Here is a 143,796-nt window from a genome sequence, read left to right on the forward strand (position 1 = left end):
AAGAGATCAGGACAATAATCTTGGTTGTGCCTACACTTTGGCCTGTCTAGTCAGTAAATGAATACAAACATGATCAAGAAAATGCAAATTGTTCTTCAACACACAATGCTTCTGTTCTGTCCAACAGATAAAGCAGCTTTTGTTCTCTTGTCTTTCAGGTACTTTTTTCAAATATGAAGTTGCATGCACCAATTCCCATTAAGTTGCTGGAAACAGTCACCCAGAAAAGCTTGCCCCAAATCCCCCTGAGCTGTGCCAGTTCTATTGTGAAACAGCACAGCAGCAGCTCCAGGCTCAGGAGCAGACACTCACTGCTTTGGCGGTTGCACTTCACTGCAAAGGGAATCACTCTTTTAGCACTCAGTCAAGGGTCAAAATGGACAGTCAAATTCTTTCATTACAAAATTTGGAATAAAAGAAGCTTTCCCTGAGTTCTGGGGAGAACTACAAAGTCTTTAGAAGGCCTTCTGAGAAGGCTCCCAGTCTGCATTTTGGAAGTTGTCCTGCTTGTCCCAGCAACCTGAGGAAATGACAGACTCCGCTTCCACAGACTCTCCCGTGGAGGGAACGGAAGCCCTGCAGGTTCCCCTGCAAATGCTGCCCCTGTGGCTACAGACACCCCCTTTTAGCTGAACCTCTTGACAGGAGCTTTACCAAACCAGAGGCATCCTAATGCTCTTTCTCTTTCAAAATCAACTCAGCCACTAAGAAAGAGCAAGAAGACATGCAAAAGCATGTCAGGTTAGGTTATACCCTAGCCTCAATAGAGTTGAAACCTCTACTTACTTGCCAGGTTGGTAATGAAACAGGCGGAATAAACAGCGCCATACATGGTGCAAACTGCAGCAGCAAGTTGCTCAATCATTGTAGCACTGTGCTTCAAGTTTACTCCAACCAAGACTCCTGTCAGTGTGCAGCTACACACGGACAAATGCCGCAATCAGGAGGATGCTCCTGATCTGAGCAACCCCTAGGACTGTTCTGGCACTGAGGCCTTCCGTGCACCAAGGCAACCTTCTGATGTCACCACGATGATGTGGCAACCATGCCCTGATATCACAAAGCAAAGTATGACAAAGCAAAGCATCACAAAGCATATTAGTCTGTGAATTTATGCAAAGCAATAACCAGCCTTTCCTACAGCAAACACAAAATGGCCTTGGAAGTTCTCCTCTGACACAAAGCAGCACAAACTCCCTCCATGGGCCAAACCCTGTTGTTCAGGGATCCAAGAGGAACTCCAAGAGTGCCCCAAGCACCTACAGCCTGTACCCCAACTGAGCCCTCAGATGGGACAGAAGCAAAGGAAACCAGACCAAGAAAATGGCCCAAAGCATTGTACAGAACCAGGAGAGAAAGCACTCTTCGCATAGCAGCTGAAGTAATTCCTCACAAATCACCCCATATATCTGCATGTTTATAGGATGTTTCCACGGCTGTGGTGTATGTACATCTCTTCCTCTGCTCTTTCTTCCCCTTTGGTAGCAGTCGAACTGGCAGCATCTGCCCGCCAGCAGCAGCTGCTCCAAGCTGGGAACGCCACTGGCGCTGCTGATTTCCAGAGGCTTCTGTGTGCCAAGGGAAGCCAAGGCAGGAGCGGGTTGAACGGCGCTGGCGCTGCTGCTGCTCTGTGCCAGAGAGCCCCGGCTGGGCAGGGCACGGTGCCCACTGCGCTGCGGGCCCCTTCTCCTGCCACAGCTGGGCACACCTGGCAACAAGGCATGACAACTTGTGGGCAAGCCAAGGGGTTTCTGGGGCTGCACTGCTCTGCACACACCCAGCACACCTGCAGCACAGAATTTTAACCCTCAAACTAGTAAACCAAAGGGAAACAGCTTGAAAAGATTTCATTTCAACCATTCTTTATGCTTCAATAGAAATGACCAAAATGAAAGTTACCGAGCAGGGCCGATCCACACTGCCAGCTCAGTGTGAGAAAAGAGGCATTACTTTATTTCCGTGCTGGGTGTGTGGGAATCCCTGCCCTGAAACATGCACACCCACGTGTTAGTGTCCATAGAACTAAGACATTACTTTCATTACTTTTATTCATTACTTTGCTCAAACTCACTGGCTAAACATTCTCACAAAGTATTTGACATGTTTAAATCACTTCCCCAAAATTACTGACATTTAGAGTAGGGGTCTCTTGAGGGTCTCTGTTGGTCATGTGGTGAACATCCCATTCCTCAAATTCTCCTCCCACGGTTAGGAGCCTTCTTCTCCTTGAATGCATTGCAGCTACCTCCTCAGTAGGCCCACTGTCTTTATTCTCAAGGCTAAGACATCCACTTGCACACATTACCCACTGCTGTGAGGGAAGGTACGACTAAGCACTGCCTGGTAAAGCTTAACAAATTCACCATTTGTTGCAGGTCAACTCTTCCCCAACGTCTCTCATTCCTTCTCTGGGAACCAAACACGAGCATTTTGTGATCACTGAGCCCAGGGCCGCCTCCAACCCTGCTGTCACCCAGCAGCCCTTCTCTCCTCACAATCAGCAGGCCCAGCAGTGCCTTCCCTCACTGGCTCAGTCACCAGCTGTGTCAGGAGTTCTCTGTCACACACTCCAGGACCATCCTGGACTGTTTGCTCTCCGCTGCACTCTGTTGCCAACAGACATCCCGGCCCTGTTCCATGCCCCTTGCAGAACCCTGCACCTGCTGTCCATGGGCACCTGGAAGGGGAGGCACTCACGGCAGAGATGCACCAGCTGCCCTGGGCAGGAACCAAAACCCTCTGGTGGCACAGCTGCTGGCCTGGGTCTGGCACAGCTCTGCACGCCCCACTCCTCACGGGCTCTGGGCTGCAAATGCAATTGCACTTTCTGCCTCATGGAGAAACACCAGGGCTGCACAAACAACGGCCAGCAGGCCACATCCCAAAGGCACTGCAGCATGGAGTTGAGATGGAAGAAGACCCTTCCCCAATTCCTAACCTACCAAAACCAACATAATGGGGACTTTTAATCTTCTGAATGTAGAGTTGATTCACAGGGTGACAAGGGAATCTTCCAAAGGACTTGAAGTTTGGTAGAGTTTTTATTCTGAGTCCTACTCAGACTCTTGATTTGAAAATTGATTTTAAAATATATTTTAAAAGGCTGTGCAGTCATATGGTTTTGTTCTAATACCAAAATGGCTAGATGAAATGTACTGGCATTTTAATTGCATCCAAACTGATTCGTCTGTAAAATCTTTCCTGCAGAATAGCCACTAAACAAGAAATTCAAATCTGTGGACTGTTGACTTTGCAAATTTCTGCTAAACTTATCACACAATGAAGCATTTTTAGTTAGATCATAGAGCAAATTAATTCCTATGGATGCCTTGATTTGGATAAACCTGTTGATTTCAAATTAAAACTACCAGCATGTACTAAGTGGAAATCTGAATACTCACTTCTATGAGCTCTGAATTATTAGATAGTCATTGTTTGCCATATTACAAAAAATTAACATTCTGGCTATTTTTTTTTACTTACAGTCAGCTCTTCAACACTCTTTGTAACATCAGAAAGAGAGTTTGTAGCAATGTGAACCATGGGTTGGTTGAGCATTGCAGAAGGCTCCTATGCCAGCACTAAATGTTCACATTTACCATGGCATCACTTCTTGTCTTTAATTCCAAGCTACAGCTCAGTTCCTGCAGTACAGATTGACACTTGTAGTCTGTATTTGCAGCTGGTTCTTACTTCCCTGTCCAGACAAAAATCATGCTGAGATCTCAAATCAAAATAAAACGAGGAGAGAGTCAGTTTCTGGATAGGTATAGCAAGAACTAAGAGATGTTTTTGCAAATATGTTGAAATGCAGTTTATAAATGCTGCAAAAACGGCAGATTAAAGACTTGCACTCTAACTTGCAAGCTGAGGTTTGCCTGTTCTTTCTGGACTGATTTCTTGGGGCCAGACACTCAACCTAATCAGTAAGAAAATCAAAACCACAGGAGTAGTTTGGAGAATATTGTAAATTATTCTGTCATGATGCTTTTTGCCTAAAAGTTCTGGCCATCATCCGATTGGAGTAATTAGAGGAGATCGAAGCCATCATACTGTGCCTGTGCACACAATTCCTTCCCAGGAGTAATCCACAAAGCAACGCTGACAAACCCACACCAGCAGCTGCTGCCACACAGCCATGAAGCAGAGAATATGTATTTCTGCTACACTAGGACCGGTGAAGATGCCTCTGCTGAGCTAATTTTAGTGACTGCTCACCACAGATGAGACCTTGTAGTCAGTCTCCAGCAAGTCAGGGCAGGTAATATTCTGCTTAAATGAAGTAAGTCTAGCAATACATAGACCATGGAGCCTGAGGAAAGCCAGCAGCTGTGGGCGATTTGATTTGTTTCCATATATTTCTTTTTACTAATTTATTGCAGTCTGTTATTTAAAGAATGGAAACTTTTGGCACACCATTGGCTGGAAGGTTTGTCAGTCTTCCATTCATGACTCCTCTGAAAGCATCCCCCCAGTGTTTTTATCAGTAGCTCTTCCATCATCATGGCTCACACAGCATTTCCTGCAGCTCTTCCTGGAGTCAGGGAAAGGCACCAGGAGAAGGGGGAGGAAGCTGTGTGCAGAGACTGTGTCAGCTGAAGAGACATTTGTTTCCTCTGATTTGGCTGAATGGCTGCAGGAACCTTGCTGGCACTGCTGGCGGGGTGGCCTTTTGCAGGGCTGGCAGAGTTTGGGGCCCAGGATCCCTCCTCTCGGTGGGACACCAGGGTGAGCAGCCCCTGTCCCAGGCAGGAGCAGAGGTTCTGTGGCTCTGCCCTGGGCACAGGGACCTGCCACTGCCATGAGCTCCTGCCGCGGCTCCTCTGGGGCAGCTCCTGCTCTGCAGTGATGATGGGCGCAGCTGGGGGTGGCTGCAATGGAGGGTGGCTTCCAGTGGGCTCTGCTGGTCTGCCACACTGGAGCCAGCAGAGCTTCTGGAAGGAGTCTCCTCTTGTGAGCTGCTGGAGCTGGAGCTGGCACTGGCCACAGAGCCGCTGTGTTCATCCCTGACAGGACCAGAGCACAGCAGCCTCTGGGCCTCCTTGCTGCACGATAGCAGTGAGGAGGCCATGGACCACAGGTTCAGAATGTGTGACTCCGTTTCCTCATAAACTGTGCTAAGAAAACCCTGCATCCCTCCTGCCAGATCTAAGACACTCCAAGTAATCTGTTGGCACATTGGGAACTCAGAATTGTTTGCATTTTGAACAATTGTCTTATGAGTGATTTTGATTGTTTTTTTCATTTTGTGTTGATTCAGCTGATCCTACAGGGAAGCTTTCCTAATAATATAATACATGGGGAATTTTGGAGACCCGGGGGGGGGGGGGGCACATTCCCTGGTCTAGGGAGACACAAGAAGCTTCCCTCAAAAAGCTGTTAGACCCCATTGGCTCCTTCCCCTGTTCCTGTGTCGGTTCCTGTGCTCCTGAGCCACACCTTCCCTATTCCCTGATTGCCTCCCTTATCTTTGTACTGCCCCGAGATCAGGGTCAGCCCCCAGGCCCCTGTGGAGACAAAGTGAGACCCTCTGTGTGTGGCTGCTGGGACCTGAACATCTCCCTGCACAGCTGAATAAAACATCTGGGGAGATTATGCAAAGGTCCTTTTTGCTTCTTTACCCTGGGCTATGCTAGCAGCAATTCAGACTGCTCCAGAGGAGAAGCTGCAGTACTGGCACCAAGATTTGGGCAACTTGACCATAGGCACAGAGGGCGTGCAGGATGCTGCTCTATGAATTCCTTAACCAGCCATCTCTGGTGCGGGCATATTCCCTCCAGCTCCTGCTGCAGCCAGGGCCACCTTTGGTCCAATAGATGACATTGTTATTTGAAAAATTCGGCCCACTCCCTGGGCAGGAGGCCATGCACAGGCTCTGGTCCTGCAGCCCCCTGCTCAGCTGGGGACAGTGTTCCCTGTGGGGAAGATAGAGCAGCCATCACAGGGTCTGGGGGGCTGCTTTCAGCAAGGGGGCCAGGCTCTCTCCCTGCTGGACTCTGGCAATTGTTTGGGGGAGCTGATGGCACATTGTATGTAGTCCTGTTCATCCTACTCAGAAAACCTGACAGCTTCTATCATTCTTCTGCAGAGTGGGCATGATGGATTTCTCTTTGCCCACTGCAGGATGCAACCCAGGCAGAACTGGTGGTGACAGGGCAGAGAAAAATTCACATCGTTCTTAGTGACCTGGCAGATGGGGCAGCTCCATTCTGTCCCCATGGCCCTGTCTGTCTGTCCCAGCAGCAGGGAAGAGCTGAGGACCATGAGCTGCTCTCATTTGCAATCTTGCTTGGCCAGAGCCCAAGCTCCAGCCAGAGTGCTCCAGGTCCAGGCTCTGTCAGTGCCCAAATAGAAGCAGGAAGGGATATTGTATCATAATCCATTCCTTGGTGAAGGAGGTCCACAGCAGCCTCAAGAGGCACCTCAGACACTCAACAGTCAAGGCAGTAACATATGGACAGGACACAGATGGCAGCTCATGGCTGGGAGAGCATTCGTAGACATATCCAAGGACAAATTTCCCAGGAACTCTCCACAGCTCTGGCATCTGCCCATCAGCTCTGTCAGAAGCTTCAGCAGAACAAACAAAGTCCTAAAAAGCAGCTTCCAGACACTTTTCCTACCATCCTGCCTGAGCAGCTGGGTTGCTTGCTGCAAAACACTCTTTTTCTCCTCTTCCCCAGTGCCCTGTGGACACTTGCAGCCAAAATAAAAAGCTCCTGGCCCTCTGTGTGATGTGATAATGCAGTTTTTATATTTCCATAGTGGGATGAAAGAAAGCTGTGCTGTGGGTCAGGAGAGGCCAGGACCCACTTGGCCTTCCTGCAGGCTGAGGTGGTGCCAGCAGACATCCTGCTGCTTTTTTGGGGAATGTGTGAGGGGGAGTGGAGGGGGTGACAGAGAGGCCGAGATCATAGAGTGGAAACTCAGCTCCAGAGAGCCAGTGCAGGCTCTCCCTGCTGAATGCCTGCTGGGGCTGGCAAAGAAGGAAAATGCCCCAATAACAGCCCGGTGGCACTGTGTCTCAGGGACAGGTACAGGGAGGTGACAACAAACAGCAGCATGGCCCGGTCTCACAGCTTCTAGGAAGCAGTGACAGAGGGGCCTCATGTGCCAGAGGTTTCAGAAAGGCTGTCTTCTCAAATGGCCACTCTGAAACCCCTCTCTTTGCCTCTTGGGTTAGTGAATGCTTTTGACAGCCACAGAATCCTGGGGCAACACGTTCCACGATTTCATTAAGCGCTCCTTGAAAAGCACCTCCCATTGTTCAGCTGAGCTGCCAGCCTGGTCATTTCAGAGGGTATTGCCTTGGTGGAGAGAAAAATCCATCTTCTGCCTTCCAGGGAGCTGAAGGAGAAGGGACTCTTCACCATCAAACACCTGGCTGGGTCCCATTCAGAGGTCCTGCTTTGTAGACTTGGTGAGGTTTGCTTGGCAGTTACCAGTGTGGTAAATAGGTATGATTCGTGCTGATAAAAATTGAAACAGCAATCAATATTGATACAGTAATTAATATCTGGAAATAATAAAATAAGTTAAAAATAGTAATGCCAAAGAAGAGAGGGAAAGGAGGGGCTCCACCCCCCTTTTCCCAGCAGATGTTCTCAAGGACCACAGGAAAGAAGCTGAAGATACAGTTGCTAAAAATGACCAAGAACCTGGTTGGGTCCAAGAAAATATTAATTATAAGGGACTTATTGCTTTGATATGTAGATGTAGTGATACGTTAGTCATGGCTTACATTGTATTGGCTTGGTGCGCATGTGTAACCCAAAGGTGAATTAAAAGACTAAAGGGCCTTCATTGGTGACGACCCCCAAAGAGTTGTGCGACCACCAAACCAAGTGGTGGCGCATGCGTGGTAAAGGTGGTAATGAAGGCGGAGACAGAAAAGTGACGAACCGAAAATAGAAGGAGATGTCATTGACACATGGCATATAAGGGGTGATCTTCACTTGGCAAGCTTGTACGTGAGGTGGCAAGGGTCATTGAACCCTGCACTTGGTACCCCGCGGTATCTCTTGCTTAGCTCTGTTATTGGAACCAAATTATCCCTTCTTTTAATCAAATTATATTGTATCCAATTTTATATATTTCATCTTAATTATTTCATTAAAATTGTTACTACTTTTAATATTGTTTAGTTCTTTTTAATGATGGGATAATTGGGCAACCATAACACCAGCGAGGTGAGAACATTGTTCTGAATTGTCCCCCATACTTCATACACAGTGTGTAGAGTAGGTATGTGCTTGTTCATCTCCATGTGTGCTCAGGGTCTGCCTTCATTTCTGGTTTTAGACCTGATATTTCTAGTGTCTGTCAGCTATCTGTAGGATCTGTGGGTACATGCAGCTGTATTTACTGGCAGGTCGGGTATCTGACACTCATCTTTGAGTGTAGTGCCTTTATAATGCAATGTGCAAATGCAGAAACTGAGACACTAATGATGTTATCTGCCAGAGTCCCAGTCTCTGCCCAAGTTGTAATTCAACACTGCAAATTATTCTGTAGACCTGAACCTGTGTTTTCTGTTTCCTGGCTGAGTGCTTCAGCTGCTGGTGTTGGTTTTTTGAACAGGAGCGCCTGACTCTTTTATCTTTATCACTTGTGCCTTTATGATTTGAAAGCAGCCCTTGCTTTAACTTTTTAGTAAAAGGGCCTAAAATCAAAGCTGTGGAAATTTTAGAAGGGTTAAGTAGAACACTGAATGAAATTTTTATTTTAGGCCTGCAGTGAGAAGGTCTCAGGCCAGAAATTGGTGCCAGAGTAAGTGCCTTTCTGTGCTTGTGCTCTCCTCTTCTTGTACTTATATGTCCCTCTGGAGACAGTGGGATGAGTTGTCATTTCCTGGGACTTCTGTTGAAGGCAACTGGTTTTCTTTTCAAGGTGATTGTTATGTTTCCCCTCTTGACTTACCCAGGTGACCAACCTCCGTTCCGAGGTGTCCTGCTCTGCCATTGTCACTCTGGGAGAGCTCTCTGTGACCTTGAAGAAGGACATGGACTCTGAGGTGGATGAGGTTGCTTGGGTCCTTCTCCAGATGGTGTCCAACTCCCCAGCATTTGTTCAGAAAGCAGCCAGTCAGACCCTGGGGATCATGGTGGAGAATGCGACTCCTGCACGAGCAGCGACTGCTCTCATGGACATGGGAGTCAAGTAGGTTCTTTTTCTTTTAGTGATATTCTTCACCTTCATGTGTGTGGGAGGGAGAAGGGATGAGACAGAGAATGGGAATGCTGGGAGGGAAGGGTCCTGTATCCTGCATCTTCTGTGAACTCAGTGACTTGATTCTCCAACCAACCTCACTTCTTTCCTCTTGTCACCTATTTCTGCCTTCCTGCAGCCTATTGGTTCTCAGAATCACAGAACTGGAGAATATGGGGAGATGGAAGGGCCCATCAGGACCATCGAGTCCCACTCCTGGCCTTGCCCAGAACAGCCCAAGGGTCACACCAAGTGCCTGAGATTATTGTCCAAATGCTCCTTCAACCCTGTCAGGCTTGGTGCTGTGACCACTGCCCTGGGGAGCCTGTTCCAGTGCCCAGCCACCCTCTGGGTGAAAAACCCTTTTTCCTGATGTCCAAACTAAAGCTCCTCTGACTCAGCTTCCTGCTGCTTCCTGGAGTTCTCCCAGTCTGTCAGATTTTCCTAGATGTGGAGATCAGTGGGGAAGGGAAAGTGCCTGCAAAGGCCAAGGATAGAGCCTTGTGCTTTTGTGGGCAGAGGGACAATTGCAATTGCAGCTGTGAGCAGTGTTTGGTATTTCACAGCTCTAACCACAGAGGCCCTGGGAAAACCATGTCTCCTCATGATGCCATTAACTTGAGAAATGAAGAGGGTCCTTGCGTGGAGCACATGGGGGACAATCTGCTGGGTGTGGCACAGCCTGCACAGCAGGTGCAGCTCCTGCCAAAGGACTCTTGTATGACTGTCCTGGCCTTAGAGCTCTACTTTCTATTCCAACTGATGTTTCATGTTAGCCTTGAGATGATGAATCACTTTACAGGCACCTTCACAGACTGACTGCCATGGGACAGTTGAAGCAAATGCTGCCTTAAATGTTGGTGCTGGGCCTGCTAGTTCCCAAGAGACACTCTCTAGAGCAGGACAGCCCGGCTAAACTGCCTGCCACCCTTTCCTCAGCTTTGCAATAGGGTAAAACATTCAATGGATCCGTTGCCAAGCCTGACAGAAGAAACAGGCTGCATTGCTGGATATTCTGCAACTTCACGGCCCACAACGTGTTTTCCCTGCATTTGTTGTTTTCCAAAGTTCTGCAGATTTGGGGATAAATGGCTGGAAAGACCCTCAGTCCTGCTGCAGCTCTGTAAAGTGAGTGCCCTCTGATGGGTCAGCATCAATTGTTCTTAATTTCTAAATTATTCATATGTCATCTATTTCCTTAATCTTTCTCAGAGTAAATACTGTGAAAGAAATTGAGTATCAGACAGTGCAGGGAGACTGAATTCTCCCTCTTCCGTGCAGGCAGGCCTTGTGTACAATGCTACCTTTGTGTTTCCCTGAGGACAGAACCTTGTGCAGGTGCCTGAAGGTGCAGGGAGAGCCCAGGCTCCTTCCCCCAGCAAGGGCAGGGAGCAGCTCTGGCCAAGGCTGGCGCTGCTGCTGCTCCTTGTCCCTGTGCCCAGGGTTTGCTCTCTCCTCCCCAGCAGCCGCCCCGCCCCGGTGCGCGAGTGTGCGGCCCAACTGCTCCTGTCCCTGATGGAGAGAATTGGAGTCACCCAGCTCGCAGGCACCCCCAGGGCTGAGAGGCTGCCACACGTGGCAGGGAAGCTTGCTCAGGACTGTCACAAGGACACAAGGTAATGATCTTCATTTCACCTCCCAAAACAGGAAAACCGCTTTGTGTCTGGCTATAAAGGTGAAACCACACAAGAGTGGAAACTAAAGGGAATATGAAGTTACCTCATCGTGTGAATAAAGGTCACAGAACCATGGAATATGCTGAGTTTGAAGGGACCCATCAGAGTCATCGAGTCCATCTCCTGGCCATGTGCAGTGACCCCAAGAGTCACTCCATGTGCTTGAGAGCATTGTCCAAACTCTTCTTGAGCTCTGTCAGCCTTGGCACTGTGACCACTGCTCTGGGCTGCCTGGGCAAATGGCTGTACTGGGAAACCTGAGGTTGGCCAGCAAAAAGGAGCATTGCCACCTTTTTCCTGTGGCTTGAAGGATTCTTTACTGAGATCAAAAGATCTCAGATCAGCCAGTCCAACAGTTTTCTTTAGCCTCAAGTGCACAACACAAAGCCAAAGTGTTGGCTAATGTTCATCACTGAAGAATCCCAAACATCCATTTCTCATTAGCTTCAGACTATCCTAGAAATATTTCAGGAGTCTTTAGCCAATATATTCAGTCTTTCTAAACCTGTTCTGCAGATCTTTACAATGCTGTTATCTTTGGCTCAGTGAGCTCCACATTTCTTCTTGAAGAAAACAGAGGTTTCCTAGTGGCAAAATCAACCCAAACCACCAAAATCCCCTTCCTTTGGTGATTCAATTCCCGTGAATAGCTGCCAAGAACACCAGAACAACTAGCTGTCCCTGTGCATACCCATAGTATAGAATAATCAACAGGATGCATGAGGTGTTTTGTCCTGGCTTCCCTGCCAGTTAAAGAAAGGCAAATGATTGTGCAATGGCAGCAAGACACTGCTAATAGGCTCTGACAACAAAGCAGATGTGTTTTGCTTGCTCCCTGGGATCCTTTGATGCCACAGAAGCACACCCACAGTTTCAGAGTGAAATGGTATTTTTCTGTTGCCCCATATTCTCCTTTTGCCTCTTGTGTTCAGCTGACAGCACTGTGCAGTGTTAAGTGAGGTAAATCTCCCTCTTTGCTGAGTAGGTAATGCCTTCTCGTGCAAGGCTTGCACCTGATGAGTTTAAGGCATCAGCCTCTTCCGTTAACACTCTTCCTGTGTTTGTTCACTTTTCTTTTGTTTCCTTCCTTCCTGCCTTAGGCATTATGGTCAGGAAATGGTGAAGATGTTGCTCAATCATCAACAATTTAAAAGGCTTTTGGAACAATCTCTTACTCCCTGTGACCTGGAAGATATTCTGACAAGAATTAAGAAGAAAGTAAGTGCTTGGCAGGAGAAATGTCTCCTTTGCGCAAGTATTGCCTCTGCTAATATGAAATCAAAGATACTCAATTTGTCTTTAGCTCGTTCCTCTTCTGCTGAGTCATTTTGCTGCTGGGAATGAGCTGTTAATCCTCAGCCTGTTCATCTGCAGACCACAAAGGAACTGATGTTATTAGGGAAAAGTGGGGTTTTGAATATTTTCAATATCGGTCACAAAGAGGAAAGGGAAAGAGGAGAAAATGGGTTTACATTTAAGTGTAAGCCCCCACCATGCTCTCCCTACTCTGCCCCCTGTAAAGCAATTAAGTGAGAATTGGGCTTCTGAAGGTAAAAGAGTCTTTGCAAAGGACACTGGAAGTAGTAGTACCAAGAAAATTCCCAAATTTACAAAGATGTCCAAGTCAATCCTAGTTACTACAATGACTGTCTGTCTTTTGGGAATACTGCCCTGCTGTCCAGCCCTGTGGAGCTGGAAGAACCTTGGTGAATTCAGCAGCATCGAGTGAAAAATCCTTTGTTTGTTTGGGGCAGGATTTTATATTTTGTTATCGACATTACAGAAGGGAGCCTGCCTTTGTGCAGGCACAGGGAGAGTGAGTGTTGAACCAAATCGACTTCCAACACAATGGGCCAACCCCCAAAAGAGTCCAATTTTTTCTGTTGATTCCTTTACAAACACTTGTTGCCTACCAGTTTGCATTATTCCCATTTATGCTCAAGACTAAGGAATTTGGGATTTTAGACTGCTGCTCAGTCTGGCAGCACCCATAACCTGCCTTGGGCTATTGAAAAGAAAGAGTTGGCATCACTGAATCTCTGGTCTGTTGCCATCTGTAAGTTAGGAAATGTTTCCCTAAGCCTTGGTAGCAGTGATCCTGGTTCTAACTTGTGTTTTCAACAGGGAATTTCCTGTCTTATATTCTAAAGATTGATGTGGTTTCTCTGTGTCTTTGTAGGGGATAGAAAATCAGAAGGCTGAAGGCCCATCTGTCAAGGAGCCGGTGAAGGAGAGGAACGACGGCTCAAAGGAGCCCCAGGCCACATTCTCTGCTAGCAAATGGTACTGAGCACTTTTGTCAGATGTGACAAAGCACGTGACAAGCTTTACATGTCTCTTCCTCAGGAAAAACTTCCTGGAAGAGGTGACCAGTGCCACAGATTGTTCCCTTTCCCTACTCTAGGATATGCTCTAGGATAACAAATGTCTCCTTCTGCATTGTGCTGAACACAACTACTCTGGAGGGGTTTCCACAAAAATGGAGAGACAAAAAGACACCCATTGGCTGCAGCTCAGACGATCCAGTGCAATGGCAAGGGCAGTGTTGTGGAGGCTGGGAGAGGGCCAAGTTTCTGCTGCCTGACTTGGCACAAGTAAATTCAAACAGTGTTGTAATCATATTGCTGTATATCATATTTCCAGAGTCTCATACCTTCTGGGTGGTTTTCTCACAGCAGTGTTGTTGTTGCTCCTCAGCCAGGGCTCCTCTGCAGCCCTCCCTGAATGCCTCACCCCCTTTTATCCCAGCTACCTCCACAGGCTACAGCTGCTGCCCAATTAAGGGCATCACAGCTGCAGCCCATTTACAATAACTAGAATCAGGGCAGGGTCACTTATACAATACAGAGATCTTTTACTGCCATACATATATTTACTCAGGCCCCTATAAAACAGGGCTTTTTTTTCATCTGAGTGGAGTAATTTTCAGATAGGTGTTTTGATGAGAAATCTCAGTCTGGAAGCAAGATGCCATTCCACAAAGATGCAGTTCTCATCCGTGTGCTTTGGCCTGGCTGAATCATGGTTTTCTTTCCCTCAAACTGTACCAAGTTTGAATAGTAAGTAGCAAGGCAATTCCTGAACAACTTCAGTCAACAGGTGTCTGAATGTGGACTTTTTGCCTTGATATTCCTGTCCTTCATGTAATTTGTTTGACGGACAGCATGTTTGGTTTATTTCCCCCTGTGCTGCAATCAGCATTTAAGACAGGAATTGCTCCTTGCTGTCTCTTCATGGATGTTGCAGAGCTACTTGTACCTGTTCTCCTCTGATAGCAGAGGGGATTTATTTAGCTCTGTCCTGCTCAGCAGTGGCAGGAAAGTGACCACATGCCTCAGTAGCGTAGCTACCATCTTCCTGTGCTCATGGAAGAGGCAGGTTGATCAGGAGAATTGTTCCCAGTGGGGTTGTGAAGCTGTGCATCTGGTCTCCAGGGAAGCAAATGAAATGTGAGCGTAGTTCTGGGATGTCTGGCTTTTGTTTTTATCTCTGTTACTGATTTTCTGATTCCTTCAAATATGGCCCTGTTTATCTGTTCAGATGTATCTGAGCTACTTTTCCAGATTGTCATGCCTGGTTGTAGAGACACTTCTCCAGAGTGATGAGTTCCCTTATTCTAAGAAACACACATCCCATATGAGGAGGCATTTAAACTTGGCAGTAGTGTCTCTCTTTGTCCACAAAGCAATGTGACCTGTGTGCCCTGGCAGCCATCTGAAGATAGATCAGATGCATCACATCCTTGGTTTTCCTGAGTGAGCAGTGGTGAGAATGTCACTTGCAGATTGTCTGCCATAACGATTATCATGAAGTCCACGTTGTTCTTCAGACCCTCATGACTTTCCAGCTTGAAATCACATGATTAGGAAAGCTGCTCAAGATGTTTTGCTCACAATTATTTGAAGGTATTGTCCTTGGCTGCAGCTCTCTCCATAGAGAGCAGCAGGCACAACTTTGCCAGGCATTGTCCTGGGGAAGGATATTAGAAGATCAGAGATAAGAGTGAGAAACAATTCTTATCTTCACTTGCTGCATCCGTTGTTGTGAACATGTGGAATGTGATACGGAGATTTGTTTACCAAAGGGTAATTTCTTAATTGGCAACTGGTGATGGTGTTTTGGATTCAATTGACCAATCTGGTCTGTCTCTATCAGACTGTCTCTAAGGGCAATGAGTTTCAGTATAGCATAGTATAATAAAGTGATTGATCAGCCTTCTGGAATCATGGAGTCAATGCTAATTATTTCCTCGACAGGGATGCCATGCTACGATAATTAACACCACCAGGTCCTCATTTGTTTTTATTTTCCAGGGTGAAATCTCCCTCTGATGGACACCTCCTACACTGTGCAAAAGCCCAGGTCACGTCACCTCCAGCTGTGGAAGAAACGGAGCTGCTCCAGAAGCTTTACCATCTCCTGGAAGCCAAGGGGTTTCAGACAAGGATGGAAGGAGTGGAACTCCTCCTAGACCTGTGCAAAACCAGCCCCCAGCTCATCTCCACTAACATTGCCCAAGTATGTAGGGTATCTTCACTGCTCCTTTCCGTTAGCTCCTTTCCTAAGCCTGTAGCAGCAAAGTTAATTCAGTGTGTCTTGGCACTCCGTCCTGGCTGTTTGGGACGCTCTTACCCAGAAAAAATTTAATTCAGGTCCAGGCTCCAGGACAAGTTGTTTCAGTCCAGCTGTATTTGTCTGGCGGGTGCCTATTGATGCTGTTCATCAGATGATGGCAGAATTTTCTGCTGGCGTAACTGCTGCTCTCTCCTACTCCCAGCTGGGTGAAGTGAAGGGAATCCAGCCCCTGAAAGCATGGCAATTGTTCTCTAGTCCAAAAATGGGTTTGCACAGGGAAGAGAAGTATCAAGCTGGGTTGGTTTAAACCCAGTTGCTTTTTTTAAGAACACTTCTATATACTCCATCTTGTCTTACACAGGCACAGCTCTGGCAACTCATTTCCCTCCTTGTTCCTATTCCTCTTGGTAAAGACAGTGCTCTCCCTTCTTGGGGGGTCTGTTTTTCTCTTTGGAAAAGGAGGAAAACAGCTAAGGACTCATCTCTGCCTTCTCCTCCCAGTAGCTGCTTTTTCCCTTTTTCCGGAAAAGGTGCATGATAATGAGGCTGCCAAGGGACTGAACCTGCTCTAATGAGAGCTGTACAGCACATTACATTTCAGAAGTCTATTTGTTACTTAGAGAAATGGTCCGGATCCTGGAAGAGTTGATCATAGCCCTGCACTTCTCCAGACACTGGCTCTGAGACAAACAAAAGAAAACTTAGATCTCCTCCAGCCGTAGTTTTGGCAAAATCATAATTGCCCTCAATACTTGAGGCAACTGTATAGAAAACCAGGCATTGTAAACATCTGCTTCCATTCAAAGCAAATGTACTCTTTAACATTAATAAATGGAATTAATTTAATGGTTATAGATGGAGAGAAATACCATAGGAACTCATCTGTCCCCAGCCAAACCTCTTCAAAACAGAAGAAAATCTTTCAACCAGCATGAGGTTGTGCCACCATTCCAGTGAGTGGCCCACAGGAAAACAGTGAAATTGTGCAAGCGAGTGCTGACTGGACAGAAAGAGTCATTTTCATCTTTGACATTGCTGACTGCTACAGCCACTCTTCAAACAAGGACATTTGAATCCAGCTTTCACGTTGCTTTCTCTCGTCACAGATTTTTGAATATTTTGTCCTGAGAATATCTGACAGCCACAAGAAAGTGAAGCAGAGGGCGCTGGATGTGCTGGCTGAAATCACAGGAGCCCTGAAAGATGCCTTGAACCTGGTGATCATTGGTTTGGTGGAAGGAATAACAAAGAACCTGAACTCAAAGGATGCCAGTGTTCGTGGGGCAGCTGTGAAAGCACTGGAAGAATCCATTGCTCATTTGGGTAAGGCTGAGCCCTGGCAGGGACTCTCCTCAACTTGGTCTCTGTCTCTCCTGCACAAGAGAGCGCTGAGTGCCTTGACAGCTGCTCTTGTCTGTGGAACACTCCAGCTGACCCCCACCAGAGGCTGTGCAGGTGCAGTCCTCATGCACCATCCCCAACAGGCTGGAATGGGATCAGCATTTCCCAACAGTCCCAGGAGCCCTTGGCTCTGTGCTGCTTGTCTGAAGGGCAAGTCCTGGACTGCAGCTCTGCTACAGTTCAGAGGCAAAGAGGGTTTGGAGTTTGCTTGGGCCCCATCTGACTTCCCAAATGAACAGCTTTGCTGTTGGCATGAAGGGACACTGACCCATCAGAGCTTCTGCAGAGCAGCCACCTGGGAGGCTCTACATTAGAGGCATTAGCTGCCTATTTTCCACTTTTCTTCTTTGTCTTCTATTTTCAAAGGGGAACTTGTGATTCACCAAGTTCATTTCTTTAGAACAAAGAGGTATAAACCCAGCTGTCAATGATGCCTTGTTCCACTTGTTGTTTTGCATGGGGCAAGATGGCCACAGCAATTAACTACATAGGCAAGGGCTGGTCCAAATTCCTTTGCCACACACATTTATATCAGCTCTGAAAATTCCGTACTGGTGGAATATGCCTGAACAAAGGAGTGTTGAAGAGGCAGGTCTTCAAGAGGAGTTTCCACTTTCTCCTCCCCAGCTGCTTTGTGATCTCAGGAACTGCCTGACTCAGTGCCTTTCTGTGACCCAAGTATGGGGCTCTTCCTTTTTGCTCTGGGATGCAAAACCTTTCACTGCTTCCATGTGACTGAACTCTTGAGGTCCCTGATGTGAAATGTTTTAACACAGCTCCTGCTACAGCAGACAAGTTTGGATTTACAAATGTGAAAGGAGAGCTTTTCTTTTGGAATTTAAAACCCTGCCAAGTATGCTGAAAGGAAAGAAGAATAGGATTCAAACATCTGCAGAAATGTTCTTGATTTTATAAAATGGGGTTGGCCCTGCCCTTTCTTCTAAGACCTGAGAAAAGTGAACAGAAACATGTGTTTCCCTTGTAGATAAAGTCTCACTGCTGAAAGAGTTCAGCCACCAATGGAATCAGCTGAGTGGCCAAGCCCTGCTGGATGTCACCGAGCGTATCACAGCTATGGCCTCCCCTTCTGAGCCAAGAGCTCTTCCCAGGGAGCATTTACAGGGAATGCCTGTGAGCAGACAGCAGAGCAGCTCCTCCAAACCAGGAGGTGCTGAGCATGTCCCTGCTGCCCCATAGCCAAGGCAGGTGGGTTGGGCAGGTTTTCCCTGGCTGCTGCAGGGCTGGGCAGCACCTGAGATGGGGGCAGCGCTCGGCCTGGGGCTGGGCTCTCACTGGGGCATCTCAGAACCACCTCCAGCAAAGGGAGGGCTAAAAATGCCCCAGCTGGCTCCTCTCTGGGGAGCTCAGGGACATCTGTGATCTTTGAGGGGAAATGGTGGCCAATGCTGTTTCAGGGCATCAGTTTGTTTTGTCCTCACAGAATTCTTGTTTTTCTCTTGGAAAGTTTTGAGGCTGCACCGTGCAGAGCCTGGGGGTCTGTCATGGGATGACCGCTTTTATCCCAATATCGTGTATTATGTCTGGCAGCTGTGCTTTTTCTGTCTCTCTCTCTCTCTTCACCCCCCCCCCCCCCCCGGCCATCTTGCCGCGGCGGGGCGGGGAGGGAGGAGGGAGGGGGACTGGGTGTACTTTGGCTTTTGGCTTTCGGCTGCTTGGCTGGCTGGCCTGCTTGCTTCTGCTTGCTACTTCGCTTGCTTGTTACTGCCTTAGCCCTAGCTGATAGCTGCCTTTTTCCCTTTGCTGCTTTCTGCGCTGGTTTTTTTTCCCTTTTCTTTTGTCCTCTCTTTCTTACCCTCCCCTGAAGATACTGGACCGGCTCTGGACCTGATCTGGGACGTCCGATGTCCGGCGGGATCTCTGGAGCCTGCGAGAGAAGCTTGGCACCCTCCACAACACTGAACTGGTTTTCTTTTCTTTTCTTGTGTTGGGGAGTGTTCTTTTGTTATTTGCCAATAAATAGGTTTTGTTTTCCACTTTGCTTCTCCAAGGAATTCCTTCCCAAACCCGATGTTTGGGGGGAGGGGTGGTCGGAGGTTTGTTTTTTTGGGGGGGGGGACTCCCTTTTGGAGATTTCCTCTAATTTTGTCCTGAACCAGGACAGGGTCACAGCTTAGGCCAGAACTCAACAGAGGTATCAGAGGCACGGGTTTAGTGCAAGGCAGCCTCTGGGGCACAGGGACAGAAGCAGAGTGCTGAGGCTCCCTGCCTGTGCTGTCACAGTGGCCTTGGACTGAGCCTTTTAGGGTGTGCAAACAGTGTCTGCCCGTGTCAGCGCTGTCCAAAATGCTACAAATGCAGCTGATAATTGATTCCTCAGAGGAGCTTGCTGTGTCAGCAAGAGCCAAGGAATGGAAAAATGATAATCTCAATATATAGTAGAGAAGATGATTGATAGCCTTGCTTTAACTGGGGCTAAATCCACTGCTAATTATGCCAACATCTTTAAATGCAAGGTTTAATACACTTTGTGTCTTCATTAGGAATCTCAAAAGGGCATGTTCAGTGATTGGGAATGTCAAAGGCCCTTTAAAGAGCATTTGAATAAAGTAGATCTCCAGCAATAGGGCATTTAGTTTAGCACTTCTTTTGATCTCTTTTTCAAATAAAGGAATTAACCATAAATTAGGACTACTTTAGAAAAAGCAATGTTCTCTCTGAGATTTAGCAGGACCGGACAGCTGTTCCTCACATTCAGTAGTCACTGATGTCTTTAATTGCATTTAAATTCAAATGAATTCCCATTTTAAAATGGGTACCATAACCCTTTCCTGCTTAGCAGAATTGGTTTTGGGTACTTGCAGGAGCTCTTTCAATGTTGATGTCTGCTGGTGGATTAACAGCATAGAGAAAATGAAGTCTCTTCCGCCACAGAATATTAAATTGCTGCTAAATAACATTTTGTCCAATCAGAAAAGAAGAATGGTCTCCAGAGCATTTCAAGTTTTCATCTCTTAGCCAAATCTGACTGTTGCAAGGAGCCTGTTGGTAGTAAACATTTGTCCGTGTTTGATACAGTTCAGTTCAGAAAATGGGCAGAGAGATTTCAGAGACAATATGAGAAAACACTCGTGTTTTGGTTACATTTCAGTCCCATGTGTAGCATTTTTCTTTCTCTATGCCCCTATTTGAGTGGACATTAAAGGAAAAAGTGCCATTAACATTGGGAGGGGAAGTGGCATTAAAATGTGGAGATGCCCAAATGCCAAGGCAATGGGGTCTGGGTAATTCTCTAGAGATGCCCTGAGGTTTGAAACAGCTCTTTGTTGGAAGCCCCAAAAGCATTCTGCCAAAGACACCAGCTGGCCACTGATGTTTCTCATCCAGCTGTCAGGCAGCAGCCATCTCTGGTGGGCTGGAGTTTTGAGGTGTGTTCTAATCCTGCCCTTCGCTGTGTGCCACTGAGCACAGGGAAGAGCCAGATTAGGCATCTGGCACTTGACATCAAAGTTACAAAAATGGAATCATCCCTTTTATTAGAAATCTCTCCATTTCCTCTCTATGGTACATTTCCAAATCTTCAGTGTGGGTTTAGACAACTTCTTAATGGAAATCAAAGGCAATTGGACATTTCATTCATTGTTCATGCAGAGATTGTGAAATAATTTAGGAAAGGTAGGAAGTCTGCCACAGGGACAAGGGCTCGGTTTGGAGCAATTAGTGTTGAGAGGTGGGTGGTTCTGTTTCCAGGATGCTCAGCTGCTTTGCCCGTTTCTGGGCCAAGGGGCTGTGGGTGCTATTTTGCTGCTCTTGGCCAGAGAGGCTGGCAAGAAGCAGAAGCAGAGGCAGATCCTTGTTTGCAGTGAGGCTGGTGGGTAAGGAGCTGTGTCTCTGTCCCGGCAGCGCTTGTGCAGGGGGTTCATGCCAGGAGCCCTGAAGTCGTCCAGCGCGACGCCCTGCCCGTGCTCTGGTCCTGCCTGGGGAACAAGGCGCTGCCTGTGCGGAGCGCCAATGTCCGCACTGTGGCCACCAAGCTCGCCTCTGCCCTCTGCAAGGTGATGGGCACCCAGCTGAAGAAATGTGCTGCCAGCAAGCCTCCACATGTGCGGGAAAACCTCTCCAAAATGCTGGGCTGGTGAAGGCGAGATGTTCTCCAGAAGGCCGAGGAAGCGCTGAGTGGGACACCTCTGGATTTGCCTTTTGTGCTGTGCCAAAAATGACAAAATCATAAGTAAGGGTGTGCACCTGCCCCCTCTCTCTCCATCACATTTCCTAGTCATGGCATGGGGGGCCTGAAGCAACTCCAGATGGAGGACAAGATGAAGGGCAGTCATGGCTCAGCCTCACACAGAGGTGAGGGGGGAGCTGGGCCAATCTCTGCTGGGAGGAAGGGTCTTGTGGCAGCCCAGAGAGGCTGTGCACATTGCCAGGAACAGCTGTGCCCTGCACGTGCCCCTGCAATGAGCTGTGCTGCTGCCAGTGCCCCTGGAGCTGTAGGGCTGCTGAGCTGTGGGGCAGGCAGAGGAGCAGGAGGGTGCATGTGCAGCTGAGCCATTCCTGGAGAGCACAGGGCTCTGGGCTCCCTGCTGTCCCAGGGCAGCCCAGAGGCCACGCTGTGCCTGTGCCAGCTCTGGGCAAGTGGCTCAGGGTTGTGCCCCGGCCTGCCTCAGTGTCTGCCAGCAGGAGCATGTTTCCCTGTGCAGCTGTTTGGACATTTCCAGGAAATGTGTCCCAGGAAATATGGAGCTTCAGCTGCTTTAGGTTTACATGGTGGCCTCTGTTAAACTTTGCCTCTCTGTTAAACTTTGTGTCTCCATTTTGCAGATCTGGCTAGTTACAGTCCTACCGAGAAGTTTTCTCCGGACACTTCCCATGTTCCCTCACCCACAAAGTCCTCGCCTCCCGTCCAGAAGAGCTCTCTTTCCTCCAAGCTCAGGAAGAAGCTGCCGCCTGTGTGAAGAGTGTTTGAAAAATAGGATTGATGTGTTATGCTTCAGAGTTACAGATGTACATATGTTCTGATCTTTAGATGTAGTTTTGAATTATTGTGTTTTGATTGTATCTTTAAAATTTGGTGACATTTTTAATTGTATGTATTTTTTTGATAATGAAAAGAAAATAAATAGATAAATAAATAAAATATTTATAAACCAAGAGAAGAATGTGAGACCAGGACCTGCTAGCCTAGAAATTATGGGAGTGCAGCTCACTCAATGTGCCAGTGTCTCACCACATCCTTTCCTCATTGGGCCTCTCCTCTTCCTCTTTGGCCATGGTTTCTTTGTGTCATTTGTGCTGCTCTTTTTTACTTGGCATTACAACAGGGTCACCTGCTGACCTGTTTGAGGGACAGTGGATCCAAAAGATCCTGTCTAGTCAAAGGTGTTTGTCTTAGTTTTGAAAGACAGGAGTCTGCTAAGGAAGGCAGGAGCCTCCCCTGAAAGGGAGAATGTAAACCCTCCCCACCTCCCTGAATCGCTATAAATTTTAAATAAAGGGGCTCTCAGGAAAACAATATGGGAGCAGGAAATAACAGTTCTTTAATAGGGAAGGAAAAAAAATAAAGGATAAAATAAACAATGCAGTACACTAGAACAACACTGACAGAGTCAGAACCCAACCTGACACCCTGCGGGTCAGGATGTTGGTGGCAGTCCAATTGGAAATGTGGCTCAGCCGTCCTAAAGTGTCAGGGGTGGTTCTGTTGGAGCACAGATCCTGTACAGAAGGATGTATTCTTCCGCTGAAGATCCAGTAAATGAGGAGAGAGCTGCTTTTCTTCTGGGGAATCCCGTGGAGAAAGCCGTGCTGGTGTCTCAAAAACTTCTGAAATATATCTGGGTAGCAATGCTTGGCTCCTCCCTCTGGGCGGAGCATCTCACAATGGGATGTTATAGTTCTTATCAGTCATGTAGTGACATTCAGTAGTCTGTTATCAGCAGATGTCCCCTCCCAAGGGATGTGTGAATGTGGTTACTCAAAGAGAGAGATAAGGCAAACTGCCCACTTGACAAAAGACAAACTGCCATACAGATGGTAACAGAAAACATCTTACATTGCAATCTTCAACATTATCCACTCCTTTTTCTATTTCTATCTGCATCACAAAGAAATCTTACACACAGTTCTCACTTAAGACTAAGTTTCCCTGTGGTACACAATGGCTTTCTCCATTTTTCTGCATTACCCACGAAGTGTAACCAGATCCTTAAGCAAAAACAACTCCACGGATGGGTTTGTCTTTGCCTGAGGTGGGATTAACCCAAACAGTCTTTCTTTAGATACGTTTCATGTGTACAACAGGGACTTCATCTCCATCCACTGTGTGCAGGAGTTCAGACTGGGCAGGACCAGCTTGATTTATGGATTCTCTGGTGTTGACCATCCAGGTGGCTTTTGCTAGGTTTATTTTTCAATTTTTAAAAGTTCTTCCTTTGAGTGCTTTAAGGGTAGTTTTAAGTAGTCCATTGCACCGTTCAGCTTTCCCAGCAGCAGGTGCATGGTAGGGGATATGATATATCCATTCAATACTATGTTCTGTGGCTCAGGTGTTGATAAGGCCATTCTTAAAATGGGTCCCGTTGTCTGACTCAGTTCTCTCAGGGGTTCCATGTCTGCACAGGATTTGCATTTCCAGGCCCAGGATGGTGTTCTGGGCAGTGGCATGAGACACAGGGTGGGTCTCCAACCATCCAGTGGTGGCTTCCACCATGCTCAGCACGTAGCGTTTGCCCTGGCGTGTCTGGGGCAGTGTGATGGAGTCAATCTGCCATGCTTGTACTTGGACCACTGCCCACCATACCACAGGGGCTTCACTCGCTTGCCCTGCTTGATGGCAGCACACGTCTCACAGTCATGGATGACCTGAGAAATACTGTCCATGGTTAAATCCACCCCTCGGTCTCGTGCCCACTTACAGGTGGCATCTCCACCCTGATGGCCTGAGGCATCATGGGCCCATTGAGCTAGAACAGCTCCTTCTTATGTTGCCAACGTAAGTCTATCTTTGACACCTCTATTTTTGCTGCCTCATCTACCTGCTCGTTGTTTTGGTGTTCCTCACTATCGCGACTCTTGGAGTCATGGCCATCTACTTAACAGACTTTCACAGGCACCTTCTCTAACTTAGCAGCAATGTCTTTCCATTCATCAGCAGCCCAGATCGGTTTTCCCCTACGGTGCCAGTTGGCCTTTTTCCACCTTTCCAGCCAGCCCTAAAGAGCATTGGCTGCTATCTATGAATCAGTATGAAGGTAGAGCTTTGGCCATTTCTCTCTCTTAGCAATGTCCAAGGCCAGTTGAACAGCTTTGAGTTCTGCAAGTTGACTTGATCCACCTTCTCCTTCGGTAGCTTGTGCAACCTGTCTTGTGGGGCTCCACACGGCTGCTTTCCACTTCCGGTTCATCCCTATGATGCGACAGGAACCGTCAGTGAAAAGAGCGTATCATGTTTTCTCTGGTGGCAGTTGGTTATAGGGAGGAGCCTCTTCCGCACGTGTCACTGGTTCTTGTTCCTCTTCATCACTGAGACCAAATGTGGAGAGCCATGAAGGTATACAGCTGAGGGAAAAGTAAAAAAAAAGTAGTTGCAAAGCATTTCCCAGACTTGATTCTATAAATAATTAGGCTCTCTCAATTGCACCACTTTATAAACAATAAGATTCTCAGACAGTCTTCCCATAACAAGCAAAACCTCTGTCCCTGAGCTCTTTGGGAAAAGATAGCTCGCTGGGAACAGATATGGAAGTTTTGGGAACTTTTCATATCACAGTGGGAACGTTGGTTCTGTTTTTAATAAACAATCATAGGTATTGTAAAACAAAAGGAGTGGTTAGAGCTTTCTCTGTTAACCTATCGTGAGCTTGGATTTTGCAATATGCATTAAGTTAATTAACACTGTTATATAAAGTGGCTGATTGATCAATAAATTGGAGTTCGATGCATCATCGGATGGTCACTTCTCCCTTCACTTCAATAACCAAAGTTCTCACTTTCTGGCCAGTTTGTAATTATCTCTAGAATCTCAAGGTGATTCAAGTTTCCAATACGGGTGCAGTGTGTGAGAGGAGCAATCTATTTACTCCATGTAGCGTCAGTGGTGTGGTGGGTGGTGGGAACTTTTCCTTTTAACATCCACCCCAGCACTGGTAGTCAGGGTGCCAGGAGGAGTTGTGCTTCCATGCCAATCACCTCTGAGGCAGTCTGGACTCCTTCATAGGCAGCCAAGATTTCCTTCTCTGTGGGAGTGTAGTTGCTTCAGACCCTCTGTAACTTCGGCTCCAGAATCCCAGTGGTCGGCTTTGAGTTTTCCCCAGGAACCTTCTGCCAAAGGCTCCAGGACAAGCCATGGTTCCCAGCTGCAGAGTAGAGCACGTTCTTCACATCTGGTCCCATCCTGACCAAGCCAAGGGCAACTGCATGAGCGATCTCCTGCTTGATCTGGGCAAAGGCTTGTTGCCTCTCTGGACCTCAGTGGAACTCATTCTTCTTGCAGGTGACCAGGTAAAGAGGGCTCACAATCTGACTGTATTCGGGAATGTGCATCTTCTAAAAACCTATGGCATCCAGAAAAGCTTGCATTTCCTTCTTGCTAGTTGGTGGAGACATCCCGGTGATTTTGTTGATGACCTCAGTGGGAATCTGACACCATCCATCTTGCCACTTCACTTCGAGGAACTGGATGTCTCGGGCAGGTCTCTTGACTTTACTCTTCTTTATAGTGAAGCTGGCTTCTAGCAGAATCCTGATGATCCTCTCTCCTTTCTCAAATACTTCCATTGCTGTGTTCCCCACATAATGATGTCATCAATATACTGCAGATGTTCTGGAGCCTCACCCTTTTCCAGTGCAGCCTGGATCAGTCCATGGCAGATGGTGGGGCTGTGCTTCCACCCCTGGGGCAGTCAGTTCCAGGTGTACTGCACGCCCCTCCAGGTGAAAGCAAACTGAGGCCTGCATTCTGCTGCCAGAGGAATGGAGAAAAATGCATTGGCAATGTCTACAGTGGTATACTACTTCACTGCCTGGGATTCCAGCTCGTACTGGAGTTCCAGCATGTCTGGCACAGCAGCGCTCAGTGGTGGAGTCACTTCATTCAAGCCAGGATAGTCCACAGTCAATCTCCATTCTTTGTCAGACTTGTGCACAGGCTAGGAGGGACTGTTGAAGGGTGAGTGGGTCTTGCTGACCACCCCTTGGCTCTCCAGCTCACGGATCATTCTGTGGATAGGGCTCACGGCATCTCAATTCGTCCGATACTGCCAGCTGTGCACTGTTGAGGTGGCAATTGGCACTCGTTGCTCTGCCACCTTCAGGAGTCCTACTGCAGATGGGCTTTTTGATAGTCCAGGCAAAGTGTTCAACTGCTTGATGTTTTCTGCCTCCACAGCAGCTATGCCAAAAGCCCATCTGAGTCTCTTTGGGTATTTGTAAAGCCCTTCTGGAGGAAATCTATGCCCAGAATACAGGGGGCCTCTGGGCCAGTCACAATAGGATGTTTTTTCCACTCTTTCTCAGTCAGGCTCACCTCAGCTTCCAACAGGGTCAATTGCTGTGATCCCCCTGTCACCCCAGCAATGGAAACAGGTTCTGCCCCCACATGTCCCAATGGTATCAGGGTACACTGTACACCAGTATCAACTAAGGCATCGTGTGGTTCTGATGTGCTAGGCCATTGGATCCACACCGTCCAGAAAATCTGGTTTTCCCGTGTCTCTCACTGGCTAGAGGCAGGGCTCTTCTAACTCTGGGTATACATTATAGAGGTACCTTCCAAGGGATCTGACAGATCATACTCAGCAGCTCGGTCATGGGAGGCTGAGGCTACCTTCACTTTACTGGAGTTCTCTCGATTAGTGTTTCCCTCCTTGAGTTGACACACCCATGCTGCCAGGACAGAAGTGGGTTTCCCATTCCACCTTCTCATGTCTACCCCATGGTCACACAGAAAAAAACACAGGTCAGCCCGTGGGGTGTGCCCTCTCTCTCTAGCTGGGGGATGTTGGGCTCTGACTCTGGGGCCTGTGACTCGCACTGATGCAGTGTGGGAACTGTTCTTCTTTACCTCCTCCTTCAACTCCCTCATTTCTTCTCTGAGTTCTTGAACTACGGCAGAGACATGAGCCTGCATCGCACCACTGATCATACTTTCATAATTCCTAAGCTTGTTGGCCACAGAACCGACTGTCTCTTGGTTGGTGTTGGCATTAATTGTTGCAATAAAGGTGGTGTATTGGGATGGCCCCAGATTTGCCAGGCTCCACAGCATTTGCCCTGTGTACCTGACTTTGTCAGGGTCATTATCATGCTGTCCATCCCTCCCAAAGAGCACCTCCAATACTGCCACTTCTCTCAGCTGTTGGATCCCTTCCTCAAGGGTCTTCCAGCACATTCTATGGTGCTGGCCCTGCATTCTTTCTTTGTGAACAAACCTCTCTCTGACCCTTATTAAAAGCTGCTCCCAGAGGGAAAGAGACCATGGCTCCTTTACAACAATCTGATTGATACCTGAGTCGTGAGTCAAGGGCCCCAAATTCCTTGCCTCCCCACCATCCAGCTGGACTCTTGTACCCATAAGATCTCAGACCTGAAGTAGTCAGGTTGTATAAGCCTCACGTCCCCTCGTACAATGTCTTTGTGCAGATTACAGAGACTTTCGTACGTCAGGGACTCAGTGATGATCGCAACCTCTGGCTCCCCTGTAGGTTGTGAGGGCCCTCCCCTATCTGGGTGCTCTGCTTTTGTCTTAGATCTCCTTGTTTCCACAGGGGCAACTGCTGCTGGCTGTGTCTGCCTTTGCAATTCAGCTGGAACCTGGAGAGTTTTAACATCTGTGGGTTCTGCTGCTGCACTATTAGACTCTCCCTCTTACAGGCAGGGGGAGGGCTTCTCACCACCTGGGGAAGTGTATTCCTTCAGCACCTGGCCCATCTCACATATCTCCTTCACCAGACCCCCCACCAAATTTGGGTAGTTCACATCTGGGGTGAGCTGTGGGGCAGGGTCAGGCTCTGGGGCAGCAGCATCCCTAGACTCTGGTGGCGTATTAGATTCTGGGGTAGGTGTCAGGGTGGTTATCCAGGTTAGTCTCCCCTTCTCTCTAAATGCTAAATAGAACAGGCCTATCAGCAACACCAGCCACTGTATGATATCATTAAAATTTAGAGTTGATCTGAACCCTTCAAAAACTGGTGGGGCGGACCCAAAGAAATGGCTAAAGGGTTGGGAGAAGATTTCACCTGGTGTCATTTCCTTACAGCAGGTGCCATTATTAAAGTAACCTCAAAAACATACTGTTAGTGTGTGATAGCTGTGAATCTGTGTGCCTGCTTTCCAGAGGAAGTGAAAAATCCATGAATTCTTCACCTTATTCACCCATAAAACAAACTGGATAACAGACACAGTAGCCTAGGTTATAGGACCCATGTTTAGATAAGGGCCTATAAATGGGAGAAATACAGCCATGATCACATGCCACCCAAACCAGGGCAAGCTGGACCACATGGGGTCGCTTAATGAGGTTTCTATAGCTACACACAAAAATTAGGTTACTCAAGAACTGTTACTCTCTTTTTGTTTCTGTGCCCTCGAGCCTCACATTGAGCACCAAAATCGTTCTTGGTTTGGAAAGACAGGAGTCTGCTAAGGAAGGCAGGAGCCTCCCCTGAGATGGAGAATGTAAACCCTCCCCACCCCTCTGAATTACTATAAATTTTAAATTAAGGGGCTCTCAGGAAAACAATATGGGAGCAGGAAATAACAGTTCTTTAATAGGGAAAAGAAAAAAAAATAAAGGATAAAATAAACAATGCAGTACACTAGAACAACACTGACAGAGTCAGACACCCAACCCGACACCCTGTGTGTCAGGGTGTTGGCAGCAGTCCCATTGGAAATGTGGCTGCAGCCCTCCTGAAGTGTCAGGTGTGGTTCTGCTGGAGCGGGGGGGCATCTGTAGAGAAGGATGTATTCTTCTTCTAAGATCCCGTGGAGGAAGAGGCAGCAGCTGTTCCTCTAGGGAATCCCTTGGAGAAAGCTGTGCTGGTGTCTCAAAAATCTCTGGATTATATCTGGGTAGCAATGCTTGGCTCCTCCCTCTGGGCGGAGCATCTCCCAATGGGATGCTGTAGTTCTTATCAGTCATGCAGTGACATTCAATAGTCTGTTATCAGCAGATGTCCTCTCTCGAGGGAGGTATGAATGTGGTTACTCAAAGAGAGAGATAAGGCAAACTGCCCCCTTGACAAAGGTAATCTGCCATGCAGATGGTAATAGAAAACAACTTGCATTGCAATCTTCAACACCAGCGCACACCAGATCTTGGCAGGGAATGTGCTGACACTGAGAAATTGCCAAATGTTAACTTCCTGTGCCAGCAAACTGCTGGAATTGTGCTGTGCAGGCATCTGAAAAATTCCAGATCTGGACACTGGCAGTGTCAGCACGAGATTGGGTTGGTGTAGATACCAGGTATTTGCCTGGTTTTGCTTTCTTTGCCAGCAAATTGTGGCACTTGGGCTGTGGCGGCACAGGGAAATGTCCAGATCTGGGCATGGGCGGTGCCATCAAACACCAGGTCTGGGTGGTGACAGTCTTGGCACCAAGAAATTGCTGTGTTTTGTCTTCTTTTTCCAAAAAATTGCTGCTCCCCCACTGGTGCATCCCGTGTCACCCCACCTTAACTCCAGCCCTGACTCCCTTCCCCATTGGATAATTTGTACCCTGACCCCTCCTGCCTTCCTTCAGTTATATACCCTGGCCCCAGCCCTGCTCCTGGCTCTTCGCCTCTGGTTCCCTTCAGCAGAGCTTGTGTTCCTGCTGCCTCCTGTTTCCCTCTTCATCCTCACTTCACCTGGACCCTTGGATTTTCCCTTAATAAACACAGCTGGATCTACTGTGTGAGGAGTCCTCTCATCCCTCTGCTGAGGCTTTGATTGCACCATCCGGGCTCAGGGTCTGCTGGGCTGGGGGAGTTGTCAAGGCAGCCCCAAGTGGAGATGCTTTTGGTGCTGCAGGCACCTGACAGCACCTGCCTGGGGAAGCTGCTCTGGCCAACCGCAGCAACCAATTCCTTTTCCCAAGCAGCAGCTCCCAGCGTCCTCCTCCGAAGCCCAGAGACAGAGGGAGCAGCTGCCCTCAGCCCTGTCCTTTACCGCATCCCAGTTCTCATGGAATGTCCCCCCTCGGAGAGAAACTCCCAGAGAAGAGAAGTGCGAGCAGATCCCCTCCTCCCCTGAGCTTGATCACTTCTTTTGTTTCTTAAGGATCCAGTCCATCAGAGCAGTGGTATTGCACTGAGAGCTGGGACACCAGCAGGGGATCACCCCACACTGCCCAGTGTGCGCCAGGCTCAACAAGATCTGCTTCCCCCTGATTCCACCAGGCCTCTTCCCTGGGCTGTGGTTTTGCTGGATACTGGGTCAGGACAGTGAGGATCTCCTTCATCCATTCATTCACTATTTAGGGCCCTGCAGACACTTCCTCAATTTTTCTCCAAGGTGACCTCAGCCCATCAATGATGTCACAGCTCTTGTCCATCTGGTCAAGAATCCCCCAGGAGGACACTCTGATGTCTCCTCCAAGGGCCCAAAGCAGCAAAACCCCCCAGCAAAATCTTCCTCCTTGGGTGAGTTCCAGAGCAAACAGTCAAGGCAGTGGCCTGAAATGTTTTCCCAGCTGGGCCATAACACTTCACTGATGGATCCACTTTGTGCCCGGGGAAAGGGATGTGCAGAACCCTTCACTAATGCCCTGGAATGTCAAACAGGAATCACAGCACTGGACAGCTCTTGGGAACCACTTCACTGTGGATTTTCCTTCCTGGAAAGTCCAAGATGTCTGAATGTCCTCCTGGTGCCTCAGGGCCTGGGTAAACAGGGCTTGTCAGAGATGCTGGCAGGGCATCAACACCCCTCCTCCTCACAGGGCACCTCTGTTACCCCAGTTAGCTCTGAGTGGCTGCCTAGGGACAGGTGCCCACTGTGGAGAGCTTTGTGGACAGTTGGTTAGCTGAGAAAGGACACGTCGACATAATGCCGCTGGTTAAGCTTGAAGGGGACAAGTATAGGAGTCAGTAGTCAGTGTCAAATGACAGGCAAGGACATTGTGCCCTTGGTGCAACAGTAGGATAGGGGAGAGCATCTTTGGCAGGAATACGAAGAAAAGTTTCAATAAAATACCCACAAGAATGCAGAAGTAGGTGTAGTTGCCTGATAAGTAACTAACCAATAGTGAGCTCGCCTTTGCAATATGTATGAGATTCATTAACACCGATATAAAGATGCGTGCCTATCAATAAAGTTTGAGATTTGCTGATCACTCATATTGCGTGCCGCATTTCTCCAACCGATCCCAACAGCCCACTTCCCCACGTCCCTGGGATGGGCACATCCTGCTCAGGGCCAGTGCTGGCCTGGGCCCAGAGCCAGGGCCATGACCCAGGTGCTCTGGGAGGGCTCCGTGGCTGCAGGTGTGACAGGATGAGGGGCAGGGCAGGGCATATTCCCCTCTGGACAGTGCTCTGGGCATGGAGCTTGGTCAGGTTTGGCATCTTCACGGAAAGGGATATCGGGTTGTGTGGATGTGGGAGTTGTCACTGCTGAGCCATTCCCCAGCCCTCAGCCTTGTCTGCAGGTGATCAGCATTGCCCAGTGCTCCCCAGTGTCTGCAGTGGCTCTGATGCCAATCAGCCACCTGATCACATGTCCCTTGTTCCCCTTGTTCTCCCAAATGTTGGGTTTGGGGCCGGGCTCCGCTCTGGGGTGTCCCTCAGGGAAAGCTCTGGGAGGGGAGGGGCAGCAGGAGATGGGGGATCTGGCACTGGGGCTGTTGGAGGATGGATTGTGTTGGAGTGGGGGTTGTCCCCAGAGGGTCCCCAGGTGCCTTTGGCTCCCTGCCTGCCCCCCTTGGCCCCCCAGGTGCCTGGGCCCTTCCAGGGGCAGCTGCCCCGTGCAGGAAGCTGGAGGGATGCCGGGCAAGGGGGCTGGATCCGTGCCACCGGTGGGGTGGGAGGGACTCTGTGCCAGGGCTGGGCTTGTGGCCAGGGCTGGGGGCTGTGCCAAGCCGGGCTTTGGCCTGGGGGCTGGCAGGGAGAGTGCAGGGAGGAGTCCCGGCAGGGATAAAGGTGCTCCTCACCTGCTGCAGCCTCAGGCAGCGCTGCCCAGAGCCAGAGGAAGATGAAGGTGGCTGTGCTCAGCGTGGCCCTGCTCTTCTCCATCCTGCTGTGCCCCCCGGCACAGGCCAAGGTGAGGCACCAGCCAAACGCTGTCCCCACATCCTGCCCTTTCTGGCCTCCCATCCCACACTTTTGGTCCCTCCTCTGTGTCCCATTCAGGGTCCCCAGGTGCCCTCCCACTGACCATTCCTGAGGCCTTTCCTTCCATGTCCCCCCTCAATCCTTTGCCTTTCTTCCTGGCCACTGCAGAGGGGTCCCCCTGTACAATTCCCTGACTCACCCCCACTCCCACACCATCTCCCAGTCCTGTTGCTTTTGTCCCCACCTGTCCTTGTTCTTCTGTCCCCACCAAGCCCCTCCCCTTGCCTCCCCATGTCCCTACACCTCAATTCCTTTCTCCTCCCCTGTACCTCACACCCTGCTCCTTCCAATCCCCCAGCCCTGTCCCCTGGGCCCTCAATTGACTCCAGATCAGTGTCTTTGGGTCTCCCCCCACCTCAAAGAGATCTCCTTGGAGGCCCTGAATTCCCATCCCTCTGCCTGCACCCTCCTCCCTGCACCCATTTCCCCCCTCAGCCCCACAAGGTCCAGTCCAGACCCAGTCTTTGTTCTCCTTTCCAGGCACTCCTGGCAGGAACCCAAAATGATCTCCAGGAGGTGAGTGGGCTGCTGGCATTGGAGGGCATCTCCTCAGGGAACTGGGGGGCAATTGTGTCCCCCCATCCCTTGCTGGCACCGGGGACATCCCAGTGACCAGCGAGGTCTCCTGGTCTCTCTGCAGTTGGATTTAGACAATGTTGCGATCCTGGAGACGCCTCTGGTGGGTATCACGAGTTCTGCCCATGTCAGACCCTCCCCTTGCATGGCCACCACAGCCCAGGCCATCCCAATCTGTCCCAGCACAGCCCAGTGCACCCCTCCTGACAGCCCAGACAATGCCCTGCCCCAGGGCTCCTCCCCAGGGAAGCCTTTGCCCAGGGCCCTGCTGCATTCCATCCCTGTCACCCCAGGACCCCCTGGATGAGCCAGGACGCAGCCCCTGCCCCAGCTGTGCCTCTTGGCCAGGAGCCCAGTGCTTCTGGGCAGCAGCACAGCAGCTCCTGCACCCCATTGCTGCCACAGCCCCTTCCCCAAGGCCCCCCTGGTCTCCCCTGCCTCCCAGTGCAGCCCGGTGTCCCCAGTGTGTCTCTAACTCTGCCTTTGTCCACAGCCCCCTGTGGCTGAAAAGCTGCGGGCTCTCCTGCGGCAGAAGCGCCTGGCTGCCTCTCTGGATGCCTAGGTGAGCCGTGCCTGCAAGGACAGGGCTGGGGACAAAGCCCATCCATGGCCAAGTTGCTCCAGAGGTCACGTTCTGGGCTTTGTCTTTTAGGGTGTGAAGGACCAGTGTCCTTTTTCCTCTCCAGTGGCATGAGGAGATGATCGTCCATGGAGGAACCCCCTGAACCCTTTGAGCCCTGGGCTGTTTTCCCTGAATAATTAATCATCAAAATCAATAAACCCTTTCAGCAAAGCTTTGATCTTTGTCTGTCTGTGTGTCCATGGGTCTGGATTTCCTCCTTTCCAGTGGTCCAAGTCAGGCAAGGTCTGGGCTCTGCTGCCTTGACACAATCTGTGCCTTCACCCAGACAAATGGTGTATTGTGAGTTATGCAGAGTCCAGGGGATGTGGGTTGACCAGGGGAATGGTTGTCCAGGTGGTGAGAAAGGCTTTGGTTCACTGTGAGTGTGGTAGGAATGATCTGGGTTTAAAAGAAAAAAAAAAATTTAAAAAAGCTTTCTTTTAAAACTTTTTCTCTCTGTGAGACATGACCGTTCACTTCTCAAAATTTTGAAAGGTTTATTGAAACCTTAACAAAAATTACAACAAAAGGACTAAATAAGGAAAAAGTTACAGTGCTGGGAGCCTCCCCCACTTGGTGGCTGGTAACCACATGGCTGGCTCATCCACACAATGGCTGCTCTCCCTTTTATATCCTTGCTGTTGCAACAGGCAGCCCTAGCTCCTCTCAAAGGCTGTCTGTTGACTCTTCCTCACTGTCCATTGGTGTAGACTGCTTTCTTGGAACTGCATTGGAGGGCAGGTGTTGCCAAACTGTGCCTCTTAGGAACAATCTGCCCCCTCCCCAAATGCCCGGACTACCAAGATCATCCCGGGATAACAATGCTGGGCAGGGGGGACACATTGCAGTAACATAACTATACATCTGTGCAACTTCTCTTAACATACTTATCATGTTCACCCTTTAATTGGGAGAGCCAACCATCTCATTACTCATCTCTAACACTGTGGCATTCACATTCTCTGAAAAAATCCCTCCGCCTAGGATTTTTCTCCTGGGAAGCTGAGAACCCTCAGAGAAAAAGGAAAACAATTCTTATCTCATTTGCTTCTCCTGTGTTGTGCTCATGTGTGTATTGACACTTGGCATATAAGGGGTGATCTTCACTTGGTAAGCTTGTACGTGAAGTGGCAAGGGTCATTGAACCCTGCCCTCCGTATCCCGCGTTATCTCTTGCTTATGCACTATTATTTGAACCAAATTATCCCTTATTTATATATTTTCTAAACTATTTAATTAAAATTGCTGCTACCTTAAAAATTGTTTGATTTTATTTGATGGGATAATTGGGCAAACATAACATATGTAAACAAACCCATAGCTGTACACAAGGACATAAGCAGATTTCTTCTTCACCAGGCTGAAGAGAGTGGTTTTATTATTCGAAAAACAAAAGCCAAACTACCCCAAGTCAAATATACATTCTCCCACTACATTTAGACATTACAACAATAAAAATGCACTGTAAAACTACTGCAGTAAATTAGTCAGTTAGGAACAATAAACAGGGCACATGTTAATAGTATCCATATCTATCTTTGGAAAGATGAGCAATTACAATCTGCATCCCAGCTCATGCTCAGCATTTACTGCAATCTCAAATAACAATAAAGTCAAACACAACAGATGACTGATGTTCCTACCTTCTGCTTTCCAAACAGAGTTTTAAAAGATAGTTTATTGTAAAATCACTCTCAAGTATGTTCAAGGCCTTGGGAGCTCTCTAAGCCTTATTAACAACAGAAATAAAAACTATATCTTCATTACAAAGTTATAAAGATCACAACTTTAACATCACACATATAGAATCCATTTTAATATTTGTGTAAAGCCAGTATTATAATATTATAATTTGCATATAGCAACCTATTTGTAATATTGCTGAAAGAAGGCACACTTTTATAAATGCCTACTGGCTGTGGTAACTGCTAAAGGTAATGTAGATTGGGCTCTACTACTGTTTACTCATCTTTCTGTTGCACAGAAATCTTGGATACCTTAGTGCATACATCTGTAATTCTGACATTTTCTGAAATTAAAGCGAGAGGAGAAATGGGCTAAATTCAGGTACCTAAAGTTACGTATCAAGATTTGCAGACGTAAATCAAATACACAAGGAAAGCTTTTCATCTGCCCTTTTCAATTATCCTAATTACATTTTCAGCTAACCCCTTGGCTCACTTCAGGCACATCCCTGGCTGCCTCTCTCCCAGCAGCTCAGAGCTGCATTGCACAGCGCTTCCTGTGCGCCACAGAGCACAAAGCAGGCTGGCCTGGTGGGCCTGAATATTTCTGCCAAACACTCTGCATCTCACACCTTTGCTCTGGCTCAGTGCAGAACTGCAGGATTGCAGGCGCTTCCTCCCAGAGCTGCGTGAGGCGCTGGCTGCTGCAGATGTGCCCTGGCCAAGCTGTCCCTGCCTCACGCTGGCAGCTCCTTCAGGCCACAAGTGCCAGGCCTGAAGGAGCTGCCCTCTGTTCCAGCCTGCCGAGCAGCGCGGCTCCCTGCCCTGGTGCCCAGAGTGCTGCACACACTGCTGGCCTTTGCCAGGAGTTGCAGGGCAGCCAGCAGAAGAAGAGGAATCCTCAGCCAGCCCAGCGGCCCGCGGCTGCCCTTGGCCTTTCTCTGCTCCTGGGCACACTCCAGACAGCCAATGCCTCCAGGCTGGGCTGTGCCCAGCAGGGCTGCGCTTCCCCTCAGCAGCAGCCAGCTGCCACCTGGGCTCTGAGAGCTGAGGATTCGCCCGCTCCCAGGCAGAGGCACCCAGGGCCTGGCTGCTGCCTCTTGCAGCTCCAAGGGCCTCCTTCCAGCCTGCCTCTGCCGGGGCTCAGGCTGCTCCGGCCTCTGCTGGGGCTCCACTGGGGCTCCAGCCCGGGCAAGGCCGGGCCCGCTCTCACCTCACAGGCGCTGACAGCTCTGCACCACAGGAGACCTTCCCGAGCACCCTCTCTGATCTTTCTGCTTTCCCACTTGAGCAAGGCTCTCCTCCAGCCAAAGACATTGCACCTAGGGATACAAATCCAAGTGGCAGCAACCCCAATGCTCTCCAGTCACAGCTGAAGGCCTGCATCTGCACAAGATGTTTGGGTTGCTCCGTTCTTCCTTTGGTTTTGCCTTCAAATGCCATTGCCCTTTCTTCCTCAACTAGAAGTGTCACAGATGTACCAAAACGGGCCAGTGTGCTGGGCAAAGGCAGTGTGCTCTGGAGATGATGAATGAAGAGTCTTCCCAACTTTCAAAGCACACTGCAAAAAACACCAATCACTTATTTTAAATTTCAACAGTTTAATAGCAATGAAATGGTTATTAAGATAGTAATAAAAGTTAGAGTAATAAGAATTTGGACAATCAGAGTTAGAACAGGACAATGAAAACAAAGACATACGGAGAGTCCTGGTGCCTCCTGGGCAATTATGCCCCAAAAGAACACAGGCTAGCAAAGGATTAGCCCTTAAAAGCAGTAGCCTGTTTAATATTCATATATCTTATACATGGTGCATAAATTCTTTTCAAACAAAGGGTGTTCTCTGCTTATTGTCAAGTTCTCCCCCTTAATCCTATTGGCTCCTCAAAGTCGGGAAGGAGGTGGAAGAAAGTTGGTCTTTTCCAATAAGGATGCAAGAACTCTGCTTTTGGGGATTTAGGTGCCCTGTTGCTGTTATCTCTGGGCAAAGAATTTCTTGATTACCCCATCCCTTTCTTGAGCTAGTTGAAAAAGTATCTTACATTGCATAGTTTCATTTTACATAATGTTATAACCTAAAACTATATTTACCACTGAAATAATCACCAATATAGCTGGACGGGACGTACATGAGCTTGTCTGGCCTTTGCTGCCTGACCAAATAGCGGCAACTGTGGAATTTTACCCCAGAGACACTTTTGGCTAGCTGGGTGCTGCAGCTGGGCGCTTGGAGGCAAGTCCAGGCATGCAGGAGCTCAGGTTTACCTCTGGTGGAGAAGCTTTAAGGCGAGGTGAAGGAAAGGAGTCGGTTCTGATGGAGGGTTTCTATGGGGAGCTTTATTCCTGGCCCACAGGCCTCTGAATCCAGCAATGCCTCCAGGAGAACTCCCAACCGCATGGTTTGCTCGCCCTTTTACCCGGGGCAGAGGGGCAGGGAAGGAACATGGGGACCACCAACCAGGTACGGGCGGGGAAGTGTCAAGGGACAGAGGACGCCTGGATGGCCCAATGTCCTTCCAGGAGGGGAGGGCATCTTTTGAATTCTGCCAATCACTGGACGCCCTTCTGGAATGCCTGGATTGACAGACAGCGCTCAGCAGGGAGCAGGGTGTGGAAAGGAGGGATTGTTATGAACAAAAATTCGGGTAATATTTTTTTTGTGAGAAAAAGTTACAAAAAGGCAGCCAGACCACGGGTAGCTGCTGAAGTTCTTCGTGTTTTGTTATTGTAATCACGAGTCGTTGTGGCTAATCGCTCCTTTTGTATCAGCAGAGCCTCGCCCGAGGCTAAGTTGTACCTTTCCCAGAAGGGTGGGAACCTTCCCGAACAGTAGAAGAGACCTGAGAAGGTCAGGGGGGCTATGCAAAGTGACTCCAAGACCACAATGCAGCATGGGTCCCCCGGTGTACGGAGAAAACCCCAAAAGAACGAGCCACCTAAGAATTGAGAGACTGGAGTGATGTCTGGACGTGAGGAGCCGAATGCTGAGCCTGCAGAGACGCGGAACACCTTCGGACCCTCTCGCCCTGACCATGAGAGACGACCCCGGCGGTGAGACCAGGCCGACTGAGCCGGCAAAAGTACCATCTGACGGGGAATCACGCCCTAAAGGCTCCCACGAGGACTGGATTCCCCCAGCTCTGCCCCTTGTGGACAGAGCTGTGCATTTCCTCCTCCTCTGAGTCGCTTTGGGAGAGACGACGGATGCTGCAGACCCGTCGAGCTGCCCAACCCTGAGCTGATCACTTTTAATAAAGGCATTAAAAAGGAGAAGAAGTCTCCTGGCCCTTTGTTTATTTCAGCTGGGGGTGCTCGTCCGGAATAGCCACGCCGCAAGAAGACTCAGGACTGGCCATCTTGGGGACAGCTGGCTACCAGGACCAGAGAGATCGGCTCAGGACAGCGACGCAGAGGAGCACCGGAGCACCGGACTGGTGAGAAACTCGGTGGCGGGAGTGGGAGACGTGTGCATGTGTGTGAGTGAGACGAGGGCCAGCAGCCGGACCTTCGAAGCGAGTGGGACCCCTCAGTACCACGTTTCCTGACTCCTGCGAAGGGGCAGGCCGGAAACAGGGGAAAGCGAGTGGAATTAGCGTGAATGAAGTTGTCTCCCAAGGGGGAATAAAGGGCCCCCCCTACTCCGGGCGTGCGGAGTGAATTACTGTGTATGAGTGGCACGCACCCAAAGTAAGTCCTGACAGAGGAAGGTCAGGCACTTTTGTAAGTCTCGAGAAGGATTCGCGTAAGATTTGTCAGTCCCGAGAAGGATTCGGGTGTTTTCGCAAGCCCTGCAGGCAAAGTAAGTCCTGACAAAGGGAGTCAGGCACAAACCCCAGCGAAGGAGGCTGTGGTTTGCTTTTAAGTCCTGATACGGTGGAGCCTAAAAATTGGCGAGTTAGGCAAACTAAAAATCAGGCAGTTGTTTTTCCTGACTGAGGGAGTCAGGCACGACCCGGATTCTTGGCCGAGGCATCGTGTGTTCAAGTCCCGATAGATATAAGACCTGACGAAAGTTGGGCAATCAAGAGATTGGGCAGTTGTTTCAGTATAAAGTCCTGAGCATCAGGCAGAAATTTGAAGTTCAGTGGAGGAGGCTGAAGCTCCTCAAACAAGGTTTTTTTAAACTACCGGTCAGTTGAGGCACCTTTGAGACTTTGTTATTGAGACCTGAAAAATGGGATGTTGTAATAGTAAAAAGACCGGCAAGAGACTGAGGTATGTACATCCCAATAGTCCCTTAGGAGAACTGTTAGAAAAATGCGATTCTATAGAGGCCACGGAGGGATTAGATAAAGTGAAAATGATCCATTATTGTATGGAAGTCTGGCCAGAATTAGAGGTGCAAGGAGGATGGCCTTGGTGTGGGACAAAGGATAAGTGGATGTGCCAACAATTAAATAATTATCTGACAGCTCGAGGAGATACTGATCCTGAGCAATTACTGTATATATCTTGCTGGGTAAAGAGCGCTATTGGGGATGAAGGGGTGCGGATTTGTAAGGTACAGAGGAAGAAAGAAGGGAATGAAGGAGGGGATGATAGAACTAGTAAAAGATGGGACCCCCTGGATTATTTGCCTCCTTCTGCCCCTCCACTTTATAATCCTCTTCTTCAAGCATCTCAAATGGCAGGTCCGGTTCCTCCCCCGGCTGCCATCTCACTACCACCTGCTCAAACTCCTCCTTCTACCTCTTCAGCTTCTGCTATGATAAACCCAGTATCTCCTCCAGTTCCTTCTGCATCACCACAAGCGCCTATTCCACCTGCTGCATTCTCCACCCCTTCTCCAGCTCCACTTAATATCCACTCAGGCTCTTCTCCCCCTCCTATTGCTGTCCCTTTACCTCCTCCTAGTTGGGACACGAATGCCTCCTCGCCTGATAAACAGCTATCAGCAAATACACCTGCTGATGGGCAGAAAGTTCAAGGTAACCCAGATATTCCTCAAAGTAGTTTGGCATCTGAAGATGGGCCATACTGTAGCACCAGATTCAAGACCTCCAAGGCGGAGAGACTCTTTCCCCTCAGAGAGGTTCCTATGGGAGGAATAGCGGGAGGTGTTGGCTTTGTGAATGCTCCCCTAACTGCTTCTGAGGTGAGAGGATTCAAGAAAGAGTTGGGGCATTTAGTGGAGGACCCAGTGGGCATAGCCAACCAAGTGGAACAATTTCTAGGTCCAAATATCTACACTTGGGGGGAGATGAATTCCATCCTGAGTATATTATTTTCCCCAGAAGAGGTCCAGATGATAAGGGCGGCTGGCATAAGAATATGGGAGAAAGATAACAGTCCAGGACCCCAGGTGCCAACAGGTGAACAGAAATTGCCACTAACGGATCCCAGCTGGAACCCTAATCAGGAGGAGGGGAGGAAGGCCATGAGGGAATATAGGTCTTTGATGATACGGGGGATCAAAGAGTCAGTTCCCAAAGGAACTAATACCCAATTGGCATTTGAGGGTGCACAAGAGAAGGATGAAGCTCCTGCTGCCTGGCTTAATCGCCTAAGGCGGAACTTCCAGTTGTACTCTAGAATAGACCCCGGAAGGTCAAATGCTGTTAAAAGTCCAATTTGTTACCAAATCTTGGCCTGATATAAGGAGAAAACTGGAAAAGATGGAAGATTGGCAAGAGAAGGACATTAATGAGTTATTAAGAGAAGCATTGAAGGTGTATTTAAGGAGGGAGGAAGAAAAAGCAAAGGCCAAGGCTAAGATCATGGTTGCTGTAGCTAGAGGAAGTGCAGGGTGGGCGGGTCCACCACCAGGAGGAGGCAAGGATAGGTCAGTACTGTCAGGTGCAAGAGGGATGGAGACACCTCAAGGCCCTTTGAGAGAGCGACATTGCTATTACTGTGGAGAGCCAGGACATGTCAGGAGGTTTTGTAGAAAGCTTAGTCTCGATGTGGCAATAGCCAGGGAACAAGATAATTTAGGGAAGATCCTTAGAGGTGACGATTAGAAGGTCAGGGGCTTTACACTATAGGGGACCCAATGCAACATCTAGAAGAGCCCCTGGTAAACTTTGAGGTGGGCCCCCTAAATGAAGAATTTGAATTTTTGAGTAGATACAGGAGCAGGTAAGTCCTGTCTCAACAAAGTAACATCTGAAGTTAGACAAAAAAAACCAGCTAAGTAGAAAGGATATCCAATAGCACCAAAACTGGCCAGTAATACTTAACGTGTAATAAATTATGTGAAAGTAAAAGGTACCTTATTGTTGTCTTGTGTGTGTGAGAGTGAGTCACGAAGTCAGCCTCAACTTCCCGGGCAGGTGGGAAGGGGGCAGTGCAAGCGTGTGTATGTGTGACCTGCAAACCAGGCTTGTGTCCCCCGGGCGGGTGGGGGCTGTGGCCAAAGAGTGTGTGTGACCTGCGAACCAGACTAGTGTTCCCCAGGTGTGTGAGGGAGCCATAGCTGTAAGAGCGTGAGTGACACACAGACAGCCTCACAGGTGACTGTGCACCAGAGGCAACCAGAGTCAGGGCCCTTCCAAGAGGCCCAGGGATACTGAGACCTGTGGGCCAACCCCAGGGTGAGGGGGGGCTGCAGGGACCCGTGATTTTCTAGCAATAATGATCCAGTTTGTGTCTTGAAGGTGTGAAGGAATGTGTGGGAGTGAATATAGACAAATTAGAATAGAGGTAATGTAGATTGTGCATTATAAGTTTTACCACATTTCCTTAGAGAGAAGTGTATTGTGTAGAAGAATAGTGTGAGAAAAAAACCCCAAAAATTTAAGTGTAAGGGGTTGAAAGAAATATTTAAGCTTTAAGTGAAAGTAAGAAACAGAAGCAAGAGGTAAATAAGATCTTGAAAATAGAACAGAAAACCAGTGAATTAAATACACAGAGATATAAGAGAATAAAAATACTTTGGGAGTTAAGTTAGCTGAGAAATACAACTCCTTGCAAAATACAGAGTATGCAGAAGTTGATGAGAGAAACATGCAAGCTATGGAAAAAGAGAAGTTAAGCAATAACATTAAACAGAGAAACTGAGTTTTGATAGAATCATAACATTGCAGACAATTAATGCCTGTGTTTGAAAGCCCGTTTCAGGTACTCTTCATTACTAATTCGACTGTGCAGACCAAAGGAAAAAGGTTGGACTCACATCACTCTCACCCCCTGGCATTGGACCAGGATTCAACATCAGTTTTTTTCTCCCTCTGGCATTCTGGCATTGGACCGGACTGCACCCCATTCTCCCTCTGGCATTGGACCGGAATCCACCCCTTTCTCCTTCTGGCATTGGGCCAGACTCCCAGTTTTTCCCTCTGGCATTGGGCCAGAGTCCACACCACTCTCACCTCCGGGCCCTGGACAAGGATTCATCTGCTTCACAAGCTAAATCACCTGAGTATACTGTGGTAAAAGGACCAAAAGATTTAAAGTTGACTCTCAGAAAGAAGAGTCAAATAGACTGAACTGTGTGGGAAAAAATTGGTATCAAGAGTTCTAATATTGCTTAAAATGTTTCAGAACTGTTCTGTGTAAACTATGTTGGTAAAAAGTTTAAGACTGTAAATAAGAATATCTGATTAAGTTCCTTAATTTAGTTCTAAAGACTCCAGGTTAATCCTCTACAGAACACTCCCCTGGGGGGGGAAACCAAAATTGGTAGGGAACAGACCAAGAGAGGTTTAACCAGAGAAGCGGGTAGAAGGGACTCTAAAGAGCTTGGGAGCTTTCCTCAGTAAAATTCCCCAAGAGGCAAGGCCGGGTGGGCAGACTGTGCAAGATGACCCATACCGGACTCTTGGGAAGGGTAGTACTGATGGCTCTGATTGCTGGTGGTGCTCAGGGGAGCCCAGCCGAGCGGTGCAGAGAATGCTACCAATCCCTCTATGAGGAGGAAGTGAGCTCCTTGTCAAGAGTCCACATCAGTTCTAACCCTGATTGTGTTAACCTCTCCCAATTGGTCCTTTATCAGAAAAATAAGAGAGTGTATTGGAGAGCATACAATACTGCCACTTTTAGGCAGCCACTCCTAGGAGAGTGCCCTATAGGGGAAGCCTGGTTTTGCTTTGAATGTGATGCTGCTGAAACAAGCTCAGCAGATCTAGTAAAAAGCAAAGAAATGGTGAAAATGGTAAGAAAAATTGTTTGTTACAAGTATTTATATGAGTGTACTGGAAAGGAGATAAACCCCTTTTGGAACACATTTCAGGGGAGCCCTAAACCCCTAGGTTTGATCTTGTCTGGCAACTGCATTGCTAGAGTGATAAAACCAATTTTCTTATTACCCAAAGAAACTGGATCAAGTTTGGGAGTTCCTATATATAATGATTTGGGAGAAAATAAACAGAACCGAGAAAGTGAAAAAGAAATTGAGAAAATCCAAAATTGGAAAAGCCATATTCGGACCCCAATACCTATGTTAAACAAAGTCATCAGGCTCCAGGCAGTATTAAAAATAAAGAATTCAATTATTAGGAACATTTCAAACGAGATAAAAAGATTAGCATGTGTAAATAATGAAGAAAAAACTCCTACACTTGATTCCAGTGGGTGGGAGAACCTGGAGATTTTCAAAAAGGATGTATGGGAAAAGGTAGTTTTTCTCACTGTGTGTGTACTTGGAGGATTGCTTTTTTTACTATGCTTATTTATCTGTTTTATTAGAATAGTACTTGCCGTGCAGACCAACCTGAAGAAACCAAGGAAAGTAACAAAGTTAAGTAACCATGAGTACCAAAGTGCACAAGAGATTTATAGTAGATTAAAAAAAAAAAATTGTGAGTTGATGCGAGCTTAGAATTTAAGCTTGATCAAAGAAAAAGAGGGGGGACTATTTTGAACAAAAATTCGGGTAATATTTTTTTTGTGAGAAAAAGTTACAAAAAGGCAGCCAGACCACGGGTAGCTGCTGAAGTTCTTCGTGTTTTGTTATTGTAATCACGAGTCGTTGTGGCTAATCGCTCCTTTTGTATCAGCAGAGCTTCGCCCGAGGCTAAGTTGTACCTTTCCCAGAAGGGTGGGAACCTTCCCGAACAGTAGAAGAGACCTGAGAAGGTCAGGGGGGCTATGCAAAGTGACTCCAAGACCACAATGCAGCATGGGTCCCCCGGTGTACGGAGAAAACCCCAAAAGAACGAGCCACCTAAGAATTGAGAGACTGGAGTGATGTCTGGACGTGAGGAGCCGAATGCTGAGCCTGCAGAGACGCGGAACACCTTCGGACCCTCTCGCCCTGACCATGAGAGACGACCCCGGCGGTGAGACCAGGCCGACTGAGCCGGCAAAAGTACCATCTGACGGGGAATCACGCCCTAAAGGCTCCCACGAGGACTGGATTCCCCCAGCTCTGCCCCTTGTGGACAGAGCTGTGCATTTCCTCCTCCTCTGAGTCGCTTTGGGAGAGACGACGGATGCTGCAGACCCGTCGAGCTGCCCAACCCTGAGCTGATCACTTTTAATAAAGGCATTAAAAAGGAGAAGAAGTCTCCTGGCCCTGTTTATTTCAGGATGATTGACATACCTGGCAGGGAATTATCAGGGAGGAACCTGGGGTATCTGAGGCAAACCATGACATCACACTGCAACATACCACACTACCTAAAATATATAGTACTACTAACTAACACAACATAACACATACATTTTGTTAATTCATATATATATATATATATATATATATATAAATTTTCATATCTCTGAAGAGCCTGTCCTGAAATATGTGCTTTTCACAACACCAAAGAAGCCATTGCACCTTTAAGAGACAGCTGACAACTCAGAAGGAAATGCTCAGCTTGTTCACAGGGTGAGAAAGAAAAGATTCTTCCAGATGAGTTAAAGTTTCAGAAACTTTATTTATTTACAATCCTACTCTATAATCCTGTAGGGTGGTATTTACAGAACAATGGACAGGCACTAAATGAACCAGCCTAACTTTCTGGAGTTAACTAAACTAACTAACCTTCTTGGACTAGGTCAGGGTTTTAATAAAGCTGCATTCAACTTTGTGGATAAAAAGTTGATGTTGCGAGCAGAAAGAAGAAGCAGAAGAGTTGCTGACAGACAAAGGGGTAGCAACCCAAATAAAATGACCCTTACAGCATCTACCAATCAGATTAAGAAAAAGATGCAACCAAACAATGCATGACTACAGAAACCTATAGGATAGGAACTAATTATAAACAATGTTTAGAAGCAAAATAAATGGCTTCTCCTTGATTCACACTAAATTGTGGAAAGTCTTTTTTCTTTTCTCCACATAGTCCTACTGTAAATCCTACTCTAAATCCTACTCTACAGTCCTACTCTACAATCCTACTCTAAGATGGCTATGGAGAAAATGGTCCTATACGATTATAGCGCTTTTTGCTTCTCCATCCTCCTCTTCACTGAGATGATGAGTGGTGCCAGGGTGGATGCAGCCTCGGCTGATGTTACAAATGGATGCTGTTCACAAAAAAAACCCACAAAAAACCAAAAAACGAATACAAAAACAAAAACAAAAAAGAAAACAAAACACAAACAAAAACCCAAAACAAAACAAATAAACCAAAAACAAGCAACAAACCAAACAACAAAAAGACAAAGAACAGTGAAAAGTGAACAATTACTTTCCAAGCTCAGTGCTTCACAGGCTCAGTAGGGATTGCTCTGGGTCCTAAAAAGACCCAGAAAGAGGAGCAGTGGGACCATCTGCTACCCAGCAGTCATGTGCAGGACCCTGCCATCACAGGCAAACCTGGTCAAGAATCCCACTCATCCATTTATTCAGGTTTCTTTATCTTGTTGGGATTTTTGCCCTGCCAGTGCTCTAGAAATGGTGCTTTCTGTCCCCAGGTTTTCTTCCTTTCAGGAAACTCCAAGGGCTCACATGGGTCCCTGCCTTTGAAAGACAGGTACTGTGCTGATTCCCCCAGGGACAGAAAGCAGTGTCTACCTTTCCATGCCCTGGCCCTCGTGTGCTGGATGGCTCCTTCCTTCCCAGCAGGGCCAGCCCAGTGGCACTGGGCCCTGCAGTTCCCTCTCTGCCACACAGCCTGGCAGTAACCCTGGCACAGTTCCCGTCTGCTTGAGCGTGCCAGGCAGCAGATGGGGCTGGGACAAGTCCCTCCCAGCTGCCCCTGTTTGTGTGGCAGAAACCTCTAAGGGTGGGCTGGGGGGCACAAACCAGGGCCCCTCAGAGTGAGCCCCCCACAGCCCCTCCTGCCCACAGCCAAATCTCTGACTGCTCAGTTGGGACTGGCTTCCTTGGGCTCCTCCACCACCATTTCATGTCTCTGTACCCTGCATTGCTCTGCTTCAATTCTTTTGCCATGAAAGAAAACTCAACACTCCACCAAATTACAAAAGAGGGTGACAGAAACAGTCAGAGGACAGAGCACCTCTACTCTCAGGAAATGCAGAGGGAGCTGGAGTTATTCAGTTTTGTGAAGAACAGGCCCCAGGGAGACTTTATTGCCACTTTCCAAGATTTCAGAGTGGCTTTGAAGAAAGTGGGGGACATCTTTTTTACAGGGTCAGTTACAATAGGATATGGACTAATATTTTTAAACACAAAGGGCATCTAATCAGAGTAGGTCTAAGGAAGAACTTGTTTTCTTGGAGCATGGTGCAACCTTGGCACAGCTTTCCCCAAGAGCTTGTAGGTGCCCCATTCCTGCAACCATTCTGGCTCCAGTGGCAAAGGGCTCTGAGCAACCTGATCTCTTTGAGGATGTCCCTGCTCATTGCAGGACACTTGCACCACAGGACCTTTACAGGGCCCTGCCACCCAGCCCAGTCTAGGATTCCTCACTGTTTTCATTTGAAGAGCATCAAGAATGGAGGTGAGGAGGAAGGGAGCTCATCTGCTGCCTTGGGCTTGAGTGGAGGAGGAGCCCATCCCTCAGAGCCTGTTTCACCTGCAGCCCCTTCACATTTTACCTGCAGAAGCTCCTTGGCAGACCAGCGCCGCGCCTCGTCTCTCTGCAGGCAGCAGCTCAGGAAGTCACGCAGGCAAGATGAAAATAGGTTGGGCTGCTGCAGCTTTTGTCTTCCTCCTGTGGCTATCAGGAGTTGAGGCTGGGGAAAAAAAAGAGACACCAGGCTCCACCTGCTTCTTTCCCATCTGTCCCTGCTCTCCCAGATCCCATTGATTCAGCTCCACTCTGCAGTGGCAGTTTCTGCCCTGGCAGAGACCCAGAGATGACTTTCCTTTGCCAACCAAAAACCCAAACTCCGATGCAGCCACAGCTTTCCCACTGTGCTGCAGATCTTGCCTTGGCAGCTGATTTCATTGCCTGACCTAGTTAGTGGGAACTACATCAGCACAAGCACATTTCCTTCCCTGAGGATTCATATCAGCTTGAGAGGCGTTTTGGAAGAAGGACTTTGCTATACTAACTCTACTGTTTCCAAGGGTCAGGATATGAAAAGTATCTCTGCAGTGCTTCTTGTCTCTTAAGCACAGCTGCCATAAATCAAAACCAATCAAGCTTTTTGCTTTGTTCTTGAAAACACTGGGAATTGGAAGGAAAGAAAGGAAATCCACCAGGTATTCCTCAGGTAAGGAAACAAACATTTGGAATCTCATCTTCAACACAGACACAATAAGATGCATGCACAAATGTACTGCAATGAAAACGGCTGCTGGTGCACACAGGAGCCACCTGCAGCTCTGTCTCTCAGCAGTCTGAAAAATTCTGCTTTCCTTACATGGAAAAGAAAAACTTTTCATGGTCAAATCAGAAGGAGAGCTTCCATCCCTACGGTCACCCTCTACTCATTTGGCTACACAAGTCAATGCATGAATGGTAGGCCCATCCCAGAAAGTGCCAGGAAACAAATGCGAGGTTTTGGCAGGCTCTCCACATCACCAGGCTCTGGCTTGGTGATGTGCAGAATGTGGCTTGGTCTGGGAGAGAAACACGGTCACTGAGTGTTTCAGCAGCACTGCACAAGAAGCAGAAGAGACTCTGTGGCCTTTAGACCCTCCTGCCCAGGTTTCAGGCATGTTTCCCAGTGAGAAGAAACTGCACAGGGGGTTAAGTTCCTCTCTAAAAATCAGTGCCTTAGCAACTTTCTTGTGTTTGGGCTTCCTTTCTTCATTTCTGGAAATGTAACACCAGTTCTGAGAGGCTTGCCTTGTGGTTTTAGGCACATCTTCACAGACAGACAAGTGGGAACAACTTGAAAGCCAAAGCAAATGTTGCCTGAGAAGAGCTGGGGAGTGTTTGCCTGTGGTGAGGCCTGAGCTGTCTGGCAATCCCTTTCCATGATGTGCAGAAACATCCAGCTGCTCCCCAGAACTCAGTCCCTCTGGGCACGCAGGCCTCTGGAAACCCCTGAGGATTCCAGCCTTTCTCCTGCTCAAGAGCATCTAACCTAAGCTGAGCTCCAGTTTCTTCAGCAAGGCCAAGGATGCTCACTTCCATGCAGCTGACAGTGTCCATGGAGCTCAGCAGGTCTTTCTGATACTCCTCAGGCCAAGCAATTACAGTGTAGATTGGCAAGACATCGGCTGATCATTATCCAGTGTGGTTCATGTGGAACCAAGCTCTAACACGCTGACAAGTCAGAGGGAGAGAGCTCATTCTGCTTTTGCAAGATGGTATTTAGAAACATAAGCGACCAACTGGGAACTATTCAAACTTGCAGAATCCATCTCAAATAGACAAAAAGAGCAATGGCAAGAGGCCTTGGAGTCTCCATAAAAATGCCCACCACTGTCATGATAACTCTGTGCTCATGGCACTGAAGTAGATGGTGACCAAAGAGACTTTGCTATTATCCTCTTTAAGCCAAAGGAGAATTTCAAAGCCGGAAATGGCAATGCACTCCCCTTGTGTACAAATAATTGATGCGGCTTTCTGTCCTTTTCCCACATCACCAGAGGTGACAAAGAGGGTTTTATCCTGACTCTCAGCTGAGCTCAGCCACTGGCCATGGTGGGGAGCTGGAGTCCTCCCTGTCATTAGAACTGTGCAGGCCAGGGATGGCCCTGCTCCTGTGGTAAAGAAACACAGCACTGGTATCAACTGCCCACGCTGGATCCCAGCCCAGGCACCTGCCTGCAAGCTCATCAACTTGTTAAAGTAGCAAGAAACAGCCAAGGGTTTGGCAAACCTAACTGCAGTCGGAGAAAAACACATCCTAAACTTATCCAGGCCACCCACATACGTGACTGAACAATGTACAGATGACTTGAAAGCCTGAAATTTTCGAAAAGGACTTGGAAAAGATGCTACAGAATGGAAGAGAAGAGCTGTGTTTAAAAAATGAAAAAGCAAGCAGAAATGCTTGGATATTGGTTTCATAGTAGGTTTTTTTCTCTTTTTCTTTTTTGTTTACTTTTTTTTTCCTTTTTTTCTTATGTTTTCTAGAAAATTGAAACTGGGAAGGTCTAACCTCCATTGCTGAGGATGTTTATCACATGTCTACCCTCTCCACTGAAAAATTCTTGTCCTTCAGAAATAGAGTTCCAACATTGTTCAAAAAACAAGTGAGAAATGTCAGGCATGGTTGGAGGCCAAAATGGCAGGTTTCTGAACTGGTTAGGTTTCTGAACTGCCACTTCCCTTTCTGATACAACCAAAGCTACAGCAGATGCTGATGTGTTGCAGGGGCATTTTTAGAAGGGGACCTTGGTGGAAGTGGTGCCAGCAGATGGCAATGGGATTTTGTCCAATGGCACACAGAGCATGGGACAGGTGAGAAAGACAGTGGGATCAGTGAGTATTTGCACCTTACCAAGACAGGAGTTGCATTCCAGGAAGGAACTTCTCGTTCCACCATTTCAATGCCCACGATTCCCAGAGACCATATATCCACTTTGGGGCCACATGGTTGACCTGTCAGCACTTCAGGCGCCAGCCACCCAGCAGCGCCGGCCACGGAGCTCCGTCTGCCCTGCTCAGGGCTGAGCTGAGCAAAGAGGCCAAGGTCAGCTGTGGAGAAAACAACAAACCATGAAAGGCAGCTCCAATTAGGAAACCAAGCAAAAGAATTCCCCACTCTCGGGCTAAGAATGTGCTGTTGAATCTCCTGGAGAACTGTCCATGCATGATATCCTTGGAGCTTTAGCTAAGGGAGTATGGAATGTGCCACTTCCAAAAAAACCCAGGTTTCTTAACACTGCTCACAGCAGTGGACTTTATTCCCCTGAAGCTTTAGATTGTAGCTCCCTGTGTCTGGAAGGGACACACACAGAGCAAGGCCACTCTTGACTGCTTGTGGTTCCTTATACGTCTGTGCACGTTGCAACTGTGCCCTCAGCTCGCAGCAGGGGTCCCTGCACTGCCACCAGCACCATTTTTGGGGAGCTGGCAGTCACTCCAAGCAGCCCCACACCCACATGCCTGGAACGCTGCACCTGACCAAGAATATACTGACCCAGCTTGACAGAACCGTCAGTCCTGAGAAGGATGTTTCTGCTCTTCAAATCTTGGTGGATGATGTGGTTTGAATGAAGAAATTGCAGTCCTTGCAGGCACTGAGAGAGAAAACAGAAAGGGAGGTCAAAAATGAGTGATGTGATTTCATCCCACAAGAAAGGAAAGAAAGAACCTAAAAGATTCCCTCTCCAGGGGAATGGGGAGTAATGGCAGAACAGTAATGGCCACTGAGAGGAAGAGCTTGCTGCTCCAAAACCTGCAGAGCAGGACCTTTCTGAGGAAAGGCACGTCACCTTTTGAAAGAGCAACAGCACCTGCTGTTGTAGGCTGTCCCCTGCCAACCAGCCAGGATGACTGCTGCTGCAGTGGACGTGGTTTTCCATGCAGAGGAAAAAGGAGGGGTTTGGAAAGGAAACGTCCCTCCCTTTGGTGTGAAGCGGATCACTTTTGGGTGGGAGGCTGCATGACAAAGATTTTCTTGCTGGCCTCAGCACAGGCTTGGATGTATCACACCAGTCACCTTCCGGAAGCAAAGAGCATTTTGGCTGCACTACTATCCTTTTCAGCTAAGGACTGTGGGAAATGAGTCTTTTTTCTTTGCTGATCATTTAAAATCCTGCCACCAGCACCTTTGCTTTCACAGGCAAAAATGCAGTGAAGACAGACTCCAGGCAAACATTTAGAGAGGCAAGGAGGAGAACAGGAAATACAAATACAAGAGACAGAGTGAGAATACTATAGCAGGAGATAAGAGTACTGGCACTGAGTACAGGGAGTGCAGGGGCACTGGCAGGCCTTTCACTTGAGATGCTTTTACTTGCCCATAGAATAGCAGCAACACAGAAACAAAGCTTGGCACAGGAAATCACTCCAGCTCTGAGGCCCTGTTTCCCAGACAATGCTGCCCAAGCCCTTGGAAACACAGATGGGATTGCTGACCTCCCGACTGATGGCTGCCATCTCATCTTCAGACAGGTAGGTCTGGCTGATGACATTGCTCAGAGTGCCTCCATCCATGTACTCCATAACCAGGGAGAGTTCCTCACCCACAAGGTAGCTGAAAGAAGGAAAACAAGGGCGTGGAGATGAATGTACATGGCTAGGTTGCTGTTTGGAAAAAATGGGTTGACTCTTCTTTTCAGATCCCTTTGAGACAAAGACAAAATAAAGGAATAGACATTCCCTCCTGGCTGTGCATTTTTTGCCATCTGTCCAGTCTCAAGGAGAAAGGCACAGCTGCAAAAAAGGAGAGGTCTTAGATGGGCAGCAAGCAAAATGTGCAGTTTAGTAACAGCCCAGATAAAAAGCCTGTCATGCATGGTGTTTCTGGAAAAAGCACCTAGTCTTCCTGGCATGCATAGCAGTGGAAAACAGTGGCAACAATCCAAGGGAAATCCTTGTTAGTTTACCTGGACGTAAGAAGACACTTGAAAAAAATCAAGCTCCAAACCAAAGTGGTGGCTGTGAATATAGACATCATTGATTTAGTAAGACACGACTCATCCGGGTTCTTGAACAATTTTCAAATACCATGTGCCAGCAAAGACTCATGCAGACAAAATGCAATCTCTTCCCATCCACTGGAGATGAAAAGAGCAATAATAATTAGCCAATAATTACAGCTCTATTTTCTGCCAGTGACCAAAGTGGGATTTTACCTTGCATGTTTGCAATATGTGAACAAACATTCATAGGACAAAAGCACAACTCACCTGTCTAAACAGTTGACCAGGTTGGGATTCCTGTTCACCTTCATGACCATGAGTTCATTGACTTTTACTTCCTTCTTCCTCAGTCCTTGAAGACGTATTTTCTTGATGGCCACCTAAAATGACATTGAAAATGAGTAACTTGAGAGGTTGGTGGCACGAAACCACAAGGCATGTGGAGTCAGTGATTTTGCAATGACACAGCTGAGCTGTGCCAAACTGCCTTGTGATTAGGCACTGCAGTAATTAGGAACTGACATTCCAACAGCCCATTTCTCTGCTCCCTTGGGAGCCAGTTACAGGACACGTGGGGCCACTGACATTTTGCCTTGACCACTTGGTAACAGCGATGTCTCAGTTATCACCCCACAAACCTCTGACCACACTCTCTGCTGCGTCATTTGGGATTCAGAAGAAGTAATCCTTGCCTTAATACTCTGTGGATACGTCCTGGGCTATGGGCAGGGCGTAGGGCTTTCAGGGATTCTTTGCTGATCTCTCCCTATGTGCAGTTCCCAAGTGCAGAACTACAGGTGGCTAAGGAACTACCAGTAACTTTGAGATGGATTTGCTGGCAGCGAGAAATGAGAATTCAGGACTCTGAAGCTGTAGCCTCAAAGAGCAGTGATGTGCTCTAAGGGACCACCTTTGTTTTAGCAATGGAGAGCGAGTGAGCGCGTCCTTCTCTGAAAGGAACCGCTGCCCTCCGTGCCTTCCTTCCGGCAGCTGAGGAGGACAAAGTCCCAAATGTGTTTTGTGGGCTGGCACCAGTCTGTGCTTTTTGTGCCTTTTCAGCACAGCTCTGCCCAAAGCTCCAGCCACAGCTCACACCAGAGGGGAAAGCCCTCGAGTGCAGCAGAGTCTGCAGGGGCTGTTCACATTTACCTCTCCTCCTGTGGCAGTGTCGAGTGCTTTAAAAACATCTCCAAAAATCCTAGAAACAAAACAGAAGCAGAGAAAGGAGAAGCCATTTAGATCTTGCAGTGAAAGCCAGCCCACACAGGAGATCTGTGCTGTCAATGCCTAAGACCTGCAGGACACTGGAAGCATGGAGGTGTCTTTGACAATGCCTTCTGAGCACACTTAGAAATTCTGATCAGCACTGACAATCTAAGCCCAGTGCCTGAACACATTTGCAGCTTGTCTGACTTCACACTTGATATCTATTCCACCAGCAAAACACCTGATGCATAGTTTTGTACAATTAACATTGCTTGGACTCACCCACTGCCAATATTTTCCAGTTTAATGTATTTTAGAATAGGATTTTCCATCTTCACCATTGTCCCTGAGGGAAACAAAATGCAAGATGTTCACTTTAACGCAGAGATCCCACCTTCTCGGAGATACAAAAGGCAGCCCCACTGTCTGGGGCTCTGAGCCCTCCCTTGGTGGACAGCTGGCTAACAACAACAGGAACAGCAACTGGAACAACAAGAAAAGAACAGCATGCCCACAGCACAAGTGGCTGGCACAGAGACTGATTTCTAGCGTCCTTTGAAGTGAGAGACCACTTGACAGCAGACACACAGGGAAGCACCGGGAGATACATTCAGAGGAGACTGAGAGCAGAAGAGAATACCTACCAAGGCAAGTAAGTTTGTCATCTAGAAACATTAAGGAGAGCTGGAACTAACAGTGCCTTTGTTTTCTTGGGAATGAACACTGAGATTTAGAAAAGGTTTCCTACTTGCTAAGATTAAATGCACATGGACATCTAGAATCAATTCCTCTGAACACATGCCAAGTTCAGAACAGGAGGAATATTGCCAAGTGTTCCCATCTTTTCCACCTTCCAGCAGTTTGCCAGAAGAACGCCTCTGCATTTGTAAACCAGAGCAGCTCATGCTAGAACCAATCCCCACGGGGCTTTCAGCATCAGGACCCTCACCCTTTATGAGCAGGCTGAGACCAAAGACGCCCTTGCCCATGCCCCGCGTGAAGAACCGCGCCACTTCTCTTCACCCTGTTGCCCTCATTCAGGACACAACAGGATGGGCTTTGAGATCAGCCACACCAAGGCGAAGATCAGTGCCCTTTTTGTTCCAACTGGTGATGGTAGACACAGAATCCACTGGACTCTCCTCTCAACCCTACCAGATCTTATCTGAGAGCACAGCACTGGCAGCTGTTATGGGCAAGAAGCAGATTTGTTGGGTTGTGCTGCAGAATCACAAAGGGCTTGATTAGTTCTCCTAGAGACTGATCTCAGCAGGGCTTCTGCCAGTGGCTAGGACTCAAGCAGTCACAGCCTTCTGCTGATCCAGGAACAATCCCTGCTTCTGCCTTTGGCAGAGAGGGAAGCCCAGGCAAACTCCAGCCAGTCTAAGCTGCCCTCAGAGGCAGCAGGAACACCCAGAGCTCTCTCTTGCTGCCTCGGAGCACTGCCAGCACTTCTGTGACACTAAACTGAGCAGAACCCTTTGGTAGAGCTATGCTGACACGTGCACACAACACACTGTCCCTCAGATAAGAAAGATACCAGACGTACTCTGCTGCTCCAGGGAGTCACCCGCCATCTCCTGTTGCTGAGCAGCAGCTGGGTCAGCACGGGAGGTGAACCAAGGGCTCAGGCTCCACTTCTTCAGCTGGAGAGCAAAGGCTCCTTGGAACGGCACTGCTGCTTCTGGAGCAGCTTCACTGTCAGAGTTGGTGTAGATCTGAGACAAGAAATGAGTTGATGTCAGGAAGGTGTGGCAGAGATTGCCCTGAAATGCCAGAGAGATTGTCATTTGAAATGCAAGCCCTTAGGAAGCTGCTGTCAGCCACATGCAGCGCTCCTCAACTGGATTGCTTTGGATGTCCACTTGTGAAACCAAATGGTCAAAACCAAAGGCTGCTTTTACTCGAGTTCATAGCCAGTTTCTTGTTCGAAAGGGTGACTGCAGCAATGACCACTCCACTTCCTCCCAAAGACTCCTTTCCCCCTCCTAGGTCTGCAGATACATTTGCAGCTCCTCATTCTAATGTTCTACCTCCTGACATGAAATTCTCTTTTTCTGCACCTTCCTCGTGACGAGCTTATCCTGCAGAATCTCTGGATGGTTCAGTGCCTGGGCCTCATGCCAGCCTCGGGGCTCTTGGTTGCCCATCATTTGCTGGAACTCTCTGCAGGCTGCCAGGTAGGATGGCGACACTTCCACCTCAAGTCAAACAGAACAAAGCAGTCAGAGACTACAGCTTGTCCCCGTCAGCCAGGAGTCATGGACTGGGAAGAAAGTAAAGACAGGAGCATTCACAAGGGATACAGACAGCTTGTAGCTCGTATTCCAAATCTATGTGAGTGACCATGTTCACCTGCAAAAACACCTCAAGAAACAAGGCCACCTGGAAAAAGCCAGCAGGAGTTCATTCAGATGACTGCTGGCTAAATGGCCAGAGGAGTAATGCCACTGTCTAGAGCATCAGCTGAGATCCAGCAGAGCAGGCAGTGTCCTTGAGAGCAGCTCTGACAGAGGCCTCATCAGGATGGCACTCAGAGGCATCACGCACCCCCTGCTGCTCTGCACTGGAAAGGCAAGGAGGGCAGAAACCACCCCTTGGGTGACTGCAGTGCCTATTGCTATTTCACTCGCTTGCTTTTCTAGAGCCTTTTGCTCCTGAAGGAGGCAATTCATTTTCTCTTTGATGATTTTAATCTTTTCGTCTAGCCTCTTCTTCCTTACCTTGATCCTAGCCTCAGTTTCCTGCAGCTGTGCCTCCAGCTGTTCATCAATTTTCTGTAAACAACAATGGAAAGGACTCTCTTTCATGAGTGGAGTGGCTGCCATTCCTTCATTCACCTGTTTTTGTTGATTGCCCCTCTGCAAAGGGAGATTCTTCTCTTGGATGTCTTCATTCCTCCTCTTCGCTGCCATGATGGCACTCTGAGCTTCAGGCAGCTCTGCTTGTGGCTCTGCCTTGATGTTCTGTACACACAAAAGCAGAGCAAGTGACTGAGAGCTGCCATCAGGCTCAGCTTTTCCCTCTTTTAGCCTCAAAATCACATTTATTCAGCCCCTTCTTTCTGCTTCCCTACCCAGCTCTGCTTCCACTGTAACCATCCTGTCCCAGGGCTGATCTCTGCAGATTCCAAGGCTCTGTGCTTCCATTGCCTGTGGGACTCCTGGCCTCCTCAGTCCCAGGATCTCTGGTTTATGCCCTTCTTCCTGCCCTTCCCTCTGTCCGCTGGCCAGTCAGGCTCACCTGGCCATTCTCCTGTGGCTCTTCCACCTGCTGCCTGAGCTGCTCTTCCTGCTCTCGGGCAGGGAACAGCTCTCCCTGAATCTGGCATGGCATCTCAGATAAGGCAGTGTGCTCCTGCTCTTTCTCTAGAGGCACCTGCACAGAAAGCAAGAGAAGATGGGTTTCAACTTCCCATACGCCCTTTGTGGGCCAAGACTCACAGACTGCTGGGCTCACATGTTCCCAAAGCACTGTGCTGCTGCTCTCCTGGGTCATTCTCTGCCCGAGGGGAGGCACAGATTCCAAAGTGACCCTGGCCCTACAATCAGGGGCCACTGGGACTGAAGCTCCAACAGCCTCTCAGGCAGCTGACAGGGAAGGGGTGGCATTTCTCAAGGGTCTGGTGAGGGCCTCCCTCTGCTTCTGCCATGGCCTGTTTGTCTTTCAGCAGTGACTGACACCCCGCCCTGTCCCACAGCTCCATCCTGGCTCTGCAGGGGCTTCCTGGGTGAGCTCACTCCTTGTCAGAGACACTTCTGGAGTTCACCTTCTCTTCAGGCCTGCACCAGCATTCCTCCTTCCTGACATCCACACTCTTGTTAGAAAACCGGGTCATTCAGGAGATGAGGATGCATGCAAAGATCTCTGATGGAAGTCAGAGAACCTCTATGGCCATCTCAGTATATGGAGGAGGACCAAGGTGTTTCTTCTGCCTCTTTTGTCAACTGAGAATTCTGACCAGCAGTAACAGAGTTTCTCATAAGGCCCCATTAACAAATGCACTTACACAGCCCTGGGGATGCCAGTGAAGGAAACCATGTGTCAAGTAATTCGTGTATGAGCAAAGTCACCAGACCCCAGCTACAGCATGGGATAGTTCCACTCCCTTAGGACATGCAAAAATTTAAAGGACAAATGAAGGCTTCAGGTCAGAAAAGGCTGGAGCAGGAAAACATGAGGGGCAAAAACAACCATCTCTGGAGGGGGAAACATCTCTGCCTGCTCACGATCAGTCAGTGGAACTTGTCTCTACTGCTCTCCTGAAGGGATGCCTTTAGGTGAGCTTTGCATCTTCCACTGCTTTGGAGCAGAGCCAGGAAGATTCAAATAGACAGATAGACAGATCTCACTTTTATAATCTCTCTTTACTGTGCTGTGGTATTTACATTCTTTGAACAGAGAGAGATATAATTCTCTCTCCTAGGTTTTTTTAAGGGAAGGTAATGAGAAACTTAGAGAAGAAGAGAAAACAATTATTATCCATACTTGCTGTTCTTGTTGTTTAGTACATGTAGAATGTGTTCTAGTGATTGTTTACTGAAAGTGATTTGTTAATTGGATTTTAGTGATAGTTGTTTAGCTTGATTAGCTAATTAGATAAAAGCTGTGTTCTGACTGTCTGGAGACAGTCACCAGTTTTTCTTTAGTAGCTTTTTAGTATAGTATCTCTATAGTAGAGTTTTAATATAGTACTAGTGTAATAGAACATAGCTTAAGAAAGCATTTGTTTAACCTTCTAAATCATAGAGCCAAAGCACATTATTCCCCACATGGGGGTCACCCTGAATCAAATCTGTCCTTTCTGTCGCTACACACATCAGCACTCGGTAGCAGTGCCCCGATCAGCAGCCGTCCTGAACTTGCTCTCCTGTTGCTTCAGTAACCCACTCTCTTGGGGAATCTGGAGCGTGTGGGTCCCTATGGAATGCAGTCAGACCCAGAGCATTTCACTGGGAGCTGCTCTCTTTGTGCATCTGTGCTCGGGCAAGTTCTTGTCTTGGACTCGACCACACTGATGGGGCTAAAGTGGCTGGAGTCAGAAATGCAGCCCAGCCCCTCCAGCTCCTCTAATCTCTGAGCACCAGCTGGAATGCAAGGGCATTGATTTCCTGCTCAATTCCCAAACACAACACACACTGATTCCCTGGGCTGCCAAAAGACACAGGACCCATTAACCTGAAAGCGATGTGTTTCTGCCAGTGCTGGAAAAGGGCAGGAAAGATTGAGAAAAAGCTCCCTTGCTCCCTGGAGAAGGAGAAATTACACAAGGCTTCTCCTTCTAGCAAACAAACAAACAAATAAACAAACAAAATATGAAAGTGTTACCCACTCCAGTGTCTAAAGCACTTGGATGCAGTGAAGGGATGTTTGGCAGGGAAACAGCCTTTGTGCTGAGCATTGGCTCTATGGGTCTAAGGCAGGGATCTATGGAAGTCTGCCTGAAGGTCCCTCATGAGCCCCCATTGTCCAGGCTAAAGCTCCCTCAGCCCCTCCTCCCTGGCCTTGTGCTGCACCCCCTTACCCAGCTCCCCTGTCCTTCTGTGCACACGCTGCAGCCCCTCCATGACTTTCTGCTTCCCACGGCCCACAAGCGCACACAGCACTCCAGCTGTGGCCGCAGCGCTGCCCAGCACAGGGCCACGCTCAATGCCCTGCTCCTGCTGCCCCACTGCTGCTGGCACAGCCACCATGCCCTTGGCCTTCTTGGCCCCCTGGCCCCACGCTGCCTCATCTTCAGCTGCTCACGGCCGCCAGCCCTGCGTCCTTTTGGCCCACCCAGCTCCCCAGCCACAAAGGTGCCCATTGCACTTCAGATACAGCAGGCACCATTGCAAGGTGTACACCCTGGTTTTAGCATTACAGGACAGCAGTCAAGGACTTGCAGCTTTGTTCCCATTCTAGGCTCCAATGCAGTTTTCAAAGCAAACTACACAATAGAAGGTATCAACAGACACATGCAGTGTCTGGTTTTTGCCTCAGAAGAAAGTTTCAGAACTACTCCCTTTATTTTTTTTCCCACGCTAGACAAGAATGGTCCCACACAGCTTTATGGACAACACAGTCATCTCCTTGCAGCTTATCAAAGACCAAGAAACAGACTCAGAGCACCTATCTGCTCTGCTACCGGCTGCTCTGCCTGAAGGGGCAAAAGAGCAACCTGGCAACAAAGGCACCAAAATCCCTGACTTCAAGCAGCAACTCTACATCCCCAGTGTGTCTCTGAAATACTCCCAAGTAAGCACACCCAAGAAGTTTGTGGGGACAAAGCACCACCAAGAGCTTTTGTGGTCAGATCAACATTTTTTAGTGCCTGCAGCAACTTGGCCAGTCTGTGCAGGGGGACAGGTCTCTCCACGCCACAGTGTCCCCTGTGTATCCAACAAGGCTGAGCACAGTGTCTTTGACATGCTCCCTGCTCTGGGAACAGGGAGCCTTCGTGCTTCAGGCTGGCCCCTATCAAAATGCCAGGATGCTGGTGCCTAAACGTGACAGACCAAAGCCCATTGTCCAGCTGTCACAGGCTGGGGGCAATCACCAGGCCCTGGCAGGACTCTAGCACTCAGCATCCTCAGCCAGCAGCAGCAAGTGCTGGCTGGTCAGAAACTTGCAGCTCTGCCCTGCACTAAAGGCAGCAGCACACACAGCTGGCACTTACTGGCTCAGAATGTTCAGGCTGTGGTGTGAGCACAGCTGGAGGCTGGCGCTCATCCACCTCATTTGCCTCCTCTTCGGCCTCCTCTCCATGAGCAGAGGGAGCCAGAGGAGAGACTGCTGTTGGTTCTGGGATCTGTGGACAGACAGCAGTGTGAGGGACACAAAGTTACCTATCATTGATAACCTTATTTCTATTCAGCACTTTATTCCTTTCAACTCTACTTCTACAACCAGCTCTGCTAAGGACAAATCAGAAACTTTGGTAACAATGGGATTCTAAGTCACTGCAACTAAATTTAAATGGGCTAATTCAACAGAATTGCTAATAGTTCTGAATTAGACATTACGCCCCGGCTACTATCAAGAAGCAACATTCTCCCTGCAAAATGAGCTTTTCATTCCTTGAAAGTTCTGAAATGGAAAATGAGGAAATAGCCAGCGATGCCTTTGTTATTGCTGCTGCAGACATGGAAATGGATTTTCTTTCAGCCTACCCTGCTGGCCCTCTACACTCCAGTGCCACAGGCCAAGCTCACAGCTTGCTCTACAATTCCTAAGCACCAGGAACATGAAATGTTCCTTTCTCACTCACCTCAGGATCAGCACCTCTGAATACACGCTTCAGGTGACCTGGAGTGGGCAAGGGAAAATGGACAAGTGCTGTGAGAAAACTGCCTGGGCTGTGAATCCAACAGAAGAGGTCAACCCAAACAGAGAGTATTTTTCTTTATCAACATCCCTCCACATGACATAGTTCTTTCACACAGCCAGCAAGAGATCAGGACAATAATCTTGGTTGTGCCTACACTTTGGCCTGTCTAGTCAGTAAATGAATACAAACATGATCAAGAAAATGCAAATTGTTCTTTAACACACAATGCTTCTGTTCTGTCCAACAGATAAAGCAGCTTTTGTTCTCTTGTCTTTCAGGTACTTTTTTCAAAAAAGAAGTTGCATGCACTAATTCCTATTAAGTTTCTGAAAACAGTCACCCAGAAAAGCTTGCCCCAAATCCCCCTGAGCTGTGGCAGTTCTATTGTGAAACAGCACAGCAGCAGCTCCAGGCTCAGGAGCAGACACTCACTGCTTTGGCGGTTGCACTTCACTGCAAAGGGAATCTCTCTTTCAGCACTCAGTCAAGGGTCAAAACGGACAGTCAAATCCTTTCATTACAAAATTTGGAATAAAAGAAGCTTTCCCTGAGTTCTGGGGAGAGCTACAAAGTCCTTAGAAGGCCTTCTGAGAAGGCTCCCAGTCTGCATTTTGGAAGTTGTCCTGCTTGTCCCAGCAACCTGAGGAAATGACAGACTCTGCTGCCACAGACTCTCCCGTGGAGGGAACGGAAGCCCTGCAGGTTCCCCTGCAAATGCTGCCCCTGTGGCTACAGACACCCCCTTTTAGCTGAACCTCTTGACAGGAGCTTTACCAAACCAGAGGCATCCTAATGCTCTTTCTCTTTCAAAATCAGAAACTCAGCCACCAAGAAAGAGCAGGAAGACATGCAAGAGTCAGGTTAGGTTACACCCTAACCTAAGTAGAAGGGAAACCTCTACTTACGGGTGAAGTGTGTCACGTAATACATGGAGAAAGAAATGCCATACACAGCAAAAGCTGCCTTGGCCAGATGGTGAAACATTGTCCTTTTTGAAAGTTAGGTAAATATAGAAAAAACAAGGCTCTTGTCAGTTCTGACAAATTCCCCAACCAGGAGGGTTCTCCTGATGTGAGCAAGCACTAGGTCTCCTCTGACACTCAGGCCTTCCATGCACCAAGGCAACCTTCTGATGTCACCACGACAATGTGGCAACCATGCCCTGACATCACAAAGCAAACGCTCCACGTTGGACTGTGAATTTATTCATAGCAATAACCAACCTTCCCTACAGCAAACACAAAAGAGCCTGGGAAGTTCTTCTCTGTCACAAAGCAGCACAAAATCCCCTCATGGGCCAAACCCTGTTGTTCAGGGGATCCAAGAGGAACTCCAAGAGTGCCCCAAGCACCTACAGCCTGTACCCCAGCTGAGCACTCAGATGGGACACAAGCAAAGGAAACCAGACCAAGAAAATGGCACTCAGCATTGCATATGTAAGAAATGAATCTCACTTTTAAAATTTTAGAGGTTTATTAAACCTCAACAAAGGACTGAAAAGGGAAAAATTGCAGCATTGGGAGTCTCTGTGACTAGCAGCCATGTGCTCACCCACAAAAAGGACGCTCAGCCTTTTATACCCTTAGCCCGTCTAAAAGTTTTGTCAGTCAACTCTTTCTCTGCTGTCCATTGGTGGAGATTACTTTCTTGCATCTTGACTGGGGGTCACGTGTTGTTACACCCTGCCTGCTGGTCACAAGCCAGCCCTCCCCAAATGCCGTGACTACCAAGGCTATTACAAGGGGGATGGGAAAGAGGACTATGGGAGGATATATTACAATATCATCACTACACATTTGAACATCCACATAACATCTACTTCTTAATTGTCAGAGCCAACCATTGCATTACTCGTCTAGAACACACAGAGCCAGGAGAGAAGCCACTGTTGGCATCACAGCTGAAATGCTTCCCAACAAATCTCCCCACATATTTGCACCTTTATTGGACATACCCAGGGCTCTGGTGCATGTACATCCCTGCCTTTCTTCCCCTTTGGAAGCAGTCGAACTGGCAGCATCTGCCCACCAGCAGCAGCTGCTCCAAGCTGGGAACACCACTGGCGCTGCTGATTTCCAGAGGCTTCTGTGTGCCAGGGGAAGCCAAGGCAGGAGCGGGTTGAACGGTGCTGGCGCTGCTGCTGCTCTGTGCCAGAGAGCCCCGGCTGGGCAGGGCACGGTGCCCACTGCGCTGCGGGCTCCTTCTCCTGCCACAGCTGGGCACACCTGGCAACAAGGCTTGACAACTGGTGGGCAAGCCAAGGCGTTTCTGGGGCTGCACTGCTCTGCACACACCCAGCACACCTGCAGCACAGAATCCTAACCCGCAAACAGGTAAACCAAAGGGAAACAGCTGGAGAAGATTTCATTTTGACCATTCTTACCTGCTCAACAGAAATCTTCAAAATGAAAGTTACCAAGCAGGGCCCGATCCCTGCTGCCAGCTCAGGGGTGGAAAAGAGGCAATCCTTGATCTCAGCACTGGGTGTGTGGGGAATCACTTCCCTAATACATGCACACCCAGCAATCTCACTTACTAGTTTGTATCCATTCAATACTTTGCTGAAACTCACAGGCTAAATATTCCCCCAAATTATTTAATTTACTGATTTATACTTATTGACTTATTGATACTTAAATCACTTCTCCAAACTTACTGACATGAGAATAGGAGTGTCCTTTAAGTCCCTGCTTGTCCTTGTCACAGGTTCAGGAGGAGACCCATGCACAAAATAACCCAGGACAAAACTGGGCTTGCAAAGGAAATTAATTCTATTTGTTGCAATAGCAAATAATACACAGAAACCCCTGGATTCCTAAAAATCCGCTGAGCAGGAGAAGGAGATGGAGCGCGGTGCGCGGCAGCAGGGGCAGGTAAGCAGTGCACTTTCAGGACATCCCCTGGATCAAAACACTGTGCATCTCATCCTTCTCACCCTTCCAGCTCAGAACCAGGCCTTGTATCTCCTGCTCAGGAATGGAATTTCCCAGTTCCAGCACCGGCTCACACATGGCTGGCGTGTGAGATGAGGCCAATGAATCAAGGATTTAAAATAACTGGAAGAGTTAAAATTTTAGCAAGATTTAGTGAAGGGAAAAGAGTATAGCAAGAAGAGTAAAAATAATAAGGGATGGTTAATTTTTAGCAGATAAGGTAGTTAAGGCTAGGGTAATATAACACTTGCCTGTCTTTACTATGTTTAAAGAAGCGGGATGGGATGCGGATTTCTTTGTGACAAAGAAGAGGACCATAGCCTGCACTTGGGCCCCGAAACTTCAACTATAGCCAAGGGGTGTGAAAGCCTGCCAACAGGTCATAAGGAAAGAGGTCAAATTGAGGAAGACGTCTTGGCCATCATCTGAAGGAGACCATTCCCCACTTTAAAACCCACCAACCCATTTGAAGTGAAAGAATGCCCATCATTATAAAGAAAACTGTAATAGCAATTTCAGACCCTAGGGCCCTGCAAAATGAGTTACATCAACTTTATTTCTACATCAACTTGCCTCTGGCAAGGCATTGAAACCATTATACCGATTGGAGTGTTGGCTGAAGAAAGAAAACAGTGCTACTTCCATTGCAATTAGTGACATGATGACTGATGTTAGTGCTGTCAGACATGCAACCTTACAGAACAGAGCAGCAATTGATTTTCTTTTACAGGCACATGGGCATCGCTGTGAGGAATTTGAAGGACTGTGTTGCATGAACCTGTCTGATCACTCTGAATCCATCCACAAAATCATACAAAAGCTGAAAGATTTGACAGTTCCAAATAAAGAAGATGGTGGGTCATGGTTAGATTATCTGTTCCAAGGATGGAGCTTTGCACCTTGGCTAAGAGAACTTTGTAGAATAGGTCTCTATATGTATTGGGTGTCTTGGTAGTGATGGTAATAGTAATACCTTGCATACGTCGTTGTGCACGACAAATGATGGACAAAACTATCAAAGAAGTTTTAATCACAAAAGAGAGAGAGGTAGGAAATGGATTCACAGACTGTTCTTGAAATCTCACGCAGATGGTGGATGAAGGTATAGACATGGAGGAAGGTTTCGAATTAAGACCTTGGAACAGGCAAGACCTTTTTTGGACAACGACTTGTAATTGCTATCAGACATGACTTGTGCCCTTTGAACTGACTGGACTTTCACAGCATTAAAATTGCTGTGTTGGAATATAGCAAGGCTTAATGTGAGCAAAAAGGATGCTTTAAGCAAGTAATAAGCAGGTATGCTATAGTAAAGCTATGAAATGCAAGGTAGTTAACAAACAACACGGATCCAAAGGTTTCTTTTTACTTGTACCGAGAGGGGGAATTGTAGGAATTCACAAAATTAGAGGGTTTTGGGAAAGTGGCAAAAGGAAGGCCTCAGAGACAGCAGAATTGCAATTAGAACTAAGCAGCAGCCATAAGGTTTGTCAGCAGAAAACTTATATAAGAAGTAGAAAATCAAGGACAAATAGAACAAGGGTTTGTGTATTAATGCTTGGCTAGAATAACCCCCTAAGCTTCAAAAAAGTATCTCTAGCAAGATATTAGAACTTCTAAGCTTAATAATGGAGCTCTGTGCATTGTGCTTTAAGGCTTACAAGCAGATATTGTATTTGAAATGAGCAAGCATTGTTTTAACCAAAGGTACGTGTGCTTATAGTGGTTGGGTAGAACTACTGTTGTCACCCTGGTTTTTTAAGATTTTCTGAGCCTTCTGATGTTGACATTCTTGTAGTGAACTTTCTCACACACTTTCTGTAAATAACTCATTGTTTTTCATTCCTTTATGGAGGAGGAGAGAGTTGATGGACTGTTGGTTTGACCAGTGTCATTGCAGAGGTGTCACTGTCACCTTCCAATCCGCTGTCACTTTTGTAAAACTATAAATATTGGAGTCAGAGAATAAAACTTCCCTTTTTTCCTTCACCTTGAGAGCGGTGGCGTGCTTACGTTCTTTCGTGTCCTTCAGCGACATACTGTCAATATGCTTCTGCTTTGTGTGATTGGTCAAAAAACTTACTTAAAGTAAGTTATAACATTAAGTTCTTTGTCTACTGCCAGGGATGTGAGGGGATGGCATCTTCCCATTGTCATAACCATGTAATGAGACTGATGCTGGCAAACAAACAGCTCGAGGCGCGTTCCTCAGCAGTCCCGGCCCGTTCGTGATTTGTACACAGACTCCCGGCTGGCAATAGTATAATCGTGTTAAATTGAATCTACGATAAATTATTATGAACTATTTCATACATTTTGAAATATTTTGATTTCATATTGATTTATATGTTTCATTTCATATAGATTTGATAAATTGCTCCAACTTGGGAGAGTGAAGATGTACAGCAGTGCAAAACCTTCAGCCCACACCCCAGTCAGTCCCCGGGTGCGTGCATGCATACCCACTCACTGTGCTTGCTCTTCTCAGCATCTCAGGTCTGCTGTTTGCACAGAATTGAGATGAATTTAACTCAACAGAGCCACGAGTGGGGTGTCCAGCTTGTCATGGACACTCATGTGGCAACGAACAACACAGAGCTCTCAAATCACATTATCACAGGTCATTTCATTCCTGCTGGGCACTGAGGAACTCTTAAAAGACACAGAAAAGGGGTGAAAAACATTGGCATCATGCTACTGCTGGTGTCTTCCTGGAGGAAAATCTGTTGGGTTTCTTAAGGTGGTAGCTTTCCAAAACCTAGGAAAACTGCTCAGTAGTGGTAGCCCAATTGTGAATGGTTTTCTTGAGTCGGCAAAGCTGGGGTGTTAACAATGGACTCTATCCTTGTTTTAAATCACCTGCCCTCACCTGCAGACAAAGGCACCACCACCAGCAGCAGCTATATCAGTCAATTTTCTCAAAAAGCTGAGTTAAATTTGGGAGAGGAAAGGAAAACACATCAGACACTGTGGATTAATGACAAGACTCTGAGGAAGAGTTCCAAAGCAAAGGGCAGCAGCTTCTCTCTGGGCCACTCCTTGTGCTCCAAGGCAGCCGGGCTGCCCTGGCTGCCCAGGACCCTGCGCCCCGCGGGCTCTGCAGAGCTGCACAGCGGGGAGGCAGCTTCGGGCACCTCAGCCCCTGGGCAGGAGGGGCTGCTTGCTCTGCAGGGCTGCCTGTGGGCAAAAGCAGGGTGCTGGCCCTCTGCTCTTGGCCCTAGCCTGGCCTTGCAGGGATAATGCTGTTCCCTGTCTCAAATGTGCTAAAGACAGACTTGTTTGTTTCCAGCTGTGCACAGGTGTGATTTGCACCACAAAATACTGAAGGGCTAAGGCCTGAAAAACAGACCCTGACTGAAGCCTCAACAACAGGACCTGAGCCAAAGCTGCCCTCTAGATGACCTTCCCAACCCAATGTTCTATGTACCTGCTCCTTAACCAAGTGTTATTATCAAAAGGATTGTTGCATCCATTCCCTGGTGAAACACGTCTTCGCCTTTCTGCATGAGGAAAATGGACAAGGCCACACCTGGCCTTGGTTCCTCCTTGAGCCCTGGCCAGGCCCGGGGAGAAAACCAAGAGGAGAATGACACCAGCTGTGTCCCCAGCAGAAGCTCTGGCACATTGCTCGTCCAGCACTGTCAGAGCCGGGCTACTCTCACAGCGCACTCGGGAGCCTCGTGGCCGGCAAAGGTGGAGGCACCGCAGCATTTCCCAGTTCTCGGCCATGGCTCTGCAGGGCTGGGCTGGGACAGCTTCCCCCAGCTGATGTGCAGCTCTGGATGAAGGGGAAAGCATTGGGCTACCTGGTGATGGGTCTTCCTTAATCACCAGAGGCACCCTTTTGTAATAATGCTGAGGTGCATTGCTGAGCTTATCCTTTCCTGACTCTTTTTTATACTTTGGCATTACAGTAAATTACACTGTTCCTTCAGCTGGTGTCTGTGTCTACATCTCTGACCCTCTCCACCATCAAAACAAACACAGCCAGTTTAGCAAGAGACCTGCCTCTCTGCCAGCCCATCTCTTGGCAAACACCCCTGGTGGCCATCTCCACAAATGAAATTCCCACTTTGCAACTTCCTTTTCTGCAGGCCAGTGAGAAACGGAGCCACTCCCAGCTCTGGACACCTCCAGAAACCAGCTGCTTTCAGCAGTCACAGCCCCGAAATATCAACCTCCTTCCTTAACCTACCCATGGGGAGCTCCCACCAAGAGGCCTTTTGTCCAAGGATACCCACAGAAGAGCTGGAGAAGGGAGCAGTTTGAAACACAACTGCTTCAGAGTTTAAACCTGCCTTTACCAAATGAGCACACACCAACCTGTCCCAAAGGGAAAGCAGGCAGCAAAGAGAAGCTCCTCTCCCACAACAGCAAACTCTGTGCTTCCTTCTGTTCCAGCTGGAGAGTGGAGGCCATGGGCTGCACCTCACTTTGGGAGGGAGCCCTGGGAATTGGCCTGGTCTGGGAGGGCAGCAAAATGAATTCCCCAAAAAGTAGGAAAAGATTCTCTGGAAGGAATAGATGGTGACAATATTTCTGCAGAAAAGCATAAAAAGAATAATTGTGGGGAACAAACATTGCCAGACACGAGATGAAGATCCTTGGGGCAGCTTCAATTCCCCCACTGCTGGCATGCCTCGATGATTTTGGGGAACAGAAGCATCTCTCCACCCGTTCTGCCATCGTACTGGCAGCAGGGTGCAGGCCTGTGGCAAGGCAGGGCCTGCCCCAGGGGCTGGGCCTGGGCTGTTGGGCTCGGGTCCCTGGGCCAGGGCCACCTCCCGGCCTCCTGATGGGTTTGGGGGTTTTGCTTCCCCTACCGGTCCTGGACCACTGTTTTGTGGGCCAGATCTGGGGTTCCTGATCCCTCCACATGGGCCAGGGCCCCCTAGGGCCTCTCTCTGGCTCCTCTGCTGCTGCACTTTCCGACAAAAAAAAAAAAAAAAAAAAAAAGAAGAATTAAATTAGATAAAAAGGGTTGAAAGAGCTGGCAGCAGCTATGAAGCATTGAAGGGCCAAAAATTAGCTTCAGCCCAAGCTGCTCAAAAAAGGTCTGTGGGCAAGAATTCCACATTCCAGAAATTTTCTCAAATAGTTTGAAATTGTTTGATGACTGTCAATGGACTTTTGATAACTATTGATGGATTTTTCTGTAGTAAGCCTGTTTCAGGACCAAAAGGGACTTTCAGAGATGGCAAAGAGGAATATCTTCAGTCCATGGACTTTTCCTGAAACTCAGCTGCTTGGACTTGGACTTTCCTTGCATTGTTTTTGCATTTTTTTATATTGTAAAATTCTTTTAGTGATATGATAGAATTTTATATTCTACAGGTGAAGAAATTCCCTGTTCATTCCACAGGAGCACTTGAGTGAAGTTTGATTGGCAACAGATAACCTGTCAAGTTTGTCCTTTCCTCTGCATGAGCCCAGCAGAGAAAATTACAAACACTTTTCTTTTTAATTTCACTGAACAAAAAAGTTGACATGTTGCAGACACCTTTTATGAAAAATCCTTTTTATAGGATTTTTCCTTCTGAGAAGCTGCAATTTCAGCAATAAAATGTAAACAATGGTTATCTGCTGCTGTGAAATGCAACAGGTCCACCTGTGATTGGCCTATCTTGGATATTTTTAATGAATGGCCAATCAAGGACAGAGCTATCTCGGACAGAGTCTGAGAGAGCTGCCTTTTGTTATCATTCATTTCTATTCTTAGCTTAGCTAGCTTCTGAGAGGAAACCTTCTTTTTCTTTTTAGTATAGTTATAATGTAATATATATATCATAAAATAATAAATCAAGCCTTCTGAACACGGAGTCAACATTCTCGTCTCTCCCTTCACCTGAAAACCCCTGTGACCACGGTCACAGAAGGGTTTCTTGCCTTGGTGAGCCCTCAGTCCTCTGGGATACACCTCACCTCAACGCAGACTTCAGGTGCTTTGTTGTTTTCTTTTTCTTCCTCCAAAACACCAAGAGATCAAAATTCTTGGTAAAATCAGGACTTCTACTTTCAGTAAAAGCCAAAGAGGAGCTCTGCAGGGCTTCTTCCTAGATACAGATAACATACTCTGGTGATCTTATCACACCCTGTTCTCAAACTTTTGGCACCAGCTTCTACTCTGGAACACCATGACTTCCTTGTATTCTGAAAAAGGGAACAAATCAAACCTCAAGAACAGGTCCTACCTTTAAAACCAGTGTCCCTCCCACCAGAAACTTCTTTTCCTGTTGTGATAGACGAGTCATATGATGATTGACTCTCACAATTAATAGACAAATATCATGTGTGTGAAAGGCGCATATTATATGGCTCTATGCAGATATTTACCATATGTATTTTGATGGATTGATTAGTAGTGCTGTATTAACATTTTAATAATATGATAAATGTAGTCTTGTAATTAAGAGGTAACTTTTGTAGTTAAAAGAAGAACTATGTCAGTGGGGTTTTTTTAAAGAAAGGAATGAGGCACTCGCACCAGATAGCAGCCACAGGACACCTAAATCTTTCAGAAAAAAGAATTTATTGCTCTCTTATCAGAAGAAAGGAACTTCTTCCTGCCTCGAAGGCACTGTTAGGATTAGAAGGAAGAAGATGATGATGACCAGACACAATCCTGTATTTGAATGGAATTTATGCATCATGTATGAAGTGTATGAATATGCAATGGGCTATTGCTTTTAAGGGTTAATCCTTTGTTAATGGGTGTCCTTTTCCGGGCTCCTGCTGCGCAGAAAAAGGTACCCGGACATCCGTAACTCTTTGTCTCTATTGTCTTCATTCAACTTGTCCAAATTATTCTAATTGCATTACTATTTTATAACAATTTTATTACTATTAAACTTTTAAAATTTTAAAAACAAGTGATTGGCGTTTTTCACAATGTATATAGGTTAAGAAATTTTATAGATTTATAGTTGTGCTGTACCCCTCACGTGGTTATCAAGGGACAGCTGGGGTTGGGACATCTGGGAGGGCTGGCATGTCGCTATGACCACACCTGACCCCCAATCAGGATTTGAGGAAGAGATCTCCACCAGTGGACAGCGAAGAAGGTGTTGATGGACAGAACTTCAGGAGGGGTTAAAGGGTTAAAAGGGGAAAACCTCCATTGTGAGGAGGCTAAGCACATAGCAAGGAAAATCTTTTGCTCCTGGTGCTGTAATCTTTTTTCTTCATTCAATCTTCTGTTGTATTTTTGATAAGGTTTAATAAACCTTCCTAAACTATGAAAAGTGGGTAGCTATTTCTCACACTGTGGTCTGCAACCCTCACTCTTTATTACAATAAAATGCTTCTTTTTATTAGGTTTACATCAGTTCCATATGCTTTTATGAGCTTTTATGCCTTTTTATCTATATATGTTTAATACCACTATCTGCTTATTGCAACATTCCAGGAATCCCTTTTGACTCTTCCTGCAGAAGGTCAGGTCACTGTGGGTTTGACACCAATAAAAATCCAGGCTGTTCAGATCCTAGGTGTGACGGGCAGGCACAATTTCCCTGCTGACACAGGGACTGAAGACAAACCCCTCTGTTGTCACTGAAAACAAAACAAAGGAGGAAGTTTCTGCCCATTGGAAAGTCCCCGTTTGCCCTGAAGAACTCTGCCTCTTCTTTCTCCGCAGCAGCTCAGCAGCCGGACGCCAAGAAAGACAAGAGAGGGAGGGGTGGTTGATTTGTGTGACAATTTAACAGCCCTTGCAAGCAAGAGCTGAGTCTGTCAGTAACATCTCTGCAGAGGCAAGTCCTTGCTGAGGCTGCAGAGCTGTGTCACTTGTGTTTAGTTTGCATCAAGTTAATGGCACGGTGGGTTTTCATGCTGAGGGTGTGGCCCCTGTGACAGCAGCCTGTTCATCCTTCAGGGGGTTTGCACCCACAGGGACAGTGCTGCTCCTGCCAGCTCACCACAGTTTGTCCTCATGCCAAAAAGTCCGGGCAGAACCTCTTAAAGGAACATTTTCCTTTTGCTCTCAAACCAAAGATTTAGATGTAATGGTATAATAGAAACAAATCTTTTCCCCTGTTGTCTGTTGGGACAGGAGGAAAATCCTATCCTATCCAGATAGCAAGGCACTGATTTCACTTCCACTCTGGAAATAACTTGAAGGAGCAAGTAAATAAAATTCTCTGCTAGAACAGTGAAGTCCTGCCACTCTAAATCAGTGTGGTGCCTGAAGGGTTTTGTAGCAGGTTTGCACCTAAGTTGATGCTCAAGAAGTTTAGAAGGTCCAACATAGACCTAAGGTTTGCACAGCAGAGTTTAGGCTGACAGCTAAGGGAGCATAAATTAAATGGTCTTTCCAACCCAGAAGGCTGATGAGAATTGTTGGTATTTGTGCTCTCCTTCCTTGTTTAAAGGATAGCAACATATTTGATGAGATTTTGGCATCGCAGGTAAAAATCATGGCCAGATTAAGTCACCAAAGTGGTTGTTGTGCATTTCTAATTGTGGAGGTCAATATCAACGTAGCTGCTTCAGGTATTACAAAAAGCTCTTTCAAGACACTTCTTAAGAGAAATGTCTTTTTCCTTTTCACTCTTAACTGCAAAGCCCCTCCAGATCTAGATTGTCCTTTCACAAGAACAGAAAACTTCCCCTTTAATTAGCCTGAATTGCATGATTCTCATCTGTATGAAGGAATTTCATTTAGTCTCTGCTGTAAAGAAGTGATTTCTATGCAACAGGGTTGATAAAGGGAAGACCCAAATTAACAAGAGTGGTATTTGTTAGAGCTGCCATTACTCATCACACACTTTAAACAACCCATACCACCGAGCCCAAAGCTAATATGGCTCCATGTTAAACATTTCTGATGGATTACACATCCTTGTGTGAAGATGGAATTAGGATTTAAAGCCACTATTTCTGCATATACGAGCATTGTGCAAGAACATTGCATCTTCAAAATGGAAACCAAATATCACCTGTACAGGGTAAACACTGCAATAACATGACTATACTTCTCCCATCAGGTTCACAGGCAGCTTAACCAATTCTGTGCTTGCAGATAATCTGTTCTGGCATCTTTTGGGGCCCTGAACCAGGAAGGTCACACTGAAATACTTTGGGACCATGAAAATTTCTCCAGATCCAAACCAGTCTCCAGGTGACACAAGTGACTGCAGCAACCTCCAACAATGCAGCGGAGGCCAGGTTTTCTGTGTTCTCTTTGTCATTGTGGGTTTGTAATTCAGACTCACAGAAGGGCTTGAGTTGGAAGGGGCCTTAAAGACCCTCTAGATCCAACCCCTCTGCCATGGGCAGGGACACCTTCCACTAGACCAGGTGGCTCAGAGCCCCTGCAAGCTTTGGCAAATACCCAAGGACACCTTTTCCTCTGTTTTGCAAGGTCAGATTTCCATGCTCACGTTCACAGATGGCTCCAGTCTCACACAGGGCATTGCTGATTGGTCTCTCTTATCTCCACAGCCCAGGAGAGATCCTGTTTTGGATGGCTCTCACTGCTCCCAAGGCCCCAGGGACTGGTCACTGCCTCTCCTCCTTCTGCTTTCCCTTCCAGGATCAGAGATTTCCTGCTGCTTCCTCCACGTCTGAGACAACTGGAGGAGATGAGGGGCTGAGGATGTGGCTTCTGACAGAGAGTTGATAACGCTCAGCTGAGTATTTTATCCTCCTGCCACTAAGCCGTCCGGCTGCTGCTGAAATTCCTCCTGCTTGGAAAGGGCTGGTGTGCGCAGCAGGAATTGTTGCTGGCTGGAACTTTTCCAAGAGCTGAACAAAAGAAGCATTTTGTGGAAGGCCACCAGTTGCCCTTGGTCACAAGGTGTGAGGTCCCCTTTGAAGGCCATCCCTGTTTAAGGACAGCCTGGCCTTCTCCAGTGCCCAGAGCACCTTCCAGGCTTTTGGGCTGGCCTCGTCCCTCACCCTGGAGAAGCAGGTTGTTGTTGGAAATCTCATATCCACAGTTTCTGGCTGGATTGCCGTGTCTTACCACAGACAGCCCTGGAGACACCAGTACAGACTCCATCTGCAATAAAAGGGGACTTTGTTCCAGCTTTTCCCTTGGACCAGTGTGCAGCAAGCCCACCTGGGCCTCATTCAGGTCTGTGTGGGCTGGTAGTCAGCTTCTGCTGGGAATTTAAAGCTTTTACTCTACTTTCCACAGCAAATAGTGGAGCGAACCCAGCTGCACCACCCCCCGAATTTCACTCTAAAAACCACAATTTTTATTTTCCTCTATTCAAGCCTTGAAGAAAACAAACTCTTCTTGAGTGAGCTGGAGGCACAGTGTCCTCCAGGATCATTCTTGAGTAGGACAATATTGCAGGGGAAGACAGGCAAACCCAGAGTTTACTGGTGCTTAGGAAACTTTGCTAAACCTTCCCACATGCAGTGCTCTTGCTCCTGAGCTCCTGGAGCCCTCACTCAGCTCAGGCACAGTTTGGACAGAAGGGGATGGTTCCGTCTGTCACATGTGGGGACAGGAGGAGGGAAGACTTTGCAAACACTGCCACGAGGGCAGGGCTGTTTTCATTGATGGTGCCAAGTGGTAGTACATCATCTTTGATTAAATGTGAGGTGCTAAAGGACAAAAATTCTCAGTGATAAGGAAGAGTATCTCCACTCACACAGCAAGGTGAGTGAAGGGGAAAGTGTAATCTGTATGTCATGGGAGGTGTTCAGTTTTTCACAAGACCTTTTTTGCAGAAGACGTGCCTAGGCACGGGTGATTCAGAGCATTTGATCAGTCCCACAGAGTATCCCCACATCTGCTTTGCCACATTTTCTCTTTTCTCATTGTGAATGATTTCTCCTGCCAGGGTTGCTCCTGCTTGGAGTTCTACTCTCAGTGGAGCCCCGGAGTTTTCTCAGCAGCCTCTGCAGCGAGTTCTGAGCCAACGTGGGGCTCTGCTGCCAGCCCAAATCTGCGCTTCCCCTGCCCAACCTGAGTGCAGGTGGGGCATGTGCTGGCCATGGCCGGAGATTGGCATGGCCAAAATCCTCCAGCATTTACATCTGCCCATGGCTTTGGGTAGCACAGATCACGGAACACCCATCGCAGCGGACAAATGGCATTTCCTGCAGATTGCTACAGCCACACTGCTCATCCACAAATACACAAGAATCAATTTCAGTTGAAAAATGTCATTTATTACAAAGTGCTACACCCATGCCAACAATACAGAACAATACAAATCTCAATTTAGGTTAAAAACGGGAATTTATTATTTTATTACAACATTTCTATGTAATATTATACAAATACCAACTTCAGTTAATTTACTGCCAACCTCCACAACAACGCACTATACACAAAGATCAATTAGGTGTTTAACAACTTAATTTATTACATATTACTACAAGGATTAAGCCCATCAAGGAATACAAAAATATCTCCATAGATATGTAAATAGAATTACATCCAGAAACAGATATATATGAATATAAAAATACTTATATACCTATACAAATACCAATATTCATATTTTAAAAGCCATATAATAAAAATTATATCAAAAGAGATACCTACACAACTTTACCCACAGGAAATAGAAATTAACACAGATATAACAATATCCATGTACACACAGATAAATTTATACACATAATAATTTCAAACATATATATATATATATATATATACACACATAGCATACATTCGTAACAAAATAAATATACATAAATACAAGAATACACACGTGGAAATAAACCCATACAAATAGCAACCCACATACAGAAATACACATGTAATAACCCCTGTCTACGTTCAAGTCCGTGTGCCTGTAAACAGCACTCCAAGCAGAGGCATTCCAGCTGCCCCATCTTCAAAGCATCTCGCTCGGTCTCCTCCTCCTGAGCAGAGCAGCTCTCCTGGACAGGGACAGCAGATGGAACATCTGGGAAGCAAAGGGAACACTGAGTGAGTGTGGGGACGTTTCCCTTGGCAGCAGCTGCACTTCCATCAGGGCAGAGGAAATGTCAGAGCCTCCCCAGGGGGGTCAGAAAGAGAAAGCAGCTGAGCGGGCCAGGCTGTGGTGAGTGCAGATGCGGCAGAGCCGGCACAGCTCCCGGGCCCTGCCGGCACAGCTGCCTTGCCCAAGGACAGCCCCTGTGCCAGCCGGGGCAGCTGCGCTGAGCAGCCCCAGCACGGGCAGGGCCCGCTCCTGCCCCGCCGGGCAGTTCCCCCGGCCACAGCCCACGGCAGCCTCAGCCCCACCTGCCTCCCCGGGCCTGTGGCCTCAGCCGGGCTCTCTCCAGGCTGGCAGCAGCAGGGCCCCGTTCACTGCTCTTGCTGGTGGCCTTCAGCTCCTCCCTGCTGGCTCCTGTCAGTCTCCAGCTGTCCTCAAGGTCTTCATGGGAGCTGTGGCAAAAGTGGAGGCTCTGGAATTGCTTCCAAGGCCTGGCAGAGCTGCAGCCCCGGAGCCCTCTGTGCTCCCTGCTGGCCCCCTGCATCCCCTCAGCCCCGCCATGCTCTCGGTGAAGCCCCAGCCCCCTTCAGTTTCTTCAGCCCCTCACAGTCCTCTCACCCCCCTCAGTCCCTTCTGAGCCATCCCATCCCCTGAGACCCACCACCATGCCAGCCTGTGCCACTTCCCTGTCACCTCAGTGCCACCATGGCCCTCGGCTGCCCCACAGCCCTCAGCCCCAGCAGCAGCTCAGGGTCACCGTCCCTTTGGCGCCACGGCCCCCTCAGCCCCCTCAGCCCCCTCAGTCTCACCATCCTTCAGCAGCTCCTCAGGGACAGTGCCTGGGGCCAGCGGCAGCTCCCACCGCTCCAGGGACAGCCAGGGCTGGAAGTGCTGCTCCGCCCATCCCAGCCGCCAGCTCGGACCCAGCACAGGGACAGGGGACACAGGGGGCACCGGGGGAAAAGCAAGAGGTGAAAATGGCAGCCGAGGGGCGAAAGAGGCCTAGGCCTACACCAACAGCAATCTATCCATCAATGTCTCCATCTAAACATTCCTATTCCTCTTACTATATAACTATACACATTCATAAATTTAACTTCATATATATGTATATATTTATATAAATATTTTACTCTACACATATAAAAATCTAACTCTGAAAATCTATAAATGTAAATATATAATAAAATATAATTATGTACCATCTATACCTATATACATATTGACATTTAACTATACAGATCTATCAATATATATCCTTATAAAAAGAACACTATCCTCTATAAATGGAACTATATCCACTAATAAATAGAACCATAGAAATCTCTAAACATATCTACAAGCAGAGGAGTTCTACCTGCCTGATGGTCCCAGGCTCTCCCCTGTCTCTTCCTGCCATGCAGGGCAGCCCTCCTGGAGATGTTGGTCAGATGGCATCTGGGAAGCAAAGGGAACGCTCAGTCAATATTGGCCCTGTCCTTCTACCAGGGGCTGTCAAAGATGGCCTGAAAGGCAGACTCTCACTTGGCGATTTGAAGCCATCTGCCCTTAAAAGAACAGGGACCATTCCAAGTGTTCAAAAGTGTGCTTCAAAACATTGAAGTATCTCGATAAAGTCCCAGCCCCTGCAGTGCAAAGGGCACCCAGGAGAGCTTGAAACACAGACAGTCCCAGCTGCCACAAGGAAGCCTGGCCTTGTTCTTTCTCTGAGCTGACAGAGAGACCTCAGTCCTCACTGAAATGGCTGAAGCTGAAGGTGCTGGGAGCTGAGTCATGAACCAGCTCCATTACCTGGCATCTTCAAACTGCCCTCTGCAGTGAGCAGCAGCTGCTCCAACTCGACCATCAGCTCTGGCAGCAAGGGCTGGGAGGGACAGAGCTCCCTACGAGGCCTGCAGGCTGCACCAGCTTGGCTAAGGAATGGATGCACAGTGCTCCTAGGCCTCCCTAATCAGGGGTCATTCAAGCTTTTCCTTCTGATACTGGAGTTACCGTGATTTTTCAATTGGTTGGCCTCTGATGTTGTGCTCCTTGTTTTTCTTGTGGGTCAGGACCAATACCAGCAGACTGGTACTACATTCAGTCAGTGATTTGGACTTCTACCCTGACTTTTTGCTCTTTTTTTCCCCTGTTCCTTCAAGACTCGCTCAGCCTGGCCTCCCCTGGCACCCTGCAGTAAATTTATCCACCAACTTCAGCACAAAATTGGGACACCCGGCTTGGTGACACAACTGCCACAAGGTCAGGTTTATTCCCTGCTCTCTGCCCCAGCAGAGGACTCCGTGTCAGAGCCTCTGGAGAAGCGTGGAGGGCAGGGCTCAGGGAGGTTGTGCCCGTGCAGGATTTAACTCAAGGCACCAGGAAGCACCAACCCTGCTCAGAGCAGCCATCTCACAGCTCTCTAAACCATGGGGGGTCTGTCCTTACCAGGCTCCTTGGGCTCCTGGGAACTGTTCCTGCAGCTCTCGGTGCCAGATGAAGCTTCCTCTGCTGCGGCTCTGTTCACAGGCTCCCCTTCTGGAGAATCAGGGGCAACACCAACATTGTCCTGAGCAGAAAAACAGAAAGAAAGGAACCCAAAGATCACTCACTATTTTGCTGAAATCATATCAGGGATACAATAACTATCCTTCTCCACTCCCAAAGGACATGGAGCACAGAGGAGGGAACACTGCCCATACAGTTCACATGACAAGCCTTTTAAACTCAGGATTCAGGGGGCCAAGGCGAAACTGAAGCTCTCACAAAATGACCTTTGAGACAAAACATGAACACAGAAAACAAGAAGACACCAAGTGAGGGGACGTGCCCCCCGTGCTCTGACCCTGCCTTATCCCAGAGCTGTGAGAAATCAGCCAGCACAAAGCCAGGGGCTCTCCTTGCTGCCAGCACGGCTGCCAGCCCTGCCCAGGGCTGTGTGCTGCAAACCCACAGGCAAAGCACACATTTCTGCCTGGCAGTCTCAGCACCCCTAGCCAAGCACTCACACAACCCATCACAAGGTGCTGCTTCTCGGAGCCCTCTGCTGCTGTCCCACGTGTGTCATCAGGGCAAACATTGATGCACCCAGGCTATTGCCAGGATCACATTTGGGATCAGTGGCAAAGAGCTGTAAATCGTTAGGGTAAGGAAAAAATCAACCCAAAAGACAGAAAAAGCCAGACAACCAAGTAGTGTTTCTATCCCACTGAGGAAGTAAATGTCCACAATGAAGCAAATTACCTTTGGACACAAAGATATTCTCCCTATGACCAGTTCCAGAATATTCATCTCTTCTGCCATAGCACGTCCATCACAACCCTAAAGATTCTAAAGAGGGTTCTGAGCCTGCAATGTTCCCTTTTATTATGGAATAAAATGCTTCTCTAAACTGCTATATGTGACTTTAGAGAAGACAAAAGTCATGCCATTTGAGAATAAGGTGTTGGCAAATTCAAAAAATCCCACTCCCCCCCTTGAGCCCTCATCACAAATGTACTGCAGGCAATGGGTCAGCACATCAACACAAAGACAGACATTCTTTGGCCACCACATGTAATAATCTGCAAAAGGACAGAGAGGTGCAGCTGCAGCCCAGCCCCAGCCATGGCTCTGGGAGCGCCCACAGCACGGCAGGACTCACACAGCAGCAGCAGCTGCAGCCCAGCCCTTGCTTTGCCTTGGCCTTCCCACCCAAAAGAGGCACAGCCCACATCTGCTGCAGCTGGAGCAGAGGCACCTCTGGCATGCCCCTCCCTGCACGGGACACTTGGCCTTCAGTGCCACTTCTCCAAACCCTCTTCTCCTCTTTCCCAGCAAGTAAAACTCTTCTTCATTTCTTCTGCATCCCCTCTTTTAGAAATCTTCTTTACCAAGAATAATTCAATAACTAAATAATAATGAAATAAGTTCAATTAAAGAAGCCTTTGCTTCTCAACCATGTAACAAGGTTCAAAAGCTTTCAGTCCAGCCCCTTTTATCCCCATCCAATGGAATTACCTGAGCAGAGGGAGATCTTTCAGACAGGGACCTCCTGATCTCCCGAATCATTTTCTCTACAGCAAGGCCCAGATCTGCTGGTGGCCATTCCTCCTCCCCAGGTGTGTTCTGTGCTGAGCTGGAGGCCGTCCATGCTGCACAAGCTGCACTGCCAGCGGGAGCGCTGGACCCTGAAGTGCCCGGGGTGGCTGCAAGAATACAAACACATTGGTCAGGCTCCACAACGTGGCTGTGGGACACAGAGCTCTAGTGCTGCTGTGGATCAAACATCACGGGAAGCACACAGCATAACCAGGCAGAGAATCTTTTGGCCTCCTAGGTGCCCCTTCCTAGTAGGCTTGACAACTTCTGGCCAAGAATGACAGAGCCTTGAGGCAAAATACTTCAAACGGTCACTTTTCAGGACCTTTTGGAAAAACAAGGCTACAACTCTTTTCCTACCTCGTGCGTCGTCAGCTGGGGGCTGCTGCTCCCTGTGGAGCTGCTGGAAGCTGCAGGGCTGGATGGCAAGCAGAAAAGGAAGTTGCAAAGTGGGAATTTCGTTTGTGGAGATGGCCATCGGGAGTGTTTGCCAAGAGATGGGCTGGCAGAGAGGCAGGTCTCTTGCTAAACTGGCTGTGTGTTTGTTTTGGTGGTGGGGAGGGTCAGAGATGCAGACACAGACACCAGTTGAAGGAACAGTGTGATTTACTGTAATGCAAAAGTGCAAAAAAGAGTCAGGAAAGGATAAGCTCAGCAATGCACCTCAGCATTATTACAAAAGGGTGCCTCTGGTGATTCAGGAAGATCCATCACCAGGTACCCCAATGCTTTCCCTTCATCCAGAGCTGCACATCAGCTGGGGGAAGCTGTCCCAGCCCAGCCCTGCAGAGCCACGGCCGGGAACCAGGAAATGCTGCGGTGCCTCCACCTTTGGCGGCCACGAGGCTCCCGAGTGCGCTGTGAGAGTAGCCCGGCTCTGACAGTGCTGGACGGGCAATGTACCAGAGCTTCTGCTGGGGGCACAGCTGGTGTCATTCTCCTCTTGGTTTTCTCCCCCAGCCTGGCCAGGGCTCAAGGAGGAACCAAGGCCAGGTGTGGCCTTGTCCATTTTCCTCATGCAGAAAGGCGAAGACGTGTTTCACCAGGGAATGGATGCAACAATCCTTTTGATAATAACACTTGGTTAAGGAGCAGGTACATAGAACATTGGGTTGGGAAGGTCATCTAGAGGGCAGCTTTGGCTCAGGTCCTGTTGTTGAGGCTTCAGTCAGGGTCTGTTGTTCAGGCCTTAGCCCTTCAGTATTTTGTGGTGCAAATCACACCTGTGCAGAGCTGCAAACAAACAAGTCTGTCTTTAGCACATTTGAGACAGGGAACAGCATTATCCCTGCAAGGCCAGGCTGGGGCCAAGAGCAGAAGGCCAGCACCCTGCTTTTGCCCACAGGCAGCCCTGCAGAGCAAGCAGCCCCTCCTGCCCAGGGGCTGAGGTGCCCGAAGCTGCCTCCCCGCTGTGCAGCTCTGCAGAGCCCGCGGGGCGCAGGGTCCTGGGCAGCCAGGGCAGCCCGGCTGCCTTGGGGCACAAGGAGTGGCCCAGAGAGAAGCTGCTGCCCTTTGCTTTGGAACTGTTCCTCAGAGTCTTGTCAATAATCCACAGTGTCTGATGTGTTTTCCTTTCCTCTCCCAAATTTAACTCAGCTGTTTGAGAAAATTGACTGATATAGCTGCTGCTGGTGGTGGTGCTTTTGTCTGCAGGTGAGGGCAGGTGATTTGGACCAAGGACAGAGTCCATTGTTAACACCCCAGACTTGCCAAGAAAACCATTCACAATTGGGCTTCCACTACTGAGCAGTTTTCCTAGGTTTTGGAAAGCTACCACCTTAAGAAACCCAACAGATTTTCCTCCAGGAGGACACCAGCAGTAGCATGATGCCAATGTTTTCCACCCCTTTTCTGTGTCTTTTAAGAGTTCCGCAGTACCCAGCAGGAATGAAATGACCTGTGATAATGTGATTTGATAGCTCTCTGTATTCCTTGCCACATGAGTGTTCATGACAAGCTGGACACCCCACTCGTGGCTCTGTCGAGTTAAATTCATCCCAATTCTGTGCAAACAGCAGCCCCGAGATGCTGAGAAGAGCAAGCACAGTGAGTGGGTGTGCATGCACGCACCCGGGAGCTGACTGCTGTGTGTGCAGATGGTTTTGCACTCTTGTGAATCTTCACTCTCCCAAGCTGAAAGGCTATTTCAAATAGATATCTTAAATGAAAATATATATCAAAAAATGAAATTGTCCAAAAATGCATGTGCATTAAATTTCATGCATATTATCTATTATGTATTTTGATTAATATAATAATAACATAACATAATATAATGTAATATTATATAATATATACATGAGATCATTTTTGAAGCCATTGCTTCTGGGGGATATTAGATGATCTCCTACTGTTTGTACATTTCAGTTTCTGCTACTGCTGATCCTAGCAGCAACTCCCTGTCAGTTCTTCCAGGTCACTTCACACAAAGGGATTCCGTCATTTCAGTGCCTGTGAGAGCTTGGCACTGAAATGCCAAGTTGATTCCCAGCTCTCCAGCCTCCCCCTGCATTTTGGGGCATCTCAGCACTTGTGTCCATGGCCCTTCCTTCATCCCCAGCCTGCAGCAGTCACAGTCGCTGCTGCCTCCCCCTTGCTGCAGCTCATTTGCCAAAGTGCTGCCAAAGGCAGCAGAGCTGGCTCAGGATCCCTGCTGGCTTCTGCTCTCCGGGATGAGCTTCAGGGGGACACTTGGAGCACTTTCCTAAAGTGCTGCCCTTGGGATGAGGGGTTTGTCCTCCCCGGGTGGCTCCTGCTTGGATTCTGTGCTCATGGAGCCCCGGAGTTTTCTCAGCAGCCTCTGCAGCGAGTTCTGAGCCAACGTGGGGCTCTGCTGCCAGCCCAAATCTGCGCTTCCCCTGCCCATCCTGAGTGCAGGTGGGGCATGTGCTGGGCAAGGCCGGAGATTTGCATGGCCAGAATCCTCCAGCATTTACATCTGCCCATGGCTTTGGGTAGCACAAATCTACACTTACTTCACTTGAAACACTGCATTTATTGCAGATAGTTACACCTGCACTACTAATGTACAAATACACAAACATTAACTTATGTTTAAAAATGAAATTTATTTTAAATTGCAACACCTTTGCTACCAATATAGAAACACAGAAATATCAATTTAAGATTAAAATCTAATTTATTCTGAGAATTGTGCTATGTAAATATATACAGATATCAACTTCAGTGAAAAAAAATTACTTTATTGCAACCATCTGCAACAACTCACTGTACACAAATATTGAAGTTACTGAATTGAAGTTTAACAATTAAATTTATTACATATTACTACAACCGTACAGCCCATATACAAATACAGAAACATCAGTATCCCTCTCTAAAGAATCTCAGATCCAGAACTAAATAAATAGAAATTTAGAACTATACAACTCCATGCATAATAAATAGAAGTAAATACATATATAGGCATAACAATATAGAGATGTAAACATGCATTACATATTTCATGACATATAACATGACAATATAATACAAACATAACAAACCTGTCTATAAATACACAAATATCAATGGACCAATTAAAAAATCCATACAACCCCAGCAACAGAAATGCACAGCTACAAAGCTGTACTACAGGGATCAATATAACAATATACATCCATAATATCCCTACACAAATATCAGTCAGTGTATGTAAATATCCCTACACTTGTAACTATCCAGATCTAGCTACACATCCATAAACAGCGCTAGATCAGGAGGGATTGCAGCCGCCAATGTTCCCAGGCTCTCGCTCGGCCTCTTCCTCCCGAGCAGAGCAGCTCTCCTGGACAGGGACAGCAGATGGGACATCTGGCAAGCAAAGGGAACACTGAGAGAGTGTGGGGAGGTCTCCCTTGGCAGCAGCTGCGCTTCCATCGGGGCAGAGGAAATGTCAGAGCCTCCCCAGGAGGGTCAGAAGGAAAAGCAGCTGAGCGGGCCAGGCTGTGGGGAGCTGCTCACTTCTTTCTGGCATCCCGGTTGCTCTGAGGGAACTCCCTCATGTCACCTTATTGAACCACCTCTGCACTTATCAAGACTGTGGCCCCCAAGTCAATCAGCATTTATGTCTCCAGCTGCTTGCACCAATGACAGGGAATGTCCTCTAACAGTGCTGGGGCACAAAGTTACCTTGCACAGGTCATCTGACAGGGCCTTGTTCTTCCTGTGCTTCCCGTGTTTCTCCTTACCTTCCACTTGGAATTGTTACAGCATTTCTTTTTCCTTTCCCCTTGATAGGTGCTGAAATGCATGTTTCTCTTCCAAGTTTCAGTTTATTCAGTGATTCTCTCAAGCCTTTTCTCAGAAGCTTTTATCAGGGAACTGAGTGTTAATTTCAGCAATTTTTGTGATTTTCTGTGAGATTTATGCAAGAGTCCTGTTCATTGGGCACCATTTAGGAAGGTACAAAAGAGAAAAAGGATGTTCTGTAGGTCAGTTCACTAGTGGCATATTCATGCATAGAGAGAGTGATTAGCTGAATTTTACATGTACTCCTAACCTGAAAGTGCAACGGGTAATTTGGGGAGAAATTAAAGCCCAATTTCTGCTTCTACCAGCCTGTATTCAAATGTAAAGTAAATAGAGCAGGGTGAGAATGTCAGTGTTCAGTTCCTGAAGTGCCTTATTAAGGTGTTCTTAAAGTAATGGAGATAAAATCTGGGTGGGCATTCCTAATTTCCAGCCACTCATTGTCAATTTCATTGACTCTGAAAACAGCAGAGATGTGCACATCATACCTGATCAATCCATTTGGGGATGTTTTAGGTTCAGATTCTCTGAGGCTTTAGATTTTTAGATCTCTAGACAATTCTTCCAGGAATCTAAATAGCTTTCAGAAATTAAACTTTTCTCCTTTTTTCCTCAGTCTTTGCACTCATGTGCACCAGAGACCTTCAGTGAATGGATTCCACTCTAATCCATCTCCAAGCTGAATCTCCCAGCTGTGTTCACACTGGTGGTTCATGTGTCTCTTCTGCACAGTGCAATTTTCAAATCTTCGTTCCTTATTATCTCTGCCCTTCTTTTTCTGTTTTAGCTTGCAAATGCATGCAGATGTATCAGAAATGATACACCTAATTTCTGATGCATCAGTTCCTGTCTAGCAATTTCATTTTATCCTGTTCTGATGTTATGCTAGCCTTCTATGTTTTATTCTTAGTGGACTCCAGTTTTCTTGCATGTGGAAGTTTTACAATGCAATGCTCTCATTCACCTGCTTTCATGAAACCCTTCATTAATATTAGCACAAGTAACTGTGTGATTCCCTTCTGCTTTGTAGACAATTTGCGAAACTCAAGTCCTGCTCAGCTACAGAAAAACATACATGGTGCTTGGTAATTCCCCTAAGAGCTTAAGCTAATGGTAAACAACTGCAGCTTATCCCTTTCATAGAAATTGGGAGAAAAGACATTGCAAATATTGAGGAATGCAGTGCAATATTGATGGGCATCCCTCAGTTACCCAGACAGGCTGATGTCACTGGCAAAATTCCCTCTTTTCTAAAGGTTTTCATTTTCTTTGGCTGTACTTCCTATGGCTGCAGGTCACATTTCCCCTGATTTAAGGAAGTATCTTGGCAGGTATTCTTAATGATATATCTTGCTAATTCTGCCCTTGGAGGAATTACTCAGTTCTGCAGTCCTTATGACATGACCTGTTCTAAAAGACTTTTATGCTACTTTCCCTCTCTCTGTGTTTTCACATTTGTTCAACAAGGTTTTCTTTCTAAGAATATTAATCACAATATCCCAAAGGATTAAAAAATGCTTAGGTATTTTTTCCCTTAGTATTTACTGAAGAAAAATAATAATAATAAAAAAAACCTGTATGCATGCTGGATGTAAAATACAAACAGAAATAAACTTGAGAGTTCTCCCAAAAACCTTAAGAAAAACCCCATGTATTCTATAAAACCCAGAGTATTCATCTACAGCATACAAAAATGGGCATGTTCTAGAAGGGAAAATTTGTGCAACAGTTCCGCACAGAATTCTATGCTTTCAAGCTTTTTGCCCTTCAGGGGCAGTGCCATTCTCTGAACTGTAATGCTCCGAGCATGTTCTGCTCACCATGGCAGCTTTCTGCTCTGCCCTGGTACAGATCATGCTCCCAGCAAAGGGGGAGTGCAGCCACCACAACTCGCAGCACATTCCCACACAGCAAGAACCTGAAGGAGAGAAATGGCTTTCATCAACTGCTGCGGGTTCTAATAGTGCCACCTCTCAGCTGCTGAAAGCCTGAATTTCTGTGTTGCAGTGTGTTAGTTTATTGAGCCAAATGTTCTGTTATATAGCGGTATGTTCAAGTGTTCCCCAAGTAATTACAGGTAGTCTCTCCCCTGTGTTATGCCCTCCTACCCAAGTGTCCCTCGAGGAATCCCCTCCCTCCTCACCAGATTTTTCCCTGTCTGTCAAGACAACCCAGCCCCTTTGCCCCATCCATCAGCCCAAACCCTACCCTTTGTTCCCAAAAGTTCCCTGTTCCTCACCCTAAGATCCAATCCCTATCCCAACGCTCTCTCCTCCCCTTGTTCTGATTTGTCATAGCCCTCACAACCGCACCCCAAGAGTCGCTTATTGGTTACTATATGGTGTCCACTCCCTGCTTTGAAAGATTTTAAAAACCCGTGCACAGGGGTGTTGGGGGTTCTTTCAACATCTGTTCCTTTTGGGAATTCTTGCCTGCAGAGCCTTCCCCCCGCCTCTCCTGATGAATTTCCTGCACTTTATGCCGCAGAAGAGCCTCCTCTGCTTCCTTCACTCGGTCCTCCAGGGGTCTCTATTGCTGGGCATTTGGCCTAGAGGTTCTGGCTCAGGCAAAACCCCTACCTAGCCAGATCCCCACTGTTGCCACTGTCCCTGGAACATCACAGAGCTAGCCAGGGCTCTGGCGGGCAGTGACAATGACCCGTGCCCCGGCATGTCACAGCCCCCAGAGCCACACCTGCCAGGCCACAAGCCCCAGCCCTGGTCCCCACTGCCGGCCTCAGGGGCTCCTGGGCATCCTCAGCCTGGGTGCAAAGGCAGCCACAGGAGCCTCCCAGGGCGCTCTGGATCCAGGCTGCAGACACCCTAAAGCCAGCGCTGAAAGGGACATGGATGGGGACTGCCGCTGGATCTTCCAGTGCTCACCAGCCCTGACTACTCTCTAAGTGAACCCAAACCTCATTTGCAGCACCTTGAGCACATTGACCCTGCTCGCTCCTCCTGGAACATGGTGTTGCCACATCATACACCAGCGCTTTGCAGGGAGTGACCAGCTCCCAGCTGCTCTGCTACCCTGGCCGTAATTTCTGTTTGCCAGCAATGAACTTAATGGATACACTCCTGAGAAACCTAGCACAACATTTGCATCTCAGGAGCTTTTTGGCAAAAAAACTCCACTAATCCCTAGTTTATGCACAGAGAAGGAGGTCCTGACAAAGTGTAAGGCACAGGCAGGGCTCTGGCATACGAATTCCTGAGCCGTAGGATTCCACCCATTGTTGTTCCTAGCTGCTTTGCTGATATTTTAGAGCCAGTTCTGGACAGGGGCTGCTGCTGACAGGGTAGGAAAATTTGGAGAAAAAAAGGTGCAGGAGACAACCAAAAAAAACCCAAGGGGGAAAACCCTTAGAAATACAGAGCACAACAGAAGTCCTTGGAAATGGTTCAATAGAAAATACCACCAGCAGTGAACAGAGCCCGAGGTTGCTCACTGCCACCCCAGGGGCTCCTCAGTCCCCTGCTGGTTTGTGTCTGATGCAGCCCTGCCTGGAAAGGGCTCCAGGCCCTGGTGTTCCCAGCTTGCTCCAGGCTACATTCTTAGCAGCACTGAAAGAAGAGGTGAAACAAAGAGCCATTTTCTGTGCTTCATTGAAACTCTTCTCTTTCAGTGCCACTGCCAGAGATCATCCCTCTCTCAGCTTGGCACTGTGCCTGATGCATCCTTGTCCCTGTCCCTTGCATCAGCTCCTGCACATCATCAGCACGCACTGTCCCACATCATGAACAGAGAGAGCTGTGTCAGAAGAGCAAGGAGTGCATTTTCTTGGCTGTGAGATGCAAAGTTCTTTTTCGTGTCAGGTACAAACAGGCGGTGTGTAGTTGTGAATGCGAAATGTGTGGACCCCGACAATGGGAGAGCTGTGAATTCTAATAATAACTGAGGAGAATAAAGCATGGAAAAAGGCCTTTGAACCTATCTTTTGTTTGTAAATTAGGCCTAGTTGATTTAGGAGCATTGGAATTAAAGTGTTAAAGATGTTTCTTTTTGCTTGCATTTAATCTAAAAAGACTTCTGCAATAATAATCTTTTGAAGTATAATTTTAGAATATTACTTGTATCCTTGAAACTGTAGCTTTCGAATATATATAAAGGAAATATGCTTATCTCATGCCTCATTGAAGCAGAGAAAAACAGCTTGAGAAAGGAAGATGAACATCACCTCAAGAGTTTATGGTTTCGACCAAAGGGAAGCTAGACATCACTGTTATGAGATTTATTGTCTTTGCAATTAAAAGGTGGACACACATCTGGAGAGTGGACCCCACCAGATGGGATTCGTCTTTCTTCTTTCGGAAACTGGACCATCACCATCTGGGGATACTCCTTTGAGATACATCCTGAGAAATTAAAATCACAATAGTGTATAGAATTGTGATGTAATAATTTGGAATAAAAATTGCTGATGAGTAAAAGATTGGAAATAGAAACTGCTGAAAAAAACTCATGAGTACCCCTATAAATACCTGTAACCATCAATTATCAGTGTGCAGTTGGAGGGAAAACTTTCCCCACTGTACCCAGCGCTGTATTGCTCATACTTTACCATATTAAATAATAAATTGATTGCTGCTTGAATATTGGCCTAGTCAAGCTTCTTATTCATAACACTGTTAGCTATGCTCTTCTATGGGCTGCCCGTGGCACTTGGTAATTAATACGCTGTCATGCTGTGAACTGAATTCACACCTTACAGGGCTGTGTTTACTGGGCCTGCTGGATCAGTGCCCATTTCCTTCCTCTGCTCCTCCTCACTCCAGGACTGTAAGAGACCAGCATGGGGTCAAAGACCCTGCAGTATCATTACCCTCTGGTAATGCTCAGAGGTCCTCTAAGGGCTGTGTAATGCACAGCATCTGGGTGTGGGGCATGTGCTAAGGAGAAAGAAAGAGTCTGTGAGAAAGCTGAGCTGCTCTTACATGGGACTGAAAAAATGACAGGAACTTTTTGGCATATAAAGCTTTCCTTCCAGGTCAGGGACCAGGGAAGGCCTAATCAGCTGTGGCCCTATGGACAAGTCTGTGCTAACTCCCAGCACCAAGTGCAGGGGTGTGGGGCAGGGCTCCTACAACAACAGCACAGCTCTGTGTGAGAGCCCAGCCTTGCATCTGGGTTCCTGCCTGCTTCCCCTTTAGAGACAGCTGTGGCCCTAGGATTTGTGTCTGAGGGAGAGCTCCATCCTTGGACCTCCTGATCTTTCCCAAGTGGCCAAATGGGGATGCACCAGCAGCACTGCTGGGAAGGTGCTGGCTCAGTGGCTGTTTTTTGAGACTGTGCCCCCCATATCAGCTTTATGTGTGTGTGTGGGGGGTGCTCTGGTGGGTGTGGTTACACACTCACTGGCCTTGGCAGAGCACAAGTCGGAACCTTGGAAGGTTCCAGCTGCTGTAAGGCTCAGGAGGCAGAGCTGGTGCTAGGCACAGTGTGGTACTGTGCTGAGGGAAAGGTGAAAACAGTTAATAATCCACCCTCAGCTAATCACTGAGGGCTGATGGGGTGGAGGCTTGGTGGAGCTGCTTTGTACAGGCCAAGGTGCTTATCAGCTGTGCAGCGTCCCCAGCAGCCCCTGGCAATGCTGGTGCAGCTGAAGGACAGGCTTGATGGGTCTGGTGCAGCCCCACAGCCTCAGACACTGCGGCTCCACCGTGCAAAGCAGCATGGCTGAGCTGGTTGTTGGTCAGGTGAAGGCTCAAATATATTTCCTGCAACTTGCTCCAGCACAGTTCAGCCTGGAAAAAAGGCATTTTTCCAAGTGTAGGGGAGTCAAGCTCCAATAAATGTCAGCTGAGCCCTGGTGCTTGCTCCCCTGCATGAAGCCTCAGTGAGGCACCAGGGCCTCCTGTCAGCAGGATGGGAAGGGAGATCAGAGTTGTTGGAAGAATACGTGACCGAAGGCTGAGCACAGGGTTGGTGGTGCTTTGCGTGGCTCTCACATGACATCCAGGCTGGCTGTGGCAGTGTAAGCCAACCTTTTGTTTTGCATCAGGCTTTATGCCAGAGCCAGCCCCTTTCCAGCCTTTGGGGTGATTACAGCTGTTGCTCTATATTTCTCTCCCTTCTTTTTTTTTCAACAGCTATTCTACTCCAGCACCATAGGCAGGCACTGATGGCTGCCTGTAGCTAACAAGACAAACTGAGATCTGCCTGCAGAGCCATAGGAAGGTGTCCCTGGGCTTGTGAGACAGGCCAGGACAACACAAACTGAGGCCACAGCCATGCTGTGCTTTCAGTTGAGCCTGTGGTGGAGCTGCTGTGCTTGTAGTCAGCATCTAGATGGGGCAGGTGACATATCTGTCTTAGCTGGGACAGAAACAGAAGTACAGCCTGTGCACAGCGTCCTTCTGCTAGGCTGTGCTAGGCTCAGGGGCCTGTAAACTGGCCCTTAAGACCTAGGTCTCCACTCCTTGCCCAGATCCCCAGCCTCAGGGAGAAGGACTTGGGTTTAGGAGCCATGGCTTCTTCTTCCATCAGACTCCATTTAGAAAAAGTCAAGTTAAGCAGTTCATTAACATTTAAAATACTGTACAGTGTGTAAAACCAAATATCCCCCTCCCCACAACAATCCCGTGCTCTCAGCGGATGCTCTGGTGAAGAATACCGCTTTTGGCACTGTTTGCCTTCTCTTTCTCCTTCTTCTTTATGGGATCCATCTCAAAACAGCACCAGACCTGCACTGTTTTATCAGCAGCTGCTGAGGCCACTGATGTACCATCAGGACTCATGGTCAGGTTCAAGATTCTATCAGTATGACCTGAGGAGGAGAAGGAATGTGAAGTCAGGGCTGAGCTGATCAGCAGACGCACATTTACTCCTGTATGCTCCCATGAGCCCTGCCAGCTTGCATAGCTGTCCCCCCAGTGGCTGTGGCAGCATGATTCCAGACCCCAAGCATACACTTGGATCAGTGGTATCTCTTCCACAGCCCCCTGGGCATGCTTTACTCCTAGGAGCATGGCCCCGGATACTGGCCTGTATCAGTGATGCTGCAGGCTCAAACCAAGGAGTGCAGCTGTCTTCAACCTCTAACAGCCCCCCCACCCAGGCCCTGTCCACCTACCTTGCAGCTCTGCAACCTTGTTCATTCTTGCATACTTCCATATAACCAGCTGATTCTGTGCAAAGCCATGGCCTGAAATGAGCTCCTTGTAGTTTGTGGACCATAGGATAGAAGAGACCTGCAAAGAGGCAGTAACACAGGTGAGACAAGGTGCACGTGCTGATGCTCACCACTCAGAGGCGAGCATGGTCCCCCTCCTTCCCCGTGCCTCTGGGCCTGAGGAGCCAGCAGCTCTGTGGAGGTGTGCTGCCAGAAGGTGTTTGTCTCCAAGCTGATGTTCATCTCTCACCTGGGAACCGGTATCAACAGCACTGAGGCAGGCACCAGAACACACGTTCCAGATGCAGATATGTCTGTCTCTAGTGCCACCTCCAGTGGCTAGAACATTCATCTGCCATGGGCACCACGCCACAGCCTGAGAGAGGAGAGTTCATTTTAAAACACACAAGAGGCAACCTGCACCCAGCCAGGGCTGCATGCCTGCCTTGCACACACATATCCGCCCGTGGCAGCTCTGTGCTCACCTTGACAGCACCCTGGTGCTGAGTGAAGGTCTGTAGAGGAGCAAAGTCTCCATCCCCACATTGGGTGCATGGCCAGACATTCGCCAGACTGTCATTGCCACCACTGGCCAGGTAGCAACCATCCAGAGACCATTTGAGTCCGCACACCTCCTCTGTGTGGCCAGCAAGGGTGGCCACGTGATGCTCAGCCACTCGGACATCGTGGTGATGCATGTGCCCAGTCTGTGCACCACTGCAGAGAGAAGAGAAGGTTTGCAGGGTCAGGCTGCACATTTTCACCCAAATCCATTTTTGTTGTTGCAAGACTGCTATAGCTGCCACTGGGTTTCAACCAGTGTTATCAGCAACACAGGTCTGTTGGTGTGAGTGAAACACCCACACAAGCTCTTTACAACTTCAGCACAAATTGCAATAATGGAAAGAGGCCTTCTCCTCACAGCCCCAACAGATAAGGCTGAGTAAGAATCCCAAGCCAGGACAAACTTCTCTCTGCCATCCCTAACCCATGCCACACATAGATTGAGGGATAGGAGTTTGCAACAACTGGAAACTGCCCTTGACCCACTGCTTTACCTGGAGAGGGTGCAGCTGTTCCAGCTGAGGGTTCCCACACAGACACAATGGCTGTTCATGGTTCGGAGACATTTCTGCTGCTCAACGTCCCATAGCTGGAGAGGCAAAGCAAAACTTCTTCAGAAGAAACCCAATCCTGTTTCTATGCCCTACGAACCTCACTGCACAGGCTCTGGCATTCAGCTTTCTCAGTAAGGGAACAGAGAAAATGTGCATCTCATGACTATAGCACAGAAGGTAATGCTACTTATCAGAAAACCCACAAACCAAACCCTGCCTTGCACACTGAGCAGTTCCACCCCACACCAGGGAAGACAAGTCAGGTGCATGGCATCCTTCCTCTGCCAGCCAAGGTTTTGTTCCCAGGCCCCACAGTTCTGTCAATCCCTAGAAAACCCCTCTAGTTTTACTCCTGCATTCACCTGAACCTCAGCACTACTTGTGCCAACAGCAAGGTAGTCTCCTTCTTTAATCCGTGACACAGAGGAAATGTAAGGATATGGATGCTCCGTCTGCAGCAGGGGGATAATCTCCCTAGTACGGTAATTCCACAGATAAACAGCGTTGTCCAGAGCCACTGCCAGGAAGTTCTGGGAGCTCCAGTCTATGAGATTCAGATCTACAATTTGAAAGAGCAATGCAGGTCACACCATGCTTGGCTAGAGAGCCCTGCCCTTCACCCGTGCTGATGCAGCAGGTGTGGGTGCACATGTGCACACACACACGTACAGGTGAGGGGCAGCCTTCTGAGTGTCACTATGCCCAGCTGCTGGGGCCAGGTACCCTGCTCCAAGGCATCTACACAGTGCCCTAGACCACTGTCCCTGTAAGGCCACACAGGGACACTCCAGAAGTGGTCTGTGCTAGCCTGGGTACACAAAATAATACAGACAGCCCAGTTACACTGTCCTAGGAACAGCAATCCAGTGCAGAATGTTCTGGATGCCCAGCACTCAGCCCTGCAGCCTACTTACACTAGTCGTTTAACATCTCTGGTGCATCCAAGACCCATTCTGGCTTTGAGGGAATATATCTGCTATTCTTCCTGTTGGATCCACGTGCCATTTTCTGACTGTAGAGCACTTTCAGGTTATTCTGATAGTCTGTGTGCAGGGGAACAGGTTTGTTAACCTGAGTTAGTTTCCTCCCAGCTGAGTGCTGCTCACCCAACTAGGAATCCCTTGGAGGGAAAATAAAGTCCTAAGAGAAACACTCACAAGCCTGCAGTGCACTAAAATCACTGGCTGCTTCCCCATGACCAGGTGGCACAGCAGGAGGCCCAGGGACAAGATCGTGGCTGCCTCGTCGTGGTAGCGTTGGTGCTGGATCCACTCTGGTGGGCTGTAGGACAGGGTTCCCGTGGAACACAGACACAGCTCAGCAAGGGGATGCTGCTGCTCCCAGAGCCTGGCCCCAGCATCCCTGGGCATGTGGGGGCTGCCCCAGAGGCACACGGGGTGAGCGCTGCCCTCTCGCCAGCACTTGGGACTTGTGCACAAATTCGGGGCTGGAAAAGAAGCCACTGGTGCTGGAAGAAGGCAGCAGAATCCCTGGGAAAGCCCAACCATGACACACAAAGGAAAAACCCACCCAGTAGTGGAGAAAACTCACTCTCCTCCCCACCTGCATGCCCCCCTAAAATGTTAATAAGCCAAGGCAAAGAAGGAGAGTGGAGCAGTCCAAGCCCTTCCTCACCTGCACACCAAACCATCCGGGGCCCGCGGTCAGGCCTCCCTCTCTGCTACCCCCATGGGGGTTTGTGTCGGGCTGGCTGCCCCAGCTCCAGCCCCAGCCCAGGCCACAGTGGGTGCTGAAGGCTGTCAGCAGGGCTGGGAGCTGGCCGCCCTCACACCCCACCCGGAACAACTCGGCTCCAGCACCAATCCCATCCCGGCTGCAATAGGGGGAAGCCCCAGTGCTGCACCCAGGCTGGGCCACGAGATGCCCAGGAGCACCCCCTGCGAGGGCTCACCTGCAAATTTGGTGTAGGCTGTGTCTTGGAGGAAGGCGCCACAGCCAAAGTCGATCAGTTTCAGCTGCCCGCTGGCCAGGTCGAGCAGGACATTCTCGGGCTTAACGTCGCGGTGCAGGACCCCGCAGCTGGTGCAGTGCCGCACGGCCTGCAGCACCTGGCGGAACAGCCCCCGCGCCTCCTCCTCGGGCAGGAACCCCCGCTCCGCCAGGAAACCCGAGAGCTCCTGGCACCGCTCCGGACGCTCCAGCATCAGGAGGAAGCTGTCGGGGAGCTCAAGCCACTCCAGGAGCTGAATGACACCGCCACAGCCACGGGACACCTTGGCCAGCAGCACGATCTCCAGCGGGGCGCTGGTGACTTTGGGCTGCGGGAGGAGCGCGGTGCCGTCAGTGGGGCCGAGGCTGTGCCGGGGCTCTGGGAGCCCTCAGCCAGCCCGGGATGCTCTGCACGCCCCGCTCACCCTGCAGGACTCACGGCGGCTCCCATCCTGCCGGGCCCCGGCTCCTCGCCGCCCGGCACGGCCCGGCTGTTGTTGCTGGCCCCTCTTGAAATAAACAAGGCCAGGAGACCTCTTCTCTTTCTTAATGCCTTTATTAAAAGTAATCAGCTAAGGATTGGGCAGCTCGGCAGGGCTGCAGCCTCCCGTCCCCTCTCCCGAGGCGACCCAGAGGAGGAGGATATGCACAGCTTTTTCCACTAGGAGTAAAGCTGGGGATAAGATCCTCGTGCGAGCATTTAGGGCGTGATAATCCCTTCGTTGTGGCTTTTCCGGGCCCCGTCCGCTCAGTCTCCGTGCCGGGGACGACTCCCGTGGTCAGGGCGAGAGGGACGCCGAAGGTGTTCCGCATCTCTGCAGGCTCAGCACTCAGCTCCTCACGTCCAGACATCACTCCAGTCTCTCAGCTCTTAGGTGGCTCGTTGTTTTTGGGGTTCTTCCTGCACGTTTGGAGTAGGGGTCCCACACAGCATGCTGGTCCTTAGAGTTATTTTGCATATCCCTCCCCTCCAAAGTCTTTTCTCCTCATTGTTCGGGAGGTACCGCGCCCATTACTGTCTGAGAGAAGAGCTATTAACTCGCCCCAGCCAGGGCTTTTACCGATACAAAAACAACTATTAACAACAACAACCCGTAATTACCATAACACAGGCAGCAGCCCAGCAGTAGTGGTAACCTTTTTCTCACAGAAAAAAATCAACTGAATTTTTGTTCATAACACCTCTCACTCACCAGCTCGCCCCAGTGCCGGACGCGATCCCGCGGCACGTGTTTGATGGCCACCTGCGAGCGAGGGAGAGCAGCGGGCTGAGCTCGCCGCCCGTCCCGCCGCGCCCCGACCTTGTCCTCCTCCTCCCTCTTCCTCCGCCCCCTCCTCCTGCGCCCGCCGCCGGCCCCGCCGCTCACCGGGGCGCCGTCCAAGAGCCGCGTGGCCGCGAAGACGCTGCCGAAGCCGCCGCGCCCCAGCAGCGAGCCCAGCCGGTGCCGCTCCTGCAGGGCCTCCTGCGCCTCACCTGCGGGCGGGACGCGGCTGTCAGCGCTCGGCCCGGGGCCAGCAACGGCCCCCGAGCGCCCCTCACCCGCCCCGGGCCCGGCATCCTCACCCGCCCCGGGCCCTGACGGCTTGGGGCTGGAGGCCGCGCTGCCGAGCGGCGGAGCTCGGGCCGGGGAAGCCGCAGCGGAGGCGGCGGGAGCGGCCGCGCCGCCTGTGTCCTCCGCAGGCCCCGGGAGGAGCCGGGGCCGCAGTCGGGAGTGGACCCTGCGTCGGGTCCGGGGCCAGGCTCGGGCCAGGCGGAGGCAAAGGGGGGCGATGCCGCCCCGGCCCCCGGCACCGATGCCCGCCCGGCAGCGCCACCGCCAGCACGGCCAGAGCCGGGCGGAGGCGAGACCGCGGCGGGACGGCCGGGGCCGGGCACGGGGCAGCCCCGCCCGGGGCCGGGGGCGGGCCGGGGGCATGGCCCGGCCCGGCAGGGGAGAGGGAGGCGGGGAGAGGAGAGGGACGCCGAGCAAGGGACCCCGAGAGAAGGGTGCCCGACAGCGGGAAAGGGAGAAAGAAGAATGAGAATGAGAGTGAGAGTGAGAGTGAGAGTGAGAATGAGAATGAGTGTGTGTGGCTCATGGTATTTTAGAGCGCCTAAAAATCCCTAAGTCACTGATCTTAGAGGTGAGGTGCATCTGGAATTACTGGGATGCAACATGGAAAAGGGGAGCATAGAAATAAATAGAGGAAAACATCTTGGATTGTTTCTTTCATTTTCATTTCACTTCTGGAAAGCTGTTTCAGTTTTCCAGAAATATTCTCCTGTCTGCTCTTCCCAAAAATCTCTCATGGAGAACAAGGTCAAGCTTCTGTCACAAGATTTGCCACCAGGAAAAATTGTGCCACTGGTGCAATTTTCATTGTGACAGTTTGTGCTGGTTTAGGGCAAATTTTGGGAGGAAATCTCCAAAAGGAATCCATCTAGAAAGCAAGTTCAAGCAGCCCTTACCCCTACTAGTTCAGGAAAAGACTTCCCTCGCGAAAAGTAAAAAAAAAAAACCAGTTTATTAAACAAGTAAAGTATTCACAAGCATGTAAAATGAATAATATTAAATAAAACCTCAGACAGTGATGAAAAGATGGCAAATTCAGGAAGTCCTTTTTGTGGGTTGTAGTTGATTCACTCGGTCTCTCCTGATTCCCTCTGCTGCTGGAATGCAGCGTCCCAGAGCTCAGGGGGCCACAGGTGTGAGCTGCCGGTGTTTGTCTGGGTTTTCAGTCCAGAGCAGGTTTTAACAATTCCAAGAAAAAGGAAAGTCACAGTCCAAGGAACTTCTCTTCCTAAGCTAGCTAAAACCAAATTGCTGGACCTGGGCTGTGAAGGCATCGGGAAATTTCCAAATCTGGGCACTGGCGGTCTAGGCAAACACTAGATCTGGATGGTGCTGGAGTCAGAGCCTTGAAATTTCCAAATTTTAGATTTCTGTGCCAGCAAATCACTGGACTTGGGCTGTGCGGGCACTGAGAAATTTCCAAATCTGGGTACTGGGGCAGCAAACACAAGATGTGGTCGGTGCCAGACTCAGTAGCAGGAAGTTGCTGGGTTTTGGATTTCTGTGCCAGCAAATTGCTGCACTTGGGCTGTGTCAGAATAGGGAAATTTTCAGGTCAAGGCAATGTCAGTGCCAGCAAACCCCACATTTCAGGAAGGATTGGATCTGGACCCTTCCCTTCCCTTCCCTTCCCTTCCCTTCCCTTCCCTTCCCTTCCCTTCCACAAGGTGCCAGAGGGGCTGGACAGCAGCCAGGCAGAAAGGGACCTGCAGGGACTGATGGACAGCAGGCTGGGCATGAGGCAGCAGTGTGCCCAGGTGGCCAAGAAGGCCAATGGCTCCTGGCCTGGATCAGGAATGGTGTGGCCAGCAGGAGCAGGGCAGGGATTCTTCCCCTGTGCTCAGCACTGCTTGTGCAGCGCCTTGAGTGCTGTTTGCAGTTCTGGGCCCCCAATTTAGGAAGGACATGGAGGGGCTGGAGCGTGTCCAGAGCAGCAAGGCTGGAGAGGGGCCTGGAGCACAAGTCCTGTGAGGAGTTGCTGAGGGAGCTCAGGTTGTTTATCCTGGAGAAGGAGGCTCAGGGGAGACAAGGCGGTGTCAGGGCACAGGTTGGACTTGATGATCTCCAAGGTCTTTTCCAACCTTGCTGATTCTGTGACTCTCTGAAGCCACCCTTGGAGCAGTTGCAGGATGAGCCCTGGGCCTCCTCTTGAGAAGCTCCAGCAGCCCAGGTCCCTCAGCTTCTCCTGCCAGCCCCAAAGCCCATCCTGTCAGTCCTGCAGAGCCTCTGCAGCTCCTCCTCACTGCCCAGAACAGGGAGCCCCAGAGCCAGACACAGCAGCCCAGATGTGCCCCCCTGGCCTGGGGTGCCTCAGGCAAGGGAGCAGCACCAGGCGCTGCAGGAGCCTGCAGACAATTCCTGCAGCACTTGTAGGATGATCCTGCTGCCCAAGGGACGTTCCCATGGGGCCAAGTCAGGAACTGCAATGGAGAGTGGGGCCAGAGAGGGAAGGGCAAACAGAGATGGGTTGTTTGCAGGGCAGGGAACAGGGGTGGGCAATAGGAAGAAATTTGTATCAGGAAGAGTAAAGAAAGCAAAGGTGAAGCCAAGGAAATGCTCAGGGCAGTTTGGGGGTGGCTGCCAGGCAGCCCTGGCTCTGAGCAACAGCGTCTGCAGTGGGACAGGAAACTCCCAGCTGATGGGAACAAACTTTCTGGCTGACTGCAGAGGCCAGGACAAAGCTGGGTGGTTTCCCTGCTGTCCCCCAGCCCTTGCTGGCCCCAGGGGCTGATGGCATTTGTGCTCCCTCAGGTTCATGTCCCCACACCAACAGCATGGGGGTGCTCCTGCCTGCTCTGTGCAATGCAAACAGGGGCTGCTGAGCCAGTGCTGCCGTGTCTGTGCCTGCAAGGATGGGGCACCTGTGTGAGCTGGGGAGAGGCCAGGGCTGCAGAGGGGGGATGTTGTTGGCAGCTCCATGAGGACGCTCTGGGACGCTGCCCTGGGCTGTGCAGCGCACTGGGGATGGATCAGCCCCTGCTCTGCTGCTCCTTCCCATCTGCCCCAGGGCCCTTGCAGAGCACCAGCTGCTGCTGCCCTCAGCTGCCATTGCAACCCTCAGGACAAAGCGGTGCCAGGGCTGTTCCAGGTACAATTGCAGTCACACTCGTTGGTGCCACCAGGTGCCATGGCAATGGCCATGGGGACCCGTTCCTTGGTTTGGTGCCATGACAACCAATGCTTGGAGCTGTTGTGATGGTTGGTGGCCATGGAAAGCTGCCCTGGCCCCTTGCTCAGGGCTGGTGTCAGTGCCCAGAGCCAGAGGGGATCCCTTGCTGGGGGCTGTGCCATGGCCACCTGCCCTGTGCCGCGCTGGCCGCTCAGGCACCAGGAACCAGCAGCCACCGGCACTGCCAGGGCCAAAGGCCAGGTCAGCCAGACAGAAAGGGGCAGGGCTGGGCACTGTTTCCATGGCAACCGGCACTGGGGGGACACCTGGGTCACCTGGCCTGGCAGTTACCATGGAAACCCCTGGCAGGGACTGAGGGCACAGCCCCTGGCACTGAGACACTGCTGGGCCGGGTGCTGAGCACAGGACTGAGCACGCAGAGATGGTTTTGTTCTTGCTGAGCTGCAGCACAGCCAAGGCCTGTCCTGCCTCTCGTCCAGCCACGCTGGGGAGGGGCTGGGGCTGCGGGGGAGCTGGGCAGGGACACAGCCAGGACAGGGGACCCCAACTGACCCCAGGCACAGCCCAGACCAGAGCACATCATGCTCAGGGTGTGAAGGGGGGAACAGGGAGGAAGGGGGGAATTTTGGAGTGAGGGCTTTTGCCTTCCCAGGGAACACTTAGGCAAGAGGGGGCCCTGTGTGCCTAGTGGGCAGGGTCACTACCAAAGACACAGACACCAACTGAAGGAATTGTGTCATTTATATCATGCACAGCTGCAAAGAATTAGAAAAGGATAAGCTCAACAAAGCACATCATCATTAGCAAAGAATTACAAAAGGATAAGCTCAGCAATCCGTCATAACTCATCATTACATTTTGATGACCAATCCCTTGGTGAAACACCAGAGGTGTTTGTGGCAGACAAAGATTCCGGCTGACTATCAAGGTACACCTTACAGACATCAGCAGTACTTTAGTGACACCGTTCTTCATTTTTTTTTCTCAATCTCATTGGAGTTAGGAACAAGAATTCTGTTGTCCATGGAGCTGGCACCTTTTTAATTCCAGAATAATGCCCCCAGGCCCTTTGCTGTTCAGCTTTCTGATGCTGTCTGTGGCTAACAAGGCTTGGGGGGCCCTTTCCCCTCTGGCTGGAAGGGGCCGGGTCCCAGTCCCTGAGGGGCACCCAGGCTCCTGGATGGAATTGCTGTGCAAGTCCCTCAGTGTCACAGCAGCCTTCCCATGGAGCCCCGTGGATCAGAGCATTTTCCACAGGGGCCCTTGGGGCAAACAGGGAGATCTGGTTTGGCAGGATGTGTAAAACAATATCCTGTCAGATCTCCTTGTTCTCACACAGAATCCCTGGCTGCAGGGACACATTCCCATTGTTCCTGCCCAGGGTTCAGGACTCAGAGTTGTCTTGCCTAGGAGCTGTTCCTTCAGCTGCCTTGGGAGGGCCTTTGGCCTCTGGACCCACACTCTGGCTCCATTATTAGGGCTGCTGGATCCAAACCCTTTATCTCCACAAACGGTGGTGATTTGAGCTGGATCTCCTTTTTTCAAAATCATTCTTAAAATTGCAAGATCAGTAATTGTGCTACCCTGTCATGGGGTTGAATAATCCAATCCTGGTCACTATAGTTTAACAGAATTACTGTAATTTCTCCTTGATATTCTGCATCAATTCCTCCTGCCTTGACAGGAACACTTTGAAAGGCCAAGCTCCAAGGGAGCAGTTACCAAAGCAAAGTGCCCTGGAGGAATCTGAATTCCTGTTTCGGTATTGATAGCTCTCATTGGCTTGGAATTTCTCCACATTAATTCCAATGCATGAAGGCCCAGCCCTGCAGCCTCTGGGCTGGCCCTGCCAGGGGCCATCACAGCCAGAACAATTTCCCAGGCAGCCCAAGTCTCACTGCCCATGGCTGGATTTGCAAATTGGGGGCAGCCGTGCACAGCCAGGGGGTTTCCATTTCCCCTGTGGGCCATTGTTAAGGGCATGGAGCACATCTGGGAGATGGGTTCTCCATGGACAAAGGTTCCATCTCCTCATTTTTTCAACTGCTCTTTTAACAACCCGTTCAACCAGTCCTGCAGCTTGTGCACAGTCTGGTACATGAAAAACCCTGCAGGCTTAATCACTGGAACAGACAAAGCACTCTGCATCACAGTATCAGCACACCCTGTAAAAATAGCCAATTTCCTCCCTTCCTCCTTTTTCCATTGTATACAATCTCACAAAGTTGGCCACTGACATTAAGGTCCTGGCCAATCCTGTTCTGTAGGGTATTTAGTGTTACATCCCTCAGCAGCCAAAGCTACCAAATTAGCATTGTCAGCACTACTTCACATTATGATAATTTTATATGTAGACAGTGATAGAGAAATATAGATATAGATTAATATGGACATATATAAAAGATAAATATATATATTAAGGTCTTATTATCCTATAAATATATATATAGTTATTTATTATATTAATATTTCACTTGCACAAATGCATCTGAGCTCAAGATTAGAACCTTCTTGTGTTGCTCCATGTGGGAGCATTCCAATAATTGTTCCTTCTGAAGGTGCTGTTTCCAATGTACTCTTAACAAATTCATCTTTGTCTGCCTAAACCCACAAGGTCTTTTCCTTTTCCATATACAATTTTTGGATGCATTTGAAGCCATCCAGGGGTGCAGCTTCTTTTACCCAACTGCCCCACTGCTCCCACGGGGCTCCGACCTCAGCCCACTCCAGAGCCAGGGAACTCCAGGGAAGGGCTTCCCAGCTGGGAATTTCTGATGGGACTGATTCCTCACATTGACACTGAACAAGTGACATTTGTTGGCATCTGAGCAGACTGTGCCAGTTTTGTTTCACCAGTGGGCAGGGTGAGCACCAAAGACACAGACTCCAAGTGAAGGAATCAGTGTCATTTCCTGCAGTTCAGAGCAGCAACGAATCACAAAAGGAGCAGCTCAGCAATGCACCCAACCATCCCCACCACAGATTGCCTGCAGTGATTAACAAAGATCCAGCAGCATTTACCCTCAGCCTTTACCATCCCCCAGACCCACACAGCAGCTGGGGAAGCTGTCACAGCCAAGGGCTGCAGAGCCACTCCTGGGCACTGGGAATTCCTGCAGGTGCCTCCAGCCCCAGGCGAGGCTCCAACCCCGCTGGGAGAGGGCCCAGCTCTGACAGTGCTGAATGAACAAACTGACAGCACTGCTAGTGTGGCAACATCTGCTTTCATCCTCCTCTTGGGTCCCTCCCAAAGCCTGGCCAGGGCTCAAGGAGGAACCAAGGGAGCTGACTTTGATCCTTCAGCCCCAAACAAGGCCAGATGTCAGATTTCATGGCCTTGTCTGGCTTCTAAATACACAAAGGTCAAGACATGTTCACTAATGAGTGGCTACATCTATCATAGTGCTAATAACCATGCATATTTCATCAGGGAGCAGATACAAAGATAACCTTTGCTTGGAAGGTTCATCCAGAGGCCACCTTTGGCTCAGGGCCTGCTGTCCAGGCCTCACTCAGGGCTGGTGTCCAGGCCTTGGCACTTCAGGGACGTGGTTTAGTGCTGGGCTTGGCACTGCTGGGTGAGCGGCTGCACTGGGTGAGCTCAGAGGGCTTTTCCAACAGAAAGGATTCTGTGATTCCATGATTATATCCACTGCATTCAGCTGGGGCTATTTTAGCAGCATTACTTGCTTCAAAAGTTCCCTCTTGCCCAGCTCCTGTGGCCTGAGGCTTCAGCTCCTTCAGCTCCTGGTGCTGAGCTGCCCAGCTCCGTTCCCTGCACAGCCTCCAGGAGCCCAGGGCTGCCATCTCCAGTCCCTGCTGGCACTGGGGGCTCCCAGGTGCCTCAGGCTGCTGTGACACCACTGCACATGGGAGGGAAGAGGGGCAGCGGCTGTGCTCAAAGTCAGCTCCATCTGCTGCTGCTGCTGCTGCTGCTGCTGCTGCTGTGGGGTCATTTGTGCAGCCCTGTCTGCCCAGAGTCAGGGATCAGATCCTGCCAGTCTCTTCCAGCCCTGGCTGCTCAGAGTTTGGGCCTTGGAGCCTCAGGTGGCCAAAGGCAGCTGCTGCTGGTCCCTCTGTGTGCCCGTGTTCAGCAGTGCTGCTCCATCAGTCTGTGCCCAGCAACAGGGAAAAGCCTCAGCCCTGCAGGGCCAGGAGCTGCCGGGCTCTGCCTGAGCAGCTCAGCCAGCAGGAAGGGAGCTGCTCCACACGGGAACCGGGAGCAACGGACATTCCTTTGATAGGACATGTTTTCTATTGAAAGGAAAAAAAAAGGAAAAAGGAAAAAAATAGGTTAATGGTAAAAGATAAGAATAAAATCCAAGTTTTAGTGAAAAAATATTAGTGAAAAAACCAAAACATAAACGCAAAGTTACATTCTTTGCATTAAGAAGTAAATGATCTTTTGAAAAAGAGAACTCAGTTATTTCCATTGCAAATGTGCTGATGGCATGGATCCATCTTACTGACCTCAGCAACCTCTTCAAAGATTTTGGGCTTTGTTTCCAACATTGGTATTTGAAACTGTGGTCGAAGCAAGAGGAAATTGCTTTGTGCCCTTCCAGCTCCAAGCAGGACTGGGAATGGAAACTCTGTCAAAGCCCAAATCCCTTACAAGATGACCTTCCTTCTCAGCCTGGGAATGAGCTGCACATTCCTTTTGAAACTGTCAGGGATTTCAAAGAGAAACTAAGTCCCACTTACGGCTTTTTGCTCTGGTTTGGAAGTGCAGAAGGGCAATTCTCCATCCATCAGCTCCAGACTGCACTGCCTCAGGAGCACGGCCCACTCACCAGCTTTGGCCCACTCATGGCACTTCTAGAGGAGGAAGAAAGTGCAGTTGCACAATTCCAGCCAATCAAGAAGGAAGAATGGGACAGACAAAACACCCTGTGCAGATCCAGGCGTTCAGCTGGGACTGTGGAGAGTTTGGGTCCTTGCCAGTTGGATGTGTGTCCCCAGCTGAAATCTCTGGGCCTGCAGCAGAGTCTCACTCACCTGCCAAAGCAGAAAGCTCAGGCGCTGTGCTCGCAACGGGCTCGTCTGATGCAAAGCTGTCAGAGCAATGTGAGGGCAGAGCCAGCCCAGCTGGACCCAGGGCTGAGCCCAGCAGAGCCCTGGCAGAGCCCAGAGCAGCCTCAGCACCTGCAGAGCCCGGCTGCAAGGAGAGAAAGCAGAAAGTGCCCGTCAGCTGAGGGCTCCTGTGCCCTTGTGCCAAGGCCTGCAGTGCCCAGGCCATGCTGGCTGTGCCCAGAGCTGCCCATCCCTGCTGCCTTTGGTAGTGAAGCAGAGGGCAGGACATGTGCCCAACCTGCAGCCAGCCATGGCACATCCAGCCCTCAGCAGCTGCCCAGAGCAGGATGTTCCTGTGCTCGCTGCCATCTCCCAAAAGCTCTGATCCCACCCTGCTGAGCACACAGGGACCCACCTCACACCAGCCAGGGCTGCAAGAAATGCTGCTCCCAAACCACAGCCTCAGCCTTCTCCAAGGGCACAGCCCATCCACGCCACAGCTGCTCCCCAGCACTTCCCCATCCACACTGGACCACCTGGAATGCTTCCTCTGGAAAAACAAACAACACATTATTGAAAAGAGATTAGATACAAAAAGGGAAAACAAGGAAAAACTCTTATCTCTGTCAGGGCCTTGAGGAAGGCCCAACTCCTACATGGTAGGGAAAAACCCAGCCATGGCTGAGGGAAGCCCACATTTTCGCTCTTCCCCCCTGCACTGCCACCTAAAATCACAGTGATCCCAAAGCAAACAAGGGCTGCTTGTGGCCTCTGACAGCCAGTTGCTCAGGGCTTGCCAGCTCCCCAGCCCCTCAGGGGCTGCCCCAGCCCAGCCAAGCAGCCCCACAGCAGCTCCAGAGCAGCCCCATCCAGTGGCACCTGGGAGCCCTCAGCACTGCAGCCAGCAGCAGACGGGCAGGAGGACACGGATGGCCCTTCCTGTCCGGCACAGGGCTTGTGGCCATCTCCAGGCACCGCTCTGGCAGGGATCCCCGCAGCTCCGGCCCCTGCCCAGCCGCTCTGTGGGCAGCACAAAGGCTTCAGCAGAGCCACCACAGGCCAAGGGCCTTCTGGCCATTTCCCTTTGCCCACTGCACACCTGGGCAGCTGGCTGAGCGCAAGCATCCTTTGCCCCCTTGAGGGCCTCACTACCCCTCAGCCTGCTTTGCTGCTGAGCACAAGCTCCCTTTTCACCCTTTCCTGCCTCTTGCCCTGCAGACCCTGGGCAGCAAAGAAAAGCTCCTAGCAGTCTGTGTATCATAACACATTCTAGAATTGAGTTATTTACAATAATCTATAATATATACAAATATATATCATGACATATACTCTACATTGTTTGTTTACAATCTAGATAAAAAATGGAAAAGAAGAAAAGAAAAATCTTCAAGAAAAGGAAAATTACCCCTGGCTCAGGTTGCCCCCCAGCAAAGACAGCCTCCCAGATCAGCTCTCCTTGTCAGTCATCTGGCAGTGCAGCAGCCAAGCCCCAACAGGCGAGGCCGAGTCCTCCATGCTCTGCGCAGCTGATTGTGCAGCCTCCAGATGATGGAATATCGCCCACGCTGTATTGCCCGGAGGACATGCAGTGTTTCAAGTGCCAGCTGTGACACGGCACTGCTCGTGTCCTCTGTCAGGGGTTCCAGGGCTGCAAGAGAGAGGAACAGAGGTACGGTCAGAGCCGGATCTGCGGGGAGCCCAGGAGAGCCCCCTGCCAGGGCCATCCCAGCCGGGTCTTGCCATGGCCCGCAGGGAGCAGGGAGCAACGGGATCAGCCCAAGTTGCTGGCCACCAATGGCCCACGTGGCCCTGAAAGCTCCGTGTGCTCTGCCCACGGGTGCAGAGCCCTCCGCAGCCAGGACAGGCCTTGCAGCTTTTCCCCCAGCAGCCCCCGCTGTCAGCCCGCTGCCCTCACTCACTCACCAGTGCAGATCAGCTGCAGCTCTTGCTGCTGCCCCCTCAGGTGCCGCCCGGCCATGCCTGTGAACACAGAGCCTGTCACGGCCCCAGCGGCACAGCTCCCTGCCAGCGGCGCTGCCGGCGCTGTGGCCACACGGGCTGCTGGCCAAGCAGAGCTCAGCCCGGGCCCTTGCCGCACGCTGCCGCCCCAGGGCACGGCTGCCAGAGGGCGGCAGCAACGCCCAGGCCAGGCGGGGCTCCACGGCGCCGGGCCGGGCTGGCGCTGCCGGGGCAGCAGGCGGGGCTGGGGCCGAGCTGCGGCGGGCCGGGGAGGGGAGGGGCAGCCCGGGCTCGGGACTCACCCATGAACCTGACGGCCGCCTCTCGCACGGGCTCCTGTGGGCTGTCCAGGTAGGGCAGAGCCCGGCGCAGGTGCTCGGCCGCTCGGCTCCTGTCCTCTGCCAGCTGCAGAGAGCGGCAGGAGGGAAGGGTTGGCGCGGGCTCAGCTGCTGGGCCGGGCGCTGCCAGCGCCCATCGCCGGCCTCGCCTGCCCGCACAGCCCTGAGGCGCGGCCAGCAGCCGCTGGCCAAGGGCTCCTGAGGGCAGGGGGCAGAGGGCCGGCTGCTGCCCGGGGAGCCGTGGTGCCGCCCCGCAGCCCCGCCGGGCCGGGGCTCCATGGGCACCCGACTCAGGCCCACGGGAGCCTGGAGAAGAGCCCGCGCGGCCTCTGCGTGCAGCACCGGGCAGGGGCACAGCTGCCAGCCCTGCACACTGAGCACCGCCCTCAGGGGCCTTCTCCAGGCTGAGGCTGGGGCTTGCAGGCCATCCTTACCAGAAGCTCAGCGAACTTTGAGAGTTTCTCTTTCTTCACAGTTTTTTCAAGAGCTTTCCTTTTCAGGAACTTGACCGCACAAAGCAGCGTTTCCCGAGAAGTCTGGAGAGCAGCAGAGATGCGGAGATGGCCCCAGAGCCCAGGGCACAGGAGCCGCAGCCTGGAGGCTGCGGTCCAGCAGGTGCAGGGCAGGAGGCAGCTGAGCCCCCTGCCAGGGGGACAGCAGCAGCCCACGAGTCCTCACCTCTGCCACACGCAGATTCTCATTATGGCAGTGGAAGAGCAGTGGGAGCAGGCTCTCACACACTTGTGTCATCAGGGGCGTTTTTCCTTCTTCTTCTACAGCAGACATCAAGTTTTGAAAGACAGTCATGGAGAGCTGCTGCACCTGGCTGTCACCCTGTAGAACAGGAAGGCAGCAAGAGCTAAGCAGCAGCTGATTCTGGTCCACATTGGCACAGGCGTGCATCTCCACAGGGCAACAAGTGTCCGGGCAGCAGCCAGTGGCCGTGGCTGGGGGCACAGAGCCTTACGTTGTCAAAGAGTGGCAGGAACACCTTAGCCAGTTGCAGGGCCATGGGGCTGGGTATCGGGGCACCATTATCCAGGAACAGATAGTCCAGTAGCATGCTGGTCACCCTGACCTGCGGGAGCTCCACGAGCCCTTCAGTCAGGCCCCGCATTCTTTCGGCCTGCGTGGAAGGCAAGTTTGTGAAAGGCCACCCTGCTGCCACACAGCCCAGAGGCCAAAGGCCTGTCCTGAAGCACTGGGGCAGCTGAAGCGGGAGGCAGGAGAGCTGGGGGCAGCTGCCGCAGTGCCCGAAGCCCACGCAGGGCCAAGCGACTGCGTTGCCCAGCCCCACGCTGCCTGCACAGCTTCGGCCACTGCCCCCTTCTCACCAGCGGGGAATGGTCCCTGCGCGGGAGGAGGACCCTGAGCAGCTGGCTGCCAATGTCTGCACGCTCCCTCCGCAGCTGCCATGACAAGACATCCATGATGCTGTCCCTGCATTCCCTCAAGTCCAGGCACTCGAGGACCTGAAAGGCACAGGGCAGTGACAGGGGAGCCGGCCGGCAGGAGCCCGGAGCCGCACAGGGCTGGGCCCAGGCAGCAGCACAGGGCACGGGCACCGTCCCAGGCGTCTGTGGTGACGAGAGGGCAGAGAGCTGGGAGGCAGCTCAGCCAGGTCATGCTGGCCTTCAGGCTCACCTCAGCAAGGAATGCCAGGGCAGGGAAATCCCAGTATGGCATCTCTTCACTGAGCATGTCAAGGAGGCAGCATAAGATCCTTTTACACAAGGGCCTGGATGCATGGCGCATCTCCCTGCAAGGCAGAAAATGGCATTAAGATCCTGAGCTGGGGCGCAGGGGCGGGGAAGCCTCTCCCAGCACTGACTCACACGGTTCTTGTCTTTCCCCACCACCCTGCCTGGGGACCTGGGCCCTTTGAGATGTGGCCGCTCCTAGGCAGCCTCCTTTCCCAGCCTTTTCCAGTCTGCTTGGCTGTCCCTCATCCCTTTGGCCCCAGCCACGGGGACTGTGTGGGACAGCCCAGGCACGGGGCACAAATGCCAGGAGCAATGGGGAGAAGGGGGGTCTCACCCGGCCAGCAGAGCCACGGCAGAGTGGTGGGTATCAACACAGAGCAGCGTGTCCCAGCCACGCTTGCCTTCCATTGACACCACCACCTGCTCACACTGGAGAAGGCAGAGCAGGGACTTCAGGGTCTGCACTGCAAACCTGTGTGCAGAGAGCAAAGCCCAGGTCACACTGGCAGCACTGGCTCCTTCGCAGGCCACATGGCAGGGACAGGAGGAGTGGGATGGAGCACCTGTTGGGGCTGGTGGCAAGGCCATGCTCTTCCTGGCATTTCTTCCAGAAGGTATCCACCTCCTCTGGCATCTCTTCTGTGCTGAAGAACACTTGTAAGAGCAGATGCACAAACAGGTGGGGGAAATACAGCGTCACTACACGTGGGACACGGGGCTCCTGGAGGATCTTCCACATCACCACGGTTGCCTGCAAGGGACAAAGCCCCCCGAGACAGCGCTCAGTGCCGAGGGGTCCATGTGGCAGGGCCCGAGCAGGGGAGGGAGAGGCCCGGAGAGACCATGGCAGGGGGAGCACGGGGCCTGGTGGGCCTGAAGCTGCCCCTGGGCCAGGTTTCAGGCCAGCGCCTGAGGCAGGGAGATGCAGTGGGGGAAGGAGGATGGAGAGCTGCTGGAGAGGCAGCCTTGGGGCCAGCAACGGCCAGTTACAGAAACTCACAGCCAGGCCAAAGACACCCGTTTCATCCCCACTGGAGGTGCATGTGCTGTGCTCTGGCCAGCTGCCCAGCACATCCAGGAGTATCAGCTGCACTGGCTCTGCAGTCCTGGGCGAGCACATGATGGTCTTCCACATGGTGATGGCAGCTCTGCAGGGTTAGAGCTCTGTCTCAGGGCGGGTGTCAGACACAGCACCATGGCCTGGGCATCCCTAGGGGCCCGGGCTGACCACCGGCTCTGCCTCTGCCCACTGCCCCCCTGCCAGCAGCAGACAGGCAGCCCAGCCCTGTGGGGACAGAGCCCTGAGAGGCAGCAAGGGAGCATGGCAGCAGGCTCAGGGGCTGGCCTGGCAGGGCTGGGAAAGGGAGCATCCAGAGGGCCCTGGAAGCCTCTGTTGGTCACACACCTGGGCCAGGCAGTACAGGCTGATGGGCTGGGGAGGCCTGAGCCCTGTGGGCAGGTGGGCCCCATACCTGTCACAGGACGGGGCCACACGCAGGAGTGTCACCACTGCATCATCCGGGTGTGCTCTGGTGAGATTCAGCAGGGCCTTGTCCAGCCTGTGCTCGGCAGAATCATTGGCCACGAGCCACTGGTGGATGTACCTGACCATGGCAGGCACCTGGAGAAGGCAGGGGAGACTTGGAAAGCTGCCAGAGGGAGTCGTGCCCAGCTGCCCCAGAAAAGTACTTCCCTTGCCACCACACTGCCATGGCCTCAAGGCTTACAGTAAGCAGCAGGCGTGGCTTGGGAGGCCAAGCAATTGCTGGGAGGATGGAAGTCAGGCCACAGTCTGCTTACTTGCTTTGGACTGGAAGGACCCTCCTCCACAAGCATATCCAGCAGGGCAGCACTGGTGTTGGTTTTGAAGATGGGAGGGTACGCTCTGAGCACAGTGCCCATGACGCTGGTCTCTTCCTCCCGAATCCTCTTCATGAATTTGCCAACCATCTGTAGCAGAAGGGCAAGAAGCCAGGGATGTTGCATGGAGTGCTCCACACACACAGTGCTGGGCTGAGCAGGGACAGCAGGCCCAGCCCAGGTGGGGGCGGCTGCAGGTACCTGCGCTGTCCTTTGGAAGAGGCCACGGGTGCGTTCCTGCTCTTGTGTGCGCTCCGGGGCAGCATCTGGCAAAGAGCGAGCGCAGCCAGAGATGAGGGGCTGCGGGAGAGGCCGGACAACACGGCCCAGCCCTGCGATCCCCAGGCAGAGAGAGCCCCGGGATGCCCCAGGGGATGGAGCACGGCCACTGCGGCCTGTGTCTGCCCGGGCCCTCTTCCGTCCTGTCCCTGGCCATGTCCCCAGGGGATGGGATGGGATGGGGTGGGATGGGGTGGGATGGGGTGGGGTGGGATGGGGTGGGATGGGGTGGGATGGGGCCAAGTTGGCTGCAGGCTCCAGCCCTGCAGCCCAGCTCTGCCACTCACCCTCCTGCGGTGGAATGAATGGCACCACCTCTTCCATCTCCTGCCCTGGGGTAGCTCCAGGGCCTTCTTCTTCCTCCGTCTCCACCCAGGCCAGCTTGGGCACTCCCGGGGCTCTCTGCTCCATAGCTGTGCCTGGAGCGCGCCCCAGCAGCGAGCCCAGCCGGTGCCGCTCCTGCAGGGCCTCCTGCGCCGTCCCTGCGGGCGGGACGCGGTGGTCAGCGCTCGGCCCGGGGCCAGCAACGGCCCCCGAGCGCTCCTCACCCGCCCCGGGCCGGCCATGCCCAGGCGTTCCATCTTCGGAACGCGGCACGGGAGGCTCGGGGCCGCCGGCTGCGCTGCCGAGCGGCGGAGCTCGGGCCGGGGAAGCCGCAGCGGAGGCGGCGGGAGCGGCCGCGCCGCGTGTGTCCTCCGCGGGCCCCGGGAGGAGCCGGGGCCGGGACCGGGACCGGGACTGGAGCCTGCCTCGGGGCCGGGGCCGGGGCCGGGCTCGGGCCAGGCGGAGCCGAAGGGCGGCGATGCCGCCCCGGCCCCCGGCACCGATGCCCGCCCGGCAGCGCCACCGCCAGCACAGCCAGAGCCGGGCGGAGGCGAGACCGCGGCGGGACAACCGGGGCTGGGCACGGGGCAGCCCCGCCCGGGGCCGGGGGCGGGCCGGGGGCATGGCCCGGCCCATCACGGGGAGGGGGGAGGCGGGGAGGGGAGAGGGACGCTGGGCAAGGGACCCCGAGAGAAGGGTGCCCGATAGTGGGAAAGGGAAAGAGAGAGAAAGAAAGAGAATAAGAGAAAGAAAGAGAGAAAACGAATCTGTTTTTGTTGCTTCTTCCGCTGCTGCTGCCGCCGCTGTTGCCGCTGCTGCTGCCGCCGCTGCTGCAACTGAAGCACCGGGGCCGTTCGTCCGCGTGTCCGTTTCCCGCTCGCCCCACGAGCCCCACGTTCGAGCCCCGCGCGCCCCGGGGGCAGCCCCTCCGTCTGCCCAAACACGGGAACTTTGCAGCCTTGAGCCCGGATGCAGAGCCCTGACTCCTGCGCACTGGCACAGCGATCCCCTCGCTTGCTGCTGTGCATTGTCCTTGCTGAGGGTCAAACACTGTCGGGCCACCTTCCCTTGGGGTAGGATTCCTTCCTGACCCCAGCACTGCACTCACACCTCCAGTGTTGCTTTCCAGTAAAAACAGGGGAAGGAAAACTGTGTGTGGCTCACGGTATTTTAGACCATGTAAAAATCTCTAAGTCACAGATCTTAGAAGTGCTATGCATCTAGAATTACTGGGATGGAGAAGTAGTGCAACATGGAAAAGGGGAACATAGAAATTAATCGAGGAAAACATCTTGGATTGTTTCTTTCATTTTCATTTCCCTTCTGGAAAGCTGTTTCAGTTTTCCAGGAATCTTCTCCTGTCTGCTCTTCACAAGAATCTCTCATGAAGAACAAGGTCAAGCTTCTGTCACAAGATTGCCAGCAGGAAATTATGCCACTGGTGAAATTTTCATTGTGACTGTTTGTGCTGGTTTAGGGCAAATTTTGGGAGGAAACCTCCAAAAGGGGTCCGTCTAGAAAGCAAGTTCAAGCAGCCCCCTCCCCCTACTAGGTCAGGACAAGACTTCCCTTGAGAAAAGTGAAAAAAACAGTTTATTTAACAAGCGAAGCATTCACAAGCATGAAAAATGAATAATATTAAATAAAACCTCTGACAGTGCTGAAGAAATGGCAAATACAGAAAGTCCTTTTTGTGGGTTGTAGTTGGCTCACTTGGTCTCTCCTGATTCCCTCTGCTGCTGGAATGCAGCGTCCCAGAGCTCAGGGGGCCACAGGTGTGAGCTGCCGGTGTTTTTCTGGGTTTTCAGTCCAGAGCAGGTTTAAACAGTTCCAAGAAAAAGGAAAGTCACAGTCCGAGGAACTTCTCTTCCTAAGCTAGCTAAAACCAAATTGCTAGACCTGGGCTGTGAAGGCATCGGGAAATTTCCAAATTTGGGCACTAGCGGTCCCAGCAAACACCAGATCTGGATGGTGCTGGAGCCAGAACCTGCAGATTTCCAAACTTTGGCTTTCTGTGCCAGCAAATCACTGGACTTGGGCTGTGTCAGCACCAGAAAGTTTTCAGATCTGGGCGCCGACGCTGTCAGCAAACACCAGATCAGGGTGGTGTCATTGCCAGCGACAGAAATCTGCCAGATTTGGGCTCTGCTGGCACTGAGAAATTTCCAAATCTGGGTTCTGGTTACATGAAACACAAGATGTGGGGGCAGTGCCAGAGCCAGTAGCAGGAAGCTGCCACAGGTTTTGGATTTCTGTTCCAGCAAATTGCTGCACTTGGGCTGTGTCAGAATAGGGAAATTTCCAGATCTGGGCACTGGCAGTGCCAGCAAGCAGCCCATATCAGGCTCCAGGCTCCAGGAAGGACTGGATCTGGATGCCTTCCTCTTTTCTTCTTTTCTTCCTTCTTTCTTGGGATCCTGCTGCCAGAAAACTCCAGATTGGGCAGTGCTGGCAAGGGGAAATTGCCAGGTCTTAGCTTTCTTTGCCAGCAAATTGCTGGATATGGGTGGTGCCAGAAGAGGGAAATTGCCAGATGTGGGCACTGGCAGTGCGATCTGGGTGGGGAATGTGCCAGCACCAGGAAATTGCCAGATGTTAACTTTCAGTGCCAGCATATTGCTGGAATTATGCTGTGCAGGAACCTGAAAAATTCTGGATCTGAGCACTTGTGGTGTCAGCAAACACAAGATTGGGTTGCTGTATGTACCAGGTATTTGCAAGGTTTTGGTTTTCTTTGCCAGAAAATTACTAGACTTGGGTTGTGCTGGCACCCGGCAGTTCCCGCATCTGGGCACTGGTGGTGCCAGCAAACACCGGATCTTGGCATTGCCAATGACGGTAGCAGGGAATTGCCAGATTGTGGCTTTCTTTACCAGAAAATTGCTGGACTTGGCTCTGCCAGAACAGGGAAGTATCCAGATGTGAGCACTGGCAGTGGCAGCAAACACCAGGTCTGGGCACCTGTATTGGCATCAGGAAATTGCCGGATTTTGGCTTTCTGTGCCAGCAAATTGCTGCACTTGGGCTGTGCCAGCACTGGGAAATTTCCAGATCTGGGCACTTGTGCAACAAACACCAGACCTGGATGGTGCTGGTGGCAGCACTGGGAAGCTGCTGGGTTCTGGCTTTCTTTGCCAGAAAATTGCTGCATTTAGGTTTTGCTGGCACTGAGAAATTGCCAGATGCTAATTTTCTGTGCCAGCAGACTGCTGGAATCAGGCTGTGCAGGCATCTGAAACATTCCCAATCTGGGTACTGGCGGTGTCAGCAAACCCGAAATCGGGTTGCTGTAGGTACCAGGTATTTGCTTGGTTTTGGCTTTCTTTGCCAGCAAGTTGCTGCACTTGGGCTGTGCCAGAATAGGGAAATATCAAGATTTGGGAACTGGCAGTGCCAGCAAACACCACATTTCAGGAAGGACTGGATCTGGACCCGTTCCCTCCCTGCCTCTCTCCCTCAACTGTTGGAGAGTTTTTCAAGAATGGCTTGAAGAAAAAGGCCATGAGACATACAATTGAGAGAAAAGTAGAAGAGAAAAGTAAAGCAGTTTCTAACAGTTCTCAGCCTTCTGATTTCTATAAACAATTAGACTCTCTTTATAAACAATAAAGTTCTCAGGCTGTCTTCCCATAACAAGAAGAACACCGTCTCTGGGAAAAGCTGGCACCCTGAGAACTGATGAAGAAGTTTTGGGAACACTGGTTCTGTTTTTAATAAACAATTGTAGGTATTCTAAAACAAGAGGAGTGGTTAGAAGTTTCTTTGTTAGCCTATCATAAATCTGGATTACAGAATATTCATGAAGTTCGTTAGCACTGTTATTTAAGGTGATTGATTGATCAATAAAATTGGAGTTCGATGCATTAAAGGATGGTCGTCTCCCCTTCATCTCCAACAAATGGTTGACCCCTGGACGTGATAGAGCATAACGAACGCGAACGAACGCTCTTGGGGATTGTGAAAACCACGGGGAGGTGAGGACTTGTCCAGGTTCCGAGGAGCAGCTGCGGAATGGCAATAAGCACGAAAACAAAGCGGACGAAGCCCGCCGATACGTGCCGTGCCCCAAGCGACCTTATAGAAGAGTCTTGGCTGGTCCGTGTGGCCGACGCCGGAGGTGCTGCAGAGCGCGCTCATTTATATAGGCATGGACCGGCAAGCCTCATATGAACTTTTTATTACTTTCTTGCAAAAAAGGCAAATTAAGGGAATGAATTGGCAAAAGGAATTAACAGGACTTTGGACTTACGGCTATGATAAAGGGATTTTCCATAAGGTTTACGACTTAACGGCATGGTGTGAATTCGGTGATTTATTGTCAGAGGCTGCTTTAGAGAGTGATAAAACTGTCAAGAAGCTAAGCAAGCCATGGCGAGTGATGTACGGTGCGCTGTGTTACTATCTCTCTGAGTGCAAAACAGCGGCCGCAGCTCATGGCGCTTGCGGTGCTGTGCTACTCCGAACTCGGCACGGGCGCGCCGCCACGGCGAGCAGTCGCGGCGAGCGACCGCCTGAATTGCTGCGGAGGCAGCGGCGGGGAGAGCGGAGCCGCCGCGCGGAAGGAGCCGCCGCCGCGGGAGCCGCGGCGGGAGCGACCGAAGCGCGCCGCGGGGGGAGCGAAGAAGCCGCGCCACCGCGGGGGGAGCCACGCGTGCAGCGGTGCCTGCAGCAGTCAGCCGGCAAACAGTGAGTAAACAAAGAGCCCAGCGCGAGGGGGGAGTTTTCGCCCGCTCCGACATACGCGCCGCGGGACCAGAGCGCTTTTTCAAGCGGGAGCGTTTCTCCCTCCCCCCACAGTCGGCAAAAGCTACAGTTTAAGACCTAACAGCCGTAATAAAGGTGAACTTTTGCCAACAAAACGGAAAGATCTCTGCTGAAATTGAGAGACCAGTGATGGTAAACAAGCGAAGTTAAAGAGACTTTTATTCTTCCCGGCACAGACTGTGAAGGACAGATCAGCGTAGTGAATGCGGGAGTCAAATTTCAGTCGATTTGGCTCAGCATTGGTTCTGCTGTCTTGGAATCTGTATTAGCAGAGACTGCAAACATCAGAAGCCCGGATAGCTGAGTCGGTGGAATATCAGACTCTAAAGCTGTGTTTTGAAAAAGTTAAAGATGTTAAGATGTGTTAAAGTGATTGTAGAAGTAAGATGTAATGAATGTGTTTTTTGTATTCTTTAAGCTTTGTTTAGATGTGATAGATGTAAAAGCAAGCACTGAATTCAAAAGAATTTTTTCACAGGTATTCCTTGAGTAAGCTTATGTTTGGGTGTATTTAAGTGTAAAAATGCTATAGCAAAAACATGAGAAAGGTTATTTTAGCTTAATATTTTAGAATCAGGCCTGTAAGTAAGTTATAGTAAATGCTATATATTATTTCTATAGTAAGTTTTATCTGTTATTAAGTAGTTTGAGTTGAATTGTCTGTTGAGTGCCATTGGATGTTGAATACTGTTAAAGTTTAGTCCTGTTAAGTTTATCTCCTGTTAATTTGAGGTGGTTAAGTAAGTTAAGTTAGATTCTGTTAAGTTTGAGTGTTATTAACTTTGGGTAAAGCTGGATTCTGTTTAGATTATATTGGGTTGAGGTATGTAGAATTTAAAGTCAGCTAAATTTTGTTATAGATAAGTTTTATTAGATTTAAGTGATTTTACATGTTTTGCAAATAAGTTTGCTATAATTAGTCTTGTTAGACTTCCCAGAGGATGAATGAGTAACTGAAATTAACTTTATTTTAATAATTCCATTTAGTATATTTATTTTAGGTATAATTTCCTCAAAGCAGTTAATCCTGTAAATTACTTTCATAGATTCTAAAATTCTTGGAGCATTAATTTATTGCTGCTTTCTAAGTCTGTATCTTCCAGAACACTTTTTTAAAAAAGTTATGAGTCTTCAAGTGACATCCTGTCTCCAATTGTAAAGGCTATTAATTCTCTGAATATGAATCAAATATTATTTCCTACTGGGAGCTGAAAGCTGGAAGCCATACTCATTTGTTAGGAAGATTTGTTAAAGTTTTGCTCCAAGTGTTTCTATTAGATAAAAATAGGTCTTACAATGGTATTTATTGTCTGTGTCACAGAACACACCAGTAAAAAGATAAAAATGGAAAAAACCCTAAGCATCTTTTGTTTGCTGGGGTCCTATTTATTTGCAAAAAAGATACTACAGAAAGTCCTACTCCTTACTGGGAAATAGCTTTAGTTTCTCAGATCATGCTTTTACAGAAGTGTGCAAGTTAATTATCTAGTGATCTCTGTTTATCAGTTTTAAAAATACGAGATGACAAATGTTTGCCCTTACTCTAATGAATATACGTAGGCATTTTCCAAACCTGATGACTTGTCTGCCTTTTGGGAAGTCCTAATGGAAGTCTTATTATTACATACTTTCTGAAATACTACTTTTTTTTTTCACAAGATTCTTGTATGCCCTAGAATTACATCTGTGCATTCTTTACTTTGTAAAGAAATCCTTAGACTTAACAATTCAAGATAAGTTGCACCTTATTAATATGGTCTAACTCTAGTCCTGCTTTCAGTTCAGAATTATTGATGAAAGAGAAAACAAACAAAGTAATTCTTGGGGCATAAAGTTTAAGCAGAGTCAGTAGAGTATGAGCCTTCATTTTTCAGCAGGATCTAAATTGAAAGTCCTGTTCTATCCTTCATTTAAAAGCTTGATTGGGTTTTTTTTTGGGAGTTGCACATTTCCAACTCTGTCAGTTTCTGTCTTGTATTTGCAAGGTAGTCTGCAAGCAGTGAAGCAAGTGTCTGTTGTGGTGAGCATAGTTGTTCAGCCATTGTAATGAAGACTGACAAAATTGTCAGAAGGGCAAAAGAGTGCTTTCTTATTGGCCAATGTGAAAACCAAGATATGTGCCCTCTACTCTGTGCTGATGTCTCTGTCCTACTTGCTAGTCTGCTGTATGACATCTTTCTGTCAGTTCTGTAAATTTTAAGTTAAATATTTTAAGTGCTTTAAATGCATACTACTTTTTCACCACTCCAAAAATGAACAAAGGACTGAGAATCGCCCAGCTGATGCCATTTGAGCCAAATGACAAAAGGATTACAGACTGAAAACTGACTTTGAACCTTTCTGAGAGACCCATGAAAAAGGGTGGATGTGAAATTCTCAAGGACAGAAAGGATCATTTTCAGACTTTTTCACCTCCTCTCCAGGTTCGCATGAATGAGAACAGCTAACAGCTTTCTTTTCTTAGTCCAATTACCGCCTGTCGTGCAATGCCTGATAAGGCCGTAACACGCCGTTGCCGGATGACCTGGGAATATAATTGGGAGTGGGCACTACGGAATGAGACAGAGCTAAACACTGCCTCAGCTTTAGACCTTTACGAATCTCATGAACAGTAAATCTTAGCTTATTATCGGTGAGAGGTACAGTGTATTTTGAAAGGGGTTAAAGCTCAAAGTGCATCATATATAGCCTCGATAGGGTGTAGAAAACTGGTGCCTTTAACGCAACATTCTGTTGTAGGTCCTATAAGAGGAGATCCCAATCAAGCATTAGATAACTGCATTAGAAGGTTACAAAGGTGTGGATTTCAGGTGTCAGGAACAATAAGGTTAAAAATGAAGGTCAATATAAAAACAGAAAAATAAAGTTCACTTTTGTTATATTGCTTAGTATAGTAGTAGCTGAAGAATTAAAGGTAGCACATTTTAGTCAACCTAGAGATAATGTATGGATAACCCTTGCTAGACAGATTAATCAGTCATTGCTTTGTCTCAGCCTTGGAGGAGTTACAGCTTTGATTACTCTAATTTTCAAAAGATGAGTCAGCATAAACAGACATAAGCTACTCTGGATTCATCTCTAAGCCCGGAAATAGTGTCCAAACAACTTTATAACCAGTGTAAAGGCTCTAGTATCATGACACCTAAGAAATTACCCACAGGAATATTCCTAATCTGTGGAGATAGAGCCTGGAATGGAATACCAGCCCAACCGCAGGGTGGACCTTGCTATTTAGGCAAGTTATCATTATTCCACCCTAACATATCTGTGCTGATGCAACTAAGTCATAAAACTCGCAGGAAAAGGCGCAGCTTACATAACTTAGACTGTGGTCAAACAGGAGATCCGTTGTTCTGGAGTAAATTTAAACAAGTGATGGTTTCAGCTCTCCTACCATGGGGTGCTGCAAGCAAAGCAATGACTTTAGCAAAACAAATAGGGTGTTGGACTAAGGGTGAAATTGAATAAGACATCACAGATATTAGATATGTTAACTGCAGATGTACAAAGTGTTAATTACGCTATTTTACAAAATAGAGCTGCTATAGACTTTTTACTGCTAGCACAAGGCCATGGTTGTGAAGAGTTTGAAGGGATGTGTTGCATGAACTTATCTGATCATTCTGTATCTATTCATGCTAAGTTAAAAGAGCTACGACTAGGGCTTAACAGCCTTAAGGAAGAAAAAAGAATTGGGAATTGATGAACGGCTTAAGAGCTTAGGATTGGGTCCATGGTTAAGAAACCTTGTAATATATGCTATAGGGATATTAGGTGTACTTTTATTGCTTTTAAGTATCTTACCTTGCTTCTACAGTTGTATCCAAAAGATAGTTAGTAGGATGATAGAGAAAACCTGGCAAGCTAACCTCTTTTCTCTCAAAGAAAAAAAACAGGGGAAATGTTGGAGAGTTTTTCAAGAATGGCTTGAAGAAAAGGGCCATGAGACATACAATTGAGAGAAAAGTAGAAGAGAAAAGTAAAGCAGTTTCTAACAGTTCTCAGCCTTCTGATTTCTATAAACAATTAGACTCTCTTTATAAACAATAATGTTCTCAGGCTGTCTTCCCATAACAAGAAGAACACCGTCTCTGGGAAAAGCTGGCACCCTGAGAACTGATGAAGAAGTTTTGGGAACTCTGGTTCTGTTTTTAATAAACAATTGTAGGTATTCTAAAACAAGAGGAGTGGTTAGAAATTTCTCTGTTAGCCTATCATGAAATTCGATTACACAATATGCATGAAGTTCGTTAACTTTGTTATTTAAGGTGATTGATTGATCAATAAAGTTGAGTTCGATGCATTATAGGATGGTCGTTCTCCCTTCATCTCCAACAAATGGTTGACCCCTGGACGTGATAGCGAACGCTTTCAGGGATTGCGAACACCACGGGGAGCTCAATGCATTAGAGGATGGTCGTTCTCCCCGCAATCTCCGTCACCCCTCATTGCCACAGTCTGTGGCCACAGGGATGGTGGAGAGGAACAAAATGACCAATGCAACAAACAATGACATTTCTTTTTGGACAATAAGAAAAAAGTAAAACAAAGGTAAAGAAACTCTAAAGTGAAGTCAACAAGAAGTAGCAAAGATGAGTTTGATTGCAAGTTATTTGCAGATATTGCCCAGCAGTTTAATGTTTTTGAAAGCATGCAGTCACCAGTCTCCACACCGCAGCCTTGAGCTCCTGGTTCCTCAGGCTGTAGATGAGGGGGTTCAGGGCTGGAGGCACCACTGAGTACAGAACTGACAGGGCCACATCCAGGGATGGGGAGGACATGGAGGGGGGCTTCAGGTAGGCAAATGTGCAAGTGCTGATGAACAGGGAGACGACAGCCAGGTGAGGGAGGCAGGTGGAAAAGGCTTTGTGCCGTCCCTGCTCAGAGGGGATCCTCAGCACAACCCTGAAGATCTGCACGTAGAAGAAAACAATGAAGACAAAACAGTCAAGTGCTAAACAGGCACTGACAGCAATGAGTCCAACTTCCCTGAGGAGGGATTTGGAGCAGGAGAGCTTGAGGATCTGTGGGATTTCACAGAAGAACTGGCCCAGGGCATTGCCATGGCACAGGGGCAGGGAAAATGTATTGGCTGTGTGCAGCAGAGCATTGAGAAAGGCACTGGCCCAGGCAGCTGCTGCCATGTGGGCACAAGCTCTGCTGCCCAGGAGGGTCCCGTAGTGGAGGGGCTTGCAGATGGACACGTAGCGGTTGTTGCACATGACGGTCAGGAGATAAAACTCTGTTGAAATGAAGAACAGAAAGAAAAAGAGCTGAGCAGCACATCCTGAGTAGGAGATGTTCCTGCCATCCCAGAGGGAATTGTGCATGGCTTTGGGGACAGTGGTGTGGATCATGCCCAGGTCACTGAGGGCCAGGTTGAGCAGGAAGAAGAACATGGGCGTGTGCAGGTGGTGGCCGCAGGCTACGGCGCTGATGATGAGGCCGTTGCCCAGGAGGGCAGCCAGGGAGATGCCCAGCAAGAGGCAGAAGTGCAGGAGCTGCAGCTGCCGCGTGTCTGCCAATGCCAGCAGGAGGAAGTGCCTGATGGAGCTGCTGTTGGACATTTGCTGTGGCAGCACATGGGCACCTGTTCATGGAGAAAGGGACAGTGACGAGTCAGAGGAGATATCTGTAACCAAAATCAAAGGCATTTCCCATACACCCTCCACTGTAACATACACAGACACTGTTTTGTGTTTAAGAGTTGTGAGGTTTTCTTTTTGAGCTCCCCCCCTGTCTATCCTGCTCTTCAATATCAGATACACTCAGCATTTCTGCTGCCCTCTGGTAGAACAAAGTGAGTTCCCTGCAGCCAGATGGTGAGTGCAGACTGGGAGCAGATGATCTGTCACTTCATTCTGTTTTGAGTTTCTCTGGGCTTTCAATTTCTTAAATGGAGAATGTTCACACTCCCAAGTTTCTCTTACCAACCCCTAAGTACTGCTGAGAGCAGATGGATCCACCACAGCCCAGCTCCAGTTTTGTAGCCAAGGACTCACGTTGCTCATTCCACCAACCCATCAGCACTTTCAGTGTCACAACACCTCTGCCTTTCCCCATCAATCCTATAACTCAAAGTTGTTCTAGGATAGGTTTGCACCCTCGATTGAGGCTCCCAGCTCGGGCTGAAATCTCAGAGAAACTCCCAAGTGTCCTTATGCTGGCATTGGATGAAGGGAGATGCAGCTCCTTCCCTGGCTGCCCTGACAGCATTGCCCAGAGGCAGGCACTGGGGACAGCGTCACCCTGAGCCAGCGGTGCCCCCTCCAGAGCCCCCAGGGCCGGGCAGCTGCTCCCAGCCCTGTGCTCTGCAGAGGGAACTGGGCCCGGGGCTGCAGAGCTGCCCCACGGCTCTGCTGCAGCTCTGCCTGCACAGGAGGGGCTGCACGCCTTGGAGCCCCGGCCCTGAGGGCAGAGGCTGGGCTGGGGCACAGGAGGGAGGGGGCTTGTTCAGAGGGAGCGGCTGCACTGGAGGGGATCCTGTGGGCATCTCTAAACTCTCCCTGCCACAGCATTGCTGGGTTTTGTTTTCTCTCCTTCCCTGATCTTCTCTCTGCTTCCTGGAGATTTTCCTCCTGCAGGTGTTTCCCAGTGCCTGATCTCTCTGTGCCAGCACTCACAGACCCCAAATCTCTGTGCCCTCTGCTTGGCCCTACAGAACCCTGCCTGTTTGCAGGGCACTGGCTGGGGCAGGTTCTGTTTGCAGGTGGGAGAAAGGACAGCTCAGACTGAGCCTGATGGCTCCAGCAAAGGGGATGCTGGTGCTGTGCTTGGGCAGAGTGGCTGAAAGCACATTAGGGATCTCCTGTGAATCTACAGAACATAAAAATAACAGTTCCAATGTCTTGGGAACTTTTAAAATTTCATAATTAATAATTCATAATCAATCTTTAATATTAATCCCCCGCTCCCTGCCATTCTCCGATATTAGGAAACTGAATACAAAGTCTTTGGAAATGTTCTAATTTTTAATGAAATCCTTGTATTGGAAATATTTTATGACTGACAAGCATTCCTCAGCATGTCAAAGCTTCATGAGCATTTCACCTCCCCTGCACCAGAAATATTCAGTCTTTTACTCACAGAGTCTACAGGCATTGGGATGTTCCAGCTTTAGGAGATCACTCCAGAAGCTGCAGCTGCATTGTCCTGCAGCCAGAGGTTCCTGTGCCAAGGGCTGGCAGTGATTGTGCCCCAGGCACTTCTCAGCATCTTCCCAGCCCTGACTGATTGAAGCTCTCTGTGCCTCTGTGCTGTACCCAGGGTGGCTGTAGGCAGTGCCCCAGCCCTGCTGGGCTGGGAGAGGAGCTGCTCCTCAGGAGAAATGGAAATGTCTTTTTGAAGCTCTTCTTGGTTTGCAAGGAGCTGCCTCTGGGCCAGGAGCCCAGCCCAGCTCAGCAGCACAGACACAGCACAAGGACTTTAATGACCCTCTCGGGGCTTTGGTGTTGTTTACATCAGACTCAGTCCGTGAGAGAGTGTTCAAAAAACTTCTCAAGCACTCAAAGTTAAATTGAAACTCTGAACTTTCTTGAAGTTTTTATGGGTTCTACTGAGGAACTCAACTCAGAAAGTGTCCCCAGGTTCCAGTTAGAGCAGAACATTGGAGGCAGTGATGACAGCTGGGGACAAACATGGGAAAGCTGTCTCTGGTGCTGAGCAAAGCTGGATGTATTTGAGGAATGCAAATGGCCAAGGGCTGAGCCCCAGCCCCTGGCCAGGCAGATGCTGTCCCTCCCTCCTTGCTCAGGGCTCTTCCCGGGATGGGCACTGGCATGTGGGGATGTGCAATGGCAAGGGCAGGAGCATGGGGCGGCCCCTGCCAGGCTGCTGAGCAGGGACAAGGAGGCAATGAGGCCCCAGCCCTGCAAGGCCCAGCAGCCATGGCCAAAGTGCTGCCCAAGGTGGCTCTGGCAGGGCTGTCTTGCTGCTGCTGCCCATCCCTGTGCCCTGTGCAGCCCAGGCTGTCCCACGGTGTCCCTGCCCTGCGCCTCTGTCCCTGCAGGCTGTCGGCATCCCCCGGCTGCCCCACCTGGCTGAGCCCTTCCTTTGCTGACAGCTCTGCCTCCTGCCTGCCCCTGCCTGGCCACACAAAGCCTGGGGCTGCTACAGGCTCCTGCTGGGGGATGTGCTGCACCACAGCCCTGCCCTGGGAGGGAAATTCCTTTCTCTTTGGGTCCTATCTGGCCCTCCCTATCTGTCCTTTGCATTAATTCTTGCTTTGTCTGTCTGTTCTCTACCTTGTCAAAAGGATCCACCATCTCTGAAACCACTGTTCAGTCCCTCCCAGGGCTCTCCTCTACTGTCCTCCTTCTCCAGCCCACTGAGCACAGAGCTCCACTGTCCCTGTACAGTGGTCATGTGCTTGAGGCCTCCAAACCCCATCTTGGGAGATCTCTCAGCCCTCTCCAAGGTATTGGCAAATGAAAACATTCTGCTGATAGTCTAAGAAAATCACCTCAGGACAAGACCAGTCAGGCCTGTGTGTCCTGGCTACTTTTGCCTTGGAGCAATCCTTGGATAGATGGAATTTTTTAGGCCGAATTTCAGTTTTGCCCATGGGCACTTTGATGTGAACAACGATTCTCTTCCATTGGAAGGAAAACAGAGGGCCAGTGTTTCAGGGGCAGATGAGCAGAGGCCACCAAGGACCAAGGAGAGCCAGACGTTTCTGGAATTGCAGCTTGTGCCTGAGAGAAATCCTTGGATACACAAAATTTGGGAGGTGGAATACAAGTTTTGGCCACTGGTCCCTTGATGAAAAGGCCATTTCTTTTTCATCTGAAGGAGAGCAGAGAGCCCCAGGGTTTGATGGTAGATGAGAAGCAGCCCCTGGGAGGCCAAGCCAGCCAAACTTGTCTCTCCTGGCAGCTTTTGATTGGGAGCTATCTTTGGATACATGAAATTTAGGGGCCAAATCTCAAATTTGGCCATGGCCCCTGGACGAGGAGACTGTTCTATTTCCATTGAAAGGAAGGCAGAGAGCCCCAGTGTTTCAGGGGCAGATGACAGGTGGCCATCAGAGCCCACAGTGCCAGCCAGAGCTGGCAGGTTTTGTCTGGGAGAAACCTTTCATGTAGTGAATATTTTAGGAGGAGTAGCAATTTTGGCCGTGGATGAATAAGAAGATTCTTTTCCATAGGAAGGAAAGCACAGAACCCCAGTGCTTCAGGGGCTGATGAACTGCAGGCACCAGAGACCAAGGCCAGCCAGACCTGCCTGTAATGGAAGCTTTTGTGTAGGAGCAATAATTGGATATAGGACTTTTGGTGGTGGAATCCCAATTTCAGCCATGGGCACCTGGAGAAGAAGGATGGTTCTTTTCCCTTAGGATGGAGAGGGCAGAGCCCCAGTGTTTCAGGGCAGAATTCAGGCAACCACCAGAAGCCAAGGCCAGCCAGACCTGTCTGTACTGGGAGATCTTGTCTGGGAGAAAAAACCCTTGAATGAAGGAATTTTGGAGGACAAGTACCAGCTTTGGCCATGGGTGCCTGTGCAGGAGGGACAGCTCTTTTCCATAGGAAGGAAAGCACAGAGCCTCAGTGTTTGAGGGCAGGTGAGACCCAGCTCTCAGGAAGACTAGGTCAGCAAGACTTGTTGGTAATGGCAGCTTTTGTCTGGGAACAATCCCTGGATATTGGGAAATTTGGAGGGGAAATCCCCTTTTGGTCATGGATGCTTCAATGAGAAGAGCCGTTCTTTTCCAATTGAAGGAAAGCCCAGAGCCCCAGAGTTTCAGGGGTACATAAGAAGAGACCCCCGACATGCCAAGGGCAGTTGGACCAGTCAGGCCAAGCCAACCAGACCAGTTCCCTGTCCCCTTGTTTCCATGGGGCCCTGCAGTGTCACAGTGAGGTGTCATATTGGATCCTTGGTTCCATGAGGCCCAGATGCGTCACACTGGCCTTTTGTTTCCATGGGGCTCCAGAGTGCCACAATGGTCCCTTGCTTCCATGAGGCCTTGCAGTGTCACAGAGGTCTCCTCGGTGCCACAGTGTCACAATGGACCCTTGGTTCCATGGGCACTCAAAATGTCAGAATAGTCTCCTTGATTCCATGAGGCCCTGCAGAGCCCCTTGATTCGACAAGGCCTCCAAGTGTCATCATGGGCCCCAGGATTCCATGAGGCCCCACAATGTCCCAATGGATTTTGGTTCCATGGGGTCCTGCAATGTTCCATGGATCCTTAGTTCCATGGGGCCCTGGAGTGTCACAATGGCCTCCTTGGTTCCATGGTGCCACACAGTGTGCCAACAGCTCCTTGGCCTGCCAAGAACCCACAGTGTCACAATGGTTCCTTGCTTGCATGAGGCCTGTGGTGTCAGAATGGTCTCCATGATCCCGTAAGGCCTTGCCATGCCACAACAGACCATTGGCTTTATGCAGCCCCACAGTGTCACCGTGGTCCCCTTGGCTCCACAAGGCTCTGAAGTGCCACAATGGCCCTTTGGTTCCACAAGGCCTCCAAGTGTAAAAATGGCCTCCATGGTTCCATGAGGCCCTGCTGTGTCACAATGGCTCATGGTTCCATGAGGCCACACAGTTTAACAAGTGACTCTTGGTTCCATCAGGCCTTGCTGTGTCACAATGGATCTCTGGTTCCATGAGCTCTCACACTGCCAGCAGCAGTCTCCTTGGTTCTGCAGTGTCACCATGGACCCTTTGTTCCACGAGGCTCTGCAGTAGAACATGGTCATCTTGGTTCCGTGAGGTTCTGCAGTGTCACCATGTGACATGGACCCATGGTTCCACCAGGCCTTGCTGTGTCACAATGGCCCCTTGGTTCCAAGAGATTCCTCGGGGTCACAATGGTCTCCTTGGATCCGCAGTATCACAATGGACCATTGGTTCAATGTGGACTCAATGTGCCAAAATGGATTTTGGTTCCATGGCGTTCTGCTGTGTCACAATGGACCCTTTGTTCCATGGGGTTCCACAGTGTCACAGCTGACTCCTTGGGTCTGTGAGGAACCACGGTCAGCAAATCTCCGAAATATCAGAACAAGACTCCATAACACTAATTTGCTATTTCAGAGGGTGTCATTTATTCAGGCCTGAGGTCTGGTGAGGGATAACTCCCAACCCTACATGGACATGTAATTCTACCAGTGTGTTGCTTATACACAGTCACTAAATGTGAATTACAATTTACCCATTTCCATAAAACCCACCCCAAGTTCCCAGATTCACTCCTTGATTCCTCTATCCCTGCACCCTTGAACCAGATGTCTTCTTCTTCTCTTCCACTCCTCCTTGCTGGAAAAGCAGCCCCTGCATGCCTTGTTCCTGTGCTGAAAGTTCACAGGCAGGGTAAAAATGGAATGAACCCTTTTGGTATCAGCCCCAGGCTTTGTGTGGGCAGGCAGAGGCAGGCAGGAGGCAGAGCTGTCAGCAAAGGAAGGGCCCAGCCAGGTGGGGCAGCCGGGGGATGCCGACAGCCTGCAGGGACAGAGGCGCAGGGCAGGGACACCGTAGGACAGCCTGGGCTGCACAGGGCACAGGGATGGGCAGCAGCTGCAAGACAGCCCTGACAGAGCCACCTTGGGCAGCACTTTGGCCATGGCCAGGAGGGGACAAGTGACCCTTGCAGGGCTGGGGCCTCATTGCCTCCTTGTCCCTGCTCAGCAGCCTGGCAGGGGCCGCCCCATGCTCCTGCCCTTGCCATTGCACATCCCCACATGCCAGTGCCCATCCCGGGAAGAGCCCTGAGCAAGGAGGGAGGGACAGCATCTGCCTGGCCAGGGGCTGGGGCTCAGCCCTTGGCCCTTTGCATTCCTGAAACACATCCAGCTTTGCTCAGCACCAGAGACAGCTTTCCCTTGTTTGTCCCCAGCTGTCATCACTGCCTCCAATGTTCTGCTCTAACTGGAACCTGGAGACACTTTCCCAGCCATGTCCCTCAGTGGGACCCATAAAAACTTCAAGAAACTTTGGAGTCTAAATTTAACTTTGAGTGCTTGAGAAGTTTTTTGAAGACACTCTCAAGGACTCAGTCTGATGTAAACAACACCAAAGCCCTGAGAGGGTCATTAAAATTTTCCAAGTCCTGTTATGGAGAAAGATTTCAAACACCTTGAAAAAAAATACACATTCCTGTTTTAAAGGATGTATTTTATTTTATTTCTCTTTAGCGCAGAGTTGATTGCAGCATTCTGTGATTGATGTTGACCCAGGGTCTCTCCTCAGCAGCTCTGGCCTGCTCACAGAAGCTGTGCCTGCCGCTCTGACCCAGTGTGGACAACCTTGCTCCACATTGCCCAGCCCCATCCTGTCTGTCCTCACTCCCCTGGGACCTGCTGTGCTTGCAGAGCTGGCTGCCCTCAGCCTAAGAGGGGTTTTCCCTTTTTGGGGTTTTTTGAAGCAATCTGAAACTCCTGAGTTGCCCCACTGCAAACAGACACACTGCTAAGGTGTGTGCCAGCCCCAGGGGCCACCAAAGCCACGGCAGAGCTGCCCTGGGCCAGCTGTGAGGGTGGATCATCAGCCCAAGCTGCACTGGGCCACCGCAAGGGGCTGTAGCCATGGGCACTGCACTGACCCCACTGCTGGGTTTGGCTGCCACGGCCACCCTGAGAAATAAAACTGTCCTTGGAAACACTGGGGACGACTGGTGTTATGAATGAGAAGCTTGACTAGGCCAATATTCAAGCAGCAATCAATTTATTGATTAATATGGTAAAGTATGAGCCATACAGCGCTGGGTACAGTGGGGGAAGTTTTCCCTCCAACTGCACACCGATAATTGATGGTTACAGGTATTTATAGGGGTACACATCAGCTTTTTTTTTCAGCAGTTTCTATTTCCAATCTTTTACTCATCAGCAATTTTTATTCCAAATTATTACATCACAATTCTATACACTCTTGTGATTTTACTTTCTCAGGATGTACCTCAAAGGAGTATCCCCAGATGGTGACGGTCCAGTTTCCGAAAGAAGAAAGACGAATCCCATCTGGTGGGGTCCGGCTCCCCAGATGTGTGTCCACCTTTTAATTGCAAAGACTATAAATCTCATAACAGTGATGTCTAGCTTCCCTTTGGTCAAAACCATAAACCCTTGAGGTGATGTTCATCTTCCTTTCTCAAGCTGTTTTTCTCTGCTTCAATAAGGTGTGAGATAAGCATATTTCCTTTATATATATTCCAAAGCTATAGTTTCAATGATACAAGTAATATTCTAAAATTATACTTCAAAAGGTTCTTATTCTTTTTATGGATTAAATGCAAGCAAAAAGCAACATCTTTAACACCTTAATTCCAATGCTCCTAAATCAACTAAGGTTTATTTGCAAACAAAGGTAGGTTCAAAGGCCTTTTTCCATGCTTTATTCTCCTCAGTTATTATTAGAATTCACAACTGTCCCATTGTCGGGGTTCACACATTTTGCATTCACAACTACACACATCACCTGTTTGTACCTGACACGAAACACAACTTTGCATCTCACAGCCAAGAAAATGCACTCCTTGCTCTTCTGACACAGCTCTCTCTGTTCATGATGTGGGACAGCGCGTGCTGATGATGTGCAGGAGCTGATGCAAGGGACAGGGACGAGGATGCAGCAGGTACAGTGCCAAGCTGACAGAGGGATGATCTCTGGCAGAGGCACTGAAAGAGAAGAGTTTGCAGGCAGGACAGAAAATGGCTCTTTGTTTCACTTCTTCTTTCAGTGCTGCTAAGAATGTCACCCGGAGCAAGCTGGGAACACCAGAGCCTGGAGCCCTTTCCAGGCAGGGCTGCATCAGACACAAACCAGCAGGGGACTGAGGAGCCCCTGGGGTGGCAGTGAGCAACCTCGGGCTCCGTTCACTGCTGGTGGTATTTTCTATTGAACCATTTCCAAGGACTTCTGTTGTGCTCTGTATTTCTAAGGGTTTTCCCCCTTGGGTTTTTTTTGGTTGTCTCCTGCACCTTTTTTTCTCCAAATTTTCCTACCCTGTCAGCAGCAGCCCCTGTCCAGAACTGGCTCTAAAATATCAGCAAAGCAGCTAGGAACAACAATGGGTGGAATCCTGCGGCTCAGGAATTCGTATGCCAGAGCCCTGCCTGTGCCTTACGCTTTGTCAGGACCTCCTTCTCTGTGCATAAACTAGGGATTAGTGGAGTTTTTTTGCCAAAAAGCTCCTGAGATTCAAATGTTGTGCTAGGTTTCTCAGGAGTGTATCTGTTAAGTTCATTGCTGGCAAACAGAAATTACGGCCAGGGTAGCAGAGCAGCTGGGAGCTGGTCACTCCCTGCAAAGGGCTGGTGTATGATGTGGCAACACCACGTTCCAGGAGGAGCGAGCAGGGTCAATGTGCTCAAGGTGCTGCAAATGAGGTTTGGGTTCACTTAGAGAGTAGTCAGGGCTGGTGAGCACTGCAAGATCCAGCTGCAGTCCCCATCCATGTCCCTTTCAGTGCTGGCTTTAGGGTGTCTGCAGCCTGGATCAAGAGCGCCCTGGCGGGCTCCTGAGGCTGCCTTTGCACTCAGGGTTAGGATGCCCAGGAGCCCCTGAGGCCGGCAGTGGGGACCAGGGCTGGGGTTTGTGGCCTGGCAGGTGTGGCTCTGGGGGCTGTGACATGCCGGGGCATGGGTCACTGTCACTGCCCTCCGCAGCCCTGGCTAGCTCTGTGATGTTCCAGGGACAATGGCAACAGTGGGGATCTGGCTAGGTTAGGGTTTGGCCTGAGCCAGAACCTCTAGACCAAATGCCCAGCAATAGAGACCCCTGGAAGGCTGAGTGAAGGAAGCAGAGGAGGCTCTTCTGCGGCATAAAGTGCAGGAAATTCATCAGGAGAGGCGGGGGGAAGGCTCTGCAGGTGAGAATTCCCACGAGGAACAGATGTTGAAAGAACCCCCAACACCCCTGTGCACGGGTTTTTAAAATCTTTCAAAGCAGGGGGTGGACACCATATAGTAACCAATAAGCGACTCTTGGGGTGCGGTTTTGAGGGCTACAACAAATCAGAACAAGGGGAAGAGAGAGCGTTGGGATAGGGATTGGATCTTAGGGTGAGGGACAGGGAACTTTTGGGAACAAAGGGTAGGGTTTGGGCTGATGGATGGGGCAAAGGGGCTGGGTTGTCTTGACAGACAGGGAAAAATCTGGTGAGGAGGGAGGGGATTCCTCGAGGGACACTTGGGTAGGAGGGCATAACATAGGGGAGAGACTACCTGTAATTACTTGGGGAACACTTGAACATACCGCTATATAACAGAACATTTGGCTCAATAAACTAACACACTGCAACACAGAAATTCAGGCTTTCGGCAGCTGAGAGGTGGCACTATTAGAACCCGCAGCAGTTGATGAAAGCCATCTCTCTCCTTCAGGTTCTTGCTGTGTGGGAAGGTGCTGCGAGTTGTGGTGGCTGCACTCCCCCTTTGCTGGGAGGATGATCTGTACCAGGGCAGAGCAGAAAGCTGCCGTGGTGAGCAGAACATGCTCGGAGCATTACAGTTCAGAGAATGGCACTGCCCCTGAAGGGCAAAAAGCTTGAAAGCATAGAATTCTGTGCGGAACTGTTGCACAAATTTTCCCTTCTAGAACATGCCCATTTTTGTATGCTGTAGATGAATACTCTGGGTTTTATAGAATACATGGGGTTTTTCTTAAGGTTTTTGGGAGAACTCTCAAGTTTATTTCTGTTTGTATTTTACATCCAGCATGCATACAGGTTTTTTTTATTATTATTATTTTTCTTCAGTAAATACTAAGGGAAAAAATACCTAAGCATTTTTTAATCCTTTGGGATATTGTGATTAATATTCTTAGAAAGAAAACCTTGTTGAACAAATGTGAAAACACAGAGAGAGGGAAAGTAGCATAAAAGTCTTTTAGAACAGGTCATGTCATAAGGACTGCAGAACTGAGTAATTCCTCCAAGGGCAGAATTAGCAAGATATATCACTAAGAATACCTGCCAAGATACTTCCTTAAATCAGGGGAAATGTGACCTGCAGCCATAGGAAGTACAGCCAAAGCAAATGAAAACCTTTAGAAAAGAGGGAATTTTGCCAGTGACATCACTCTGTCCGGGTAACTGAGGGATGCCTCATTCCTTTTTTGCGCTACATTCCTCAATATTTGCAATGTCTTTTCTCCCAATTTCTATGAAATGGATAAGCTGCAGTTGTTTACCATTACCTTAAGCTCTTAGGGGAATTACCAAGCACCATGTATGTTTTTCTGTAGCTGAGCAGGACTTGAGTTTCCCAAATCGTCTACAAAGCAGAAGGGAATCACACAGTTACTTGTGCTAATGTTAATGAAGGGTTTCATGAAAGCAGGTGAATGAGAGCATTGCATTGTAAAACTTCCACATGCAAGAAAACTGGAGTCCACTAAGAATAAAACATAGAAGGCTAGCATAACATCAGAACAGGAGAAAATGAAATTGCTAGACAGGAACTGATGCATCAGAAATTAGGTGTATCATTTCTGATACATCTGCATGCATTTGCAAGCTAAAACAGAAAAGGAAAGGCAGAGATAATAAGGAACGAAGATTTGAAAATTGCACTGTGCAGAAGAGACACATGAACCACCAGTGTGAACACAGCTGGGAGATTCAGCTTGGAGATGGATTAGAGTGGAATCCATTCACTGAAGGTCTCTGGTGCACATGAGTGCAAAGACTGAGGAAAAAAGGAGAAAAGTTTAATTTCTGAAAGCTATTTAGATTCCTGGAAGCATTGTCTAGAGATCTAAAAATCTAAAGCCTCAGAGAATCTGAACCTAAAACATCCCCAAATGGATTGATCAGGTATGATGTGCACATCTCTGCTGTTTTCAGAGTCAATTAAATTGACAATGAGTGGCTGGAAATTAGGAATGCCCACCCAGATTTTATCTCCATTACTTTAAGAACACCTTAATAAGGCACTTCAGGAACTGAACACTGACATTCTCACCCTGCTCTATTTACTTTACATTTGAATACAGGCTGGTAGAAGCAGAAATTGGGCTTTAATTTCTCCCCAAATTACCTGTTGCACTTTCAGGTTAGGAGTAGATGTAAAAGTCAGCTAATCACTCTCTCTATGCATGAATATGCCACTAGTGAACTGACCTACAGAACATCCTTTTTCTCTTTTGTACCTTCCTAAATGGTGCCCAATGAACAGGACTCTTGCATAAATCTCACAGAAAATCACAAAAATTGCTGAAATTAACACTCAGTTCCCTGATAAAAGCTTCTGAGAAAAGGCTTGAGAGAATCACTGAATAAACTGAAACTTGGAAGAGAAACATGCATTTCAGCACTGATCAAGGGGAAAGGAAAAAGAAATGCTGTAACAATTCCAAGTGGAAGGTAAGGAGAAACACAGGAAGCACAGGAAGAACAAGGCCCTGTCAGATGACCTGTGCAAGGTAACTTTGTGCCCCAGCACTGTTAGAGGACATTCCCTGTCATTGGTGCAAACAGCTGGAGACATAAATGCTGATTGATTTGGGGGCCACAGTCTTGATAAGTGCAGAGGTGGTTCAATAACGTGACATGAGGGAGTTCCCTCAGAGCAACCGGGATGCCAGAAAGAAGTGAACAGCTCACCACAGCCCGGCTCGCTCGGCTGCTTTTCCTTCTGACCCTCCTGGGGAGGCTCTGACATTTCCTCTTCCCTGATGGAAGCGCAGCTGCTGCCAAGGGAGACCTCCCCACACTCTCTCAGTGTTCCCTTTGCTTGCCAGATGTCCCATCTGCTGTCCCTGTCCAGGAGAGCTGCTCTGCTCGGGAGGAGGAGCCCGAGCGAGAGCCTGGGAACATCGGCGGCTGCAATCCCTCCTGATCTAGCGCTGTTTATGGATGTGTAGCTAGATCTGGATAGTTACAAGTGTAGGGATATTTACATACACTGACTGATATTTGTGTAGGGATATTATGGATGTATATTGTTATATTGATGTGTGTAGTACAGCTCTGTAGCTGTGCATTTCTGTTGCTGGGGTTTGTATGGATTTTTTAATTGGTCCATTGATATTTGTGTATTTATAGACAGGTTTGTTATGTTTGTATTATATTGTCATGTTATATGTCATGAAATATGTAATGCATGTTTACATCTCTATATTGTTATGCCTATATATGTATTTACTTCTATTTATTATGTATGGAGTTGTATAGTTCTAAAATTCTATTTATTTAGTTCTGGATCTGAGATTCTTTAGAGAGGGATATTGATGTTTCTGTATTTGTATAGGGCTGTACGGTTGTAGTAATATGTAATAAATTTAATTGTTAAGCTTCAATTCAGTAACTTCAATATTTGTGTACAGTGAGTTGTTGCAGAGGGTTGAATAAAGTAATATTTTTTTCACTGAAGTTGATATTTGTATATATTTACATAGCAGAATTCTCACAATAAATTAGATTTTATTAATAAATTGATATTTCTGTGTTTCTATATTGGTAACACAGGTGTTGTAATTTAAAATAAATTTCATTTTTAAACATAAGTTAATGTTTGTGTATTTGTACATTAGTAGTGCAGGTGTAACTATCTGCAATAAATGCAATGTTTCAACTGAAGTAAGTGTAGATTTGTGCTACCCAAAGCCATGAGCAGATGTAAATGCTGGAGGATTCTGGTCATGCAAATCTCTGGCCATGCCCAGCACATGCCCCACCTGCACTCAGGCTGGGCAGGGGAAGCGCAGATTTGGGCTGGCAGCAGAGCCCCACGTTGGCTCAGAACTCGCTGCAGAGGCTGCTGAGAAAACTCCGGGGCTCCATGAGCACAGAATCCAAGCAGGAGCCACCCGGGGAGGACAAATCCCTCATCCCACGGGCAGCTCTTTAGGAAGTGCTCCAAGTGTCTCCCTGAAGCTCATCCCAGAGACCAGAAGCCAGCAGGGATCCTGAACCAGCTCTGCTGCCTTTGGCAGCACTTTGGCAAATGAGCTGCAGCAAGGGGGAGGCAGCAGCGACTGTGACTGCTGCAGGCTGGGGATGAAGGAAGGGCCATGGACACAAGTGCTGAGATGCCCCAAAATCCAGAGGGAGGCTGGAGAGTTGGGAATCAACTTGGCATTTCAGTGCCAAGCTCTCACAGGCACTGAAATGATGGAATCCCTTTGTGTGAAGTGACCTGGAAGAACTGACAGGGAGTTGCTGCTAGGATCAGCAGTAGCAGAAACTGAAATGTACAAACACTAGGAGATCATCTAATATCCCCCAGAAGCAATGGCTTCAAAAATGATCTCATGTATATATTATATAATATTACATTATATTATGTTATGTTAAGTTATTATTATATTAATCAAAATACATAATATATAATATGTATGAAATTTAATGCACATGCATTTTTGGACAATTTCATTTTTTGATATATATTTTCATTTAAGATATCTATTTGAAATAGTCTTTCAGCTTGGGGGAGGGAAGATTCACAAGAGTGCAAACCCATCTGCACACACAGCAGTCAGCCCCCGGGTGCGTGCATGCACACCCACCCACTGTGCTTGCTCTTCTCAGCATCTCGGGGCTGCTGTTTGCACAGAATTGGGATGAATTTAACTCGACAGAACCACGAGTGGGGTGTCCAGCTTGTCATGAACACTCATGTGGCAAGGAACAACAGAGAGCTCTCAAATCCCATTATCACAGGTCATTTCATTCCTGCTGGGCACTGCGGAACTCTTAAAAGACACAGAAAAGGGGTGGAAAACATTGGCATCATGCTACTGCTGGTGTCCTCCTGGAGGAAAATCTGTTGGGTTTCTTAAGGTGGTAGCTTTCCAAAACCTAAGAAAACAGCTCAGTAGTGGAAGCCCAATTGTGAATGGTTTTCTTGGCACGTCTGGGGTGTTAACAATGGACTCTATCCTTGGTCCAAATCACCTGCCCTCACCTGCAGACAAAAGCACCACCACCAGCAGCAGCTATATCAGTCAATTTTCTCAAACAGTTGAGTTAAATTTGGGAGAGGAAAGGAAAACCCATCAGACACTGTGGATTATTGACAAGACTCTGAGGAACAGTTCCAAAGCAAAGGGCAGCAGCTTCTCTCTGGGGCACTCCTTGTGCTCCAAGGCAGCCGGGCTGCCCTGGCTGCCCAGGACCCTGCGCCCCGCGGGCTCTGCAGAGCTGCACAGCGGGGAGGCAGCTTCGGGCACCTCAGCCCCTGGGCAGGAGGGGCTGCTTGCTCTGCAGGGCTGCCTGTGGGCAAAAGCAGGGTGCTGGCCTTCTGCTCTTGGCCCCAGCCTGGCCTTGCAGGGATAATGCTGTTCCCTGTCTCAGATGTGCTAAAGATAGATCTGATTGTTTGCAGCTCTGCACAGGTGTGATTTGCACCACAAAATACTGAAGGGCTAAGGCCTGAACAACAGACCCTGACTGAAGCCTCAACAACAGGACCTGAGCCAAAGCTGCCCTCTAGGTGACCTTCCCAACCCAATGTTCTATGTACCTGCTCCTTAACCAAGTGTTATTATCAGAAGGATTGTTGCATCCATTCCCTGGTGAAACACATCTTCACCTTTCTGCATGAGGAAAATGGACAAGGCCACACCTGGCCTTGGTTCCTCCTTGAGCCCTGGCCAGGCCCGGGGAGAAAACCAAGAGGAGAATGACACCAGCTGTGCCCCCAGCAGAAGCTCTGGCACATTGCTCGTCCAGCACTGTCAGAGCCGGGCTACTCTCACAGCGCACTCAGGAGCCTCGTGGCCGCCAAAGGTGGAGGCACCGCAGCATTTCCCGGTTCCCGGCCGTGGCTCTGCAGGGCTGGGCTGGGACAGCTTCCCCCAGCTGATGTGCAGCTCTGGATGAAGGGGAAAGCATTGGGCTACCTGGTGATGGATCTTCCTGAATCACCAGAGGCACCCTTTTGCAATAATGCTGAGGTGCATTGCTGAGCTTATCCTTTCCTGACTCTTTTTTGCACTTCTGCATTACAGGAAATCACACTGTTCCTTCAACTGGTGTCTGTGTCTGCATCTCTGACCCTCCCCACCACCAAAACAAACACACAGCCAGTTTAGCAAGAGACCTGCCTCTCTGCCAGCCCATCTCTTGGCAAACACTCCTGATGGCCATCTCCACAAATGAAATTCCCACTTTGCAACTTCCTTTTCTGCAGGCCGGTGAGAAACAGAGCCACTCCCAGCTCTGGACACCTCCAGAAACCAGCTGCTTTCAGCAGTCACAGCCCTGAAATATCAACCTTCTTCCTTTACCTGCCATGGGGAGCTCCCACCAAGAGGCCTTTTGTCCAAGGATACCCACAGAAGAGCTGGAGAAAGGAGCAGTCTGAAACACAACTGCTTCAGAGTTTAAACCTGCCTTTACCAAATGAGCACACACCAACCTCTCCCAAAGGGAAAGCAGGCAGCAAAGAGAAGCTCCTCTCCCACAACAGCAAACTCTGTGCTTCTTTCTGTTCCAGCTGGAGAGTGGAGGCCATGGGCTGCACCTCACTTTGGGAAGGAGCCCTGGGAATTGGCCTGGTCTGGGAGGGCAGCAAAATGAATTCCATAAAAAGTAGGAAAAGTTTCTGTGGAAGCATTAGATTATGACAATGTTTCTGGAGAAAAGCAAAAAAAAAAAAAAAAAAAAAAAAAAAAAAAGCAAAAAAATAAAAAAGAGTAATTGAAGTATTTCAAAAAGTTCCCAGACCGAAATTCGTTTGCCAATATGACAACCCCAATGTCTCTGTGGTGTGTCAGGAAGCTCAGGAATGTAGAGAGCATTTTCAGCAGATACAGGAGAGAAGCAAGCTGCGCAACCCTGCATACGTGCCTTAGAGCAGAAACATGCTGCCCTTGGGCAAACAATATAAAGAAGTTTGCCAAGATGTACCCCAGGAAAAGAGATGTGAAGCAAGATGGTCTAAGGATGTGAAGAGAAGATATGGGGCAGAATGTTCTGCTGACACTTTTGCCAATCCATGTACGTGACCAAAGATATGTTAGCTCTTTGCCCTATACACAACACTTTGTAACCACTTATATGTATTCTCCCGTTTCTGAGCCCTGCATTACCATATAAATGTACCCTGAGATTTGCAATACACTGAGTATTGATCATTACCTCCATGAAGATTGATCTCTGCCTGCGGAGGGCTCCTTTCTCTATTACTCCTCTCCTTTTCCCTGTCTCTCTCCCGTATACCTTGTTTCTCTATCTGGCATCCATATCCTTTCTTTCTTTACAGGAATGAACCTGCAAGCCTTGGATAAACATCATTGGTGTCCGTCCCCCAGAGCACGAGCAGCTCCCCAGCAAGACTTCAAGACTAAGGGACAAAGCTTCCCCCTTCAGCTCTCCACAGCAGCTCTAGGGAGTCTCTCCCCACTGCAAGATCTCCTTTGTCAGTCTACAGACAGGAGTTGGCTGCAGGAGACATTTGCATGGGAACCCTCCCCAGATGGGGGGAAGAAAAAGTAGAGGTGATTCCTGTGGAAATAAAAAGGCAATGCCATTTGGGAAGACACCAGCATGCATTTGCTACAGCTCTAGGCCAAAAAACCCTTGAAGAAAGAACATCCATCCATGGGGAAGCACTTTGGCTTTGATATCAATGCTGACAAAATTGCTGCCCCTTCCTGCTGCTGTAGCTGACTCCAAATCACGAGAAATGTGCCAACTCTGCCAAAGACAGGCAGACATGGTGAGATAAAACCAGCTAGTCTGCTGAAAAGGACACCAAATGAATGTTTTCTAATCACCTCTTTTTATCCTTTCCCCAGCCAAAACAGAGCAATGGCCTTCCTCTCTGTCCCCGATGGTGACCCAGGCATGGCATGCAGCGTGGGGATAACCTGCTGTGCTGTGCTGTGCCGTGCTGTGCTGAGCCGAGCCGAGCCGAGCCGAGCCGAGCCGAGCCGAGCCCGGCCAGCCCCGGGGCCCGCGCTGTGCCCGCAGCTCCGGCTCTGCCGCGCGCGTTCCCACCAAGTCCGGCCCGCGCCGGGGGGCGCTGAGCGCGCAGGCCCGAGCGCAGCGCCCCCCTCAGGCCGCGCGCCTCCGGCGCAGCTGCGGCCGTTGCGCTGCGCGCGTTGTGGCCACAGTCGGCGATGGACGCCATGGCGGAGCTGCCGCTGCCCGCCGGGCTCGGCGCCCGCACCTTCCCCGCCAAGCTCTGGCGCCTGGGGAACAGCACCCGCGTGCGCTCCGTGCGCTGGGACAGCCGCGCCCAGGGGCTGCTCATCGACCGCTCCCTCTTGGAGCGGGAGCTGCTTAGCTCGGGCCGCGCCCACAGGGGCCGTGGCCATGGGCCGGCCCCGGTCCCGCACACCTTCAGGGCCACGCAGTTCCGCAGCTTCCTGCGGCAGCTCTATCGCTACGGCTTCCACAAGGTGCCGGGCTGGCTCGGCTCGGCTGCGCCGGGCGATGCCGGGGCCTGGCTCCACTACAGCAACCCCTGCTTCCGCCGCGACCGCCCCGACCTCCTGCTCCGCATCAAGCGGCGGAGCGCGGCCAACAGGCAGCGGCCGGCGGCGGGCCGGGAGGGCCGCAGGCGCCCGCCCCGCTGCTCCCAGCAGCTCCGCGGGGCGCGGCCGCTGCCGGACGGGCGGCACGGGCGCGCTCGCTTCACGCCGCTGCCCAGGGAGCGGCCGCCGCTGTCGGCCCGGCGCCCGCCCTGCGGCTTCCACCTGCTGCACAGGGAGCGGCCGCTGCCGGCCCGGCGGGAGGGGCCGAGCCGCTTCCAGGAGCTCTACGGGGAGCGGCCGCCGCCCGCCGAGCGGGAGGTGCTCGGCATCCCGCCCTGCCACTTGCTCGGGCTCCACGGGGAGCGGCCGCTGCCGCTCGGGCGGGAGGGGCCCCGCAGCCGCTCGCAGGAGCTCTACGGGGAGCAGCTGCCTCCGGCCGAGCGGGAGGTGCTCGCCATCCAGCCCTGCAGCTTCCAGCAGCTCCACAGGGAGCAGCAGCCCCCAGCTGACGACGCACGAGGTAGGAAAAGAGTTGTAGCCTTGTTTTTCCAAAAGGTCCTGAAAAGTGACCGCTTGAAGTATTTTGCCTCAAGGCTCTGTCATTCTCGGCCAGAAGTTGTCAAGCCTACTAGGAAGGGGCACCTAGGAGGCCAAAAGATTCTCTGCCTGGTTTTGCTGTGTGCTTCCCGTGATGTTTGATCCACAGCAGCACTAGAGCTCTGTGTCCCACAGCGACGTTGTGGAGCCTGACCAATGTGTTTGTATTCTTGCAGCCACCCCGGGCACTTCAGGGTCCAGCGCTCCCGCTGGCAGTGCAGCTTGTGCAGCATGGACGGCCTCCAGCTCAGCACAGAACACACCTGGGGAGGAGGAATGGCCACCAGCAGATCTGGGCCTTGCTGTAGAGAAAATGATTCGGGAGATCAGGAGGTCCCTGTCTGAAAGATCTCCCTCTGCTCAGGTAATTCCATTGGATGGGGATAAAAGGGGCTGGACTGAAAACTTTTGAACCTTGTTACATGGTTGAGAAGCAAAGGCTTCTTTAATTGAACTTATTTCATTATTATTTAGTTATTGAATTATTCTTGGTAAAGAAGATTTCTAAAAGAGGGGATGCAGAAGAAATGAAGAAGAGTTTTACTTGCTGGGAAAGAGGAGAAGAGTGTTTGGAGAAGTGGCACTGAAGGCCAAGTGTCCCATGCAGGGAGGGGCATGCCAGAGGTGCCTCTGCTCCAGCTGCAGCAGATGTGGGCTGTGCCTCTTTTGGGTGGGAAGGCCAAGGCAAAGCAAGGGCTGGGCTGCAGCTGCTGCTGCTGTGTGAGCCCTGCCGTGCTGTGGGCGCTCCCAGAGCCATGGCTGGGGCTGGGCTGCAGCTGCACCTCTCTGTCCTTTTGCAGATTATTACACGTGTTGGCCAAAGAATGTCTGTCTTTCTGTTGATGTGCTGACCCATTGCCTGTAGTACATTTGTGATGAGGGCTCAAGGTGGGGAGTGGGATTTTTTGGATTTGCCAATACCTTATTCTCAAGTGGCATGACTTTTGTCTTCTCTAAAGTCACATATAGCAGTTTAGAGAAGCATTTTATTCCATAATAAAAGGGAACATTGCAGGCTCGGAACCCTCTTTAAAATCTTTAGGGTTCTGATGGACGGGCTATGGCAGAAGAGATGAATATTCTGGAACTGGTCATAGGGAGAATATCTTTGTGTCCAAAGGTAATTTGCTTCATTGTGGACATTTACTTCCTCAGTGGGATAGAAACACTACTTGGTTGTCTGGCTTTTTCTGTCTTTTGGGTTAATTTTTTTCCTTACCCTAATGATTTACAGCTCTTTGCCACTGATCCCAAATGTGATCCTGGCAATAGCCTGGGTGCATCAATGTTTTCCTGGATGACACATGCGGGGCAGCAGCAGAGGGCTCCGAGAAGCAGCACCTTGTGATGGGTTGTGTGAGCGCTTGGCTGGGGGTGCTGAGACTGCCAGGCAGAAATGTGTGCTTTGCCTGTGGGTTTGCAGCACACAGCCCTGGGCAGGGCTGGCAGCCGTGCTGGCAGCAAGGAGAGCCCCTGGCTTTGTGCTGGCTGATTTCTCACAGCTCTGGGATAAGGCAGGGTCAGAGCATGGGGGGCACGTCCCCTCACTTGGTGTCTTCTGGTTTTCTGTGTTCATGTTTTGTCTCAAAGGTCATTTTGTGAGAGCTTCAGTTTTGCCTTGGCCCCCTGAATCCTGAGTTTAAAAGGCTTGTCATGTGAACTGTATGGGCAGTGTTCCCTCCTCTGTGCTCCATGTCCTTTGGGAGTGGAGAAGGACAGTTATTGTATCCCTGATATGATTTCAGCAAAATAGTGAGTGATCTTTGGGTTCCTTTCTTTCTGTTTTTCTGCTCAGGACAATGTTGGTGTTGCCCCTGATTCTCCAGAAGGGGAGCCTGTGAACAGAGCCGCAGCAGAGGAAGCTTCATCTGACACCGAGAGCTGCAGGAACAGTTCCCAGGAGCCCAAGGAGCCTGGTAAGGACAGAGCCCCCACTGGTTTAGAGAGCTGTGAGATGGCTGCTCTGAGCAGGGTTGGTGCTTCCTGGTGCCTTGAGTTAAATCCTGCACGGGCACAACCTCCCTGAGCCCTGCCCTCCACGCTTCTCCAGAGGCTCTGACACGGAGTCCTCTGCTAGGGCAGAGAGCAGGGAATAAACCTGACCTTGTGGCAGTTGTGTCACCAAGCTGGGTGTCCCAATTTTGTGCTGAAGTTGGTGGATAAATTTACTGCAGGGTGCCAGGGGAGGCCAGGCTGAGCGAGTCTTGAAGGAACAGGGGAAAAAAAGAGCAAAAAGTCAGGGTAGAAGTCCAAATCACTGACTGAATGTAGTACCAGTCTGCTGGTATTGGTCCTGACCCACAAGAAAAACAAGGAGCACAACATCAGAGGCCAACCAATTGAAAAATCACGGTAACTCTAGTATCAGAAGGAAAAGCTTGAATGACCCCTGATTAGGGAGGCCTAGGAGCACTGTGCATCCATTCCTTAGCCAAGCTGGTGCAGCCTGCAGGCCTCGTAGGGAGCTCTGTCCCTCCCAGCCCTTCCTGCCAGAGCTGATGGTCGAGTTGGAGCAGCTGCTGCTCACTGCAGAGGGCAGTTTGAAGATGCCAGGTAATGGAGCTGGTTCATGACTCAGCTCCCAGCACCTTCAGCTTCAGCCATTTCAGTGAGGACTGAGGGCTCTCTGTCAGCTCAGAGAAAGAACAAGGCTGGGCTTCCTTGTGGCAGCTGGGACTGTCTTTGTTTCAAGCTCTCCTGGGTGCCCTTTGCACTGCGGGGGCTGGGACTTTATCGAGATACTTCAATGTTTTGAAGCACACTTTTGAACACTTGGAATGGTCCCTGTTCTTTTAAGGGCAGATGGCTTCAAATCGCCAAGTGAGAGTCTGCCTTTCAGGCCATCTTTGACAGCCCTTGGTAGAAGGACAGGGCCAATATTGACTGAGCGTTCCCTTTGCTTCCCAGATGCCATCTGACCAACATCTCCAGGAGGGCTGCCCTGCATGGCAGGAAGAGACAGGGGAGAGCCTGGGACCATCAGGCAGGTAGAACTCCTCTGCTTGTAGATATGTTTAGAGATTTCTATGGTTCTATTTATTAGTGGATATAGTTCCATTTCTAGAGGATAGTGTTCTATTTATAAGGACATATATTGATAGATCTGTATAGTTAAATGTCAATATGTATATAGGTATAGATGGTACATAATTATATTTTATTATATATTTACATTTATAGATTTTCAGAGTTAGATTTTTACATGTGTAGAGTAAAATATTTATATAAATATATATATATATGAAGTTACATTTATGAATGTGTATAGTTATATAGTAAGAGGAATAGGAATGTTTAGATGGAGACATTGATGGATAGATTGCTGTTGGTGTAGGCCTAGGCCTCTTTCCCCCCTCGGCTGCCATTTTCACCTCTTGCTTTTCCCCCGGTGCCCCCTGTGTCCCCTGTCCCTGTGCTGGGTCCGAGCTGGCGGCTGGGCTGGGCAGAGCAGCACTTCCAGCCCCGGCTGTCCCTGGAGCGGTGGGAGCTGCCGCTGCCCCAGGCCCTGTCCCCTGAGGAGCTGCTGAAGGACGGTGAGACAGAGGGGGCTGAAGGGGCTGAGGGGGCCGTGGCGCCAAAGGGACGGTGACCCTGAGCTGCTGCTGGGGCTGAGGGCTGTGGGGCAGCCGAGGGCCATGGTGGCACTGAGGTGACAGGGAAGTGGCACAGGCTGGCATGGTTGTGGGTCTCAGGGGATGGGATGGCTCAGAAGGGACTGAGGGGGGTGAGAGGACTGTGAGGGGCTGAAGAAACTGAAGGGGGCTGGGGCTTCACCGAGAGCATGGCGGGGCTGAGGGGATGCAGGGGGCCAGCAGGGAGCACAGAGGGCTCCGGGGCTGCAGCTCTGCCAGGCCTTGGAAGCAATTCCAGAGCCTCCACTTTTGCCACAGCTCCCATGAAGACCTTGAGGACAGCCGGAGACTGACAGGAGCCAGCAGGGAGGAGCTGAAGGCCACCAGCAAGAGCAGTGAACGGGGCCCTGCTGCTGCCAGCCTGGAGAGAGCCCGGCTGAGGCCACAGGCCCGGGGAGGCAAGTGGGGCTGAGGCTGCCGTGGGCTGTGGCCGGGGGAACTGCCCGGCGGGGCAGGAGCGGGCCCTGCCCGTGCTGGGGCTGCTCAGCGCAGCTGCCCCGGCTGGCACAGGGGCTGTCCTTGGGCAAGGCAGCTGTGCCGGCAGGGCCCGGGAGCTGTGCCGGCTCTGCCGCATCTGCGCTCACCACAGCCGGGCCCGCTCAGCTGCTTTCTCTTTCTGACCCCCCTGGGGAGGCTCTGACATTTCCTCTGCCCTGATGGAAGTGCAGCTGCTGCCAAGGGAAACGTCCCCACACTCACTCAGTGTTCCCTTTGCTTCCCAGATGTTCCATCTGCTGTCCCTGTCCAGGAGAGATGCTCTGCTCGGGAGGGGGAGACCGAGCGAGATGCTTTGAAGATGGGGCAGCTGGAATGCCTCTGATTGGAGTGCTGTTTACAGACACACGGACTTGAATGTAGACAGGGGTTATTACATGTGTATTTCTGTATGTGGGTTGCTATTTGTATGGGTTTATTTCCATGTGTGTATTCTTGTATTTATGTATATTTTTTTTGTTACAAATGTATGCTATATATATATATATATATATATATATGTTTGAAAATATTATGTGTATAAATTTATCTGTGTATACATGGATATTGTTATATCTGTGTTAATTTCTATTTCCTGTGGGTAAAGTTGTGTAGGTATCTCTTTTGATATAATTTTTATTATATGGCTTTTAAAATATGAATATTGGTATTTGTATAGTTATATAAGTATTTTTATATTCATATAGATCTGTTTCTGGATGTAATTCTATTTACATATCTATGGAGATATTTTTGTATTCCTAGATGGGCTTAATCCTTGTAGTAATATGTAATAAATTAAGTTGTTAAACACCTAATTGATCTTTTTGTATAGTGTGTTGTGGAGGTTGGCAGTAAATTAACTGAAGTTGGTATTTGTATAATATTACATAGAAATGTTGTAATAATATAATAAATTCCCGTTTTTAACCTAAATTGAGATTTGTATAGTTCTGTATTGTCGGCATGGGTGTAGCACTTTGTAATAAATGACATTTTTCAACTGAAATTGATTCTTGTGTATTTGTGGATCAGCAGTGTGGCTGTAGCAATCTGCAGGAAATGCCATTTGTCCGCTGCGATGGGTGTTCTGTGATCTGTGCTACCCAAAGCCATGGGCAGATGTAAATGCTGGAGGATTTTGGCCATGCCAATCTCCGGCCATGGCCAGCACATGCCCCACCTGCACTCAGGTTGGGCAGG

This window comes from Melozone crissalis, unplaced genomic scaffold, assembly GCF_028551555.1.
Source record: "Melozone crissalis strain CALT ecotype California unplaced genomic scaffold, PUWL_Pcris_2 ptg000044l_1, whole genome shotgun sequence".
NCBI classification, from domain to species: Eukaryota; Metazoa; Chordata; class Aves; order Passeriformes; family Passerellidae; genus Melozone; species Melozone crissalis.